This window comes from Bos javanicus, chromosome 16 (assembly GCF_032452875.1).
Source record: "Bos javanicus breed banteng chromosome 16, ARS-OSU_banteng_1.0, whole genome shotgun sequence".
Classification (NCBI taxonomy): domain Eukaryota; kingdom Metazoa; phylum Chordata; class Mammalia; order Artiodactyla; family Bovidae; genus Bos; species Bos javanicus.
The window spans coordinates 7,578,323-7,722,501 of NC_083883.1; the positions used below are offsets into that span (position 1 = coordinate 7,578,323).

The 144,179-nt window shown below is 40.7% G+C and overlaps 1 protein-coding gene and 2 long non-coding RNA genes across 7 annotated transcripts; 2 read left to right on the top strand and 1 right to left on the bottom strand.

The window, feature by feature from the left end:
• Positions 1-13,099: 13,099 nt before the first annotated feature.
• On the top strand, positions 13,100-14,435 carry LOC133227547 (uncharacterized). Its single transcript, XR_009729859.1, has 2 exons — positions 13,100-13,638; positions 14,123-14,435. It is a non-coding gene; the product is annotated as an uncharacterized LOC133227547 (long non-coding RNA).
• Positions 14,102-42,666, bottom strand: LOC133227548 (uncharacterized). Its single transcript, XR_009729860.1, has 2 exons — positions 42,402-42,666; positions 14,102-14,945 (listed from the first exon to the last, which is right to left on the bottom strand). It is a non-coding gene; the product is annotated as an uncharacterized LOC133227548 (long non-coding RNA).
• A 1,285-nt stretch (positions 42,667-43,951) lies between these two features.
• On the top strand, positions 43,952-92,424 carry LOC133227545 (uncharacterized). 5 transcript variants are annotated; one of them, XM_061382144.1, is made up of 19 exons: positions 43,952-44,021; positions 45,503-45,687; positions 64,393-64,518; positions 67,055-67,125; positions 67,585-67,609; positions 69,248-69,318; positions 69,773-69,848; positions 71,662-71,732; positions 72,153-72,177; positions 78,424-78,494; positions 78,949-79,024; positions 80,843-80,913; positions 81,340-81,364; positions 83,763-83,830; positions 84,298-84,322; positions 87,873-87,920; positions 89,885-89,967; positions 90,387-90,497; positions 92,152-92,424. In XM_061382144.1, the coding sequence occupies exons 3-18, from the start codon at positions 64,431-64,433 to the stop codon at positions 90,474-90,476; spliced, it is 984 nt and encodes a 327-aa protein (XP_061238128.1). In that variant the 5' UTR covers positions 43,952-44,021; positions 45,503-45,687; positions 64,393-64,430; the 3' UTR covers positions 90,477-90,497; positions 92,152-92,424. The 5 variants fall into 5 exon arrangements, with proteins under 5 accessions (XP_061238128.1, XP_061238124.1, XP_061238125.1 ...); XM_061382140.1 differs by lacking the exons at positions 43,952-44,021; positions 45,503-45,687 and adding an exon at positions 60,723-62,045; XM_061382141.1 differs by lacking the exons at positions 43,952-44,021; positions 45,503-45,687; positions 78,424-78,494 and adding exons at positions 60,726-62,045; positions 73,834-73,904 and having other exon boundaries at positions 78,949-78,973.
• Positions 92,425-144,179: the final 51,755 nt, after the last annotated feature.

A 144,179-nucleotide genomic window follows, 5' to 3' on the forward strand; every position in this document is an offset into this window, starting at 1 on the left:
CATCACTTCATGGGCAATAGATGGGGAAATAGTGTCAGACTTTATATTTTCGGGCTCCAAAATCACTGCAGATGGTGACCGTGGCCATGAAATTAAAAGATGCTTATTCCTTGGAAGGAAAGTTATGACCAACCTAGACAGCATATTCAAAAGCAGAGGCATTACTTTGCCAACAAAGGTCCATCTAGTCAAGGTTATGGTTTTTCCAGTGGTCATGTATGGATGTGAGAGTTGGACTGTGAAGAAAGCTGAGCTCCGAAGAATTGATGCTTTTGAATTGTGATGTTGGAGAAGACTCTTGAGAGTGCCTTGGACTACAAGGAGTTCCACCCAGTTCATTCCAAAGGAGATCAGTCCTGGGTGTTCTTTGGAAGGACTGATGCTAAAACTGAAACTCCAAAACTTTGGCCACCTCATGCAAAGAGTTGACTCATTGGAAAAGACTCTGATGCTGGGAGGGATTGGGGGCAGGAGGAGAAGGGGATGACAGAGGATGAGATGGCTGGATGGCATCACTGACTTGATGGATTTGAGTCTGGGTGAACTCCAGGAGTTGGTGATGGACAGGGAGGCCTGCCATGCTATAGTTTGTGGGGTTGCAAAGAGTCAGACACGACCGAGTGACTGACCTGAACTGAACTGAACTGAAGCAAAGGAATTGAGTACTCAGGAGCGATACACACCCATTTAACAATGTGATTATTGAAAGGTGATTGGATAAATTTCTGCCCTTTTCCCAGTTACTTCGCCAAAAGTTTTGGTATTAATCGAGCCAACTATAAAATGTGTGTGATGATCACCCAGATAATATATTAGGTCTTAAATTGAGCCATCAGTCTGTTCAAAGGCTAATTAGACCAATCTGTGAATGTATCAATCTCATAATTACTCAGACTAACTATAGTAATCATAAAATATATTCATGAGAAACTGCTAAGGTCTAACCTTGTGGTTTTGCAATGATGTTAGTTCAGTGAAGAAATGAAATTCATGTATGATTCACAAATCGACAGAATAGGACTTTTTGAAGCACATGTGTATACTTTTTAAAGCACATATATTCCCAAATTGGTGATATGAAATGAGTTTTAAAATATGTAATCATCAAGGTCTTGACCTAAATAAATAGTATTAGATATATCTTCATTAGGAGGTAATGAATGATGAGATTATTACTTGGTGATTTCTTTCTTCAGAACTCTGTGTCTATTGATGTGTGCCTGTATGCATATGTGAGTGTGTGTGTACATGTGCATCTTAGAAGTTACATATATATATAGATAATTATTTTTATCAGCAACGTATATTAAATTTAGGTGAATTCAATACATATATTTAAAGGGCCTGTTATACACTAGGCATTAATATTGTTGTTGCTTAATAGCTGTCATGTCCAACTCCTTTCTGACTCCAAGGACTGTAGCTGGCCAGGCTCTTCTGTCCATGGGATTTCCCAGGCAATAATACTGGATCGGGTTACCATTTTCCTCCTCCGGGGGATCTTTGTGACTCAGGGATCAAACCACATCTCCTGAATCAGCAAGCGGATTCTTTACCTCTGAGCCTCCAGGGAAGCCCGGCATTAGTATTAGATGATGGGAAACTATCGGTGAAAAAGAAGCAGTTGCTTGAGGACAGGAATAGAAAACTACACAATAATAAGATGCAAAATAATTTAAACATCCTATTTCTACTCACATATAAAAGCAACATTCATTAAGAGTCAGAGAATATTCAACAAGGAGCTGAAGCTTAGTGTCTACAAGCAGCCATGAGAACAGGAAGACTGCAGCAGACTGGGAGCCTAGGGGCACCAGCTGAAACTGCTCTGCCACTTCAGTCACATGGGTCAGCAGATCTAATTGTGCTCGAAGCATTATTAGCAGATATAGATGTTGTTTGGTGCCACTGGCAGGTCCTTACAGGCGAATCACATCTCCACCCTTAGGGTTTTGGAGCAAAGCCCAGACATCATCTATGGAAAAGGAGAGTCCTTTTGAACATAGCTGTTGGCTTGTTTCTGGGTCTTGGTAAAGACTAAAGCTTTACCGTGGGCCACCGAGTTACAATGCATCTTGAGCCATCCATCATGAGGTAAGATGTTCTGACCTACCAAGGCACAAAGCCAGGCCTGTGTGACAGTGCTCCATTATCAAAAGGAAGTGGGGATGAAGGAGGCAGAGCTTGAGCAAGGCTGAGAGAAAAGCAGCTTGTGTAAGGAAGTAGCTAAAATGTCCATGGCTCCTACTCATATATGACATTCTTGAACCCCATAAAGACAGTACTGCATGATATAAAGAGACCACCCAAAGCTGACAGCTGTGGCCATCTGGTTTCTGTCTGGGAATACCTCTAAAGGACAGGGGTGAATGGAGACTTGCCAAGGAGACTTGTAACAGAGCGCAGCCAAGTGCAGACCTCAGCACAGCCATACCTGTGAGCTATTACTCTGTGCCCTGTTACCAGGCAACAAGTCCTGTTCAGCCATTTGCAATGGGCTCCTCCCCCAAGGAAGCAACTGTCAGTGAGTGACCGTTAGTGGGGACATTCAGGAAAGGTCACTGGAACAGGGATCATCAGGTGGACAGTGAGGTAAGAGTCAATCCCAGCCTTCCCTCCAGGGTGCTCCAGTTCACCCAGCCTCGGGCCAGTGGGTGTTCTGGGGGTCCAGGGGACATGTGGGAGGTTGTGTCCTGCTGACCTCCAGAGCCCTCACTGTGGCCCCTTACTGGCCAGGCCCAGGCCTTGAGGAGGCAGTAACACTTTCCCTGCCTCTGCCACCTCCTGGCAGTACCATCTGCCTGGGATGTCATCTGCAGGACCTGTCCCACGACCACCACCACATGGCCTGAGGAGCCTGAGGGCATGTTGGGTTGGGTGCCCAGCTCCCTCAGCACTGACAGCTGAGCAGGGTCTCAGGACCCAGCCCTGAGGGTGCTGCCAGCTGAGCTCTGACTCAGCCAGGACTGGACCCTGGAGGGTAAGTCGTGCCTCAGGACCTGCCCTTTCTTGTCAGAGCAAAGACTAATACTCATTAGATATTTACAGGAACCTGACTATGATCTGACCCCCAGAACAAGGGCTCTGACACGAAGATGTTTAAACAACTCACCAGGCTCCTACCTCAGATTTCTAGGAAAGGGCTTCACTGAGAGCTTTCAGGGAGTTTGGGGTTTTTAAGGCATGAGCCACTCCTCTCCTTTCAGGGCCCTCAGTACATCTTTCTGTGCTCCACACTCTGACCTTTTGTTTGATGTCTTTGGAAACATGGTAGGAAGATATTTGCATTTCATATAAATTTTAAAAGAGAGAGAGAGTCTGAGTAATCAAGTGACTAAGACGGCCTATACTATGGATGTCTCTCAGCATCCTGCTCAGCCACCTCTGTCTTTGTCCAATGACTCAAGAACAAAGCAGCCCTGGTGACAAGGATGGGGTCAGCATGAGCTTAGCAATGCTGAATTCTACTCCTGAAGCTGGCCTGGCTATAGACACTGCTGAGTGTCCATATCCCAACAATGGAGACTAATCCTGAATTCTCTGAGATGATCAGCCATCTCAGATCTGTGGTGGCAGACTGACTACAGTATATGTCTTTCTTTATCTAATTAGGTAACATCTTGCTTTTCCTGGAAAATACACTTACTCCAAAAATGAATTTGCTTTCCTTGTCCACAGTGCTTCCCCCCAGACTACCATGACTGCTATATCCACCATCATGGTTTCCCACACAGCATTGCTTTTGAACTAAATCCTGCAGATCTCCCTTTCTGGTGCATTTCTACATCAGTAGACTACAAGAGCTACACTCCTGTGAAACTTCAAGGAGGCTTTGAAATAACTATTTTATACTGCACACACACACACCTCGTAATGCCTTGTTACACACTCATCTTTGCACTGCTGTGTAGGAATTTTTAGGTCTTCCCTGGTGGCTTAGACGGTTAAACATCTGTCTATACTGTGGGAGACCCAGGTTCGATCCCTGGGTTGGGAAGATCCCCTGGAGAAGGAAATTGCAATACACTCCAGTACTATTTGGACAGAGGAGCCTTGTAGGCTACAGTCCATGGGGTCGCTAAGAGTCGGAAACGACTGAGGAACTTCACTTTCACTTTTCACTTTCATGGGTTGGAGAAGGAAATGGTAACCCACTCCAGTGTTCTTGCCTGGAGAATCCCAGGGACGGGGAGCCTGGTGGGCTGCCATCCATGGGATCGCACAGAGTCAAACACCACTGAAGCGACTTAGCAGCAGCAGCAGCAACCTATATTTAGCTTCATAAGAAACCCACAAAATGCTTATACCACTTTACATTCCAACAGCAGTTAATAAATTGAGCTCCTGTTGCTCTGTATCTTCAGCAATATTTGGGGTTTTCTGTTTATTGGAGTTTAGCCATTCTGATAATTGTGTAGTGGTATCTCCTTTTAAAAGAATTAGATTTTTCATTCCTTCTTGCTTTAGACCTTATTTTTGCATTTATTTATTTAGTAGTGTAGCTATAGTGTAGAACCTGAAAACTTTAAACCTAGAACCAGGTTTCTTAGATTCAAATTCTAACTCTACCTTTTACTCCTTGGGTGACATAGGTTAGCTACTTAACATGTGGATCAGTAACCTTATGAGCTTCCACAGTAAAGAGATCAGATGCTAAAGAATCCACCTGCAATGCAGGAGACCTGGGTTTGTACCCTGGATCTGGAAGATCCCCTGGAGAAGGGAATGACAACCCACTCCAGTATTCTTCTTTGGTAAATCTAATGTACAGAGGTTTTAGTCCATGGGGTCACAAAGAGTTGGACAGGAATGAGTGACTTTCACTTTTTTCAGTAGTCTTAAGGATAAGATATACCTCACAGAGTCATTACAATAATTAAGCTCAGATTATTATGGAATGTATGAATAACAATGAGTATCTGGCCTGTACTAAACACTTTTATTATTTAATTGTCTAAAATAACTTCACTTTTTATCAAGAGGAAGCCATTTAGAATGTAAGTAATTCCAAATATTGATGGAATGATGGTAATTATTTTAACTTTAAATTAATTGTAAGGAAAACTTTCACATAATGAAAACATTCCTCCTTTGCTGCAGCATTACCATATTTAGCTATCACTACAGTATGGAGAAGGCAATGGCCACCCACTCCAGTACTCTTGCCTGGGAAATCCCATGGACAGAGGAGCTGGTGGGCTGCAGTCCATGGGGTTGCAAAGAGTCAGACACGACTGAGTGACTTCACTTTACAGTATTTAAATTGTAATTCAGTAACTTCACAGTTGTAGGTCTTTTCACAAACCTTCAATATTGAGAAGTGAAGTGAAGTGAAGTTGCTCAGTCATGTCTGACTCTTTGTGATCCCATGCACTGTAGCCTACCAGGCTCCTCCATCCATGAGATTCTCCAGACAAGAATACTGGAGTAGGTTGCCATTTCTTTCTCTTCAATATTGAGAAGGGCAGCCTAAAGAATTCTTATTTATTTATTTAATGAAAGGGAGAAAGATATGTTTTAACCACCATTATTTTGTAATTTTGTTTGGTCATGGCTTTGACTTGATGAAACTGAGTTCAGTATAATAAACGAAGTTGCATGTTCAAGATTTTGATCCTATATTTATTGTTAACAATTCAATAAACAATTCTTAAAATTTCAATTCTCTCTAGAAGATGTCACAGCTAAGCATCTTAATTTCAATATACAAGCAGATTGTTATTGGTACTCTGATTCATCTACCACAACTGAATAGCCTGTGACTTGAGCCTAGGAGGGCACCAAGTTCAGAGACTTAATTATTACAAACCGTATGTCTTCTGTTTAAATCATTTATGCAAGGAACTGACTTAAGTTTCATGGCCTTGAAAAATGTTGCCACCTCAGTTTAAATTAAAGGTCTAACAGCTTTGACCATTTTGGGAGAACTGTCAGAAGTTATGTGTCCTAACTTTGGCCAGTTTTATGTGAGCATTGTTAAGACATTACAGGACTTCCATGGTGGTCCAATGGTTAGGACTCTGAACTTTCATTGCCCAGGCCCAGGTTTCAGTCCTTGGTCAGGAAACTAAGATCCTGAAAGCCACAAGGTGTGGCAAAAAAAGAAAATCAAACAACCCCACCTCCCTTCTGAAACATTGTTAAACCTCAGAACTAAGTAGTGCTTATCATGGGCATCATGTTTAAGAGTTTTCCTAACGCATCAAAATTTTCATTGATGCCACCAATTTTAGAACTAACTGGATTTTTTACTCTCTCTCTCTCTATATATATATAGTTTATATATATAAAACAGAAATGGCCTAACTTTTTCATAGAATTTGTCCTGTGAAGTTTTAGTCTTACCATGATGCTGAGTAATACTGTTTGTCTTCAATAATGTTATTTTTGGTTGTGGAGTGTGGGGCATAATTTTTCTCCTGCATTCAAGAGATAATCCCTTATAAACTTTCCATTCCTAAAAAGTTTTAATGAACAGAGGATTTTTTCAATTCCTATGTAATTAGATTTTATAGAATAATTATTATATTTTTCATATTGATATTTTATAAATCTGGGGAATTTCCAACTCTGCTGAGGAATACCACTGGAAAAAACAAAAGGAAAGAAAGTCAAATAATAATTCCCTGTACTACTCTGGGCTCTTATCTTGGCAGTGCAAAGCACATTTCTAAGAAAAGAATTAATTTCAACAATCCTAATATCTTTAAGATAAGTATTTCCCTTAAACTTGCCTTATCATACAACCATACAAAAAGTAGATAGATTTAAAAAAAGTCAGAATTTTTATCTATTGATCAGAGCCAAAGGGCCAGTGATTCTATTTTTAATATTGAACTAATATATAAAATGGAGTGAAACATACTTTTATAGCTTGTCAAAGCCATCCCTGAATTGATATTATATTTATCATATTAAATTTAAAAACCCTAGTTATTGAAAACAGAGATTAAGAAAAATTACCAACAACTTTTTCGATGTTTTCTTTTTTGTAAAAGATAGCAAATGGTATTTTATTAATTTTTTAAATAAATTGTGTACAATTTAGAAATACTTTCCATGTACACTATTCTTGAACATTTTCTTGAAATTGTAAATGTTCAGAGCACTTCACAATGGCATTTTTAAGTTTATTTGGAACAACAGTGAAAAAGATCAAACAGTATCAATTTTTGGTTTTATTGCCCTCCAAAGTAACTTGTGGAATTAAAGAATTGCAATTTTGACCTCTATTGCAAATGATCAATCAGCTGAGACATATTAAAAACTCTTAATATGACTGACAAAAGAAGATACAATTGGCCAACGAAATGGCCAGAGACATATTGATCTTAGTTTTTAAAATCTTTATTTGCACAATGACAAATATAAATATTCAACTCTTTCATTAAATTTATTCAATAAATACTTATGGTCTTCCCAGTGGTCATGTATAGTTGTGAGCGCTGGACTGTAAAGAAGGAAGAATGCCAATGAATTGATAGCTTCAAACTGTGGTGCTGGAGAAGACTCCTGAAAGTCCCTTGGACAGCAAGGAGACCAAACCAGTGAGTCTTAAGGGAGATCAACCCTGAATTTTCACTGAAAGGACTGATACTGAAGCTAAAGCTCAAGCTCCAATAGTTCAGTCATCTGATACAACCAGACAACTCATTGGAAAAGTCCCGAAAGCTGGGAAAGATTGAGGGCAGTAGGAGAAGATGGTATCAGAGGATGACATGGCTGGATGGCATCACTGATGCAATGGGCATGAACTTGGGCAAACTCTGGGACATGGTAAGGGACAGGGAAGCCTGGCATGCTGCAGTCCATGGGGTAGCAAAGAGTTGTACATGACTGGGTGACTGAACAACAACAATGAATATTATTTAGCAGCTAACAGGTGTTAGGTACTAGTCATTTGGAATCTAGAAGAGTAAACAAAACATAAAGGCCCCTTTATCTCATGGTACAAGAACTATTTTGAGAAGACAGATATTTACAGGGGAAAAAGTAAACATATCTCACTGTATGTTCAGTTCACTTCAGTCGCTCAGTCGTGTCCGGCTCTTTGTGACTTCATGAATCACAGCACGCCAGGCCTCCCTATCCATCACCAACTCCCAGAGTTCACCCAGACTCACGTCCATCGAGTCAGTGATGCCATCCATCCATCTCATCCTCTGTTGTCCCCTTCTCCTCCTACCCCAATCCCTCCCAGCATCAGAGTCTTTTCCAATGAGTCAACTCTTCGCATGAGGTGGCCAAAGTACTGGAGTTTCAGCTTTAGCATCATTACTTCCAAAGAAATCCCAGGGCTGATCTCCTTCAGAATGGACTGATTGGATCTCCTTGGAGTCCAAGGGACTCTCAAGAGTCTTCTCCAACACCACAGTTCAAAAGCATCAATTCTTCAGTGCTCAGCCTTCTTCACAGTCCAACTCTCACATCCATACATGACCACAGGAAAAACCATAGCCTTGACTAGATGAACATTTGTTGGCAAAGTAATGTCTCTGCTTTTCAATATGCCATCTAGGTTGGTCATAACTTTCCTTCCAAGGAGTAAGTGTCTTCTAATTTCATGGCTGCAGTCACCATCTGCAGTGATTTTGGAGCCCCAAAAAATAAAGTCTGACACTGTTTCCACTGTTTCCCCATCTATTGCCCATGAAGTGATGGGACCAGATGCCATGATCTTTGTTTTCTGAATGTTGAGCTTTAAGCCAACTTTTTCACTCTCCTCTTCCACTTCCATCAAGATACTCTTTAGGTCTTCTTCACTTCTGCCATAAAGGTGGTGTCATCTGCATATCCGAGGTTATTGATATTTCTCCCAGCAATCTTGATTCCAGCTTGTGCTTCTTCCAGCCCAGTGTTTCTCATGATATACTGTGTATATAAGTTAAATAAGCAGGGTGAAAATATACAGCCTTGGCATACTCCTTTTCCTATTTGGAACCAGTCTGTTGTTCCATGTCCAGTTCTCACTGTTGCTTCCTGATCTGCATATAGGTTTCTGAAGAGGCAGGTTAGGTGGTCTGGTATTTCCATCTCTTGAAGAATTTTCCACAGTTTATTGTGATCTACAGTCAAAGACTTTAGCGTAGTCAATAAAGCAGAAATAGATGTTTTTCTGGAACTCTCTTGCTTTTTCCATGATCCAGCAGATGTTGGCAATTTGATCTCTGGTTCCTCTGCCTTTTCTAAAACCAGCTTGAACATCTGGAAGTTCATGGTTCACATATTGCTGAAGCCTGGCTTGGACAATTTTGAACATTAGTTTACTAGCATGTGAGATGTAATAACGTCTAAATCTATCCATGTTGCTGCAAATGGCATATTTTAATTTTTATGGATGAGTAGTATTCTATTGGATGTCTGTGGATATATATATGTATACCACCCCCCCCACACACACACATATCAAGCTGGGAAGCACTAAAATTTTTTATTTAGCGTAACATAATATTACCTGTTATTTTTGAACCTTGGTTGATATCTCAGTTTGATAATCCTTGGAAAAAATTTGACACCATCTTAATTATTGTTTTACTTCATCAAGACCCACTTAATCTATTAGTTCAGATATTTGGAAGTGAGGTGAGTCAGCAATGAAGGGTTTCCCTGGCGGCTCACACAGTAAAGAATCTACCTGCAGTGCAGGAGACAAAGGTTCGATCTCGGTCAGGAAGATTCCCCTGGAAAAGGGAATGGTTACCCACTTCACTATTGTTGCCTGGAGAATCCCATGGACAGAGAGACTGGCTGGCTACAGTCCACTGAGATGCAAAGAGCCCAACATGATTGAGTGACTAACACTTTCACACTTTTATTTTTTTTCCAGCAATGATAAGGAGGACAGAAATGGTATGGACCTAACAGAAGCAGAAGATATTAAGAAGAGGTGGCAAGAATACACAGAAGAACTGTACAAAAAAGATCTTCACGACCAAGATAATCATGATGGTGTGATCACTGACCTAGAGCCAGATATCCTGCAATGTGAAGTCAAGTGGGCCTTAGAAAGCATCACTACGAACAAAGCTAGTGGAGGTGATGGAATTCCAGTTGAGCTATTTCAAAATCCCGAAAGATGATGCTGTGAAAGTGCTGCATTCAATATGCCAGCAAATTTGGAAAACTCAGCAGTGGCCACAGGACTGGAAAAGGTCAGTTTTCATTCCAATCCCAAAGAAAGGCAATGCCAAAGAATGCTCAAACTACCACACAATTGCACTCATCTCACACGCTAGTAAAGTAATGCTTAAAATTCTTCAAGCCAGGCTTCAGCAATACGTGAACCATGAACTTTCAGATGTTCAAGCTGGTTTTAGAAAAGGCAGAGGAACTAGAGATCAAATGGCCAACATCCTCTGGATCATCGAAAAAGCAAGAGAGTACCAGAAAAACATCTATTTCTGCTTTATTGACTATGCCAAAGCCTTTGATTGTGTGGATCACAATAAACTGTGGAAAATTCTTCAAGAGATGGGAGTATCAGACCACCTGACCTGCCCCTTTAGAAACCTGTATGCAGGTCAGGAAGCAACAGTGAGAACTGGACATGGAACAACAGACTGGTTCCAAATAGGAAAAGGAGTACGTCAAGGCTGTATATTGTCACCCTGCTTATTTAACTTCTATGCAGAGTACATCATGAGAAACACTGGGCTGGAAGAAGCACAAGCTGGAATCAAGATTGACGGGAGAAATATCAATAACCTCAGATATGCAGATGAAACCACCCTTATGGCAGAAAGTGAAAAGGAACTAAAAAGCCTCTTGATGAAGGTGAAAGAGGAGAGTGAAAAAGTTGGCTTAAAGCTCAACATTCAGAAAACGAAGATCATGGAATCTGGTTCCATCGCTTCATGGGCAATAGATGGGGAAACAGGGGAAACAATGGAAAGAGTGTCAGACTTTATTTCTTTGGGCTCCAAAATCACTGCAGATGGTGACTGCAGCCATGAAATTAGAAGACACTTACTCCTTGGAAGGAAAGTTATGGCCAATCTAGATAGCATATTGAAAAGCAGAGACATTACTTTGCCAACAAAGGTCCGTCTAGTCAAGGCTATGGTTTTTCCTGTGGTCATATATGGATGCGAGAGTTGGACTGTGAAGAAGGCTGAGCACTGAAGAATTGATGCTTTTGAACTGTGGTGTTGGAGAAGACTCTTGAGAGTCCCTTGGACTCCAAGGAGATCCAATCAGTCCATTCTGAAGGAGATCAGCCCTGGGATTTCTTTGGAAGGAATGATGCGAAAGCTGAAACTCCAGTACTTTGGCCACCTCATGCGAAGAGTTGACTCATTGGAAAAGACTGATGCTGGGAGGGACTGGGGTAGGAGGAGAAGGGGATGACAGAGGATGAGATGGATGGATGGCATCACTGACTCAGTGGACGTGAGTCTGAGTGAACTCTGGGAGTTGGTGATGGACAGGGAGTCCTGGCGTCTTGTGATTCATGGAATCACAAAGAGTCAGACATGACTGAGCAACTGAACTGAACTGAACTGAACTGGGCTTCCCAGATGGCTCAGTGATATAGAATCTGCCTGCCAATGCAGGAGACACAGGAGACGTGAGTTCCATCCCTTGGTTGGGAAGATCCCCTGGAAAGGAAATGGCAACCCACTGCAGTATTCTTGCCTTGAAAATCCCGTGGACAGAGGAACAGGGCTGGTTACTATCTATGGGGTTTCAAAGAATCAGATGCTATTGAACACAGAGATAAGCACACACATACAGGATTCCATACCTTGTAAGGGCAACCACTTTGTTTTAAATGGGGCAACTTTTGGAGAAGGAAATGGCAACCCACCCCAGTATTCTTGCCTGGAAAATCCCATGGATGGAAGAACCTGATAGGTTAGAGTCCATGGAGTCACAAAGAATCGGACACGACTGAGCGACTTCACTTTCACTTTTTCATCTTTCTCTTAAAATTTTCACTTCTATGTTTTAGGTGGCTGGTCACTTATCATCCTATAGCCATTGTTCATGACCACGAGAATGGGGAGTGATTAGGTGTTGAATTATGATCCAGAACACACATTTAATCCTAGAGTTTTGGGTTGTCTAAAATTCTTCTAGAAAAACAATATCTACACTTTCACCTAACCTACAGGTGAAAACACTGAATTCTTTTTTGTTATTTGTTCAGTCAATAGCCAGGCTTTACACACAGTAACAGATAAATTGTTAAATGAATTGGCAGAAATTGAGAGATAAGTAAGCCTGTACATTTAGGTGCATACAGAGAAAAGGAAGTTATATATGTACAGAAGGAGAGAGGATTTACATAATTTGGTAAGTATATGCATTTTACAGTAAGAATATGACATTTTGCAATTGAAATTCAATTATGCTGCTTTTTATTTCAACTGGAACATATTTTAAATTATTTTATCTAGAAGTATCTGGTTACTTAGAAATACTAGAAATGATTGGAAATGATATATGTACAGGAATAGAATTCATTTTATTGTCAACGTGTTAGCCTTGGCCTTCTTCACCCTGAGATGTTCACAAACAACTATATTTGGGGGCAGGCCATTTTCTCTCATATACATTATTTTCTTAATCAGAAAGGAATCTGTGAACCTGGGATTCAGTTTTTGAAATAAAACGTTTATTTTGAAAAGCCCAGTTTGTCCATAGAAACACAGTTTCTGGACAGTAGCAATTGGACTCATCCTGTGCAGAGTCCAGTTCACTCTGAAAGTTCTGTGATGAATCGCCTCCACTGTAATGTGATAATGCACATTCTGCACCAGGTGTCTCTTAGTGAGCTGAGAGGTTCACATATGGTGTCGTGAGAAGAGCTCACCCTCAACCTTGAGAGTGAAAATGGGCAACCATAACTGTTGTTCTGGAGGTAGGACCAGAGAAGAGCTCACCTTCAACCTTGAGATTGAAAATGGGCAACCTGAACTGTGGTTCTGGAGGTAGGTTCCTACTGATCCTCTGTAGCCTGTTTCTTCAAATGGGCTGGTTAACTCTTATGGACATTTTTTCCTCATTTTTTTTTAAATTTCCATAATTGTACAGAGTTATAAATGTATTTATAGTTTTGTTTTATTCCTTTATTTATATTTTTTGGTTCTTCGGACAGATGGCTGCCTTAAATATCTTTCTAAATTAGAAAAATGTCCAATTTCCTATTGACAGTTTTGTACACACTCTTCCAGAGAACAGATGGAAAGATCGGAAGCAGGAGAACCATGAGGTCTCCCCAACAATGGACAATGCAAAAAAAAGGGATTACGGCTCAACAGATAGGAGGGTCATAGGTCTCTATCATTGAAAACTGACATGCATTTTAGTGTCTCTTTTTTCCTCATCTGTTAGGTTATTGTTAGTTAACATGCAGAAGCTGTACCTCATTTCTTTCCTGCTCCTCTCCTTTTCTTTCCTTCATCTAGAAAGGAGAATGATTCAATGGCAGCTCAGTCCATAATTACTAACCTCCCACATGCATACACTCCACCTTGTGTCCTCATCAAAAATAAAGAAAAACAGAACACTGAGGGATTGGTGAGCAACCTCACCAGTGTCCTGAGAGCTACTCTGTGTCTCACTAGTTCTCCAGGAGGACCTGGTGGAGGAACCCCCCAGGGCTGGAATGAGGAACAGGAACTGAGTACCCTGAAGGTATGGTCACATCTCTTTCTCTGGGATAAGACCATTGCTTCACTTCTTTTTTATTCAGTTGAATACAATTATAGTAGTTTACTGTATAAACAACGGTTTACTGTTTACTTACTTACTTTACTGTTTACTTACCAAGTTTACTTGGTTGCTGGAATATTGAGGGTGTATCTATTATCAACACAGACGTGATTCAAAGGGACATTTTAAAACAAAAGCATGTTACTACTGTATAACAGTAGGTACTTTCCTCAGCAGAAATTTTTCCTCTTTGAAAAAGAATTTTGTAATTGTTGTTCAAATGGAAACAGAGATCTTACATGAAATAGGCCACCCTTTTCAAAAGGGGAGCCTTTCTATTTTGTTTTGGGGCCATTGACTTAAGGAGTTTTAGTTTTCTAAGATGAAAAGTCAGAGAAAATAAGCCTTAGTGCAGAGAATAAAATACGCTGACACTCTCACACTGTTTTCTTCTCTCTCATCACAGGTTTATGAAACAGCCAAAGAGATTTCTTCATATTCAGGGATATACATCCCTCTTCTCAGATACAATCTAATTGGTGAAGGTGGGTCTCTTTGCCTCCTCAAGTTGAGGAGGAGCCCTGAATTTGGGTTTCCTACAGGTGGTGAGACCAAGAGATTGACCTCCCAGGAAAAAGTGCTGGCCCAGTTCTAGTTTCTCCAGAAGCACCTGCATCATTTATATGGTGTGGGATTGTGTGAAGGAGGGTGTTTGGAGGTGGGGCTGTGTGAACCCACATAGTATGATTGTGAATCTGCCTGTCTGTGTATTTCCTCAGGAGATATTTCCTTTTAGACAATAAAACTGTCAATGTTCTTTGCAAAAAAGTCTCATTAACACTGCACAGTCTCTGTGCATTCTCTCTTATGCCATCAACATAGCTCTTCCCCAGGTTCGGCTCGTGTTCCCTTTAGTTGGCTGGAGATGGTGCAGAGATCGATGTTCTCAGCTTTTGATCTCTTAAGTGGAAAAGTCAACCTGAAAACCCAGGGCTGGGTCTAAGTATGAATGCTCTGGACCCCTGACCTGCCCATGTCAGTGAGACGAGTGATCCTCAGTCATGGAGCAAGGGGTCCTTGCTCCATGTTCATGCCTGGAAGTACTAGTAGCTCCAGAGTTGTGGTCACAGAACCCAGGGCAGCTACTGGGGGCATTAATGGCCGACTTTGGCACAGTCATTAGTGTGAAAGTTACCTCTGGACCCTCATCCTTCTGTCAGCTCACAGAGGGTTGTGGAGATTCATGTAGACAATACAGGTCACATCCGTCACTGCAGGTGTCAGATTAACTAGGGCACAAACAGATAAGAATCAGGAAGATGTGTTATTGTATTGGGTAACATTACCATAAGTCTTTCAATTGATGAAACCCTGCAATGCACACTCAAGGGATAATGGCAACTAAGAACTCAAAGTGAAACTTGATTGTTAGCTTGGTGACCATGACTCTTGTTGAAAATCTCCTATCTGTGTGGTTTAGAGATGGTTAATGCTTACTCTGTGGTTTTTCTAAGGTGTTGTCCCACTAAACATATGGCCTCTGTGAGTATGGACAGCCAATGACTCAGTGGACATCCACAAAGAAAAAAACATATTTGTTTAGAAAACAAATATTTATAGAAAAATATGATATTATTGATAGTAGCTGTATTTAAATGGTAGGAATTCTGTATTATCAAAACTTGTGCATTTGATTTTCTTTAAGACAAGTGATTAGTGAATTAATAGAATAGCACATTTTGCTCAGGTTTGAATTCAGTCCTCTAACAGAGTTTACTTTTAATCAAGTACAAAGTCTCATAGAAAACATGATGTAGTAGCAGCAGCTGTGGATCCTGGAGGAAGAATGATCTGGGAAAAATCAAGAGACAATGACAATTTAACAGGAGCTCAAAATAAGCAGGAGGAGTCATAGGTCACTTTCATTGAACAGTAGCATTCATTTTAGAGTTTTCCTTTTATTAGATTGAATATTTCCTTTTGATTAGGTTTCTCTTAGCTGGAGGACAAAGCTCTGTTTTCATTTCTTTCCTCTTCTCCTTTGCTTTCCTTCCTCCTCTGAAGAGAATGGATGAGCACAAATTGAGCTCATGCTCATTAACCTCCCACAGCCATAGAGACCGCCCCGTGTCAACAGGAAGAGAAAACCCCCCAAATGTTTGCAAAGCAGCCTCACCAGTGTTGTAACAGCTATTCTGTGCCCCTCTAGATCTAACTGAGGACCTGCCAGTCAACCTACATTGTGACAGGACAGAAGAGATTCCATGTATCTCCAAGGCTAGCTGTTTTGGTTTTTTGTTTGTTTTTTTCTGGTCTGAGACAGAAATATTGTTTCATTTCTCTTTCAGTAGAATTAAGTTATGAGTCTTTGACGGTGTTTGTTCCAGTTAGAGACAATTCCCTTGGTTGAGATAATGTGGAGGGAGTCTTTTACGGACTCATGATGCCTCAGTCCACAGGATATTAAAATTGCTAGCATCCATTAACCCTGTAGAGTTCTCTCTCCTGCAGCAACATTTCCCCTAGGAAAAGAATTCTGCAATTTCCAACGCAAATGGACTTGGGAGTTCCATCCTCCAGGCACGGGTCTTGCCTTTCATTCTGACATCCTGAGCACCAGTGTTCTGATCTTGCTGGGTTGCCTGGACTCCACCACTGCTTCTCATCAGGTTTTCTACTGTCACCAAATGAACCAAACACTGTGCATCTTTGTGTCTTCTCCTCACAGTGTGTTCTCTTCTGTACTTGCCGGTGGCCCTTCCAGAATGGGAAAGCGGTAGGTATTCTAGAGTCATTCACTTGGGCAGAAAAAAGCTCTGTAGATGGGAAATTTGGGGCTTTCTCATTGGTTTTAGGGCAGACGCACACTGATTCCAAATTCCTGCTTGGAATGAGTATAGAGGCCCTGGTGGTAAAAGTAGCTTGCAAGTAGAATAATGTGGCCAATCCTATAGTTCCAGAAAGAAGCTGTATTATGATTAATAATGTAGGTTTGTGTCCATGGGAATAGGTATGTCTCTATGTGTAATGAAGAGTGTAATTCTGTGTGTGTGTGTGACTATTTTGTGTTGTGTTTTTATTGGTTTATGTTACCCTAAACGTCACTGTTACTGGTGTCATCTTCCCCCTAAAAATTCCCATCACCATTGTACCATGAATGAGTATGTGTATAAGAATTAAACAAAGTATACACATTTGCTGTAGGATTTGATTTTATAGTGAGAAAAAACCTTTAACCTGGAAGACAACTTAGATCATTACCCAGGAAAATATTTATAGGATTCTTTTAATTTTTATTAATATTTTTATTGTCTCTGCTGGGTCTTCATTGCTGCACAGGCTTTTCTCTACTCGTGAAGAGTGAGGGCAACTCTGTAGCTGTGGTGCATAGACATCACTTTGGAGGCTTCTTTTGCTGCAAAACATGACTTCTAGGGTTCTCGGGCTGCAGTGGTTTTGGCACACGGGCTCAGTAGCTGGAGCTCCTGGGCTCTAGGGCACAGGCTCAGTAGTTGTGGCTCACTAGCTTAGTTGCTCCAGGGCATGTGGAATCATTCCAGACCAGGGATTGAGCCTGTATCTCCTGCATTGGCAGGTAGATTTTTAACCACTGAGCCACCAGGGAAGCCCTACAGGCTTCTTAATGAGCAAAACTGTGTTTCAGAAGCCCCCTTACTGGGTCAATCACACCTTCATTTCACAGTAAATCTTACCCCTTAAGTAGGTCTTCTGGCTTTTTGATTGATCATGATTCATCACTATGCCACTTCCCTCATTCAAACTCTTTCCTATTCCAGCCTCAGAATGAGACCTCCCCCCTCACCCAAGGCACCTAGTGCTACTAGCGAGGCTCCTTCCTTCTACCAGGAGCCCCTGGTGGTACCCACATGACACACCCAGATCTAGAGGAATCTGAGAAAGGAGGAGCCTCCAGGCATAGATGGAGGAAGTTCAGTACAGATTTGCCTCTTAAGCTTTGAAGTGTCCAGTCAGTCCTGTTAATTCAGTGCAACATATTGCTCTGCATGTCTCTAGAACTTTTCCACCTTGCAACTAAAATTTTACAACTATTTAACAGACCCTCCCAATGTAAACCTCCTTCCAGCTCTTGGAATCCCGCTTCCACTGTCTGCTCCTCTTGAGTTTTCCTTTGGATACCACAGGTAAATGGAATCATGTGCTGTTTGTCTTACTGTGACTGGCTACTTTCACTCTTAACTATATCCTTCAACTTCATTTATTGCTGCAAATGACAGGTTTTCTTTCATTTTTAAAGACCGAATCACATTCCAGTGTATGTATATATCACATTTTCTTTATTGATTTATCTGCCCGTGGACACTGGACAGTATTTCCATCTTGGTTGTTGTATACAATGTGGCAATGGATAAGAGACTGTAGATATTTCCTGGGACATTCTAGCTTTGTATCCTTCGGACATAAACTCAAATAAGTGATTGCTGGATCTTATGATAATTTTGGATCTAAATAATTTTTGGAGGGACTTCCAAACTGTTCCATCATGGGTATGTCATTTTCCATTCCCACCAACAGGGTACAAAAGTTGCACTTCTCCACATCCTTGCTAATATCTGCTTTTTTCTATTTATAATACACATCTTGAAAATATCATGATATCTCTTTTGGACTTGATTTCTGTTTCACTGATACTTAGTGATTTTGAGCACTTTTCTTACGCATATTGATCACTTCTATGAAGAAATGTTATTGAAGCTTTTTACAGATGTGAGAGTTGGACTATAAAGAAAGCTGAGCACCAAAGAATTGATGCTTTTGAACTATGGTGTTGGAGAAGACTCTTGAGAGTCCCTTGGACTGCAAGGAGATCCAACCAGTCCTGAATGTTCATTGGAAGAGGTGATGTTGAAGCTGAAACTCCAATACTTTGGCCACTTGATGCGAAGAACTGACTCATTTAAAAAGACCCTGATGCTGGGAAAGATTGAAGGCACGAGGAGATGGGGACGATAGAGGATGAGATGGTTGGATTGCATCACCAACTCAGTGGACATGAGTTTGAGTAAACTCCAAGAGTTGGTGATGGACAAGGAGGCCTGGCGTGCTGCAGGTCACATGGGGTCACAAAGAATTGGGCACAAATGAACAACTGAACTGACTGAAAATTCAGTATTTGCCTGCTGTTGTTTTGAAGTTGAGTTGTAGTAGTTTCTTTGATATTCTGGATATAGGCCCCTTTTTCAGATACAAATTTTGCAGATACTTCCTCTCATTCTATAGGTTGCATTGTTGTTGATTGTTGAGATTGTCCTTTCTTCACTTGGTAAATTTAGAACCTTGGCAAAGATCATATGGCCACACATATGTCAATTTATTTGCAATTCCCTTCTTATGTTTCACTGGTCTCTCTTCCTCTTTTGTTGCTGGTACAACGCTGTTTTGACTGTTGTGGCACTCTTATGTGTTTTGAATTCATGAAGCCTTAAGGCCCCATTGTTCTTTGCTCTCAAGATTTTTTCTCTTTGGGTTTCTTTTAGGTTCCATAAGTATTAGTATTTTGGGTGTTTTTGTTTGTTTGTTTTCATTTCTATAAAATTGAAATGAGATTTTGTGAGTGGTTTCAATATATATGCACATCACTTTAAGTTGTATAAGAAGGTCAACAGCACTAAATATTCCAGTCTATGAATATGGTATGTCATTCCATTTACTTGTCTCTTCTTTCAACAGTGTCCTATGGTTTTCAGTGCACAAATGTTTCACTTCCTAAGGAGCCTTTTGCGCTGCCTTGTTTGAGTCATCTGAGTCAGGGACGGGAAGATGGGCTCAAGAAGAGAGGGAATGTCCTCCCTCCCCTCTGTACCTGCCCACTGGTTACTTGTAGTACAGGTGTGCAGGGCTATGCCCTTCACCTCTGCCTACAAGTAAGCCTCCAACTGGGAATTTTCTTTGAATCTGAGTGTTCACTTTACTATTGAAATATCCACAAGCACTCTCCCAATGCCTGGCCTGTGTCCAAGAGCCCCAGGTATACCTACATATGAACAAGCATATCAGACCATCAAATCTTCTGCAATAAAGAAAAACCAGAACAGCAGTTCAGTGTCTTTTCCTTATCTTTGGAGCTCTTAGAGCTGAATGTTCCAGTGCAGTAGCCACTACTCAGATAAGCCTATTTATAATGAACATACTTCAAACAATAATAGACGTGTTATCTTAAAAAAATCCACAAAACCCACACAATTACTTGGTCACACTAGTGATATTTCAAGTGTGTCCATAAATGTTGGAATTTCAGTTTCATAAAGTTGAAAGTAAGAGCTATACTGAGCATGTGGAAATGTAAGGTTGAAAGGTGATTCTCTCAGCATCTCTCTGTCATGTGAAATTTTGCAACTGTGATCAACATCTTGTGGAAGGGCTCTGACTCCACCAAGCACAGGAAGGTCTGTGAACCTGGAGGGAAGACCAGGGAGATGCTTTGTGAGCCAAGAGGAGGAGGAGAGATGGATGGGTCAACTTGTATAATGACTGTATTATTGCTCATAGTTGTCTTTCTACAGAATGTATCCTACAGAGTACTAGCAGCAGTGATGTAGAAGAGAACTAGGTAGGGCACAGTTCTCAGGGAGAGTAGGATTTAGAGGAAGAGGGTTCCTGAACCACTCAGGTTATACCTGCTTCTTTGGAGATAAAATAGGTGAATATGAACTGAGGATTTAAATTGGAGGGAGATGGTTTATGGACCACCTGGGAGATAAAAGAAGGTGAATATAAACTGAAGAAGAAGAAGGGAATATGTGTAAAGTTGTGATATGTTCCTCATATTTTAATGAAATAATAGGACTATGTGTCCATGTGTTTTGTTGTGTTGTGCCTATAGTCATCTCTTGTTATAGACATCTCTTCTTGCTTTTACATTTAGAAATGTCCTTTCTCACAAGACTCCTCTTTCTTTGTCCTTTCATTGACAAATATGAAAGAGTGGCTTATGGTCAGTGCCTTCAGGGTCTTATATAAGGGACATTGGGTTCATGTTTAAATTCTCCTATGATGGCCATTCCTTAATGGGACCAAAAGTCTAATAGTTACTTGACATTGCAGACCAAGTTCTTGCAGTGAGTGTCAGGTTCTGGGTGAGACATGAACTCTCTACCTCTGCATTTTCAGGATTTGTAGATTCCTCTCACATTTGTCTTCATTGTTTATTCCTCATGTAAAGGGTGTTCTTGGGGTTGGATACGTCAAAGCACACAGGCTCTGGCGTTCCAGCCTGGACTGAGTCTCCTGGAACTCATCTCAGCTTCCAACCCAAGGATGCTGTGCTGAAGGTGCTTTCAAGTGAGACTAGTCCATGTCCAGCTGCCCCTAGACACCAACATGGCCACATATTGTAGAAAATTTGAAGGAGCCACTGGCTTTCTTAACACATTTGCACTCACAGCCCTGCTGACCTGGTCTCCTGGGACTGACCAGACCTAGGTCAGAGACTCAGAGCAGCAGAACCCAGGATCACTGTTCTCCACAGGACCCAATGCTCTATCCAGACAGCCCTGCCCCTGCTCCCCACACCCCAGTCCTGCCTACTCTGTGACCTTTACTCAAGCTTTCCCAGGTTTCATTCCTCCCAGTCCTTCCAAGGTAGGGGTAAACCCTGGATGGTGCTATGTGTATATGAGGCTTCCCTATCTGTAAAACCCTTGTGGCATTACTTCAGACTAAGATAATTTGGACATGCTACTTTAATTATAATATTGATTTCATCCTCCTTCATTCTGGTAATACTATTCTTCATGAATATGTCTGTTAGAATACTATTGTTTTTCTTTAAATGAAAAATTTTGAAATGAATAATACCCTTAGAAATTCTTACAGTATTACAATGTAAATAAATAGAAAATGGAAATGTCTTTATCTTGTTGTATAAGCAATTAATGCATTTCGGTTTCCTAGTTAATGCCAATTTGTTGGGGCTCCTAAATCTTCTGCCTGGAATTGTGAGTCATATTCAAGTGTGCCATCAACTCAAGAGAAGGGATCTTTCTCTTCTGCAATCTGCCTCACTTCAGAGTCCCATAGACTCCTTACAGTGTTTTCTTGACAAAAAGCTGATAATCATGATTAATCCCTCACTTTCTTTTACTTCCCATTTCACATCTGCTAGTTCAACCTTCAGAATGTGACCACCCACCCCACCTCCACCTCCACCAATTCTGAATCAAATCTCCCCTTACATTAGTTCTTTTCAGTCCTTGAAACACAAACCCTGCAAAGGATCAGACCACACACCTCAACTCTCCTCCAGCAAGGGGGCTTTGCCTCACAGGGCCATCCCACACATGCTCTTTTTCTCCATCAATTTCCCCAAAGCAGGTTGATCAAATCACCTGATCCCCATTATCTCTAATTAAAGGTAGGGAGAAGAAAGGAACTGGTATTACCTACATCTGGGGATTCTAGGCTAGCTCCCTTTTTAATTGTGTGTGTGCCCGTAGGGTCCACCTCTTTGCAGTCCCATGGAGTGTAGCCCACAAGGCTCCTCTGTCCATGGATTTCTCCAGGCAAGAATACTGGAGTGGGCAGTTATTTCCTTCTCCAGGGGATCTCTCCAGCCCAGGGACTGAACTTGAGTCTCTTGCCTCTTCTACATTGAAAGGCAGATTTTTTACCTCTGTACAATCTGGGAAGCCCATCTTTACATACATGAAATTATTACACTCATTTCATAGACAATGAAACCAATGATCATCTGAAATATTTGTATAGCTCTGTGAATAAGTGTCAATTTAGCTAACTAGCAGTGACATTGGGATTCAAACCCAGATAAATCCGGGGCCAATTTCCACACCCTATCTGCACCATGCTGCCTTGAAGGCATTCTTTAGCACTTCTCATTGGCCTCCCTGGGATCCTAGAAAGACTGTTTTGGCAGGTAGTAAGAGGAGGTGTTTAGGAAGCAGGAAAAAAAAAAAAAGAATCTGAAGACCATATTTTCACATGTAAAATACAAATAAAATTTCTAACACAGAGAGTTCTTTAATGAAATCAAAAGTGAAAGTGAAAGTGGCTCAGTCATGTCAGACTCTTTGTCACCCCATGGACTATACAGACCATGGAATTCTCTAGGCCAGAATACTGGAGTGTGTAGCCTTTCCTTTCTCCAGGGGATGTTCCCAACCCAGGGATTGAACCCAGGATTCCCACATTGCAGGCGGATTCTTTACCAAATAAGCCACAAGGGAAGTCTAAGAATACAGGGGTGGGTAGCCTATCCTTTCTCCAGCAGATCTTCCCAACCCAAGAATCCAACTGGGGTCTCCTGCATTGCTGGTGGATTCTTTACTAACTGAGCTATCAGGCATGTCCAAGAATCAGATAAAGAATTTAGCACTGTTACTGAGGCTAAGCTGCTGCTGCTAAGTCACGTCAGTCATGTCCGACTCTGTGCGACCCCATAGACGGCAGCCCACCAGGCTCCCATCCCTGGGATTCTCCAGGCAACAGTACTGGAGTGGGTTGCCACTGCCTTCTCCTTAGCACTGTTAGTATGCAAGAATAAGAACACACACAGGCCCCTCCTCTATTCCTAGGGAATAGAGGAGGGGCCAGTGAGACTCATAAAGAAGGACCGAGAGCATCAGTTGGACTACTTGTCTCTGTGTAAACTTCTAAGTCCTCTCTGTGGTCAGCAACTGCAGTCATGTCACATGAGGGCAGAATGCAAAGACATCACTTAAGCAATAGCTATAAAGATCCATGTGTTGACTGTCCATCTGCCCCATGGAATGTCAGCTCCAAGAGGACAGGGAATCCTGAGCTGTGTTCACTGTTCATTGTTGCGCATCTCTAAGGCCTTGAAACTGCCTAACCACAGTCGGGGGTAAATCAACATATGTTGACTCACTGGATGAATGAGTGTTTGAATAAAGGAATGAATGAACGGGTAAAAAAAAAAAAAAAGAACACACACAGATATACACCTTGCTATTTTTCCTACCCCCTTTCTGATTAATCAGATCTAAACACACACACACACGCACACGCACACAGACACACACAAAGTTAGGTCAGGCCATGCGTGCTCTTGTTGACTCCTCCTAATTCACCACCTAACACCTCACTTTACATCCACTTCCTTGACTTCCTCACTGTTCCTGGCAGGCCCAGTCCACAGAGGGGGGCCTTTGCTTTAGGCATCTTCTCTCCCTGCCGAGCTCATCCCCAATGCTTGGCTTATTCATTTACTTTCTTCTGAGGCCTGCTGGAGGTAACTTTATTAGATAAGCCACCATTTATTATGCTATTAAAACGTCTCACTCTAGATCCCAAATGACTAGTGCCTAACACCTGTTAGCTGCTAAATAAATATTCGATGTTGTTGTTGTTCACTCACCCAGTCGTATCCAACTCTTTGTGACCCCCATGGACTTCAGCATCCCAGGCTTCCCTGTCCCTCACTATCTCCAAGAGTTTGCCCAAGTTGCCCATGTCCATTGCATTGGTGATGCTGTCCAGCCATCTCATCCTCTGATGTCCTCTTTTCCTGCTGCCCTCAATCTTTCCCAGCATCACGGACTTTTCCAATGAGTTGTCTGTTTGCATCAGGTGACCAAACTATTGGAGCTTCAGCTTTAGCTTCAGTATCAGTCCTTTCAGTGAAAATTCAGAGTTGATCTCCCTCAAGATTCACTGGTTTGATCTCCTTGCTGTCCAAGGGACTTTCAGGAGTCTTCTCCAGCACCACAGTTCGAAGGTATCAGTTCTGTGGCATTCTTCCTTCTTTACAGTCCAGCGCTCACAACTATACATGACCACTGGGAAGACCATAAGTATTTATTGAATAAATTTAATGAAAGAGTTGAATATTTATATTTGTCATTGAGCAAATAAAGATTTTAAAAACTAAGATCAATCTCTGGCCATTTTGTTGCCCAATTGTATCTTCTTTTGTCAGTCATATTAAGAGTTTTTAATAAGTCTGAGCTGATTGATCATTTGCAATAGAGATCAAAATTGCAATTATTTAAGTCCACAGGTTGCTTTGGAGGGCAATAAAACAGAAAATTGATACTGTTTGATCTTTTTCACAGTTGTTCCTTTATGGAAACTTACCTTTTGTAATGAAAATGTAATACTAAACCACTTGGACATTTTCCTTAATGTGCACAAAAACAGATGTACACAAGAGATCAGAATAGAATGGAAAATAAACTTAAAAATGTCATTGTGGAATATCGTGAAGTGCTCTGAATATTTACTATTGTAAGAAAATGTCCAAGAATAGTGTATATGGCAAGTATTCCTAAATTGTACACAATTTATTTAAAAAAATAAACTACCATTTGCTATCTTTTAAAAAAAGAAAGTATCCAAAAAGGTGTTGGCAATTTTTCTTAATCTCTCTGTTTTCAATACTGTTTGAAAACTAGGGTTTGAAAATTTAACAGAAATATAGATCAATGGAACAAAATAGAAAGTCCAGAGATAGATCCATGCACATATGGAAACCTTATCTTTGACAAAAGAGGCAAGAATATACAATGGAGAAAAGAAAATCTCTTTAACAAGTGGTGCTCAGAAAGCTGGTCAAGCACTTGTAAAAGGATGAAACTAGAACACTTTCTAACACCATACAGAAAAATTAACTCAAAATGGATTAAAGATCAAAACATAAGACCAGAAACTATAAAACTCCTAGAGGAAAACAACGGCAAAACACTCCCCAACATAAATCATAGCAGGATCCTCTAATACCCACCTCCCAGAGTAATGGAAATAAAAGCAAAAATAAACAAATGGGACCTAATTAAACTTAAAAGCTTTTGTACAATGATGGAACCTATAAGCAAAGTGAAAAGACAACCTTCAGAATGGGAGAAATAATAGCAAAGAGAGCAACTGACAAAGAATTAATCTCAAAAATATACAAGCAACTCCTGCAGCTCAATTCCAGAAAAATAAATGACTCAATCAAAAAATGGGCCAAAGAGCAGATGAGTGGATAAAAAAGCAGTGGTACATGTATACAATGGAATGTTACTCAGCCATTAAAAAGAATACATTTGAATCAGTTCCAATGAGGTAGATGAAACTGGAGCCTATTATACAGAGTGAAGTAAGCCAGAAAGAAAAACACCAATACAGTATACTAATGCATATATATGGAATTTAGAAAGATGGTAATGATAACCCTATATGCAAGACAGCAAAAGAGACACAGATGTACAAAACAGTCTTTTGGACTCTGTGGGAGAAGGCGAGGGTGGGATGATCTGAGAGAATAGCATTGAAACATGTATATTATCATATGTGAAACAGACCACCAGTCCAGGTCTATGCATGAGACAGGGTGTTCAGGGCTGGTGCACTAGGATGACCCAGAGGGATGGGATGGGGAGGGAGGTGGGGGGGGTGGTTCAGGATGGGGAACACATGTAAACCTATGGCTGATTCATGTCAATGTATGACAAAACCACTACAATATTGTAAAGTAATTAGCCTCCAATTAAAAGAAATCAATTAAGAAAATAAATAAACTGGAAAGTACATCATAAAAAATAAAATTTAATAGGATAAATATAATATCATTTAAGAGATGGCTTTGACTTACAAACTACAAAAGTATGTTTCACTCTATTTTATTTATTAGTTTAATATTAAAAAAGAATCACTGCCCCTTTGGCTCTGACCAATCAGACAGAAAATTCTGACTTTTTTTTTTTAATCTATCTACTTTTTGTATGGTTGTATGATAGGCAAGTTTAAGGGAAATATTTACCTTAAAGATATTACTGTTGTTGAAATTAACTTTTCTTAGAAATGTACCTTTAACTGCCAAGTTTAGAGCCCAGCATAGTACAGGGAATTATTATTTGATTTTTGTTTTGTTTTGTTTTTTTTCCAGTGGTATTTCTTCAGCATAGTCAGAAATCCCCCAGATTTATAAAATATCAATATTAAAAATATAATTATTCTATAAAATCTAATTGCATAGGAATTGAAAAATATCCTCTGTTCATTAAAATTTTTTAGGAATGGAGAGTTTATAAGGGATTATCTCTTGAATGCAGGAGAAAATTTATGCCCCATATTCCAAAACCAAAAATAACATTATTGAAGACACACAGCATTACTCAGTGTCATGACAAGGCTGTAAATTCACAGGACAAATTCTATGAAAAAGTTAAGCCATTTATGATACTTATATATAGTAAAACTATATATGTAGTAAATATATATATAGTAAAAAATCCATTAGCTCTAAAATTTGGTAGTGTCAATGAAAATTTTGATGTGATAGAAAAACTCCTAAATATGATGTCCATGACAAGCACAACTTAGTTCTGAAGTTTAACAGTATTTCGGAAGGGAGGTGGGGTTGTTTTATTTTATTTTTTTGCCACATCTTGTGGCTTGCAGGATCTTAGTTTCTTGACCAAGGATCGAATTCTGGGCCTGGGCAGTGAAAGTTCAGAGTCCTAACCATTGGACCACTGAGGAAGTCCTGTAATGTCTTAACAATGCTCATATGAAACTGGCCACATTTACGACATATAACTACTGACAGTTCTCCCAAAATGGTCAAAGCTGTAGACCCTTAATTTAACTGAGGTGGCAACATTTTTCAAGGCCATGAAACATAAGTCAGTTCCTTGCATAAGTGTCTTAGAATTACTCTCCATTAGAAAATTAAAACAGAAGACATACTGTTTGTAATAATTAAGTCTCTGAACTTTGTGCCCTATTAAGGTCAGGCCACAGGCTATTCAGTTGTGGTAGATGAATCAGAGTACCAATAACAATCTGCTTATATATTGAAATTAAGATGCTTAGCTATGGCATCTTCTACAGAGAATGGAAATTTTAAGAATTCAGTTTATTGAATTGTTAACAAAAAATATAGGATCAAAATCTTGAACTTGCAATTTCATTTATTATACTGAAATCAGTTTCATCAAATCAAAGCCATGACCAAACAAAATTACAAAATAGTGGTGGTTAAAATGTATCCTTCTCCCTTTCATTAAATAAATAAATAAATAAGAATTCTTTAGGCTGCCCTTCTCAATACTGAAGGTTTGTGAAAAGACCTACAACTATGAAGTTACTGAATTACACTTTAAATAGTATAGTGATAGCTGAATACGGTAATGCTGCAGCAATGGCGGAATCTTATCATTATGTGAAAGTTTTCCTTACAATTAATTTAAAATTAAAATAATGATCATTATTTTACCTATATTTGGAATTACATTCTAAATGGCTTCCTCTTGACAAAAAGTGATTTTATACAATTAAATAATAAAAGAGTTTAGTACAGGCCAGATACTCATTGCTATTTATATGTTCCAGAATAATCTAAACCTAATTACTTTAACAACTCTGTGAGGTATATCTTATCATTAAGGCTACTGAAAAAAGTGAAAGTCACTTATTCCTGTCCAACTCTTTGTGACCCCATGGACTAAAACCTCTGTACACTGGATTCACCAAAGAATACTGGAGTGGGTTGCCATTCCCTTCTGCAGGGGATCTTCCAGATCCAGGGTACACCCCGGGTCTCATGTACTGCAGGTGGATTCTTTAGCATCTGAGCTCTTTACTGCGGAAACCCACAGGTTACTGAAGCACATGTTAAACAGCTAACCTATGTCACAAAGGAGTAAAAGGTAGAGTTAGAATTTGAATCTAAGAAACCTAGATCTAGGGATTAAAGTTTTCAGGTACTACACTATAGCTACACTACTAAATAGATAAATACAAGAATAAGGTCTAAAGTAAAGTAAGAAAGAATGAAAAATTCATTTCTTTTAAAAAGAGATACCACTACACAATTATCACAGTGGCTAAACTCCAATAAACAGAAAATCCCAAATATTGGTGAAGATACAGAGCAACAGGAACTCAATTAACTAACTGTTGTTGGAATGTAAAACAGTACAAGCACTTTATGGGCTTCTTATGAAGCTAAATATAGGCTACCTATCATGTAATACAGCAATCACACTCCTAGTTCATTATCCAAATGCACTGAAAACATGAAAGCTTCCACACATATGTTCAGAGTAACTTTATTCATAATTGCCAAAAATTGGAAGTAATCAAGTTGTCCTTCAGTAAGTGAATAAACTGTGATGCATTCATACAATAGATTATTATTTGGTAAGTAAAGGAAATGGGTTACTGAGCCTTGAAAGAAATGGAGAAGGTTTAAAGAGCTATTACTAAGTGAAAGAAGTCATTCTCAAAATCCTCAATCAAAAGGGATGCTTTCACCTATCTGACATTCTGGAAAAGGCAAAGCTCTACAGGTGTTGAAAAGATCAGGGATTGACAGAAGTTTGGTGGAAGAGTTTGCTGGAAGGGGAGGAGAAAGAGTGATGAATAAGTGGAGCCCAGGGGTCTTTAGGGTCCTAAAACTATCTATACAACATTACAACGGTGGACAGATGGCATGATGCATTTGTCAAAACCCACAAAACTGTACAACAGGAAGAGTGATGCCTAACATAAATTATGGTGCTTACTTAATAATCAGGTGACAACATTGGTCCATCAGTTGTAAAAATTATAATCAACGATAAAGAAATGTAATTAATAAAAGTGCTTCTTGTGGTGTTAGAAATAATCTCTAATAACATGAATTACTTTTGTGCACAGAAATTCAATAAAAGAAGCAGTACTTATTACAAGGGATTAGTTCACCCATTCCTGGTGGCTGATTAAAGACAAGAACTTTGGCAAGGCATACAGTCAGGAGCTAAAGATCATGACCGGAAACTATATGAATGAAAGCCTGGAATCTCTGGATATAGAAAGGGTCTATCTTTTTTTTTTAACAGAAATTCCCATGTGGCTCAATGCTAAGGAAGCCACCTGCTAATGCAGGAGACCTGGGTTTGATCCCTGCGTCAGGAAGATCCCCTGGAAAAGGAAATAGCAATCTGATTCAGGATTCTTGCCTGGGAAACCCCATGAACAGAGGAGCCTGGTGGGCTTCCATCCATGGGGTCACAAAAGACTCAGACACGTCTTAGTGACTAACACGCACACATCCTCTTTTAAAGGCCTTTTGATTAATTAAATTTGGCCCACCCAAGATGACTTGACTTAAATAAAATTGACTGCTTAGGCCTGATTCATTAAATAATTTCATTGCAGCTTCAAAATTCCTACACAGCAGTAAAAAGATGAGTGTGTAACTAGGTCATTAGGAGGTGTGTGTATGTGCACTATAAAATTGTTATTTCAAGGCCTCCTTGAAGTTTCACAGTAGTGTAGCTCTTGCAGCCTACCCGATGTAGAAACACACTAGAAACGGAATTCTGCAGGATTTACTTCAGAAGCAAAGCTGTGTGGGAAACCATGACGGTGGATATAGCAGTCATGGTAGTCCGGGGGGAAGCACTGTGGACAAGGAAAGCAAATTCATTTTCTAAGTGCGTGTATTTTCCAGGAAAAGCAAGATGTTACCCAGTTCAATAAAGGAAGGGATTTAATGTAGTCAGCCTGCCACCAGGTATCTGGCTGATCACCTCAGAGAACTCAGGGTCAGTCTCCGTTGTTGGGATATGGACACTCAACAGAGTCTATAGCCAGGCCAGCCTTGGGGGTGGAATTCAGCATTGCTAAGCTCATGCTGATCCCATCCTTGTCACCAGGGCTGCTTTGTTCATGAGTCACTGAGCAAAAACAGAGGTGGCTGAGCAGGATGCTGACAAGACATTCATAGTAGAGGCCGTCTTAGTCACTTGATTGCTAAACTCCCTCTCTCTCTCTCTCTCTTTTTTTTTGTTTGTTTTCTTTTTACTAATTCACATGGAACACAAATATCTTCCTATCCTGTTTCCAAAGACATCTATCTACATACCATCTTCAGGACTCTTTTTTCATGAATCTTACAATTGTGCCTGATCATTCCACCAAACCATTGGCCACATTTCATGAATTGGTATCGAGCTGGTCATTTGGCATTTCTCCTTATAGGCAAAAACAAACAGGCAATTACCCTGGCTGAAGCTCTGCCTTTTACTGAAAACAAGTCCCTATGCCCAACTTACAGGGAGGCTAAACAAGAACAGCAGGTCAGGGTGTGGAGCCCAGAAAGATGTACTGAGGGCCCTGCAAGGAGAGGAGTGGCTCATGCCTTAAAAACCCCAAACTCCCTGAAAGCTCTCGGTGAAGTCCTTTCCTAGAAAGCTGAGGCAGGAGCGTGGTGATGTGTTTAAACATCTTGGTGTCAGAGCTCTAGATCTGGGGACCAGGTCATGGTCAGGTAACTGTTCCCATAAATTATCTCATGAGTGGTAGTCTCTGTTCTGACAAGAAAGGGCAGGTCCTGAGGCACGACTTAGCCTCCAGGGTCCAGTCCTGTGGAAGAGTCAGAGCTCAGCTGGCAGCACCCTCAGGGCTGGGCCCTCAGACCCTCCTCAGCTGTCATCGCTGAGGGAGCCGGGTGCCAAACGCAACTGGTCCTCAGGCTCCTCAGGCCGGCCATGTGGTGGGGGGTGTGGGAGCAGGTCTTGCAGATGGCATCCCAGGCAGACTGTGCTGCCAGGATGTGGCAGAGGCGGGGAGAGGGTCACTGGCTCCTCAAGGCCTGGGCCCGGCAGTAGGGGCCACAGTGAGGGCTCTGGAGGTCAGCAGGACACAGCCCCCCACATGTCCCTTGGGCCCCCAGATCACTGCTGGTCTGTGGCTGGGTGAACTGGAGCACCCTGGGGGGAAGGCCGAGATTGACTCTTACCTCACTGTCCACCTGACGACCCCTGCTCCACTGACCTTGCCTGAATGTCCCCACTAACTATCACTCACTGACAGTTGCTTCCTTGGGGGGAGGAGCCCATTGCAAATGGCTGAACAGGACTTGTTGCCTGGTAACAGGGTGCAGAGTAATAGCTCACAGGTATGGCTGTGCTGAGGTCTGCTCTTGGCTGTGCTCTGTTACAAGTCTCCTGGTCGAGTCTCCATTCAGCCCTGTCCTTTAGAGGTACCCCAAGACAGAAACTAGATGGTCACAGCTGTCAGCTTTGGGTGGTCTCTTTATATCCCACAGTACTGTCTTTACTGGGCTCAGGAACGTGATATATGAGTTGGAGCCATGGACATGTGAACTACTTCCTTCACACAAGCTACTTTTCTCTCATCCCTGCTCAGGCCCTGTCTCCTTCATCCCCACTTCCATTTGATAGTGGAGCACTGTCACACATTCCTGACTTTGTACTTTGGTAGGTCAGAATATCTTGCCTCATGATGAACAGGAATAGGAAAATGAATAATAATAAGATGCAAAGTAATTTAAACATCCTATTTCTACTCACATGTACAAGCAATATTTATTAAGAGTCAGAGAAATTCAACACCGAGCTGAAGCTTAATGTCTACAGGCAGCAGTCAGACAGGAAGACTGCAGTAGACTGGAAGCCCAGGGGCACCAGCTGCAACTGCTCTGCCACTTAAGTCCCATGGGTCAGCAGATCTAATGGAGCTCGAAGCATTACTGGCAGATAGAGAGGTTGTTCAGTGCCACTGCCATCACCGACCCGATGGACATGAGCTTGAGCAAGCTCTGGGAGGTGGTGATGGACAGGGAAGCCTGGCAAGCTGCAGTCGATGGGGTCACAAAGAGTCAGACATGACTGAGCGAATGAACTGAACTGAAGTACACCGTCAGTTGTTTGGAACAATTACTTTGTTTTATGTTCTATATAGTTTTAATGAAGAAATTAGTAAAAATGCTATGTGATATACAAAACAAATTTTAAAAGATATGAACTCTGAAATTAGGCTGTTTGAGTATGAATCTTTAGTTTACCTTTTACTTGGTCTGTATCCTAGGAGTGGTTAGTCATCCTTTTCCTATCTTGTCTTCCTAGTCTGAGACATAATAACATCTATTTCATAAAACTGTTGTGAAGAATAAATTATGTGTGTGTGTTTAAACTAGTTGCTACATCTAATGAGTGTAAATGTAATTATTATTATTCCTGTACACAAGGGAAAATATACAAAAGAAATTACAGAATTAGATTTCAATACAGAAAACAGGTGAGCAAGTAACTTTGTTAAGTATAATTAAGTGTACTTTTATAGTAAAAAATAAAATAACTGATAAGACATAATAAATATCACTTCTTTTGATCAAATATGAACCCAAACTTTCTGATATAAGACAGAAATGTGACCAAGAAGAACAGAAAGAACATCACTTGTTTTTCTCTACAGAGCTAACTAGTGTACTTTTCTATAAGAGTCCTGTGTCTATACAGACCTTACAGAAGGTCAGGACTCACACCAGTCCAGATGAAAGAAAGAGACACCAAGAGTCCTGTCTGAGAAATGATGCAAACCACATTAATTCTATGAAAAGGAGTAAGGCACGTATCCAAGAGCAGACGATTTTAAAACAAGAAATCTCATTTTTATAGAAAGAAACATAAAAATTGGATAACACTCATTCACCCTTAGATAACAAATTTTGTGGATCTAAATTAATATAGTTAATCTTCCAGCTTCAAGTGGAAATTTTGTTTACATTCCATCTTCTGATATGCATAAAAAGTACTGACTAAAACTTTTATTTCAGAACATCTATATAATGTAGAAAATAATCATTTTGTGGAATATTTTTAACTTTTGTTTTTGAAGTCACACAATCTAACCAAAATAAAACAAGCTATTATTTATTGCTTGGTAAGGGAAATCTGCATTGCTGTCACACCTAATTTCCCTAAGAAAGTTGAACGTTGTTATTCCGGTGACGTCATGGCTGACATCAGTTTAGGATAATGAGGGTGTGTAATTTGTTTTGCGTAGATCAGCACTGTTGCAAGTAATGAATGAAGCTCTCAGGTGGGTCAGTGGTAAAGAATCTGCCTGCCAATGCAAGAGACACAGGAGAATTGGGTTTGATCCCTAGGTCAGGAAGATCCCCTGGAGGAGCAAGTGGTAACTCACTTCAGTATTCTTGCTGGAAACTTCCACGGACAGAGGAGCCTGGAGGGCTGCAGTCCTTGGTGTCACAATCAAACATACAGCATACACTCAAGCAGAACAGTATGTACAAGCAGCCATTATATATTCCAGTCCGTTGCTAAATTATGTTTTCTTAAAACTGAATTATCTGATGGAAGTAATCCAACTACAGGCTACTGTATTATGTAAGAAATAATTAGGTTAACATTATAACACAGTTCTTAAACTTGAATATACTTTTTAACTGTTAAGGCAGGAGTTTTACAGTTTAAGCTTAAGTGTACAATCTTACAATGCTTAATGTCAAAGAACTGCATCCATTTACTTATAAATGTTTATCATCTTAAGAATGCATTCCAACTTGTGACAGTTTGTAACAAATGTCACAAATCTGATCCTTGTTTTTCTTAGTCATAAAGGTAAGGTATTTGACTAGGTAGTTCTTACTGTGGAACAAACATCAGAATTCATAAATAGCTGAATACACTTATCACATAAACACTAATGATAGATAAAAGCTGAAGCTGAATCTTCCCAAAGAATATCAGTTCCTCATAGCATTTCAATCTCCAGTCCTGTCTGTATAGGCCAAAGTGAGAGGCACCAGTTTTCTGGTTCCTAAAACACATTTTGTATATTTAAGTAAATTAATGTTTATGTCACTGTAACTTTTCCAAAAGAAAAAAAGAAATAAAATATATGTAACAGAAACAAGTTCAAACTAAAAAATGAAGTTGCTGATATACTATACGTACTAGTACATATGATTACACAAGCAATGTTATTGAGAAGTTATCCACAAAACTAGAAAACATAACATTTTCTAATCTGAATAAATAAATCAGCATAGATTAAAATGCAATTAATGCTGAATAAAAATTCTCGATGGTTTCTCAAAATCATAAATTTGAAGGCAATATGACATAGAATGACCCTTTGTATACAGTTTAGGTTACCTATTATATTGTCAAGGTATATTGTACTAATTTCTAATAATTGAAAATTGCTTTTTCTATTGGATTCTGACACAGTTTTGAAACTCAGCCCAAACAACTGGCACAGTACAGCAAGTTATTTCTAGCTTTGATGTTGCCTTTTATTTAAAATCAGAGCAACTATAAACATGAAGAAAGCTAAAAAGGACAGTTGGGTTCATATATGAAATAAATCCAAGAACAGGGAATTTGTCTATCACATGAGTATTGCTCCTTCTTGGTTGGTATGCTAAGTTATTGTTAGGATTATGGGGGCCTCAGTTTAACTTAATACTCCAAGTCAGTATTTCCACTTCTATCAGTGAATAAAAAAAGGGAAAATAATTAAATACTACTACACATATTTCCCTGGATTGGGAAGATCCCCTGGAAGAGGAAATGTCAGCCCACTCCAGTACTCTTGCCTGGAAAATTCCATGGACAGAGCAGCCTGGTGGGCACAGTTCATGGGGACCCTAAGGGTTGGACACGACTGTGTGACTTAGCAATCACTCTCTCAAACATGTCTTAAGGCTGGAATTCCTTATGAGCTAATTAATTTCAAAATGCCAAACAGAAGAAAAGAAAAAAAAATCCAAAAGCTCTTGCTGAAAATGAACTCTCAACAAAAGTTAAAACAAAATAATAAGAAATGCAATCTTGAAAATCCCAATGAAGTTGACAGCTAAACATTGATTTCTGATAAAATTAATCTGTAAAGAGCAACATTTCAAAGTTTTGAAATAAGTCTGAAAATGATGTTCAAAATTACATCTGAAAGCATAACTTATACCTAAATGAGTAATAAACTATGGAATAAAATAGAGTGAAATTAAACTACACTAGATCAGATATCTAGATTCAATCCTAATAATACTTTTATAGTTCTTGAAATTACTGGTAAATGTTTTCTAACTATGCTTCAATATTTATATAAAATATTGTAAAAAGAAACAAACTCTGAATACGTTTTATTAATTATTTCATAGTTATTATTTACCACAAATAAAGCTTATTAAAAACATGCCAGGTTAGAGAAATTGAAAAAGACACATGTACCTTACTGTTCATTACAGTACTATTTATAATAGCTAGAACAAGGAAGCAATCTAGATGTCTATGGACAGATGAATAGATAAAGAAGCTGTGGTACATATACACAATGGAAGATTATTCTGTCATAAAAGGAACACTTGAGTCCTTTCTAATGAGGTGAATAAACCTAGAGCCTATTACAGAGTGAAGCAAGTCAGAAAGAGAAAAATAAATATGGTGTCCTAACTCTGTGTAGATCACAATAAACAGTGGAAAATTCTGAAAGAGATGGGAATACCAGACCACCTGACTTGCCTCTTGAGAAACCTATATGCAGGTCAGGAAGCCACAGTTAAAACTGGACATGGAACAACAGACTGATTCCAAATAGGAAAAGGAGTATGTCAAGGCTGTATATTGTCACCATGCTTATTTAACTTATATACACAGTACATCATGAGAAACACTGGGCTGGAAGAAGCACAAGCTGGAATCAAAATTACCGGAAGAAATATCAATAACCTCAGATATGCAGATGACATCAACCTTATGGCAGAAAGTGAAGAGGAACTAAAATGCCTCTTGATGAAGGTGAAAGAGGAGAGGGAAAAAGTTGGCTTAAAGCTCAACATTCAGAAAACGAAGATCATGGCATCCGGTCCCATCACTTCATGGGAAATAAATGGGGAAACAGTGGAAACAGTGTCAGACTTTATTCTGCGGGGCTCCAAAATCACTGCAGATGGTGACTGCAGCCATGAATTTAAAAGACGCTTACTCCTTGGAAGGAAAGTTATGACCAACCTAGATAGCATATTCAAAAGCAGAGACATTACATTGCCAACAAAGGTCTGTCTAGTCAAGGCTATGGTTTTTCTAGTGGTCATGTATGGATGTGAGAGTTGGACTGTGAAGAAAGCTGAGCACCGAAGAACTGATGCTTTTGAACCGTGGTGTTGGAGACGACTCTTGACAGTCCCTTGGACTGCAAGGAGATCCAACCAGTCCATTCTAAAGGAGATCAGTCCTGGGTGTTCTGTAGAAGGAATGATGCTAAAGCTGAAACTCCAGTACTTTGGCTACCTCATGAGAAGAGCTGACTCATTGGAAAAGACTCTGATGCTGGGAGGGATTGGAGGTAGGAGGAGAAAAGGACCACAGAGGATGAGACGGCTGGATGACATCACCGACTCGATGGACATGAGTGAACTCCCGGAGTTGGTATAGACAGGGAGGCCTGGCAAGCTGCAATTCATGGGGTCGAAAAGAGTCGGACACTGCTGAGTGACTGAACTGAACTGAACTGAACACATATATATGGAATCTAGAAAGATGGTACTGATGAAATTATCTTCAGGGCAGCAATGGAGACACAGACATAGAGAACAGACTTATGGACATGGGGAGAAGGGAGGAGGGAGAGGGTGGGATGTGTATTGAGACAGTAACATGGAAACTTACATTACCATATGCAAAATAGCCAATTTACTGTATGGCTCAGGGAACTCAAAAATGGGCTCTGTATCAACCTAGAGGGGTGGTTTGGGGAGGGAGATGGGAGGGAGGTTCAAGAGGGAAAGGATATATGTATACCTATGGCTAATTCATGTTGATGTTTGGCAGAAACCAACAAATTTTGTAAAGCAAATATCCTTCTTTAAAAATAAATTAATTAAATAAACAAGCAAACTCAAAACATGCCAGGTGTTAGGGATTTCCCTGGAGATCCAGTGGTTAGGTCTCTCAGCTTCCACTGAAGCGACACAGGTTAGATCTCTTGTTGGGTAACTAAAATCCCACATGCCACTTGGTATGGCCACAAGGTTATATATACGTATAGATAGATAGATAGATTGTGTTAAGGAATAAAAAGATTTATTAATTAAATAAACATGCCAAGTTAGTTCTCTATAAATTCTGAATATAAAAACTCGAAAAAAGTGATCAGAAAATGAAAAATCATAATAATATAACACATAAAATATTAAGATGCCACTTTTAAAATGCTCAGAAGTAACACTGAAGTTGAAAACAAAAATGTGCTCATGCAAAAATAAAGGTGATAAGTGGTACAGTAACAATATCACTGATAGAAATTATTTTTCCTAAATAATCTCTAAAATAAACATAATTCCAATCAAAAAGAGAGAAGTACAAACGGGGAATCCACATACTATATATTTAAAATATAAAATAACACTGGCTTCCCTGGTGGCTCAGATGCTAAAGAATCTGCCTGCAGTGTGGGAGACCTGGGTTCAATCCCTGGTTTGGGAAGATCCCCTGGAGCAGGGCATGGCAACCCACTCCAGTATTCTTGCCTAAAAAATCCCCATAGACAGAGAACCCCGGCAGGCTACAGTCCATGGGGTCACAAAGAGTCAGACTCGACTGAGTGACTAAACACACACACAGAAGAAAAGAATTTATTTTTTAAAAATTGATCTTAAATACTATGACAAATATGCAATGTAACTAAATCACCAATGTTAGTCTCAAAGATACATATTAAATGTGCACACACAAAAAGGGAAAAGACCAAGAGCATAATTGATGAAAAATTTGGATTGGCAGGTAATCTGCAGAAGAATAATCAAAATAGTCAGAAAACAAATAAAAGAATAATCAATCACATTGATGATCAGGAATATTCAAATTAAAAGATTATATGATACCCTTGTCCACCTATAATATGGATTTAAAATAGTCTAAAATACTAATTTTTAAGGCTGAGTGATGAAGAATTGATGTTTTTGAACTGTGGCATTGGAGAAGACTTCAAGAATATCAAGTAAGTCAATCCTAAAGGAAATCAGTCCTGAATATTCATTGGAGGACTGATGCTGAAGCTGAAGCTCCAATACTTTGGCCACATGATGTGAAGAGCTGACTCCTTAGAAAAGACCCTGATCCTGGGAAAGTTTGAAAGCAGGAAGAGAAGGGACAACAGAGGACGAGATGGTTGGATGGTATCAGCAACTCAATGGACATGAGTTTTAGTAAGCTACGGGAGATGGTGAAGGACAGGGAAGCCTGGCGTGATGCAGTCCATGAGGCTGCAGAAAGTCAGACACAACTGAGCGACTGAACAACAATGACAATGATACTACTATACACCTATTTAATATTTATTTAAAATAGTGTAAAATATTACTCTTTTATAAAAATATAAAGGAAACTCTAACAGACTGCTGGCATATAAATAGAAATATTTTACGGTACTTTAGATTACATTTGGCTAATATCTGAGAAAGTTTAAGATGCCCTTGTACATGATCCCAAAACTCCACTTCCAGGTATATACCCTAGAATTGCTCTTATATAAAGGCTTAAGTACAAAAATGTTCACAAAAGAATCTCTTAGGTTGGAAAAATTAGCATCAGTGTTGCAGTGAATACTGAATATGCATTAAATAGAATAGTGTGGAATGCTTCCATTGACCTATTTCTCTCTGGTTCCCCAGGATAATTGTGATCTTTTTCTTTCACAAGATTTGACACCTAGCCTATGTGTTCACAGGTCATTATCAAAAGAGATGAATATTGGTTTAAACTAACGACACATCTGTGGACATTCAACTTTCTCCTTCCTTTCCTTCTAAGTCACCATGAATTCAGTGTATCTATAGTCCCATGAATGGAATTGCCCTTTGGGGAAGCTGGACATGGAAGTAATTAAAAATGATCTTTATCAGTTTCATGACATCACGTAGTTGTCTTTTAAATTGGGCACTCATTTGCACATAAACTAGCAAAGATATGTACAAGTTAGGGTCTTGCCTGCAACTGTTTCCCCACCCACAAATTTACACAACAGGCTGATATTCCCAAGGACTGCATCTGAGACTCTGACAAGGATTGAGCTAGCCATCAGACTGCTCAGTAATTATATAATGCAATATTTTATGTATTTTTAAAGCATCACTAGTGAGAATGTTACAGCACAGGGAACTCTACTTAATGCTCTGTGATGAGCTGAATAACAAGGAAGTACAAAAGGGAGGGGATGTTATGTATTAGTATGCTGATTCACATTGCTATACATTAGAAACTAACACAGCATTGAAAAGCAACCACATTCCAATGAAACGTTTTAAAAAATCACAAAAAAAGAATGAATGCTAGGATCAAAATTTTTATCAACTAGATCACCTTCAAATATCAGGGGAGAATTCATACATTTGTGTGTATGAATATACACATATATATACACATCTGTCTATCCCTGGTGGCTTAGACGATAAAGCTTCTGCCTACAATGCGGGTGACCTGGGTTCAATGCCTGGGTCGGGAAGATCTCCTGGAGAAGGAAATAGCAACCCACTCCTATATTCTTGCCTGGAAAATCCCATGGACGGTGAACCTGGTAGGCTACACTCCATAGGGTCGAAAAGAGTCGGACACGACTGAGTGACTTCACTTTCTTTCTTTCACTTTACACATCTCGATATATATGTGTGTGAGTGTATATATATATATATATATATATGTTTCTCATACACTTTCCTCTTCAGAAGAGTTACCCCATAAATATTTACATTTAAATTTATATTTGAAGGAGTAATGAGAAGAAAAATGACACAACTACATGGATGTTAAGTTATATGAGAATGAATATGACCAAGTATATAATAATTTGTTTTCTTGAAAAATTAATCAAGGATAAAAAGAGACAAAATAGAAACCATATGCTACAGAAGTGATTCCAGGAAAGAGACCCTTAAAGCTGGAATCTGGAATAGGTTGTCTACTTTGGTTAGGTTAGAGGAGGGCAATGGTTTATTTTTCACGGAACTGGGAGAGTAGAAATCAATGTAATTCAGTGGCAAACAACAGCAGCAACCACAAAACTTATCCCCTGTACTCTTCTGGAATCACGCTATAGATTTTGGGCCAAAGAACGTCTTCTGTGGGCATACTCAGAGTCTCTAATTTTTGGAAATGCAGAAAACACATCTATCTGAATTTAAGTTCTCCATTCTAACCATGAGAGTAGCAATATTATAATGTAATTTCAAATGTTCTTTGACTTGAAATTTCCAGTTTGGATTGGGAAAGAAGACCCTGAGAATGAGTTGTAAAGTTGATAGACTCCTGTCAACCTGCTTACCTCCCATCTCTCTTCCACCCCTTCTCCCTCTTTTGGGGAGATTAGAGGACCCTTCTGTTCCTTGTTTTGTCATTAAGTCATATCCAACTCATTGGTGATCCCATGAACTATAGCCTCCTAGGTTTCTATGTCCATGAGATTTCCCAGGCAAGATGACTGAGGAGGGTTGCCATTTCCTTCTCCAGGGATCTTCCCAACCCACAGACTGAAGCGGGTCAGCCTGCTTGGCAGGCTGATTCTTTACCATTGAACCACCTGGGAAGCCCTAGAGGCCTGTGTAATGGACATGAGTTTGGGTAAACTCTGGCAGTTGATGATGGACAGGGAGGCCTAGCGTGCTGCAGTTCATGGGGTCGCAAAGAGTCAGACACGACTGAGTGACTGAACTGAACTGAACTGATGTATCAGTTCAGTTCAGTTGTTCTGTCCTGTTTGCTGGTACTGCTGCTTAGTCGCTTCAGTCGTGTCCGACTCTGTGCGACCCCATAGACGGCAGCCCACCAGACTTCCTGGTCCCTGGGATTCTCCAGGCGAGAACACTGGAGTGGGTTGCCATTTCCTTCTCTAATGCATGAAAGTGAAAAGTGAAAGTGAAATCACTCAGTTGTGTCAGACTCTTAGCGACCCCATGGACTGCAGCCTACCAGGCTCCTCCATCCATGGGATTTTCCAGGCAAGAGTACTGGAGTGGGGTGCCATTGTCTTCTCCGTCTGTCATGTCTAACTCCTTGTAATCCCATGGAGTGCAGCACATGAGGCTTCCTTGTCCATGACCAACTCCTGGAGCTTGCTCAAACACACGTCCATTGAGTCAGTGATGCCATCCTACCATCTCATCCTCTTTTGTCCCCTTCTCCTCCTGCTTTCCATCCTTCCCAATATCAGGGCCTTTTCCAATTAGTCGGTGCTCTGCATCAGGTGGCCAAAGTATTAGAGCTTCAGCCTCAGCATCAGTCCTTCCAAAGAATATTCAGGACTGATTTCTTTTAGGATGGATTAGTTGGATCTCCTTGAGCTCTCAAGGTCTTGAGAGTTCAAGGGACTCTCAAGAGTATATATACATACATACATTTTCAGAGAATATTGTATTTTTCAAAATATTAACATACATCATCATAGCCGTCAATACAACCATCTGATTAAGTAGTTTCTTTATTATAAAGATTAGTAAACACAATTTTTGGAGAAGGCAATGGCACCCCACTCCAGGACTCTTGCCTGGAAAATCCCATGGATGGAGGAGCCTAGTAGGTTGCAGTCCATGGGGTGGCTAAGAGTCAGACACTACTGAGTGACTTCACTTTCATTTTTCACTTTCATGCATTAGAGAAGGAAATGGCAACCCACTCCAGTGTTCTTGCCTGGAGAATCCCAGGGACAGAGGAGCCCGGTACATCAATTGCTGGTATCATCATCATTTACCACCAGATATCAAGGCTCTTATAAACCATTGGTAAATAAGATTGTGAAGCATTAGTGTAAAAATAGGAAGAAAAAAAATGGCCAGTAAAACAGAAGCCAGACAAACATACATTAATACTTCACAAAGTTATGTTATGTGTAAGAAATGCTCCACTGCAGTGAAGTGAGAGGAAATTGTACTATTTTTAAGAAATTGAATGAGTTTGTTTAAATAAGTACACAGAAAAAAAAATAATAATGTAACCACCTACCTCATACTAAGGGCTTCCCAGGTGGCTCAGTGGTAATGATCCACCTGCCAAGCAGGAGACAGGGGACACAGGTTCTATTTCTGGGTTGGGAAGATCCCTTGGAGGAGGAAATGGCAACCCATTCCAGTATTCTTGCCTGGAAAATTACATGGACAGAGGAGGTTGGAGGGCTATAGTCCATGGGGTCACAAAGAGCTGGACTTAGTGACTAAACAACAACAGCAACCTCACACTAAACACATAAATATATTCTAGATAGATTTTAGATATAAGTGCAAATAAAAATAGAATTGTCTCTTAGAAGATAAAGCATAAGGAAACATTTTCAAAATCTTGGAGTAGGATTTTTTTCTTATCCAGGATTTGAAAAGTAATAACTACACAGGAAAATACAAGGAACTGAAATGTATTATGAATAAGAACTTCTGCTTACCAAATGCATTTTCTGAGTAAATACACAGGACAAAGTATGAATAAAGTTATTTGAAATATATATTATTCTAAGAAAAGACTCATGGTCCCAATTATAAAGAAGTTTAATGAACTAATAAGGCAAATAACCCAACAAAAGTTGGCAAAAGAACGTGATGACCCAAAAGCTTACTTGCATAATACCATTAGTCATCAGGAAAAATATGTATTCAAGAAAATTAGGACCCATTACATACTCAACAGGATGAATAAAACAAAAAAGAAAAAAAATTACCAAAAGGTGATGAATGTATTAAACACCTGAAATTCATCTCTGTTACTATTTGGAGTGTGAATCTGTAGTATACGTTAGGAAAACAAAGCAGCAAAATATCTTTATATTCATGAAACAAATTCAAATCATTCTACTCAGTCAGCTGATAGTATATATAAGGGTGAGCGGTTCCAATCTGCCTCTCAAAATCCTTTAACAGGTGTGGACGTGTTTTTGTTTAAAAATAGCCATATTCCTACTTGAAAACTGGGTGGCCGGCCGTGACTCCGTCTTTCTGATCACCAGACAGCGCACGTGCCCCTGTCCCCCGGCCCTCCCTGTGCGTGTTTGTTGCTCTTCCCCGTCACTTCCAGCTTTTCCCCGCTCCCGGCCCACCCGACACAGGTGACCGCCCAGTGCCCCCTTACCCTGTTTAGGACCTAACCGGTCTTGCCTCATGTGGTGTCCTTCCCTGGCCTTCATGGCTGGTGGTGTCTCCGGGCACAGAAGTGCCCTCGGTCCCCGAGCGGGGAAGCTGGGCACAGCAAGTTGCATGTGAGGGCCGTGGAGGCACCGGTACACGGCGGGAAACTGCGCTCCCGGGCCAGTTGTGGCTCTGGGTGTTGGCGGTGGTGGGCGCAAGCCCCGATACGGGGGCTCCATGGGGGCCAGGAAGGTCAGTAGACATCCTGGGTGCCAGGGGACCGCTCCTGCGCTGGAGGCTTCTTGCGGCGAGATTCCGTGTCCTGACGCAGAAGCAGTTTCACTTCCGGGTCATTCAGAATGACTTCCGGGCCCCTCGCAGTAGCTGGCGGCCACCCCACCTCCACTGTCGGTTCTATGCCTCTGCCGTGTCTATGCCACGTGGGCCTACGTGGCAGCACTTCATTGGTGCCTCGTCGGTCCTGTCCTCTGATCCCTGGGGCTGCGCCCTGGTGCGTCTCGCTTCCCTGGCCTGCCTTCCCCAGTCTCCATTGCCCTTTGCCTCCTTCTGTCCGCTGATGTTGTCGCGTGCTGGACCAGGAAGAGCGCCTGAGCCCCCGGCGCGACACCCCCTGCGGTGCCCTCGTCCAAGTGTGCGCAGGTCACCGGCTTGCTGCTGCTAAGTCACTTCAGTCGAGTCTGACTCTGTGCGACCCCATAGACGGCAACCCACCAGGCTCCCCCGTCCCTGGGATTCTCCAGGCAAGAACACTGGAGTGGGTTGCCATTTCCTTCTCCAATGCATGAAAGTGAAAAGTGAAAGGGAAGTTGCTCAGTTGTGTCCAACTCTTAGGGACCCCATGGACTGCAGCCTACCAGGCTCCTCTGTCCATGGGATTTTCCAGGCAAGAGTACTGGAGTGGAGTGCCATGCCTATACCACCACCCCTGGAGGGGGTGGAAGTGAGGGTGCCACGGCTGTCCCTGATGTGCCCGGCTGGTGTCCGTAGCCCCACTTCCGGCCCACCAGGCCCTCGAGGAGGGTCTCCCTATCAGAACTTTGGGGAAGGATGCTGGGTCCCTCGTGGATGGAGCGTGGGGGATCCTTCGGCCTCCCCATGGGAGGAGCAGATCACCTGGCCTCGGGTGATCGCCCTCCCGCTTCTTCACCTCGTGGAGTTTTGCTGCCACTGCCCTTCACCCCACGCCTGCACGCCAGGCGCCCTGTGCTCACTTGGGATACCCAGGTGGCGCAGTAGGAAAGAATCAGCCTGCTAATGCAGGCAGTTGCAAAAGATGCAAGTTCGATCCCTGAGTGGGGGAGATGCCCTGGAGGAGGAAATGGCAACCCCCTCCTGTATTCTTGCCTGGAAAATCCCTTGGACAGAGGAGTCTGGCGGGCTGCAGTCCAAGGGGTCGTAGAGTCGGAAAGGTGGACACGACTGAGCACATGCACATATACACATGAGAAAAAAGAAGAGAATCCCAGTTACAACTCAACTGTTGTGTAAAGAATTTTGTAATTGGCTTTCCAGAAATGCCACCTTTAGTAGCTGACTTAGTAGAAGGAGGACCCGGATTACACAGGAGGGTTGAGAAAGTGGCTCCTGTATCCAGTAGGAATTTAACAGGATGGCCTCCTCTAGTTAAGAGTCACCTGAGGCTCCTGTGTGGTAATGAGGACAGAAGCCAAAGTGGGAAGCCCTGGGCCCCGTGAATCTTGATCTTGTGTCTGAGTTTCTGACCCCTGAAACCTACGTCCCTGGGGATATTACTCTCCCAGTGATCTCCCTTGCAAGTGGGGCAGGGCCTTGGTGGTGGCCTCTGCTTGCCTCGGGGGCATTGTCCCTTAAAGTGTCCATCCTTGCCACAACAAAAACAGACGCCAGGTTTCTGCTTGTGTCCTCCCACATTTGTAGCCCTAAAGTTAACTCCCTGTAGGGCCATAATGAGAGCTTCGGCCTTTCTCTTATCTCTATTCTCTTTTTCTTTAGGTTCTTCCTGATTTCTGTTTAAGAATACTGATGTGGCAGCTCTTACCAGTGTAGGGTAAGGGAGTCAGAGGAGGCGAGGTTCGGAAAAAGAAGGAGACCGGCACTTTACGGAACGGATTCACCTTTAATGAGGCAAGAAGGGGCAGCATCAGATTAGTGAGCTGCTGCACTACCCCAAGAAAAGAGTAAGTATATATAGGCATATATGTGGACATCTACTGTTAAGGGGGCCTGTTCTTCTCCAAGGTTGTTTGGAGTGAGTGAAGTCTCTCAGTCGTGTCCAACTCTTTGTGACCCCACGGACTGTAGCCCTACCAAGCTCCTCTGTCCATGGGATTTTCAAGGCAAGAATACTGGAGTGGGTTGCCATTTCCTTCTCCAGGAGATCTTCCCGACCCAGGGATTGAACCCAGGTCTCCTGCATTGTAGGCAGACACTTTACTGTCTGAGCAACAGGGAAGCCAGGGAAGTGTTCGGAGAAGTTATTTCATAAACGGCTGGGGCAGGGAATTCTGGAGACCAGCTGGGACCAGCTAGGAGCTGGGTGTGATCAACCTTATTGTCCATTTTTTTTCTTCAGGTCAGAGTTCTTTGTTTTGCATAGAATGGTGAGGAGGACCTGGGAGGGAGTTTTGACTTCAGACTATTTTGAGCAATATTTCTTTCCTTAAACGAGGCCCTCTAAATCTATATGGGGGCCAAAGGCCAGTTTTTGGACTTTCGTCTGAATATCTGGAACAGACTGAGTAATAAATTTGTCTTTAAGAATAAGTTTGAGGCATCTGGATGCAAATTAGTGTGCTTTCTCAGTGCCTCCCTGAGCCTTTCCAGAAAAGCTGTGTGAATTTCCTCCTTTTCCTGAATCACTCCAGATAGTTTGGAGTAGCCCGTGATTTTTTTAAGCCTTCCTTAATGCTAGTGATAAAGTGAACTCTCTTCCAGTCATCACTGTCTTTGTCATGTGCCCAGTTAGGATCGGCTATGGGCACTGCCTGGAGCCCGGTAGGTAACCATGCTGATTCACTGTCACATCTCCCCTGCGTGCCAATAGCTTACCATTCATCACCCCATCCCTGGGCATTTTTAATTACTACTTCTTTCATTGTCAGTAAGGGCGCTAGTCAGGATTAGCATAATATCTTTCCGTGCCATTTCAAAGACTGGTTTAGACCCTGGAAAACACTTATATAATTGTCAGGATCTTCAGTAAAGCTTCCTAGGTCTAATTTAATTTGCCTTAAATCTCGAAGGGGGAAAGGAACATGGACTCCTGTGGCTCCCAAGTCCCCATTAGGACCTTCTTGTAATGGAAGGAGGGGAGGATACAGCCTAGAGATCACCAGTGTTGGGTTAGGAGCCACTCGGGTAGGAGCTGCTGCTGGTGCCCAAGGCATTACCAGAGATTGTGGAGGCTCCTGCGGGCTAGGTTTGGGCAGCTCTGGTTAAGGGTGATAGTTTGGACCTGAGGACTTGGAGGAAGTTATAGGCAGCATCGAAGTAGCAAGCCCACAACTCCTGGATAAGAGGGTTGTCTCTCTCAAGATAAAATCTGTATATATGGCACTTCTGACCATTTTCCTTCTGGTCTACAAAAGAGGTCTAGTTGGAGGATGGTATTATAATCAAATGAGCCCTCAGGGGGTCATTTTTCAACATCAGATAGATCCTATTGAGGCTATGCCTTGGTGCAGAAAAAGATCATACAGTTCTTTAACAAGGTCTAAGGGTCAAACTTCTTCTAGTTCTTCAGTATACTTGCCAAAGGCATCTGCTTTGAGCTGGGTGTAAGGCAAGAAGAGGTGGCTCCCATCTGAAAGACAAAAGACCAGCGTCCAGTGCTCTTCGTCTTTTCTCTGATTCTTCTGATAGAGGGTGTCCCCACCTTGCACAGTGGGAGCAAAGAAACACCAATAAAGTATGCTTCCCTCAACTCTGGAGTGCACCTGGTCTGGAGCATCATTATCCGGTTACCCTAGACTGTTGTCCTCTTCCTGTCTCCATCTTCCTTTCCACCTAGAGAGAGATATAGAGTGAGAGCCTAAGTTGGTGGACTTGCTGTGCTCTTGAACATTGGGTGTGCCTGAACTGGAGTTCCCCTAAAGCAAGCTATGTAGTGCACAAGGTTATTAGTATTTACACACACTCCAAAATGATCCTATCTGTTGGGGGCCAGAGTGAGGTACTCCGCCCGTGACAAAGGTCATGAGGAAGGAGGCTCGACATACGCAAGGCGGGATCGAGCCTCAGGAGTCCCCCTGGAAATCCTCAAGCATCTACCCCATAACCAGAGCCTGCCTACTTTACTACTTTGTGCTCTCACCTACATCTCTGACTTTACGGGGGGCTGTCCCCCACCACCTCTTTCGGAGAAGGAGTTAACCTAGAGCTCCAGTTAATAATAATTCCTGGGCGTGATAAGAGTGTTTAACCTACAAACTCCTCTGAAGGTTCTCTAGCCTGCCTGACAGACTCGTCCGGCCACATGTGATTGCTCACAGCCTCCCAACCGTGAGAGGCACGAGATGCTTTAAACCCTCTAAAAACAGGTTCTTTAGAGAAGTTAGAAAACTATAAGTATAAGTATAGTGGGCTGATTAGAAATTGTATTGGTGAAGGTTTTTCATTTGTTGAGCCAATGTTTATTGCTACGTCTCCACATCCCCTGCCCTTACACACATTAATGAATATATAGAAGAAATAAGTCTTAACCTTTGATATTAATCACGTTAGACCTTAGGCTAAGTAAATTCTTTCCTTAACTAAAACCCACTACACCCTCACCCTATAGGAATGTAACTTTATTTGGGTGGTGTCTGTTTTAAGAATAATCACCCCTGGAGAAATAAGTGTCCTGGTTGACTGACTGTTGTCACAAGGAGAGGGTCATAAATTGTCAGCAGGCCCCCCTGGCCAGAAGATGATGTAACACCCTAAGACCTCTGTATACATTTGTATGAAGCACCTGACTTTGATAAAGTCAGGACTGCTGACCCACGTGACTTTTGCATAACATCTCAGTGTATAAAGTAGACCATGGAAAATAAAGAATTGGGATCAGTTTCTCGAAATACTGGTCTCCCTATGTCGCTCTCTCTCTCACTCTGGCTGAGTCTCCATCTGGAGTGTGGAACCCACCATGCTTACTAATTATGCCTGGGTTTCTAAGATCCGACTGGGGAGGCCTCAGTGTCTCCTCTCCTTCGGAGAACGGAAGGATGCCTGCGGCCTACGTAAGTGGTGCAAACTTCTTGTCTTGAAGTTTTATTGGTCTCCCGCGTAAACCAAGCTACTCAGCCTCTTTTCTCCACTGAATTTCCTCACTGAGCTATCCTTATTTCAGCCTCTTTTCTTCACTGAATTTTATTGAGCTATCCTCATCCTATTACTCTTTATATCTTTGATAAAATATTTAAATAAATAGGTCACCAACGCCGTCCCCGCTTCGAATACCCTGGACCAGCCGGGGCAGGACCCCGGCACCTACCTTAAGTGAAAAATCTCAAAACCTCTAAATGTTAGGAAAGAGAAATGGTAGATGTCCTGCGGTTCTCACTGAGGCAGCAGCCTAGCAGAGATTTTGCTCAGCACCCCAGGTCAATCTGCTGGCTAATACCGAGACCCAAGGCCACTGTCTACTAATGCTGTCTGCTTTTGGAACTCATGCAGGGTTGTGTAATAGAGTGGCTCAAGAGACCGTGCAGCTAGATTAGGTAATGAGAAGTGAATGACAGATTTGAGAGTGAGTGTCTGTGCTTACCTTGAGTAGGCATTCAGGATTTCCAGACGAGCCCCCAAAAGATGAGACAGGAATCCGAGTTCTTGTCCACGCAGCCAGAGAATGGAGTTCATGAACATGCAAAAGCACATGGTAGTAACTGAATAAGATTTATTAAAGAGAAGGAAATTGCAAAGCTCTCAGCATAGACACTCAGCATAGAGAGGGGGTAAAGAATCACCCCAAGGAGGTTTTTATACCCTTTAAATCACATTATTTCTAAACATTCACTTTAAAGGTCAAGATACTTAACATCATCTTTATGACTTCTTTTGATCCTTGGATTAAGTCACTGCCCTTTTTCATGCCCTCTGTCCATTTTACCATGGGCCAAATGTATGATCTTAAGATTAATGATCACCATTGTTTTTCCCTCAAGCATATGGAACAGAATTTAATTGCTGCTTTTCTTTGGATCTGAGTGCTGATAATTGATCAGACTAAAGACACATTCCAGGAATCCAGGACAGTGGAGCAGGATGTTTACTGAAAACAAGCCTGAGGTTTCAGAGTTTTACACTGACTGCCTAGTAATTTCTACTGCAACACCAATGTCATGACAGAAAGCAAAAAGGAACTACATGGGAAAGAGGAGAGTAAAAAAAAAAAAATGCTAGCTTAAACTTCAGCATTGAAGAAATTAAGATAATGGAATCTGATATCATTAAGATAATGAGCAACCTAGACAGCAAATTAAAAAGCAGAGATAATACTTTGCCAACAAAGGTCCATCTAGTCAAGGCTATGGTTTTTCTAGTAGTCATGTATGGATGTGAGAGTTTGACTCTAAGGAAAGCTGAGCACTGAAGAATTGATGCTTTTGAACTGTGGTGTTGGAGAAGACTCTTGAGAGTCCCTTGGAGTTCAAGGAGATCCAACCAGTCCATCCTAAAAGAAATCAGTCCTGAATATTCATTGGAAGGACTGATGTTGAAGCAGAAACTCCAGTACTTTGGCCACCTGATGTGAAGAGCTGACTCATTTGAAAAGACCCTGATGCTGGGAAAGACTGAGGGCGGGAGGAGAAGGGGTCGACTGAAGATGAGATGGTTGGATGGCATCACTGACTCAATGGGCATGAGTTTGAGTAAACTCTGGGAGTTGATGATGAACAGGGAGGTCTGGTGTGCTGCAGTCCATGGGGTAGCAAAGAGTTGGACACAACTGAGTATCTAAACTGAACTGAACTGAATGGCATCCGGTCCCATCACTCCATAAGAAATAGTTGGGGAAACAATGGAAGCAATGAGACTTTATTTTCAGTTCAGTTCAGTCACTCACTCATGTCCGACCTTTTGCAACCCCATGAATCGCAGCACACCAGGCCTCCCTGTGCATCACCAACTCCCGGAGTTCACTCACACTCATGTCCATCGGGTCAGTGATGCCATCCAGTCATCTCATCATCTGTCATCCCCTTTTCCTCCTTCCCCCAGTCCCTCCCAGCATCAGAGTATTTTCCAGTGAGTCAACTCTTCACATGATGTGGCCAAAGTACTGGAGTTTCAGCTTTAGCATCATTCCTTCCAAAGAACACCCAGAGCTGATCTCCTTTAGAATGGACTGGCTGGATCTCCTTCCAGTCCAAGGGACTCTCAAGAGTCTTCTCCAACACCACAGTTCAAAAGCATCAATTATTCAGCACTCAGCTTTCTTCACAGTGCAACTCTCACATCCATACATGACCACTGGAAAAACCATAGCCTTGATTAGATAAAACTTTGTTGGTAAAGTAATGTCTCTTCTTTTTGGAGGGCTCCAAAATGACTGCAGACAGTGACTGCAGCCATGAAATTAAGACACTTGTTCCTTGAAAGAAAAGCTATAACAAACCTAGACAGTGTATTGAAAAGCAGAGACATCACATTACCAACCAACCTCCAAATAGTGAAGGCTATGGTTTTCCAGTATTCGTGTGTGGATGTGAGAGTTCTACTGTAAAGAAGGCTGAGCACCACAGTGTTGATGCTTTTGAACTGTGGTGTTGGAGAAGACTCTTGAGAGTCCCTTGAACAGTTCGAAGATCAAACCAGTCAATCCACTCTGAATATTCATTGGAAGGACTTATGCTGAAGCTTCAATAATTTGGCCACCTGATTTGAAGAACTGACTGATTTGGAAAGACCTCGATGCTGGCAAAGATTGAAGGCAGGAGGAGAAGGGGATAACAGAGGATGAGATGGTTTGATGGCATCATCGACTCAATGAACATGAGTTTGAGCAAACTCTGGGAGATAGTGAAGAACAAGGAACTCTGGAGTGCTATAGTCCAAGGGGTGGCAAAGAGTTGGACATGACTAAGTAAATGAACAATAGCAACATAATAGTTCTATTTTCAGTTTTTAATGTAACTACTCTATTCCATAATGGCTTCACAAATTTATAGTCCCATTAACAGTATGGGGTGGGGGATGTTTCATTTTCTTCATGCCCTCCCCAGCATTTGTTATTGACATTTTAATGATAACCATTCTGACTATTGTGAGGTGGTACATCGTTGTAGTTTTGACTTGAATTTCTCATTATTAGTGATGTTGAACATCATTTTATATGCTTATGAGCCATCTCTATGTTTTCTTTGGAAATATGTTTATTTGGGTCTTCTGCTCAGTTTTTTATTGCATTCTTTGTTTTTTTTTGTTGTTGTTGTTATTGAGTTCTATGAGCTGTTTGTATATTTTGGAGATTAATCCTTTGTTATTCACACCATTTGCAAATGTTTCCTCCCATTCCGTAGATTGTTTTTCATTTTGTTTCTGATTTCCCTTGCTGTGGAAAAGCTTATGAGTTTGATTATGTTCCTTTTTTATTTTTGCTTTTATATCTATTGCCTTGGGAGACTGATCTATGAAACTATTGCTGTGATTTATGTCAGAGAATGTTTTGCTATATTCTCTTCTAGTTCTATCATGTCATGTCTTATATTTAAAACTTTAAGCCATTTTTAGTTTACTTTTGTGTATGGTGTGAGGGTGTACACTAACTTCATCAATTTACATGTGACTTTCCAGCTTTCCCAACACCATTTGTGGATGAGACTATCTTTTCTCCATTGTGTATTCTTGCCTCATTTGTTGAAGATTAATAGACCATAGATATGTGGGTTATTTCCATTGATCCACATGTCTGTTTTTGTGCCAATACCATTCTGTTCTGATTACCATAGTTTTGTAGCATTGTCTCAAGTCTGTGAAGGTTATGGCTCCTGCTTTGATCATTTACCTTAGGATTGCTTTTGATGTTTTGTTTTGTTTTGTTTTCGAAATAAATTTTGGGATATTTGTTTCAGTTCTGTGAAAAATGTCATAGTTGACTTGACAGAGATTGCATTAAATCTGTGGATTGCTTTCTGTAGTGTGGGCATTTTAACAATATTAATTCTTCCAATCAAATATCATGGGTATCATTCCATTTCTTTGAATCATCTTCAATTTCTTTTATCCATGTTTAATATTTGTCAGCATATAGTTCTTTTGCCTCCTTAGTCAGGTTTATTCCTGACTTCAGTCAATTTTAAAAGGGACTTTTTAAAAAAATTATTCATTTTTATTTGGAGGATAATTGTGTTACAGTGTTGTGTTGGTTTCTGCCATACATCAACATAAATCAGCCATAAGTATACATATGTCCCCTCCTTCCTAAATCCTCCTCCCACCTCCCATCCAATGCCACCCATCCAGGTTGTCAAAGAGCACCAGTTTGTGCTCCTTGTGTTATACATGGAGAAGGCAATGGCACCCCACTCCAGTACTCTTGCCTGGAAAATCCCATGGATGAAGGAGCTTAGAGGGCTGTAGTCCATGGGGTCACTAAGAGTAGGACACGACTGAGCGACTTCACTTTCGCTTTTCACTTTCATGCATTGGAGAAGGAAATGGCAACCCACTCCAGTGTTCTTGCCTGGAGAATCCCAGGGACAGGGGAGCCTGGTGGACTACCGTCTATGGGGTTGCACAGAGTCGGACATGACTGAAGCGACTTAGACGCAGCAGCAGCAGCAGTGTTATACATAAAGTTAACATTAGCTATCTATTTTACATATGGTAATGAATATATTTCAATGCTATTCTCTCAGTTCATCCTATCTTCTCCTGCACCCGCTGTGTCCAGAAGTCTCTTCTCTATGCCTGAATCTCTATTCCTGCCTTGCAAAGACATACATCAGGACCATTTTCTATATCCCTTATATATGCAACACTTGTTTTTTCTCTTTCTGACTTACTTCACTCTGTAATGCCCAAAATTCTCCAAGTGAGCCTTTAGCATTACATGAACTGTGAACTTCCACATGTTCAACCTGCTTTTAGAAAAGGCAGAGGAATCAGAGATCAAACTGCCAACATCCGCTGGATCATCCAAAAAGCAAGAGAGTTAAAAAAAAAAAAAATCTATGTCTGCTTTATTGACTATGCCAAAGCCTTTGAATGTGTGGATCACAATAAACTGGGAAATTCTGAAAGAGATGGGAATACCAGACCACCTGATCTGCCTCTTGAGAAACCTGTATTCATTTCAGGAAGCAGCAGTGAGAACTGGACATGGAACAACAGTCTGGTTCCAAATGGGAAAAAGAGTACGTCGAGGTTGTATATTGTCACCCTGGTTATTTAACTTATATGCAAAGCACATCATGAGAAATGCTGGGCTGGAGGAAGCACAAGCTAGAATCGAGATTGCCGGGAGAAATAAGAGTAACCTCAGATATGCAAGTGACACCACCCTTACGTCAGAAAGTGAAGAACTAAAGAGCCTCTTGATGAAAGTGAAAGAAGAGAATGAAAAATTTGGCTTAAAGCTCAACATTCAGAAAATGAAGATCATGGCATCCGGTCCCATCATTTTGAGAGAGTCATTTCCTAGGCAGGCTGATAAGAAGTCCAGATGTCCCCAAGGAGAGAGGGGTCTGGAATTCTCAATGAGGAAGAAAGGACAAACTTTTGTGTCCTTCTACATTCCTTAGGATTATATAACAATAATGTATCCTGCTTGAGGACAGTCTCTGGAAAAAAAAGCTTCTGGCTAATCCTCTTATCTTAAGGTGTAAATTATGGGAGTAGGTCTAGTGAGGTCTTTACAACCTCCAGACATTCTTTTGATTCACTGTAATAACTAATTAGAGAGTATATAACTCCGTGGCTAACACTAGCAAGGGGGTACTCTTTCTGCCCCCTTCTGATGCCTATGTCAGAAGCTTTCTCTATCTCCTATATACTTTAATAAAACTTTATTCCACAAAAGCTCTGAGCAATCAAGCCTCGTCTCTGGCCCCGGATTGAATTCTTCTCCTCCGGAGACCAAGAATCCAGAGGTCTTTGCATTGTTCAGCAACAGCCTTTCAACTTCATGGCAAGTAGATGAGGGAAACAGTGGAAGCAGTGGCTGACTTTATTTTGGGGGCTCCAAAATCACTGCAGATGGTGATTGCAGCCATGAAATTAAAAGACACTTACTCCATGGAAGGAAAGTTATGACCAACCTAGACAGCATATTAAAAAGCAGAGACATCACTTTGCTGACAAATGTCCTAGGTCATATGGTTGTGCCAGTAGTTGTACAAATGGAGGAGTTGGATTGTAAAGAAGGCTGAGTGCCAAAGAACTGGTGTTTTTGAACCGTGGTGTTGGAGAAGACTCTTGAGAGTCCGTTTGACTGCAAGGGGATCAAGCCAGTCACTCTTAAAGGAAATCAATGTCAAATACTCATTGGAATGACTGAAGTTGAAATGCCAATATTTTACCCACCTGTTTTGAAGATCAGACTCATTGGAAAAGTCCCTGATGCTGGTATAGATTGAAGACAAAAGGAGAAGAGGGCAGCAAAGGATGAGGTAGTTAGAGGGAGGTAGTTAGCATCACTGAGTCAATGGACATGAATTTGAGCAAAGTCCAGAAACAGTGAAGGACAGGGAAGTTGGGCATATTGCAGTCCATGGGGTTGCGAAGAACTGGACATGACTTACTGACTGAACAACAACAGCAGTGTCACACAGTGATGGTTTTAGATTTAAAAGTAAGATCAAGACTTATTTAATTACACTCATATCCAGCAGACTGTATTATACAGGAAATATTTTCAATGAGAAATAAGTGATGCCAGGTACTCACTAATGGATTTAATTATGATACAAATACCATAATCAGTGAAGGACTAGGAAACCTCGCATGCTGCAGTCCATGGAGTCACAAAGAGTCCGACGTGACTTAGTGACTGAACAACAAGAAGAAACTGTATTTTAATAAGTTCTCATCAATTTTACCCTGGCTAATACGCTTGCAAATAGGAATAAGCACATGTCTGTATGTGTTCAGGGGTCTGGGTGTCTCAGGGGGATCCCAAGCTGATAGCAGTCTGGGATGACTTCTAGCCCCTCACACTGTTACCATTACAAGATTAGTCATTATAATATATACTCTAATATCATTGAGCAAAACATCCGAAAGATTTGATTTGTTGTCATTATCATATTTGTCCTTCATTAAAATGTACAATTGTAAAGTATGTATTAATAAAAAGGTATTATCAAGAATGCTGAGGGATTATTTTTACTGTTTCGTTTATTCAGAGGTTCTTCATGAATAAACCACAATGTAAAATGATTAGCAGTGCATGTCTACCAGATCAACAGATTTTCTTTTGTTTATTTTCCCTTTCTATCAAGAGTAAAAAAGCAAGAACTAGGGCTTTACGAAAAGGGCTTTAACAGTCCCCACAGTTTGTATAAACTTCAGACATTTTTAAAAACTAATTTGTCTTGGAGTACAGTTGCTTTACAATGTTGTGTTAGTTTCTGCTGCACACCACAGTGAATCAGTTACATATATACACTCATTTTCAACTCTTTATATATATATATATATATATATATATATATACACATATATATAAATCATAGAGTATTGACAGAGGAACCTGATGGATTACAGTCAATGGGGTCACAAAAATTTGGGCACGACTGATTGACTAAGCACAGCACATAGAGTATTGAAGAGAGTCCCCTGTGTTGTAGAGTAGAGCCTTATTAGTTGTCTACTTTGTATACAACAGTGTGTAAATATAAATCCCAATCTCCCAATTTATTCCAGACACTTTTTCTTGCCTCCTTATTCTTTGACCATCTACTTTAGAAGGTGTGTGAGTTCCTTCTCTACCATGATGATCTGTGAACATTTTACAACCCAGGAATGTCTTCCTCGAGAACCTATGAGCCCGCCTTCCCAAAAATGATCATCTGAAAAACGGGTCCCTTTATCCCAGTCTGTGTGGAAAGGCGGAAGCTTCATTTCCACAAGTGCCAATGGCTAAGCACAAATGGGAACCCTGAGGCTGAGGGCCTGTGTTATGTTCTCATTAGCTCACTCAGTGTTTACAAATCCCCCTATCCCAGTCACTTGTTTCAGGGGAGTTGAGTTCAATCTTTCTCCTTGCAATAGTCTTGACCTTTATCACAATGTCTTGAATAAAGTTTTCCTTGCCTATTTAACTCTTTCCAGTGCAATGTTTTTGGGAGGATCTGTGGCTCCTTTCTATGAAATAAATAGCTAAAGAAAACTCTACTCTCAAAATCCATAATGATATGTGCTTCAGTCAGTTAGGGGTGCAGTAACAGAATACCTTGGATGAAGTTGGTTATATAATAATTATTTGTTTCCCATAGTCTAAAGGTTGAGAGTCAAGGTCAGGATTCAGCAAGGTCAGGTTCTGGTGAATGTGTCTTCCTTAGATTTTGCCACCTTCTCATTTATCTTCATGTGGCAGAAAGAGAGAAAGGATGAGCTCTATTCCTCTTTTTAGAAAGATGGTAATGTCATGGGGACTCCACCCTCATAATGTAATTACCTCCCAAAGGCCCCACCTCCTGGGACCATCTCACTGGAGGTTAGGGTTTCAACATATAAATTTATGTGGGGACACAGAGGTTTAGTCCATAACAAGAATAGCTCACACTACTTATAGTCAGCAGAATTTAGTTAGGATGTTCGAGATACTATGCACTTAACAGAGTGATATTCTCTAAGTTGGTCCCGTTTCCTTGTTTTACATAATTTACCCTGTTTAATTATTATAAATATTCACCAACTTTTATAAATAGTTCTTGAATCAACTATAGGAAAACTTTCAAAAAGTCCAATATGTTGCTTGGTCAAAGAAATACAAATATACTTGGCAAATTGGAGCTGTATTAAAACTTAGTGAATTCTCCACCATTGAAATCATTAATAGGACATAACAAATTTAATCACAAATTCTTTTAAAGTTCTTTAACTAACATGAATTGAACGTGCCCCTCTTTTCTCAGAAAACAACTGCAAGTTCATTATCTGATGAATAGACACATTGTGAATGAAATTTGTTAAAATGACTTAATCATTGATATACCATCATTATCACTTCCAAAATGTTTTCAGGTTTTTGAGACATAAATTATCACATGTGTTTTACAAAATACTCAGTTCCATTTATGACTGTATCAGGATATTTCTACTCTATATCATTTCTGGGAGGAAATTTCTCTCATTACCCTAAAAAATTAATTAGTTCATTTTGACAAACATCTTTAGAAATATTTAGAATTGTTTAATAGAAAAGTTGTCTTTAAACACCTGCTGTTATTTTCCTATTTATTAAAATATTTTTAAAGGTGTACTTGGCCCTTAATAAAAATATTAGTCATAACATCCCTCCCCTTTTCCTTCTCACAACCAAAATAACAAAAATATTTAAATTACTGATGTTTTTGAAAATAAATATCTTCATGATATAAGTAAAAGTAACCATAATAAAAAGACAGTGATGGGACTTCCTTTGTGGCCCAGGGGTTCAGAATCTGCCTGCCAGTGCAGGGGACATGGATCTGGTCCCTGGTCTGGGAAGATCCCACATGCCGCTGAGCAACTAGCCTGTGCACCACAGCTACTGACCCAGGGCTCTAGAGCCTGTGAGTTACAGCTACTGAAGCCTGTGCACCTAGAGCCTGTGCTCCACAACAAGAGAGAAGTCCCTACTCAGGACAGCTAGAGAGAAGACAAGCATGACAAGGAAGACCTTACACAGACAAAAACAAATAAACAAAGATAAAAAAAAACCTTAAAGATAGTGATAAATTGAAAACATGCTTGCAACACACGACAAAAATGTTCATTTTTGTGAGAAGAATTTACAGGGGTCCAAATAAAGAGTACAAGTAGATAAATTAGGTATGAAACTTAATTTTGTTTATAAGATTAAATCTTAGGCTTTGTTTCTTCTAGGGAAGTCCGGGGACTTGGAAAGAGTAGAAATGGGTGGAGGAGACTGTACTAGGGGTGGGGTGGGTGCACAGTCAATATTGTAAGATCTTCAGTAGGACCCTTAGCCTAGGCTTAGAGGTCATGCTCCACCAACAGGAAACCTGTCAGCAGTCCTCGCCAGAGTTTGATGAGTCTGGGACAGAAGCCTTCTCCATGCGCTATCCAGGCCCTCTGGCCTCAAGGCAGGCGGGTGAGATGGCGGCCCAGAACAGTTTGGGGACTGTGTCCCACAGAGTCCCAGAGCCCTCACCACTGGTGCCCACAGGCCAGATCCAGGCCACAAAGCAGCCGAAGTGAAAGTGAAATTGGCTGAATCTTGTCCGACTCTTTGCGACCCCATGGACTATAGAGTCCATGGTGTTCTCCAGGCCAGAATGCTGGGTTGGGTAGCCTTTCCCTTCTCCAGGGGTTCTTCCCAACACAAAGCAGTGAACCTCTCCCCAGTCCCTGCCTCCATGACCTATAAGGTGCAGAGGACGATATGGGCATGGTCCCCAGAGCCCTGGGCAGCTGGAGGATATGACCCTGGCTACTAAGGGAAGAGTTTCCCAGCTCCCATTTCTCCATTCACATTTCCACACTTGGTCCAGCATTGATCGGTTGTCCACCCCCAGGAGGTGGCAGGAGGTTAGGTTGGTGTGCAAGGATCTTACACATCATTTCAGGCTCGCCTCTGTGGTTGGGACCTCTGTCAAAAAGAGTAATTGCTGTGAACTAAAGATTAACCCAGTTGGAAGTTGCTACAAGTGTGTCTCTGCAGCTTAAATGAACAGCCTGAGGCCTGCCTGGGTCCTGGGCACCAGGCACCCAGAGAGAAGAAAGTTGGATGGGGTCTGGGACTTGGCTCTGAGGTGCTGCCCACTGAGACCCGCCCCCTCAGCCAGGGCCAGGCACTGGATGGAGGACCCTGACGGGGTGCCGGATACCCTGCCTGCCCAGGACCCCCTCCTCCTGGCCTGGGCCTGGACCCCAGAAATAGAGGGTGGTGCCTGGGACCTGATGCCTTCTTGTCAGAACTGAGAGTAGCATTTGTTTTGTGGGGAGGTTTACAGCAACATTAGTGCTGTACAAAAAGGATCTTCATGACCCAGATAATCACTATGGTGTCATCACTCACCGAGAGCCAGATATCCTGGAATGTGAAGTTACGTGAGCCTTAGAAAGCATCACTACAAACAAAGCTAGTGGAGGTGATGACATTCCAGTTGAGTTATTTCAAATCCTGAAAGATGATGCTGTGAAAGTGCTGCACTCAATATGTCAGCAAATTTGGAAAACTCAGCAGTGGCCACAGGACTGGAAAAGGTCAGTTTTCATTCCAATCCCAAAGAAAGGCAATGCCAAAGAATGCTCAAACTACCACACAGTTGCACTCATCTCACACGCTAGTAAAGTAATGCTCAAAATTCTCCAAGCCAGGCTTCAGCAATACATGACCCGTGAACTTCCAGATGTTCAAGCTCGTTTTAAAAAAGGCAGGGGAACCAGAGACCAAATTGCCAACATCTGCTGGATCATCAAAAAAGCAAGAGAGCTCCAGAAAAAAACATCTGTTTCTACTTTATTGACTATGCCAAAGCCTTTGACTGTGTGGATCACAATAAACTGTGGAAAATTCTGAAAGAGATGGGAATACCAGACCACCTGATCTGCCTCTTGAGAAATTTGTATGCAGGTGAGGAAGCAACAGTTAAAACTGTACAAGGAACAACAGACTGGTTCCAAATAGGAAAAGGAGTACATCAAGGCTGTATATTGTCACCCTGCTTATTTAACTTATATGCAGAGTACATCATGAGAAATGCTGGGCTAGAAGAACACAAGCTGGAATCAAGATTGCTGGGAGAAATATCAATAACTTCAGATATGCAGATGACACCACCATTATGGCAGAAAAGGAAGAGGAACTAAAAAGCCTCTTGATGAAGGTGAAAGAGGAGAGTGAAAAAGTTGGCTTAAAGCTCAACATTCAGAAAACTCAGATCATGGCATCCGGTCCCATCACTTCATGGGAAATAGATAGGGAAACAGTGGAAACAGTGTCAGACTTTATTTTTCTGGGCTCCAAAATCACTGCACATGGTGACTGCAGCCATGAAATTAAAAGATGCTTACTCCTTGGAAGAAAAGTTATGACCAACCTACATAGCATATTGAAAAGCAGAGACATTACTTTGCCAACAGAGGTCCGTCTAGTCAAGGCTATGGTTTTTCCAGTGGTTATGTATGGATGTGAGAGTTGGACTGTAAAGAAAGCTGAGTGCAGAAGAATTGATGCTTTTGAACTGTGGTGTTGGAGAAGACTCTTGAGAGTCCCTTGGACTGCAAGGAGATCCAACCAGTCCATTCTGAAGATCAGCCCTGGAATTTCTTTGGAAGGAATGATGCTAAAGCTGAAACTCCAATACTCTGGTCACCTCATGTGAAGAGTTCACTCATTGGAAAAGACTCTGATGCTGGGAGGGTTTGGGGGCAGGAGGAGAAGGGGACGATAGAGGATGAGATGGCTGGATGGCATCACTGACTCGATGCACGTGAGTCTGAGTGAACTCCGGGAGTTGGTGATGGACAAGAGGGCCTGGCATGCTGTGATTCGTGGGGTCTCAAAAAGTCGGATGCGACTGAGGGACTGAACTGAACTGACTGAGGGCTTCCCTCATAGCTCCATCGGTAAAGAACCTGTCTGCAGTGCAGGGGACCAGGGTTTGATTCTTGGGTTGGGAAGGTCCCCTGAAGAAGGAAATGGCAACCCGCTCCAGTACTCTTGCCTGGAGAATCCCATGGACAGAGGATCCAGGCAGGATACAGTCCATGGGGCCGCAAGAGTCAGACTTGACTCAGTGACTAAACCACCACCACCACCACAAGAACATCGTGACCTGACCATGACCTGACCTCAGGAACAAAGACTCTGACCCCAGAAGTAACCAGGCCACTCCCTCAGCTTTCCTAGAAAAGCACCTTGCTAAAAGTTTTCTGGGTGCTCAGCTTTTTTTGTCTGTCTTTTCTCCTTGTGTGGCCCTGAGGTAAGGCTTTCTCTCCTCACTGTGTGTTAGGAGCACAAACTTGTGATCAGTACCAAGATGATATTCTAATCAAGAATAGAATCTCTTTTTATTCTCAATGTGTTAGATTTGTCCCTCCTCACCCCGAAATGTTCACTATCAGCTATACTTGGGGACAGAACATTTTCATTCATATAAATTATTTTCATAATCAGAGAGGAATGTGTGAGCCTGAGATTCAATTTTTGAAATAAAATGTTTACTCTGAAAAGCCAAACTTGTCCGTAGAATGACAGTAGCAGTTGGACAGTGGCAGTTGGACTCATCCTGTGCAGAGTCCAGTTAATTCTGAAGGTTCTGTGATGTGTGGTTGCCATGGTAATGTGGTGATACACATTCTGCATTCAGTGTGTTTGCGAGCTGAGAGCTTCATGTATGGTGGCAAAGAGAAATGGGTAACCTGAATTGTTTGGGAGGTAGGTTCCCACTGCTCCTCTGAACGTTGTTCCTTCAAATGGGCTGGTTAACCTTTACTCATGAATTTTCCTCATCTTTTTTAAATTATTTTTCTTTTCCATCACTCTAATTTATCTACAGAGTTATAATTGTGTTTTATAGTTTTGTATTATTCCTTAAATTATATTTTGATTCTACTGTCAGCTGGCTGCCTTAAATATCTTCCTAGATTTCCAATTTCCCAATGCCAGTTTTGTACACCAGAGAACAGATGGAAAGAACTAACAGAGGAGAACCATGATGTCTCCCCAACATCAGACATCATAGTAAAAGGGAATTACATCTCAACTCTTCTCAAATGTTGCTGCCCAAATCTACAAACACTAGCAGTGTAAATCTAGAGACTTAAGAAGGAAAGAAACGGGATTTACTGGTGGGATGCCCATGGGTGGATGTGGGCTGGATCATTGTTTGGCTGTTGCCAAGGAGTTTAGTGAGATGGCATAGTGCTGTTGGGTTGGTAGGATGAACATTTGGTCACTGAGGGAAGGAGAGCTTGTCTGTTGATCCTCAAGGAGAATCTAGGGTTAGAGTCTCCAGGCTGTGAGGATGGAGATGATTTTCAAAAAGAATATGGGGCTCTGTAGTCTTGACTACTGGGTCTAGATCATGATGAGAAGTTGATAAGAGTCAGAATTTTAGTGGGGGAAGGTTGAACTCCTGCCCATTCTTAGCTAGCACTTGGTCCAGGCTGCTCAAATAAGTGTTCAGATCAGCTGTGAGACTTTGAGCATCTCAGACTTAGTTAAGCCACCAAAGGCCAGCACAGATGGCCACCCCCCCAGTTAACTCACATTAACTGCTCATCCAGACTTGGTCAAGTTAAAACGAAGCTAATTCTTTGTAGAGCCATCATTTGCCCTTTGGTTTAGAAGATTCTGAGCTCTGAGGCAACTTGTTGGCCAAACAGATGACTGGTCACTTAGCAAGGTGAACTGGGCTTTGGGAAGGCTGCTCGTGAGATGGTTGAGTGTGTGAAGAAGCTTTGGAGGATGGACAGACTTGGAATCCTGTGGTCTTTCTGAGAAGCTTTGCTCAGAGGAAACTTGTATTTTGGATCAGGAACTGAAATATAGAGATGAGTGGTAGGAGGAGGATTGGAGCTCTTTTTAAGGCTGAGGCACCTTCTTCAGGGCATCAGCTCTCATCCCCAGAAAACTAGGGGCAGGATAATTTGAGTTGGAGGTAGGGTTGAGGTCCTGGTTAAGGGGTTTTAGCACAGGTCTCAGGGGTGCAGGCATCTGTGTCCTCAGGGAACCATCTACAATCCTGTCCCAGATCCACTATTTATCATTGTGTGACCCTTGGAAAATCACTTCATCTCTCTAAATTTCAACACCATCTAATGTAACATATGGATTACAGCCCACACTTTGTCCACCCTTCCTCTTGAACAGGGCTGGGTGTCCGAAGAGGTGATAATAGATACTCTCCATGAGCTATAAAAACTTGTTTCTGTGAAAAAGCTGAAGAATAAGCTTCCATCCCCACTTATTGGAGCCATCAAAATGCCCTCTCTGCTTTCAACCACTACTGAAGGTCCATCTTATTCTTGCCATCATTCAAGGTTGAACACTTACAGAGGCATTATGAAGCACCAGTCCTTTACTTTTCTATTTATTTATTTGTCTGTCTATCATTTATTTGGCTGCATCGGGTCCTAGTTGTGGCACAAGGGATCTTCATCACATTGTGCAGATCTTTCATTGCAGGGCACTGACTCTCTACTTGTGGTGCTTGACCTCAGTAGTTGCAACATGTGGGCTTAACTGCTCAGAGGCATGTGGGACCGGAGTTTGCCGACCAGAAATCAAACCCCATCCCCTGCATTGCGAGGCAGATTCTTACCCACTGGACTGCCCGGGAAGTCCCTCCTTTATTTTTCTAATATTTTACCTGTATTTAATCATTCTTGGCCTCATAATACTAAAAATAGGCCATGTTAACATTTCTCCAACTCAGGACAGGGAAGTGAGGCAAAGAGGGATCCATATGTCTTTCCCAAGTACCTGCTTCTCCTAAATGTGATTTGAATCCAGTCCGTCAGTCATGGTCACCATGCTCTGCTGAGCTTCTAGGTCTCAGTTAAACAGAGATATTTGCACACACAGCCAGTCTGTTGGATGTTTTCAGTGCACATCAAACTGCAGATCTTCCTAAGTCCACCTTGGATTCAGGAGGCCTTGCAAGGCATCTGGTGAGGAAGGGGACCAGAGGATTGAATTATGGATCAATTATTATTAGCTCCCGGGTGGTCCTCTGCCGGCAAGATGTCGACAGCTCTCACCATTATAATGCATTTCACAGGAGGTCTCATCCAGAAGGCGAAAAGAAACATCCCTCGGATGTCAAGAACATCAAGAACCAGCTGGATGAAGAGAGTTTGTTGTTGGCCACATAATAGGGTGCACCCTCTAAGTGACTCAACTGAAGGTACTGTGGAAATTTTCTCATTAAGTTCATTCAAGAATGATTATTGTAGTATGTTCAGGGCTTCATATTTAAGAAAGCAAACAGAAATATTAAGCAATGTTCTTGTATTTCATGTGTTCAAATTGAAAGTATATCAGTTGGTACTGCTTTAACTATGAAAGGAAAGATGCATTCTAAATTCAGCATTTGGTTCATGCTTAAAAGTGACGATGGTCTCTAGCTATGGTTTGGACATTAGCTAATTTTTTAACACTAGGTGTGATGTGTTCCCCCCTGAAGTCATGTTTCAAGATATCTTTAAATTATTAGACTTTATTTAAAGCAGGATTACATTGACATAAAAGTTGTATGGATTATACAGAAAATTCCAATATCATATCACTTCAGTTTCAGCTATCAAATTCTACTCACAGACAACATATGTGTGCTACATTTTTTTACAATTAGTGACAAAATATATTTTTAGTAATTCAAAGTCTAACATATTAGTTCACCTAACATTCACACTTTGTATTGTTATATACAGTGATATTTTAAATATGCACATTTAAATTATAGTACCATACAGAAATCTGCACACTAATGTTCACAGTGTATTATTAGTACTTAAATACTAGAAACAACCCAAAGACCATCATGTGATAAATGGATAAATGAATTGTGATATGTACTCAGAATGGAATACTATCCTGCCATAAAAATGAATTAAAGATTGAAATATGCTACAAAATGGGTGGACAATTTAACACAAACATTTATTATAGTTAGTGAAATAAGGCAGGCACAGAAAGACAAATATTGTATGATTCCACTGGTTTAAGGTACACAGAATAGGCTAACTCATGGAAGCTGGAAATAGAAATTACCAAAGCGAGGAGGCAACGGAGAAGGTGGATTATGACTTAATGGGTACAGAGGTTATATTGGATCTGATGAAAAAGATGTAGATGGTGTTGATAGGTACACTAAATTGTGAATGCAGAAAAATCAAGATTGCCGGGAGAAATATCAATCACCTCAGATATGCAGATGAGACCACCCGTATGGCAACAACTGAAGAAGAACTAAAGAGCCTCTTGAGGAAAGTGAAAGAGGAGAGTGAAAAAGTTGGCTTAAGGCTCAACATTCAGAAAGCTAATATCATGGCATCTGGTCCCAGCACTTCATGGCAAATAGATGGGGAAACAGTGGCTGACTTTATTTTTCTGGGCTCCAAAATCACTGCAGATGGTGATTGCAGTCATGAAATTAAAAGACACTTACTCCTTGGAAGGAGTTATGACCAACCTAGACAGCATATCAAAAAGCAGAGACATTACTTTGTCAACAAAGGTCCGTCTAGTCAAGGCTATGCTTTTTCCGGTAGTAATGTATGGATGTGATAGTTGGACTATAAAGAAAGCTGAGCACCAAAGAATTGATGCTTTTGAACTGCACTGTTGGAGAAGACTCTTGAGAGTCCCTTGGACTGCAAGGAGATCCAACCATTCCAACCTAAAAGAGATCAGTCCTGGGTGTTCATTGAAAGGACTGATGTTGAAGCAGAAACTCCAATACTTTGCCCACCTGATGTGAAGAGCTGAGTCATTTGAAAAGACCCTGATGCTGGGAAAGATTGAGGGCAGGAGGAGATGTGGATGACAGAAGATGAGACGGTTGGATGGCATCACCGACTCAATGAACATGGGTTTGGGTGGACTCTGGGATTTGGTGATGGACAGGGAGGCCTGGTGTGCTGCGATTCATGGGGTCACAAATAGTCAGACACGACTGAGCAACTGAACTGAACTGATGGAACTTTTTAACTCTTAAAAATTATGAAAAGAATAAATACAATGTATTTTTTATGACAATGCTCAGTCGCTAAGTTACGTCTGTGAACCCACGGACAGAAGCATACCAGGCTTCCCTGTCTTTCACTATCTTCCTGAGTTTGCTCAAATTCATGTCCATTGAGTCGATAATGCTATCCAGACATCTCATCCTCTGTGGCCCCTTCTTTTCCTCCTGCCCTCAGTCTTTCCCAGCATCAGGGGCTTTTGGAGTGAGCCTGTTCTTTACATCAGGCAGCCAAAGTATTGAAGTTTCAGCATCAGTCCTTCCAATGAATATTCCTGATTGATTTTCTTTATGATTAACTGGTTTGATCTCCTTGCTGTCCAAGGAACTCACAAGAGTCTCTTCAGCACCACTATTCTAAAGCATTAATTCTTTGGCACTCAGCCTTCTTAATGGTCCAAGTCTCACAACTGTACATGACTATTGAAGCATAGTGTGATTTTTAGTGCTTCCCTCTGTCAGACCGAGTTTCAAGGCGATCAGGTTCCCCTTAGCCAGAAAGCTTAAGGCTCTCTGACTCATTTCTGAAACGTTCATCTCCTTTGCCTTCCTCCACCCAAGAGAAAGGTTGTCCAGCAGATTTCAGCCAACACTTATTAATCACCCACATCCACACACTCCCCCGATGGGTCCACATTAACAAGGTCTTCTCGATCAGCATCAGAGATGTCCTGACAATTCCTCTATGTCCTCCTAGAGCTCCCTGAGGACCATCTTGAGGGGCTATCCGTTTCAAGGTTGGAGGAAGAGGCTCCGCCCAACTCCATAGTAAGTGCCTCCTATTCATCTGAGATAAAAGTGTTGCTTCATGACTTTATTTTCTAGCTGAATTCAGATAAAGGTTCAAATTACACCAGACAGTTCATAGAAACAGTTTTTAATTTGATGGATGAATTTCTCCCAGCAGATAACTTACTCAAAAGGATGGTTTTCAAAAAAGACAACACAAAATAAAAACTGGAATCGGGAGCAGTTTCCTCAGCAGAAACTGTTCCTTCCTGAAATGAAAGTTTTAATTACTGGTGAAAATGAGCTGGAGTGCTCTTCCAGGAGGAGGGCTAGCCTCCTCTATATATGTTGGGGTGTCCTCTATTATTCTTTTGGGGCTACAGACTGAACACCACATTCCCATTTGGTTTTCTGACAAGAAAAAGAGAACAAAAGACCTGAATGCACAGGACTGAAGACACTGACACACTCTCACTGTTTTCTTCTTTCTAATTGCAGGCACGTGAACAAGCCAGTGAACATGGTAATTATTCAGGGATCATCCCTCTGATGAAAATAATCTAGTTGATGAAGGTGGCAATCTCTTGCCAGCTCTGTTTGGAGAGTTGCCCTGATGCTGAATTCCTAAAGGGGGTAAAGGGAGGGGGTATAGATAAGAGACTGGTCTCCCAGGAAAGAAAATGTCTGTGGTCTATGGTACCTGGACACAGCTACATCATTTAGATGCGTGGGTTAGGGTCCCATGTGTGAGCCCATGCAGCGTGATTCTCAAGCTGTCTGTGTGTGTTTCTTCAGGAGATGTCTCCCTCTTATACAGCACAAGTCATCTGTGAACTTTCTAAACACTTCTGATCACACTGTGCACTGGCTATAGATTACCTAATTCTTTCCTCAACTCAATTATTCCTCAAATTTGGTTAATATTCATTTTGCTGGAATGGAGATGGTGCTGAGAAAAAATGGACCAAGCTACTCACCTCCTAGGTGGAAAAGGATAAACTGAAAACCTCGGGGTGGTCCCAGTGTGTCTGTTCTGGACCCCTGACCTGTACTTAATCACTCAACCATGGGATCCTCAGTCATGGAGCAAGGGGGTCCCTGCATCTCTGTTTATGCCTGCAGGTCCTAGAGCTCCAGAGGTCCAGATTGTGTCCATCATTGTAAGATGGCCTCAGTGGTCATGGAACCCAGGGCAAACATAGGTGGATTACCGCCAATATTGGCATAGTCATTATTGTGAAAGGCACCTTGGGATTCCTATCCTCCTGGTCAATTCAAAGATCTGACAGTTGTGTTCCCTTATTTAGACAGTACAGGCCATATATGTTGGTGCTAGTGTTATTGCTTAACCAAGAACAAAAGCAGATTGTCATCAGGGAGATATTTCTTTGTACCGGGTGACATTACCATAAGCCTTACATTGGTTAAACCCTGTAGCACACTTTCAAGGGAAGGTGTCAAATAGATCTCACAGTGGAATTTGACACTCTGCTTGGTGACCTTGACTCTTGTTGTAAACCTCCTGCACACCAGGGTCCAAGAAGGTCAACGTTTACCCCATGCTTTCTCTCCATGATGAACTGTCCCTCGAAATGTATGGCTTCAATGAGTGTGAACAGACACTGACCCAGTGGACGTGCAAATATTGTTTGGACAGTGAAGACTAAGAAGAAACATCACATGATAGATTATAGCTATTTGGCAAGGCAGGGGTTGAATTCAGTTCTCTAACAGAGATTGCTTTTAATCAAGAACAAAATCTCACAGAAAACTTAATAAGGGCATCAGCTGAAACTGAATCCTGGGAAGGCAGTGATCTAGGAAGAAATCCTTCTGGATAGGGGTGGTTTTGCAGAAGATATAAACAGGCAGGAGTTTCATGAATCTCTGTCAGTGAAAGGTGGCCTGCATTTCAGTTTTTCTTTTTGCCCGAACTGTTAGGTTATCACTAGTTAAAATACAGAAGTTTTGTTTCGTTATTTCCTGCTCCTCTGATTTGCTCTTATTTATACAACAAAGAGGATGATTCAGCAGCAACTCAGTGCATAGTTACTAATGCCTTATGCACACATTCCACCCCATGCCCCTCCAATGAAAAAACGCTCCTGAGAGGTTAGTGAGCACCTTACCAGTGTCCCTGTGCTGTTCTGTGTCCCTCCAGTTCCTCAAGAGGACATGGTGGTGGAGCTGCCCCAGGACTGGGCTGAAGACGAGCCTCTGAGGACTGTGGATGTAAGTGCACCTTTCTTAACTGGGGCAAGGCTGCGGCTTCACTGCTTTATTTTCCTTTTAATCGAACACAGGTATAGTAATCTGACAATTTACATTACCACTGAGGCATGCGAATCCTTGGCTGGGAAAGTAGAGAGGATAAATCTATTATTAACACAGTCCTGATTCAAAAGGACATTTCAATAAGACAGCATCATTTATTACTGTAGGTACTTTGCTCAGCAGCAAGTGTTCTTTCTTGAAAAACAATTTGTAAACATTGGTCAAATTAAAACTGAGAGATCTTATGTGAAACAGACCAGTCTTCCCAACAGAAGACTGTCTGTTTTATTTTGGAGCCACTGAAATGAAGAGTGCTAGTTACCTGAGGACAAAAAAACAGATAACAGAAGACTTAGTGCAGAAAATTCAAGATGCTGAGACACTCACTCTGTTTTCTTCTCTGCAATCACAGGAATCTGGGGAAGGCTGTGAACACGGTAAATATTCAGGGATCATCATTCTGCTGAGGGACAATCCAACTGATAAAGGTGGGGTTCTCTGGCTCTGGTAGGAGAGTGGCCCTGATGCCAGATTCCTACTTGGGGTGTGGGCTGTGGGTGCAGAGAAGAGACTGATCTCCCAGGAAAGAACAGTGTCTTTGTTCTAGGGTACCTGGAAGCAACTACATCATTTAGATGTTGTGGGTTTGTGTGAATCACGGTTGGGGGCCCTTGTGTGAGCCCAAGTGGTGTGATTCTGGAGCTCTGTGTCTGTGTGTGTTGCCTCTGGAGGGGTTTCCCTGTTACACAGCACTAGTCAACTGTGAACTTTCTAAAGACTTCTCACTACCACTGCACACTGGCCATACATTACCTGATTCTTTCCTCAACTCAGTCTTTCCTCAAAAGTGAAAGTGAAAGTCATTCAGTTTGTATTCAAATCTTTGCGGCCCCATGCACTAGAGTCCATGGAATTCTCCAGGCCAGAATCCTGGAGTGGGTAGTCTTTCCCTTCTCCAGGGGATCTTCCAAACCAAGGGATCAAACACAGGTCTCCAGCATTGCAGGCAGATTCTTCAACAACTGAGCTATCAGGGAATCCATTCCCCAAAATAGCTTAATATTAATTTTCCTCAAGTGAAGATGGCAATTGGACAAATGGCCCAAAATCTTAACCTCCTAGTGGAAAAGCTAAACTGAGTACCTAGGGTTGATCCAAATTTGGCTCTCTGAATGAGTAAGCTGCTCCTGCCAGTCAGCCACGTGATCCTCAGTCATGTGGAAAGGGGGTCCTGGCATCTATATCCATCCCTGGAGGTACTAGCAGGTCCAGGGGTCCAGATCCTGCCCATCATTATAATTATAAGGTGGGCACAGTGGTCAAAAAACCCAGGGTAACCATAGGTGGATTATCGCCCACTTTGGCACAGTCATTATTGGGAAGAGAATCTCGGGACTCACATCCTCTTGGACAAGTCACAGATTCTGAGTGTTGAGTGGCCTTTTGTAGAGTGTAAGTCATATGTGTTGGTGTTCCTGTCTTTGTTTACACAAGGACAAAAGCATATTATCATCAGAGGTGTATTTCATTGTACTGGGTAACATTACCATAACCTCACATTGATTAAACCCTGTAGTACACATTCGAGGGAAATGGTCAAATAAAGCTCACAGTGGAACATGATAGTCTAGTGACCATGACTCTTGTCGTAAATCTCATACACAGCCGGGTCAGAGACAGTCAGGTTCACTCCATGCTTCCTCTCCATAATGAACTGTCCCACTAAAAGTGTGACTTCTGTGAGTGTGAACCGCCACTGACTCAGTGGACTTGCAAACGTTGTTTGGAAAATCAAGCCTGGAAAACAACATCGCATGATTAATAATAGCTATTTGGAAAGGTAGTATTGAATTTAGTCCTCTAACAAGAGTTTGCTTTTAATCGAGAATAAAGTCTCACAGACTTGGTAAGTACAATAGCTGAAACAGTGGATCCTGAGGATGCAGTGACCTAGGAAGTAATCCAGAAGATAGGTGTGATTTCCCAGAAGCTCTAACAGCCAGGAGGGACATGTGTCTCTGTCATTGAAAGCTGGCATGCATTGTAATGTTTCACTTTTCCCATTACTTTGGTTATCACCAGTTAAATGCAGGCACTCTCTTTCATTGCCTTCCTACTTGTCTCCTTTGTTGTACTTCATCCAGCAAAGAAGAGGGTTCAAGAGCAGCTCAGTCCACAGTTACTAACCTCTCTGATGTACATGACATTCCACACCATGTGCCATCAAACAAACAAACAAGAAACGTGAGATCTTTGGAAGCAGCCTCTCCTCTGTCCTGATGGCCTTCTGTTTCCCTCTAGCTCTCCAGGAGCACCTCGTGGTGGAACTGCCCCAGGCTGGGGCTAAGGAATCACCTCTCCGACCCCTGGAGGTAAGCTCAACTGTCTGTGTCTCACATAAATGCTTCTTCACTTCTTTATGTTTCATTCAGCGAAATACAGTTACAGTAATCTGACAATGTATATTAGCACTTATGTATGCAATTCCTTGCTGGTGAAATATTGACGTTAATTCTGTTATCAACAGAGACTTGATTCAAAAGGACACTAAAAAATACCGTCAATTACTACTGTAGGTACTTTCCTCAGTAGAATTTTTTTCCTCCTGAAAACTGAAAGATCTTAAGTGAAAGAGGGTCAACAAGGGTCCGCTCTGTTTTCTTTTGGAACGATTGATTTTTTTTACGAGTTAAGTTACCTGAGGAAAACAAAAACTCAGATAACATAAAAGTTACTGCAGAGAACACACGGTGCTGGCAACCCTCACACTGTTCTCTTCTCTCTAATCACAGGCAGCCGGAGCAGCCAATGAACATGGTAAATATTCAGCGACCGTCCCTCTGCTGAGGAACAATTTAGCTGATGATTCTGGGGCTCTCTTGCCAGCTAGCTTTGCAGAGTCACCCTGATGCTGGATTCCTATGGGGGGTGAGGACTGGGGGTCCAGAGAAGAGACTGATCTCCTAGAAAAGAACAATGTCAGTGTTCTATGGTACTTGGAAACAGCTACATCGTTTAGAGACTGTGGGTTTCTGTGAATCAGGTTTGGGGGCCCATGTATGGGCCCATGTGTTGTGATTCTGAAGCTCTATGTGTATGTGTTTCCTCAGGCGATGTTTCCCTCTTACACAGCACAAGTCAACTGTGAATTGTCTCAACACTTCTCATCACCACTGGACATTGTCTATATATTACCTGACTCTTCCCTCAACTCAGCCATTCCTCAAGTTCGGTTAATATTCATTGTCCTCAAATGGAGATGGTGCTGAGAAAAACAGCCCAAGCTCTTGACCTCCTAAGTGGACAAGCCAAACTGGGAACCTATGGGTGGTCCCAGTGTGTCTGCTCTGGACCCCTGACCTGCACTTATCACTCAACCATGGGATCCTCAGTCATGGAGCAAGGGGGTCCCTGCATCTACGTTTATGCCTGGAGGTACTAGAGCTCCAGAGGTCCAGATTGTGCCCATCATTGTAAGATGGCCTCAGTGGTAATGGAACCCAGGGCAAACGTAGGTGGATTATCGGCAACATTGGCACAATCATTATTGTGAAAGACACCTTGGGATTCATATACTCCTGGTCAATTCAAAGATCTGAAAGTTGTGTTCCCTTATTTAGACAGTACAAGCCATATCTGTTGGTGCTAGTGTCATTGCTTAACCAAGAACAAAAACAGATTGTCATCAGGGAGATATTTCTTTGTACTGGGTGACATTACCATAAGCCTTACATTGGTTAAACCCTGTAGCACACTTTGAAGGGAAGGTGTCAAATAGATCTCACAGTGGAACTTGACACTCTGCTTGGTGACCTTGACTCTTGTTGTAAACCTCCTGCACACCAGGGTCCAAGAAGGTCAACGTTTACCCCATGCTTTCTCTCCATGATGAACTGTCCCACGAAATGTATGACTTCAATGAGTGTGAACAGACACTGACTCAGTGGACGTGCAAATATTGTTTGGACAGTGAAGACTAGGAAGAAACCTCACATGATAGATTATAGCTATTTGGCAAGGTAGGGTTGAATTCAGTCCTCTAACAGAGATTGCTTTTAATCAAGAACAAAATCTCACAGAAAACTTAGTAAGTGCATCAGCTGAAACTGAATCCTGGGGAGGCAGTGATCTAGGAAGAAATCCTTCAGGATAGGGCTGGTTTTGCAGAAGATATAAACAGGCAGGAGTTTCATGAATCTCTGTCAGTGAAAGGTGGCATGCATTTCAGTGTTTCTTTTTGCCCGAACTGTTAGGTTATCACTAGTTAAAATACAGAAGTTTTGTTTCGTTATTTCCTGCTCCTCTGATTTGCTCTTATTTATACAAAAAAGAGGATGATTCAGCAGCAACTCAGTGCGTAGTTACTAATGTCTTATGCATACACTCCACCCCAAGCCCCTCCAATGAAAAAAGGCTCCTGAGAGGTTATTGAGCACCTTACCTGTGTCCCTGTGCTGTTCTGTGTCCCTCCAGTTCCTCAAGAGGACATGGCGGTGGAGCTTCCCCAGGACTGGGCTGAAGACGAGCCTCTGAGGACTGTGGACGTAAGTGCACCTTTCTTAACTGGGGCAAGGCTGCGGCTTCACTGCTTTATTTTCCTTTTAGTCAAACACAGGTATAGTAATCTGACAATTTACATTACCACTGAAGCATGCGAATCCTTGGCTGGGAAAGTAGAGAGGATAAATCTATTATTAACACAGTCCTGATTCAAAAGGACATTTCAATAAGACAGCATCATTTATTACTGTAGGTACTTTGCTCAGCAGCAAGTGTTCTTTCTTGAAAAACAATTTGTAAACATTGGTCAAATTAAAACTGAGAGATCTTATGTGAAACAGACCAGTCTTCCCAACAGAAGACTGTCTGTTTTATTTTGGAGCCACTGAAATGAAGAGTGCTAGTTACCTGAGGACAAAAAAACAGATAACAGAAGACTTAGTGCAGAAAATTCAAGATGCTGAGACACTCACTCTGTTTTCTTCTCTGCAATCACAGGAATCTGGGGAAGGCTGTGAACACGGTAAATATTCAGGGATCATCATTCTGCTGAGGGACAATCCAACTGATAAAGGTGGGGTTCTCTGACTGGCTCTGGTTGGAGAGTGGCCCTGATGCTAGATTCCTACTTAGGGTGTGAGCTGTAGGTGCAGAGAAGAGACTGATCTCCCAGGAAAGAACAATGTCTTTGTTCTATGGTACCTGGGAGCAACTACATCATTTAGATGTTGTGGGTTTGTGTGAATCAGGGTTGGGGGCCCTTGTGTGAGTCCAGGTGGTGTGATTCTGAAGTTCTGTGTCTGTGTGTGTTGCCTCTGGAGATGTTTCCCTGTTACACAGCACTAGTCAACTGTGAACTTTCCAAAAACTTCTCACTACCACTGCACACTGGCCATACATTACCTGATTCTTTCCTCAACTCAGTCTTTCCTCAAAAGTGAAAGTGAAAGTCATTCAGTTTGTATTCAAATCTTTGCAGCCCCATGCACTAGAGTCCATGGAATTCTCCAGGCCAGAATCCTGGAGTGGGTAGTCTTTCCCTTCTCCAGGAGATCTTCCAAACCAAGGGATCAAACACAGGTCTCCAGCATTGCAGGCAGATTCTTCAACAACTGAGCTATCAGGGAACCCATTCCCCAAAGTAGCTTAATATTAATTTTCCTCAAGTGAAGATGGCAATTGGACAAATGGCCCAAAATCTTAACCTCCTAGTGGAAAAGCTAAACTGAGTACCTAGGGTTGATCCAAATTTGGCTCTTCTGAATGAGTAAGCTGCTCCTACCAGTCAGCCACGTGATCCTCAGTCATGTGGAAAGGGGGTCCTGGCATCTATGTCAATCCCTAGAGGTACTAGCAGGTCCAGGGGTCCAGATCCTGCCCATCATTATAATTATAAGGTGGGCACAGTGGTCAAAGAACCCAGGGTAACCATAGGTGGATTATCGCCCACTTTGGCACAGTCATTATTGGGAAGAGAATCTCGGGACTCACATCCTCTTGGTCAAGTCACAGATTCTGAGTGTTGAGTGGCCTTTTGTAGAGTGTAAGTCATATGTGTTGGTGTTCCTGTCTTTGTTTACACAAGGACAAAAGCATATTATCATCAGAGGTGTATTTCATTGTACTGGGTAACATTACCATAACCTCACATTGATTAAACCCTGTAGTACACATTCGAGGGAAATGGTCAAATAAAGCTCACAGTGGAACATGATAGTCTAGTGACCATGACTCTTGTCGTAAATCTCATACACAGCCGGGTCAGAGACAGTCAGGTTCACTCCATGCTTCCTCTCCATAATGAACTGTCCCACTAAAAGTGTGACTTCTGTGAGTGTGAACCGCCACTGACTCAGTGGACTTGCAAACGTTGTTTGGAAAATCAAGCCTGGAAAACAACATCGCATGATTAATAATAGCTATTTGGAAAGGTAGTATTGAATTTAGTCCTCTAACAAGAGTTTGCTTTTAATCGAGAATAAAGTCTCACAGACTTGGTAAGTACAATAGCTGAAACAGTGGATCCTGAGGATGCAGTGACCTAGGAAGTAATCCAGAAGATAGGTGTGATTTCCCAGAAGCTCTAACAGCCAGGAGGGACATGTGTCTCTGTCATTGAAAGCTGGCATGCATTGTAATGTTTCACTTTTCCCATTACTTTGGTTATCACCAGTTAAATGCAGGCACTCTCTTTCATTGCCTTCCTACTTGTCTCCTTTGTTGTACTTCATCCAGCAAAGAAGAGGGTTCAAGAGCAGCTCAGTCCACAGTTACTAACCTCTCTTATGTACATGACATTCCACACCATGTGCCATCAAACAAACAAACAAGAAACGTGAGATCTTTGGAAGCAGCCTCTCCTCTGTCCTGATGGCCTTCTGTTTCCCTCTAGCTCTCCAGGAGCACCTCGTGGTGGAACTGCCCCAGGCTGGGGCTAAGGAATCACCTCTCCGACCCCTGGAGGTAAGCTCAACTGTCTGTGTCTCACATAAATGCTTCTTCACTTCTTTATGTTTCATTCAGCGAAATACAGTTACAGTAATCTGACAATGTATATTAGCACTTATGTATGCAATTCCTTGCTGGTGAAATATTGACGTTAATTCTGTTATCAACAGAGACTTGATTCAAAAGGACACTAAAAAATACCGTCAATTACTACTGTAGGTACTTTCCTCAGTAGAATTTTTTTCCTCCTGGAAACTGAAAGATCTTAAGTGAAAGAGGGTCAACAAGGGTCCGCTCTGTTTTCTTTTGGAACGATTGATTTTTTTTATGAGTTAAGTTACCTGAGGAAAACAAAAAATCATATAACATAATAGTTACTGCAGAGAACACACGGTGCTGGCAACCCTCACACTGTTCTCTTCTCTCTAATCACAGGCAGCCGGAGCAGCCAGTGAACATGGTAAATATTCAGCGACCGTCCCTCTGCTGAGGAACAATTTAGCTGATGATTCTGGGGCTCTCTTGCCAGCTAGCTTTGCAGAGTCACCCTGATGCTGGATTCCTATGGGGGGTGAGGACTGGGGGTCCAGAGAAGAGACTGATCTCCTAGAAAAGAACAATGTCAGTGTTCTATGGTACTTGGAAACAGCTACATCGTTTAGAGACTATGGGTTTCTGTGAATCAGGTTTGGGGGCCCATGTATGGGCCCATGTGTTGTGATTCTGAAGCTCTATGTGTATGTGTTTCCTCAGGCGATGTTTCCCTCTTACACAGCACAAGTCAACTGTGAATTGTCTCAACACTTCTCATCACCACTGGACATTGTCTATATATTACCTGACTCTTCCCTCAACTCAGCCATTCCTCAAGTTTGGTTAATATTCACTGTCCTCAATTGGAGATGGTGCTGAGAAAAACAGCCCAAGCTCTTGACCTCCTAAGTGGAGAAGCCAAACTGGGAACCTATGGGTGGTCCCAGTGTGTCTGCTCTGGACCCCTGACCTGCACTTATCACTCAACCATGGGATCCTCAGTCATGGAGCAAGGGGGTCCCTGCATCTACGTTTATGCCTGGAGGTACTAGAGCTCCAGAGGTCCAGATTGTGCCCATCATTGTAAGATGGCCTCAGTGGTAATGGAACCCAGGGCAAACGTAGGTGGATTATCGGCAACATTGGCACAATCATTATTGTGAAAGACACCTTGGGATTCATATACTCCTGGTCAATTCAAAGATCTGAAAGTTGTGTTCCCTTATTTAGACAGTACAAGCCATATCTGTTGGTGCTAGTGTCATTGCTTAACCAAGAACAAAAACAGATTGTCATCAGGGAGATATTTCTTTGTACTGGGTGACATTACCATAAGCCTTACATTGGTTAAACCCTGTAGCACACTTTGAAGGGAAGGTGTCAAATAGATCTCAAAGTGGAACTTGACACTCGGCTTGGGACCTTGACTCTTGTTGTAAACCTCCTGCACACCAGGGTCCAAGAAGGTCAACGTTTACCCCATGCTTTCTCTCCATGATGAACTGTCCCACGAAATGTATGGCTTCAATGAGTGTGAACAGACACTGACTCAGTGGACGTGCAAATATTGTTTGGACAGTGAAGACTAGGAAGAAACATCACATGATAGATTATAGCTATTTGGCAAGGTAGGGTTGAATTCAGTCCTCTAACAGAGATTGCTTTTAATCAAGAACAAAATCTCACAGAAAACTTAGTAAGTGCATCAGCTGAAACTGAATCCTGGGGAGGCAGTGATCTAGGAAGAAATCCTTCAGGATAGGGCTGGTTTTGCAGAAGATATAAACAGGCAGGAGTTTCATGAATCTCTGTCAGTGAAAGGTGGCATGCATTTCAGTGTTTATTTTTGCCCGAACTGTTAGGTTATCACTAGTTAAAATACAGAAGTTTTGTTTCGTTATTTCCTGCTCCTCTGATTTGCTCTTATTTATACAAAAAAGAGGATGATTCAGCAGCAACTCAGTGCGTAGTTACTAATGACTTATGCATACACTCCACCCCAAGCCCCTCCAATGAAAAAAGGCTCCTGAGAGGTTATTGAGCACCTTACCTGTGTCCCTCTGCTGTTCTGTGTCCCTCCAGTTCCTCAAGAGGACAGGGTGGTGGAGCTTCCCCAGGACTGGGCTGAAGACGAGCCTCTGAGGACTATGGACGTAAGTGCACCTTTCTTAACTGGGGCAAGGCTGCGGCTTCACTGCTTTATTTTCCTTTTAGTCGAACACAGGTATAGTAATCTGACAATTTACATTACCACTGAAGCATGCGAATCCTTGGCTGGGAAAGTAGAGAGGATAAATCTATTATTAACACAGTCCTGATTCAAAAGGACATTTCAATAAGACAGCATCATTTATTACTGTAGGTACTTTGCTCAGCAGCAAGTGTTCTTTCTTGAAAAACAATTTGTAAACATTGGTCAAATTAAAACTGAGAGATCTTATGTGAAACAGACCAGTCTTCCCAACAGAAGACTGTCTGTTTCATTTTGGAGCCACTGAAATGAAGAGTGCTAGTTACCTGAGGACAAAAAAACAGATAACAGAAGACTTAGTGCAGAAAATTCAAGATGCTGAGACACTCACTCTGTTTTCTTCTCTGCAATCACAGGAATCTGGGGAAGGCTGTGAACACGGTAAATATTCAGGGATCATCATTCTGCTGAGGGACAATCCAACTGATAAAGGTGGGGTTCTCTGACTGGCTCTGGTTGGAGAGTGGCCCTGATGCTAGATTCCTACTTAGGGTGTGAGCTGTAGGTGCAGAGAAGAGACTGATCTCCCAGGAAAGAACAATGTCTTTGTTCTATGGTACCTGGGAGCAACTACATCATTTAGATGTTGTGGGTTTGTGTGAATCAGGGTTGGGGGCCCTTGTGTGAGTCCAGGTGGTGTGATTCTGAAGTTCTGTGTCTGTGTGTGTTGCCTCTGGAGATGTTTCCCTGTTACACAGCACTAGTCAACTGTGAACTTTCTAAACACTTCTCACTACCACTGCACACTGGCCATACATTACCTGATTCTTTCCTCAACTCAGTCTTTCCTCAAAAGTGAAAGTGAAAGTCATTCAGTTTGTATTCAAATCTTTGCAGCCCCATGCACTAGAGTCCATGGAATTCTCCAGGCCAGAATCCTGGAGTGGGTAGTCTTTCCCTTCTCCAGGAGATCTTCCAAACCAAGGGATCAAACACAGGTCTCCAGCATTGCAGGCAGATTCTTCAACAACTGAGCTATCAGGGAACCCATTCCCCAAAATAGCTTAATATTAATTTTCCTCAAGTGAAGATGGCAATTGGACAAATGGCCCAAAATCTTAACCTCCTAGTGGAAAAGCTAAACTGAGTACCTAGTGTTGATCCAAATTTGGCTCTTCTGAATGAGTAAGCTGCTCCTACCAGTCAGCCACGTGATCCTCAGTCATGTGGAAAGGAGGTCCCGGCATCTATATCCATCCCTGGAGGTACTAGCAGGTCCAGGGGTCCAGATCCTGCCCATCATTATAATTATAAGGTGGGCACAGTGGTCAAAGAACCCAGGGTAACCATAGGTGGATTATCGCCCACTTTGGCACAGTCATTATTGGGAAAAGAATCTCGGGACTCACATCCTCTTGGTCAAGTCACAGATTCTGAGTGTTGGGTGGCCTTTTGTAGAGTGTAAGCCATATGTGTTGGTGTTCCTGTCTTTGTTTACACAAGGACAAAAGCATATTATCATCAGAGGTGTATTTCATTGTACTGGGTAACATTACCATAACCTCACATTGATTAAACCCTGTAGTACACATTCGAGGGAAATGGTCAAATAAAGCTCACAGTGGAACATGATAGTCTAGTGACCATGACTCTTGTCGTAAATCTCATACACAGCTGGGTCAGAGACAGTCAGGTTCACTCCATGCTTCCTCTCCATAATGAACTGTCCCACTAAAAGTGTGACTTCTGTGAGTGTGAACCGCCACTGACTCAGTGGACTTGCAAACGTTGTTTGGAAAATCAAGCCTGGAAAACAACATCGCATGATTAATAATAGCTATTTGGAAAGGTAGTATTGAATTTAGTCCTCTAACAAGAGTTTGCTTTTAATCGAGAATAAAGTCTCACAGACTTGGTAAGTACAATAGCTGAAACAGTGGATCCTGAGGATGCAGTGACCTAGGAAGTAATCCAGGAGATAGGTGTGATTTCCCAGAAGCTCTAACAGCCAGGAGGGACATGCGTCTCTGTCATTGAAAGCTGGCATGCATTGTAATGTTTCACTTTTCCCATTACTTTGGTTATCACCAGTTAAATGCAGGCACTCTCTTTCATTGCCTTCCTGCTTGTCTCCTTTGTTGTACTTCATCCAGCAAAGAGGAGGGTTCAAAAGCAGCTCAGTCCACAGTTACTAACCTCTCTCATGTACATGACATTCCACCCCATGTCCCATCAAACAAACAAACAAGAAACCTGAGATGTTTGGAAGCAGCCTCTCCTCTGTCCTGATGGCCTTCTGTTTCCCTCTAGCTCCCCAGGAGCACCTCGTGGTGGAACTGCCCCAGGCTGGGGCTAAGGAATCACCTCTCCGACCCCTGGAGGTAAGCTCAACTGTCTGTGTCTCACATAGATCCTGCTTCACTTCTTTATGTTTCATTCAGCGAAATACAGTTACAGTAATCTGACAATGTATATTAGCACTTATGTATTCAATTCCTTGCTGGTGAAATATTGACGTTAATTCTGTTATCAACAGAGACTTGATTCAAAAGGACACTAAAAAATACCATCAATTACTACTGTAGGTACTTTCCTCATTCGAATTTTTTCCTCCTGGAAACTGAAAGATCCTAAGTGAAAGAGCCCAGCCTTTTCAACAAGGGTCCGCTCTGTTTTCTTTTGGAACGATTGATTTTTTTAAGAGTTTAGTTACCTGAGGAAAACAAAAACTCAGATAACATAAAAGTTACTGCAAAGAACACACGGTGCTGGCAACCCTCACACTGTTCTCTTCTCTCTAATCACAGGCAGCCGGAGCAGCCAATGAACATGGTAAATATTCAGCGACCGTCCCTCTGCTGAGGAACAATTTAGCTGATGATTCTGGGGCTCTCTTGCCAGCTAGCTTTGCAGAGTCACCCTGATGCTGGATTCCTATGGGTGTGAGGACTCGGGGTCCAGAGAAGAGACTGATCTCCCAGAAAAGAACAATGTCTGTGTTCTATGGTACTTGGAAACAGCTACATTGTTTAGATACTGTGGGTTTCTGTGAATCAGGTTTGGGGGCCCATGTTTGGGCCCATGTGTTGTGATTCTGAAGCTCTATGTATGTGTGTTTCCTCAGGCGATGTTTCCCTCTTAAACAGCGCAAGTCAACCATAAACTGTCTAAACACTTCTCATCACCACTGGACATTGTCTATATATTACCTGGCTCTTCCCTCAACTCAGCCATTCCTCAAGTTTGGTTAATATTCATTGTCCTCAAATGGAGATGGTGCTGAGAAAAACAGCCCAAACTCTTGACCTCCTAAGTGGACAAGCCAAACTGGGAACCTATGGGTGGTCCCAGTGTGTCTGCTCTGGACCCCTGACCTCCACTTATTGCTCAGCCATGATCCTCAGTCATGGAGAAAGGGGTCCCTGCATCTACGTCCATGCCTGGAGGTACTAGCAGCTCCAGAGTTCCAGACTCATTTTAAGGTGGGGTCAGTTGTTCTGAAACCCAGGGCAACCAAAAGTGGATTAACAGCCAACTTTGGAACAGTCATTAGGGTAAAAGGCACCATGTGGTTGTATCTTCATGGTCAGCTCTCAGATCTTGAGAGTTGTGTGGCCTTGTGCAGACAATGTTGGTCATATGTGTTGATGCTAGTGTCATTGCTTAAACAAGAACAAGAGCAGATCCTATCAGGGAAACATTTCATTGTACTGGGTGACATTACCATAAACCTTACATTGATTAGACCCTGTAGCACACAGTCAATGGAAGGTGTCAAATAGATCTCACAGTGGAACTTGGTAGTTAGTCTAATGACCTTTACTTTTGTTATAATCTCCTGAACATTGTTGTAATCCTGGGTTAGACAAAGTCAGCGTTCAGCCTATGTTTCCTCTCTACAACGAACTGTCCCACTAAATGTATGACTTCTGTGAGTGAACAGCCACTGACTCAGTGGACATGGAAACATTGTTTGGAAAATGAAGACTGGGAAAGAATATCACATGGTTAATAGTAGCTATTTGGAAAGGTAGGATTGAATTCAGTCCTCTAACAGAGTTTGCTTTTTATCAAGAACAAAGTCTGAGAGAAAACATACTAAATTCAGTAGCTACAAATGTGGATCCTGGGGAGGTGATGATCTGAGAAAAAATCCAGAAGACAGGGACCATTTAACAGATGCTGTAAACAGGCAGGAGGTTCATGGGTCTCTGTCACTGAAAGCTGGCATGCATTTTAGTGTTACTTTTTTCCCCATCATTTACGTTATCCCTAGTCAAAATGCAGAAACTCTGTTTCATTTCTTTCCTTCTCCTCTCCTTTGCTCTCCTTCATCCAGCAAAAAGGATGATTCAACAACAGATCGGTCCATAGCTACTAACCTCCCTAATGCATACACTCGACCCTATGTCCCCTTCAAATAAAAGGAGAAAAAAAAAAGAAAGAAACACTGAGTGATTGATAAGCATCCTCACCCATGTCCTGACTGCAACTCTGTGTCCCTCTAGCTCCCCAAGAAGACCTGGTGGAGAAACTGTGCTTTCTATAATCAACTTTCCCACTATACATATTGCCCTTGTGAATGTGGACAGGAACTGACTCAGTGGATATGCACACTATAAAAAACAAATATTGATAGAAAAATATGATATCATTCATAGTGGCTCTTATTAAATGGCAGGAATTCAGTATTGCCAAATACTGCATATTTGATTTCATTTAAGAAAATTGGTTAGTGAATTAAGAGAATAGCATATTTTGCCCAATATTGAATTCAGTTCCCTATCAGAGATCACTTTTAATCAAGTACAAAGTCTCACACAAAACATGATGATTAGAATATCGGCAACTGTAGATCCTGGAGAAGAGTGATCTGGGAAAAATCAAGGGACAGTGGTAATTTAGCAGGACCTCACAATAAGCAGGAGGCCTCATGGGTCTCTTTCATTGAACAATACACACATTTTAGAGCTTTCCTTTTTTTAGATTGAATATTTCATGTTGATTAGGTTCCTCTAGCTAGAAAGCCAAAGTACTATTTTCATTTCCTTCTTCGTCTCCTTTACTTTCCTTCCTCCTCCAAAGAGGATGGATGAACACAAGTTCACCTCATGCTTAATAACCTCCCACATCTGGACACACCACCCCGTGTCCACACAAAGAGAAAACCCCCTGCATGATTCCTGAACAGCTTCACCAGTGTTCTAACAGCTACTCTGTGTCCCTCTAGACTTCACGGAGGACCTGCCAGTCAACCCACCATGTGACAACACAGAACAGACTCAGTGTTTCTCCAAGGCAAGCTGGTTTTTTTTTTTTTTTTTTTGGTATGAGATAGAAATATTGTTTCATTTCTCTTTCAGTAGAATTACGTTGTGACTCTGATGGTTTTTGTTTCATATAGAGACAGTTCCCTTTGTTGGGATAATGTAGACGAGAGTCTTATTACCAACTCATGATTCCTCAGTCTACAAGATACTAAAATTGTTAGCATCCATTACACTCTGTAGAGTACAGATTTCTCTCTCCTGCAGCAACATTTCTTCTAGGAAAAGAATTGTGCAATCTCCAGCCTAAATGGACTTGGAGTTCCATCCTCCAGGCACAGGTCTTGCCTTTCATCCTGAGTATGTGTGTGCTGATCTTGCTGGGTTCCCTGGACTCCTCACTGCTCCTCATCAGGTTTTCTACTGTCACCCAATGAACCAAAGACTGTGCATCTATGTGATCTTACCCTCATAGCGTCTTCTCTTCTGTACTTGCAGGTGGCCCTTTCAGGATGTGAAAGTGGTATGTATTCTAGAATCATTCCCTTTGGGAGAAAAAACTGTGCAGATGAGAAAGTTGGGGCTTTCTCGCTGGTTTTAGTGTAGAGGCCAAACTGATTCCAAATTCCTTCTGGGAATGAGTATAGGGGCCCTGGTGATAGAAAGTAATTTACAAGAGATCAATGTGAATGATTACTGTAGTTCCAGGAAGAAGCTGTATTATGGTTAATAGTGTAGGTTTGTGTCCATGGGACTGGGTGTGTTTTTATGTATAATGAATAGTGTGATTCTTTGTGTGTTTGAATTTTTGGGTTGTGTTTTCCAAAATATCTGTCACCCTAAACGTCACTGTTAGTGGTGTCAGCCCCAATATATTTCCCATCACAATGTACCATGAATGTTTATGTGTATAAAAAGAAAACAAAGTATATACATTCACTGTATCCATTGATTTTATACCAAGTGAACATCCTTTTCCCAGGAATACAAATCCCATCACTGCTGAGGAAGATGTTTACAGGATTCTTTTTATTAAAATTTTTATTGGCTGTTCTTGGCCTTCATTGCTGCTCAGGCTTCTTTCTACTTATGGAGAGCAAGGGCAACTCTCTAGTTGTGGTGCGTAGGCCTCTCACTTTAGTGGCTTCTTAGTTGCAGAGCATGGCTTCCAGGGCTCTTGGGCTTCCATAGTTTGGCAGGTGGGCTCAGTAGTTGTGGTACATGGTTTAGTTGCTCCACAGCATGTGGAATCTTTCCAGACCAGGCGTTGAACTCTTATCTCCTGCATTTTCAGGTAGATTCTTAACCACTGAGCCACCATAGAAGTCCTATAAGATTCTTAATGAGCAAAACTGTTTCAGAATCCCCTTTACTGGGTCAACCACACCTTCATTTAATAGTAAATCTCATCACTTAGTAGGTCTTGTAGGATTTTGATTGCTCATGATTCACCACTCTGCCACTTCCCTCATTCAAACTCTTTCTGTTGGAGCCTCAGAATGAATCTCTCCCCTTCATCCAAGGCCCCAAGTACTGGGGAGGCTCCTTCCTTCTTCAGGGAGCCCCTGGTACCAAGAGCAACACCCAGTTTCAGAGGAATCTGAGAAAGGAGGAGGCTCCAGGCATAAATGGAGGAAGTTCATTCCAGCTTTGCCTCTTACCCTTTGAAGTGTCCAGTCTGTCCTGTTAACTCAATGCACCATGTTGTTCAGCACGTCTCTAGAACTTTTCCATCCTGCCACTAAACTCCTGTAACCATTGAACAGACACTCCCTGTGTCAACCTCTTTCCAGGTCTTGGATCCACCCTTTTATTCTCTGCTTCCCTGAACTTTCCTTTCGATATGGCAGGTAAGTGGAATTGTTCAGTATTTGTCCTCCTGCGACTAGCTTATTTCGCCCTTACCAATAGCTTCCCACTTTGCTTCAAATGACAGGATTGCCTTCATTTTTAAAGACTCAATCACATTCCAGTGTATGTATGCACCACATTTTCTTTCTTGATTTATCTGCCCTTGGACACTGAGCAGTTTTTCTATCTTGATTGTTGTGTACGATGCAACAATGGATATGAGATTATAGGTATCTCCTGGAACATTCTAGTTTTATCTCCTTTGGATATAAACTCAAATAAATGATTGCTGGATCTTATGATAATCTTAATAATTTTTTGAGGGACTTCCAAACTGTTCTATAATGGCTATGCCATTTATCATTCCTACCAACAGGCATGGAAGTTCCACTTCTCTACATATTTGCCAACATCTATTATTTTCTTCATATAATACACCTCCTGAAAGGTGATATCTCCTTTTGACTTGGTTTCCATTTCCACTAAGTACCCCACTTGCTACTTAGTGATGCTAAGCATATTTCCTATGTATATTGATCACTTCTATGTCTTCTATGAAGAAATGTCTATGGAAACTTTTGAACATGTTTTAAAGTCAGATATTTGCCTGATATTATTGTGAAGTTGTGTTTTAGCAGTTGCTTTTATATTCTGGATATTGGCTCTTTATTCAGATACAAAGTTTGCAGATACTTCTTTGATTCTATAGGTTGCCTGTCTATTGATTTTTGAGGAGACGATCCTTTCTTCACTTGATAATTTCAGAACCTTAGCAACTATCATTTGGCCACAGTGGTCAGTGTATTCAAGATTCCCTCCTTACGATTCATTGGTCTCTCTGCCTATTTAGCTGCAGGTAGAACACAGTTTTGACTGCTGTGGCATTCTTGCCTGTTCTGAATTTAGGAAGCCTGAAGGCCCCATTGTTGTTCTTTGCTCTCAAGACTGTTTTTGTTCTTTGGGTTTCTTCTGGGTTCCGTAGTTTGGGAGATTTTTTTTTTCCATTTTATTAAAATGACATGGAATTTTGTAAGTGGTTTCAATATATATGTAAATCACTTTTAGGAGTATAGGAAGGTCAACAACACTAAAATATTCCAGTCTATGAATATGGTACGGTATTCCGATTACTTGTCTCTTCTTTTTTCAACAGTATTCTATGGTTATCAGTGCACAAATCTTTCACTTCCTAATAAGCCCTTTCCACTGCCTTGCTTGGGTCCTCTAGAATCAGGGATGGGAAAGATGGGCTCAGGAAGAGAGTGAATATTCCTCCCTTCCCTCCATACCTACTTTCTGGTTACTTGTAGTACACGAGTGCTGGGCCATGCCCTTTACCTCTGCCCACAAATGAGCTCCCTCCTGAGAATTTTCTTTGAATCTGAGTGTTCACCTTACTAGGGCTTCACCGGTAGCTCAATTGTTGAAGAATATGCCTGCAACACAGGAGATCCTGTTTCGATTCCTGAGTCAGGGCGATCTGCTAGAGAAGGGATAGTCTACCCACTCCAGTATTCTCGAGCTTCACTTGTGGCTCAGCTGGTAAAGAATCCGCCTGAAATGTAGGAGACCTGAGTTCAATTCCTGGGCTGGGAAGATGCCCTGGAGATGGGAACCGCTACCCACTCCAGCACTATTGGGATGTTCACAAGCACTCTCCCAGTGCCTGGACTGGGTTCAAGAGCCCCAGATATACCTACATATGAATGATCTTATCAGGCCATCATATCATCTGGAATAAATGAAAAATAGAACAGGCAATTAGTTGCCTTTTCCTTGTCTGTGGAGTCCTTAGAGCTGAACTTTCCAGTGTAGTAGCCATTAGCTAGATCTGCCTATCTATAATTAACATATTTCCACAATACTTAACTTGTTATATTGAAACAATCACAAAAAGCACACATAGCTTGGTCACACTAGCCATATTTCAAAAGTGTCCATAAGCATTGGCATTTCAGCTTCATAACCTTGAATGTAAGAGCTGTATTGGGCCTGTAGAAGTGTAAGGTTAAAAGGTAATTTTCTCAGCCTCTTTCTCATGTGAATATGTTCAAATGTGATCACCGTCTTCTTGAAGGGCTCTGACTCCACAAAGCACAGGGGAGGTTTGTGAGCCTGGAGGGAAGACCGGGAAGATGCTGTGTGAGCCAAGTGGAGGAGGAGAAATGGGTAGCTCAACTTGTGTAATAACTGTATTATTGCTCATGGTTATCTTTCTACAGACTGTTTTGTGGAAAACCTTGGCAGCAATGATGCGGAAGAGAATGCAGGTAGGGAACAACTCTCAGGTGGGATTTAGAGGGAGAGGGTTCCTGGACCATTTGAGTTACACCTGCTTCTTCAGAGATGAATATAAACCGAGGAAGAAGAAGGAAATATGTCTAGAGTTGTAGTTTGTTCTTTTCGTATTTTAACAATATAATAGAGTTATGTGTCCATGTAGTTGATTCTGTTGTGCTTAGAGTCATTTCTTCTTGCTTTTCCATTTAGAAATATCCTTTCTCACAAGACTCCTTGTTCCTTGCCCTTTCACCTGCCAAATATGAAAGCTTGGCTTCTGGTTATTACCTGCATTGTAGTATACACGCAGGACTTTGGCTTCATGTTTAAATTCTCCTATGATGGCCGTATCCTAGTGGCACAAAAGTCTCATAGTCACTTGACACTGGAGACCAAGTTCTGGCAGTGAGTGTCAGGTTGTGGGTGAGACATGAACTCTCTCCCTGTGCATTTTCAGGACGTGTGGTTTGCCCTCATGTTTGTCCTCACTGTTTATTCCTCATGTAAAGGGTGCTCTCAGGGTTGAATGAGTTAGAGCACACGTGCTCTTGCGTCCCTGCCTGGGCTGAGTCTGCTGGAGTTCATTTCAGAACCACACCTCCCCAAGGATGCTGTGCTGAAGGTGCTTCCACGTGAGAGCAGCCCATGTGTTCCTAGAGACCAGCATGGCTGCAGATTCTAGAGACTGTGAAGGGGCTGCTGGCTTTCTTTACACATGTTCTAGGAGCCCTACTGACCTGGTCTTCTGGGACTGACCAAACTTAGGTCAGAGACTCAGAGCAGCAGGACTCGGGGTGACTGCTCATCTTAGAACCCAATACTCCCTCCGGAGAGAAGCTCTCGGTGGTTTTGATCACAATCTTTGCATACTCCTCAACTCATTTATTTACCTTTCATTTTTTTTACTTGTTTTACATTTGAGTTGTGGTATTTTCTTATATACTTTGAGTATGATCTCCCTTTCTGATATATTGTTTGTAATTTTCTGTAGGTTATCTTTTCATCCTACTGACTGTTGAAGAGACTATGCTTTCACTCTTTTCTTGCCTTAGAAATTTGGTGAATTTCATTTGACCCTATATCCATGAGTTTACTTGGGGCTCTTTATTCTGGTCTTTAGGGCTATGCATGTGTTCCTATGTCACTATCATACAGCTTGGATCCCTATATCTTTGTAATGTACTTTGAAATCAGGAGGTGAGAAAATTTGAAATTAGTTCTCCAGATTATTGTGTCTGTTTGGAGTCCTTAGAGGTTCCATATATATTTTTGGATTTCTTTTTTCCATTTCTGGCTAAATGAAATTGAAAGTGTTTGCCTCTATCCTCTCTTAGGGTCTGGGAAACTTAAGGTGTTGCTGAGAGCATTAAGTATCTCCCAGGCCACTGAGGTCACGTCAGGCAACAGGATAGTCTCTGTTATGTGAACTTTTTGTCCTCCCCTCCCCTAGGACTCAGAAGATTCTCATGTCCATGTCAGGCCATTCCTGAGAGTGATGGATTGTTTAATTAAATAATGGACTCATTAGAGACTGTGGCCATACACACATCGTCCTTCTTCTAATGTTTCCATGTTGGAGAACTCTAGGGTTGGTGGAGGCTCAAGGAGGAAGGAAAAGAACAGTGACTAGAGGAGAGAAATGATGAAGGAAGTAGAGGGGAAACAGTGGTAGAAGAAGGCAAGCAAGGTCGTGGGCAGAGATGCATGGAGACAGTGACCACCTGGAGGAGGAACACGTGGAAATGGTGTCATTCCTCGTCACTCGTAGACAAGCTGAGGGTGGCAACAGGATGTTGGATGTCAAAGACCCACTTTTTCATTGCAGAAGTGAAACACTGAGGCCCTGGGAGGTCCCTGGAGAAAAGGGCACCAGGGGTCCCAAGGCCAGGTTGTGAGGGGCACAGGGTCCCCTGGTCACATCCTGACTCTAAATCTCCCCTTTGCTTTCCCACAGCCACTCCAGATGAGTGCTGCCCTCAGACACCAAGAAACTGCATGGTGCATATTGAGGATTTGGAGGAGAGCAAGACTATAGAGGTCATTTATTTCTTCTTTCGTATCTTTTAAAAATGTTCTCTCTTATCCTGATCAATAGACTCTTCTTTGCAACCCTTCCCTTTCTCCTCTTTCCCTCTTTTTCTGATTAGCCTTCTGCAGGACCTGGTCTCTTATAGGCACTTGGGGACCTAGGAGCTTATATAAAATCTATGAATCTATCTTCAGCCCTATTCCCCCATTTTCTGAGCATTTCCCTACTCCTGACCTCATGTCTGCACCCTTGAACCTGGTTTTGTCACCACGAGTGGCCTGAGCAGGACTTGAGGCTGGAGTCAGCAGGTCTGGACCCACACAGCTGAAGGGCCCCCATGAAGTCTGCACTGCCCTGAGCTACCCCATATGGTTGCTTTCCTACCCTGGGAGGGATTGGACCTGCTTGACTGATCTCTTCCTTCCAGATACCAAAAAGATCTCTGGTCATCTTTCTGAAGACTGCTTCAGGAGAAGTCAGCAGCGATGATGAGGAAGACCTGGAAGAGCAAGAGTGAACGTGGGACCTGGGGTGAAAGGTGAGGCAGACGAGGGCCTGTGTCTCTGTCATGACCCCATTCGCTTGTTGGTGCTTCAGAATCACCAGCAGAAACCATGGGGTCTGCTTCTGAGGGTCACCACAAATGTAGAGACAAGAGGGTGGTAACAATCTGTGCAGACGAGTGGAGGATGCCCTGAGCACGTCTCCCCAGGGCACAGGTCCCGTCCAGGTCCCGTCCACAGACGCCCCCGAGGTTGCTGGACTGGCTCTTCTGGCAGCTCTTCCATTTGCAGGGAGGCCGGGGGGCACTATGGGGCCACCATGTGCAGGAGTCCAGGAGCTGCTGTTCCAGAGTGCTCTCTTTAAAGATCCCCCCGTGGGGGTTTCCTCATCTCCCTCTGCAGGATCCAGCTCTGCCCTCCCAACCCTGCTAAAGGCAGCAGGGGGAATCCCTAGTCCATCACCAGCTGCAGAGAGAGGTTGGGGCGGCCCTGCCCTCCCCAGTCCTGGGCTCTGGGAACAGAGTGAAGGAGACACAGGTGCCCAGAAGCCGTGCAGGCAGGGCATCACCTGGCAGCTCTGCATCCCTGTGGGTGCTCCCTGGTCCTGATGGTCCCAGCCAGCCTGGGGGTGCCCAAGTCTGGGGTCTCTCAGGATCTGGAACCCTGGGGTCCTAGGTCACCTCAGGGCAGCATCTCTCAACCTGAATTTGGAGGTTCAGTAGATTCTTCTGTGTATGTGTCCAACTGAAGACACACCAGAAAGCAATTTAGTCCTTTGTGCACTTGGGATGGTGGCGCTAGTGGTAAAGAACCCTCCTGCCAATGCAGGAGACACAAGAAAAGGGTTTGATCCCTGGGTATGGAAGATCCACTGGAGAAGTACATGGCAACCCACTCCAGTGTTCTTGTGTGAAGAATCCCAGTGACTGAGGAACCTGGTGGGCTATCATCCATAGGATTGCTCAGACTCAGACATGACTCAAGCGACTGAGCAGCCCACTTGGGATGAGTGGCAGGATTCAAGTTACTCATGTTCCTTTTGTTTTGTTCCCAAGTCTGTCATTAATAACATATCTTGTTTTATTATAGTTTGAAAAGAAATGTTTTCTCTCAAATTTCAATGTTGTGATGTGCTAAACAGTTAAAATGTACTTTTTATAATATAAAACCAGTTTAAAAGCAGAAACCTCAGAAGAGTTTGGTTGGGGCTTATAAATGATTATTCAGGAAAACAGAGATTCCAGGTGATTGTCCATTTCCAATGCTCAGGTCTCAGGAGCAGTTGTACTGTGTAGGATGGGTGGGCATGTTCTCCTACCCTCCGTGTCATCTGACCTCCTGCTCCTCCCAGGGCCTAGAGGGAAGGGGGGACCCAAACTTTCAATCCTGAATCCCAAGTCCCCTGTTCCTTTGCCTGGGTCTCACTGTCCTGGGGACCCATCAGTTGAGGTTTGCCAGCCAGATGCCCAGGTGTACTTGCTCCTGTGGGACATTTCTAGACACTCCTTACTAACAGACAACACCCTCAGCAAAGAGCAGCAAACAGACCCAGTGCCCTGCAGATCTGAGCCCCAAAGCCAAGTCTAGATGCTGGGAAGTCTTCTGGGTCCTGCTCACCCTCCCCAGGGAGCCTTCCTCTGTCTGACTCTGCACCTCCCAGGCACTCCATCACCTGTGTTGTCGTTGCAGGCTCTCATCTGAATCCCTGAAGACCTGGACCTGGACCCCATCCTGGACCCCAGAGGTGGTGGAGCCCCCACAGCACCAGGAGCCTCATCTGGATCAGATTAGGGGAGGCCTCATTGCCTCTCTCCTGAGAGTCCTCATTTAGTACAGCTTCATTTGTTTTGCTGCGTTGATGTAGTATTAGTTTTATCTACAGTTTTATCTTTATGTTCTGTATATATCTATATGTTCCATATTTATAAGTAAGTTTTTTCATTAAATGTTTTTATCTATTTACTTTCAAAAGAACTTTTTGTAAAAACACGTATGTATAAAGTAACCCCCTCAACAGAGGTAGAACTTAAGAAATTGTCATAAGCCAGTCACCTTAGTGTCTACCACTGGGATCATTTCCCCCTTCACACAACTCAGTCTTTGTTGTTTAAGAAACTGCAAATTTATTTCTAACATCTATCCTTCTGTCATTGTCTTTTAGAATTCTGTTTTCTCATATCTGCTCATTCCAGTAGTCATAGGAGATCAATATTACCCTTTCAAGACTTGCATGTCAGGATTTTTCAGAACTCAGTCTGCTTTCAGGGTAAAAAGTTCATGATCCATCATTGATCTCCATTTGTAGCTTAAGCATGTTTCTCTCTTTTCTTCTGACACAGAGGATTTCTCTCCAAAAAGGCTCTTTACATTTTAGTTGTCATTCCTTATATTTCTCCTGCTGTTTTATTCCAGCTGCCCAAAGGACTATTCTCATTGACTGTGTTCTCATGGTGTACATTTGTCTCCCAAACTCATTTATTTTATAAGGTAAGTTTGTAAGTCTTAATCTCTCTCACCGAGCTCTCTCATCACCACATCCCTCTCCTCTCTGTAAACAACTTCTTTGTTCTCTGTTTCAATGACTACATTACTGTTTGGTTATTTTGGTTCACTGGTTTTGATTTTCAGTTTCCACATTCAAGTGACATCATACTGTATTTGTCACTCTGTCTGACTTATTTTCCTTAGCATAAAACCCTCTAGGTCCATCCATTTTCTCACAAATGACAAGATTTCATTCTTCTTTTTGGCTGAGTAATAATCCATGCATACCACAGCTTATTCATTCATCTCTTGATACACACTTTGAAAAAATACCCATAAATGGAATTGCTCAATCATATGGTATTTCTGTTTTTTAATTTTTGGGAAAACTCCATAATTAGAGTGTATACCTTAAGATATTACCGAAAAATTGACCCTAATATCTAAAGTGGGTATTTTCTAAATAACTGAATTATTTAGACTGACAATTCAGTTCAGTTCACTTCAGTTCAGTCACTCAGTCGTGTCCAGTTCTTTGGGACCCCATGGACTGCAGCACACCAGGCCTCCCTGTCCATCACCACTCCCGGAGTTTACTCAAACTCATGCCCATTGAGTGGGTGATGCCTTCCAACCAACTCATTCTCTGTCATCCCCTTGTCCTCCTGCCTTCAGTCTTGCCCAGCATCAGGGTCTTTTCAGTGAGTCAGTTCTTCCCATCAGGTGGCCAAAATATTGGAGTTTCAGCTTCAGCATCAGTCCTTCCAATGAATATTCAGGGCTGATTTCCTTTAGGATGGACTGGTTCGATCTCCATTCAGTCCAAGGGACCCTCAAGAGTCTTCTCCAACACCACAGTTCAAAAGCATCACTCCTCGGTGCTCAACATTCTTTATGGTCCGAATCTCGCATCCATTCATATTCATAACTACTGGAAAACCCATAGCTTTGACTAGAAAGACTTTTGTTGGCAAAGTAACGTCTCTACTTTTTAATATGCTGTCTCGTTTGGTCATAGTTTTTCTTCCAAGGAGTAAGTGTCTTAAATTCATGGCTACAGTCACCATCTGTGGTGATTTTGGAGCCCCCCCGCCCCAAAATAAAGTCTGCCACTGTTTCCATTGTTTTCCCATCTGTTTGGCATGAAGTGATTGGACCAGATGCCATGATCTTTGTTTTCTGAATGTTGAGCTTTAAACCGTTTTTTTTTTTTTTTTCACTCTCCTCTGTCACTTTCATCAAGAGGCTCTTTAGTTATTCTTTGCTTTCTGCCATAAGGGTGGTGTCATCTGCATATCTGAGGTTATTGATATTTCTCTCAGCAATCTTGATTCCAGCTTGTGCTTCAGCCAGCCCAGTGCTTCTCATGATGTACTTTGCATATAAGTTAAATAAGCAGGGTGAGAATACTTAGCTTTTGAAGTACTCGTTTCCTTATTTCGAACCAGTCTGTTGTTCCTTGTCCAGTTCTGACTGTTGCTTCCTGACCTGCATACAGATTTCTCAAGAGGCAGGTCTGGTGTTCTTGTATTCCCATCTCCTTAAGAATTTTGCAGACTTTGTTATTGTCCACCAGAATCAAAGGCTTTGACATAGTCAATAAAACAGAAGTAGATATTTTTCTGGAACTCTCTTAGTTTTTAAATGATTAAATGGATGTTGGCAATTTGATCTCTGGTTCCTCTGCCTTTTCTAAATCAGTTTGAACATCTGGAAGTTCATGGTTCACGTACTGTTGAAGCCTGGCTAGGAGAATTTTGAGCATTACTTTACTAGTGTGTGAGCTGAGTGCAATTTTGTGGTAGTCTGAGCATTCTTTGACATTTCCTTTCTTTGGGATTGGAATTAAAATTGACCTTTTCCAGTCCTGTGTCCACAGCTGAATTTTCCAAATTTGTTTGGCATATTGAGTGTAGCACTTTAACCTTGAAGTGAAAGCTGCTCAATTGTATCCAACTCTTTGCATCCCCATGGACTATGCACTCCTTGGAATTCTTCAGGCCGGAATACTGGAGGAAGTAACCTTTCCCTTCTCCAAGAGATCGTCCCAACCCAGGAATGGAACCCAGGTCTCCCGCCTTACAGGCAGATTCTTTACCAGCTGAGCCACAAGGGAAGCCCTTTTCTATGTTAACACTATTGAAAATCTTGCTTTTATGTATATTCCTCACCAATCGATACTGTGTAAGATGATACATGGTAGACTGTGGAAGAATTCTTATCCCCTCTCTAACGCATGATGCTAATTTCAAGTATTCATTTAAGCTTTCCTTGATTACTTATTATAACATGCTCTATCATAGTAAAGAAAAATTAGCTAATGTTATCTTGGATGTAGCTTAGGTAATAGAAAGGGCAAAAGTTGAAATTTTCTGATTAATATTCAAAGAGTAAGAAAACCTATCTAGCAGCTTAAATAGGCAATCATTCCTCATTGCAGTAAATCCATGATTATTAAATGACACTAATGACAGATTTTGTTTTACAACTTGAGCTCTGTGCAACTCTTCTCAAAATTTGCTGTGAGACATATTGGAATGTCCTCTACTTGTGGAGCAGAAAATTGGCACAATCCCGTCTTTCCCTTGGTGTTGATAAGCCTTAAAAAAGTGGTGGTTTAAAGACTTGGACTCCTTCCAAGTTGGTCTTAATTTTAGTTTACTACCCAGCATAGAAATGGCAACCCACTTTCCAGGCCCATTCTGGCCTGGAAAATCCCATGGACTGAGGAGCCTGGTAGGCTACAGTCCATGGGGTCGCAAAGAGTGGAACACAACTGAGCGACTTCACTTTCACTTTCACTTTCGCCCAGCATAGAGCATTCCTAGGACTTCTTTGACCCTTATCATTCTTTAACATGAAAATACATAACTGTGATATGGTAATAAATATCTCAAATAACATGAAAATATGTAACTTTGGCACAGTAGTAAATATCTTAAATGGTACTGAGTTACTATATGGTCTCTCCTTTTGTCACTGGCATGCAAAACTAAGCTTGCAAGTCTGGACTCTTCTGATTTGACAAGATGACTCATTTTGCATAGTTCAGATTGATCAACTAATATCAGACTCAACTCGATGGGAAAGTTGTTCAGTTGTGTCTGACTCTTAGCAGCCCCGTGGACTGTAGTCTGCCAGGCTCCTCTGTCCATGGAATTCTCCAGGCCAGAATACTGGAGTGTGTAGCTGTTCCAGGGAATCTTCCCAACCCAGGGATCAAACCCAGGTCTCCCGCACTGCAGGTGGAATCTTAACCATCTGAGCCACAAGGGAAACTACCCATTCCAGTATTCTTGATCTTTCCTGGTGACTCAGCTGCTAAAGACTAAGTTCTTGCAACTTGTCATACGTGATTATGAGCTGATTTGGGGGTGAGTTGACTATTAAGGTAGAAATACCTGTTTGTGTACTAGGCTGTGTCTAAAGGCACATTTAAAACATTTTGTTATATTTCATTGATATTTCTTGTATTCTAGAAGTTTTTGAAAGTGTAAATGTACTTAAAGAAATCCAGGATGTAGAAAATACAGGCATTCTATCTAACATTTTTTGCCTATAGTTGGTGCCAAGAGACATAGCAATAATGTAGAAAAAGAGTCTTTCCTTTAACTCACATTAACTTCATGAAATAGTGCCTACAAGCTGAGAGTTCTAGCTACCAGATACCCTAACCACCCTAAGACTGCTTCAGCCTCTGTTACTGTGATGTCTTGAAACATGGTCTCCAGAAAAGAAATGGATCCCTGGCAACTGTTTGCAATATTTAGCTACCAAAATAGCAAATAATATTAGAGACAAAATATGTGTGGGTGTTGTCAGTATCTATGAATATGTTTGTATACTTTTATACTTAAGGTTAGTGAAAAAACTTGAATGCTCCTATAAAATACATGGACTTCCCTGGTGGCTCAGAGGGTAAAGTGTCTGCCTGCAGTGCGGGAGATCTGGGTTTGATCCCTGGGTCAGGAAGATCCCCTGGAGAAGCAAATGGCAACCCACTCCAGTATTCTTGCCTGGAGAATCCCATGGACGGAGGAACCTGGTAGGGTATAGGCCATGGGGTTGCAAAGAGTCAGACATGACTGAGCGAGTAGATAGATAGATAAAATACATTGTTCAATTAATATTATTTTTCAGTTACATTAATACATATCAAATATACAAACATGTGCACATAACTAAAAATCTAACAATTTAATAATAAAAGTATAAAAATAAGCCACAATAATAAAGTAATAAAAAAACCTAGATAATACTATATAGAATGAATAATAAATCAAAATTGAAACCTAAAACTATGCTCAGAGATGAAGAGACCAAGTTTGTTAAACATTAAACAGAATAATTTTTTAAATTTAACTAATGATTTACTTCAAATGATTAAAAGAAATGTAGTTGATTTATAGATGGAAATTAATACACCAAAAACAAAGCAAATTGAATCCGTAAAATGTATTAAACAGTTCAGGAACTGATGGCTTTAGAAAAAGATAAAATGGTTTCTGATAAATCTAAATAAAGATGAAAAGAGTAAAAAAAAACCAGTAACTAAAATGGAATAGCTAAAATGTATGTGTGCATGTGTGTGTGCATGCGTTTGTGTATATATGACTAGATTGTGGTGGCAATTCAATGAATTTGAAAATCTTGAAACAAATTATACTCAAGCAGAGCCAGAATTTCATAAAATTAATCCAATGAAGCACAAATAACTTAATGAATCAGTATTCAGAGTAAATAATCATCAAATCAAAATTAAAAAAAAAACAAATAATGGCTTCTAAAAGTTAGTCAAGTTCAAATTAATTTTATGGGGCATATCCTATTTCTATGACAAATAACAATTCTCATTTTATAAAACAGCTACTGAGCATGGAAAAATGCAGTCTTCACTAAGTTTAAGCAATCTTGATTCTAAGCTGGATCACTCCAAAATAATTGCTGGAGACACAGGTTTGATCCCTCAGTCCAGAAGAGCTGCTGGAAGTCGGCACGGCAATCCACTCCAGTATTCTTCCTGGAGAATCCCATGGGCAGAGGAGCCTGGCAGGCTACAGCCTATAGGGTCGCAAAGAGTCAGACATGACTGAAACAACTGAGCACTAAAGTGATATTTATGAATGAATATATATATTGTCTTACAAAATATTAGTAAACGTGTTTCAGATGGCCATAAGAGAATTATGATCTACATTGATGGTTTCTTTAGAAAGGAATACATTTTATGTTAATACTGTATGTGATTCCAGTGAGTTAAAGCTATATAACCAGATTGAAAATTTCATGAAAAAGATTTTACACAAAATTTCATTTAATTAAATAAGGCAATCAACCTCTTAATAATTCTTAATTATATTAATAAAGAAGTTATGTATGAGATATATATTAACCTTGAAAAGAACATATTACCCATACTAGGACTAAGGACAGAATGCATGTGCTTATCTGCTAAGGCTTCTATAACAAATACCACAGACTGACTGACACAAGAGAATTGTGAAAAGTGAAATTAAAAGTTGCTCAGTCGTGTCTGACTCTTTGTGACCCCATAGACATAAGTCCATGGAATTCTTCAGGCCAGAATCCTGGAGTGGGTAGCCTTTCCCTTCTCCAGGGGATCTTCCCAACCCAGGGATCCGACCCAGGTCTCCCACACTGCAGGCGGATTCTTTACCAGCTGAGCCACAAGAGAGCTATATTTTTTCATAATTCTGGGGGCTGGAAATCCAAGATCAAGGTGCTGGCAAAGTTGATTTCTGGTATGACCTCTCTCCTTGGCTTGCAGGCCCTTTTTACTGTATTGGCACATGGCCTTTTCTCTGTGTGTGCTCCTGGTGTCCATTCTGCTTCTTACAAGGACATCAATGTTATTAGATTAGGGCCCCGCTCTTTGACCTCATTTCACTTTTAATTACTTTCTTCAAAGCCCTTATATCCAAACACAATCATGATGGGAGACAGGGCTGGATGTTTTGTTGTCATCATAAATTACATATTACATATTACATCATAAATTACATATTACATATGCATTAACATAAATTTACATCTATGTTATGCCTTGGTCCTTTAAATCATACAGGGACAAGCAGAGAGATTTTAAACAAGAAATATTATAATAATTGAGTTTGCATTTAGTTATGTAGTTCTCTCCACCAGTCTTCTTTATTTTGATGTATGGCTTCAAGTTGCTGTCTAGTGTCCTTGTGTTTACATCAGGAAGACTCCTTTCTGCATTCTTATAGGGCAGGTCTACAAACAACAAATTCCTTGAACTTTTGTTTACCTTGATTTTTTTTAAATTGAAGTCTAGTTGACTTACAGTTCTGTGTTAGAAACAGGTTTATAGCAAAGTGCTTCCGTTGTGTACTTACATATATGTGTCTATATATATGTATATTCTTTTTCAGATTATTTTTCATTGTGGGTTATTGGAAAATATTGAATATAGTTCCATATGCTATAAACTGTTTAAATTTCTTATTGAGTTTGAAATTTTGCTAATCAGATATGGAATTCAGTGGATTATTTTGTTGCTATTAAACAGCAGTTTAGGAATGCCACCCCACAACTTTCTGGCCTCCATCATTTTTGCTAAGAAATTGACACTTAATGTTGTCAACCACTTGTTTGTGGTAAGTAGCCTCTCTCCTTTTGATTTCAGGGTGCCCTCTTTGTCTTTTGACAGTTTGATTATAATGTGTCTCAATGTGGATACTGTTGTATTCATTCTTCTTGGAGTTCATCGCTGCTGCTTCTAAGTCGCTTCAGTCGTGTACAACTCTGTGCAACCCCATAGATGACAGCCCACCAGGCTCCCCGTCCCTGGGATTCTCCAGGCAAGAACACTGGAGTAGGTTGCCAATTCCTTCTCCAATGCATGAAAGTGAAAAGTGAAAGTGAAGTCGCTCAGTGGTGTCTGAACCTCAGCGACCCCATGGACTGCAGCCTTCGAGGATTACATATCCTATTTGTGTAAAATCATATCTTCCATCAAATTTAGAAACTTTCAGCCATTGTATCATCACATACTGTGTCACTTTTTCCTCTCCCACTGGGACTCCTAGTCTGCATTATCAGTAAGTTTGATGATGTCTTACAAGCCTTTTATGCTGTTTGTTTTTTTTTTTTTTTGTCTCTATTAGTTTTTCTTTCTGCCCCTCAGACTGGATAACTGCAATTGATCTCTCTTATATATATACACTTTTGTCTTCCTTAAATCTCTTGTTGAAATTCTCTAGTGATTTTTTTTTATATAAAAAATAGTTCAAAGCTCTCCAACTATTTTTAAGTTGCCTTCTTGATTTGATATTTATTGATTGCTATAAGCTTTGACTTTTTTCAAGACTTAAGCAAAATCAATTCTGATTTTTTTTGTTTACTTTTACTGTGTTTGTAGAGAGACAAACTATACAATCATCTTGTACCTTTTATACTTTTCAACTCCAGAATTCTTGTTTGGTTCCTTTTTTATAGTTTCTCTCTTTATTGATATCTATCATTCTTGAGGCATTATTTGCATAATGTCCTTTAGTTTTGTCCATAGTTCCTTTACCTCTTTGACTATAAGACAATAGAGTCTTTTTCTAGTAAGTCCAATGTCTATACTTCCACAGAGACAATTTTGGTTAATTTTCCTATGAGTGAAGCATACATTTTTTTTTTTTACATGTTTCATTATTTTTTGTTGAAACCTGAACATTTTAAATTTTAGACTTGTTAATTCTGGAAATTAGATTCTTCTGCCACCTTGAAATTGTTTGTTGTTGCTTTCTCTGCTTTGTAATTGGATGTTTTTTTAATGAGTTTTGTAATCTATGTTTGTAAAGAATGTATTCATTGATATGTGTGGTCTGCAGTCTTTCTTCTTTTGGTTAGGTGATGTTGCGTGATGTCTTTGGATGCTTATAAACGGAAACAGAACCCAAAATTCTCTTAGTCTTTGCATACCGGCTCTTTGTTGCAACACTCCTTTATCCTTAGCTGGCCAGTTACCGACCTTGCTCAGTCTTTCCTTCCTCTTTGTGCAGAGCCTAAAGATCAGTCTGAGGTAACAGTTTAGAGTCGTCTCAGGTTCTCTGTTTTGTTTTTTTTTTTTTTTTTTTTAACACAACTGTTTCTCTGGGCATGGACATAAATTTCTATATTCCCTAATACTCATGTGAGATTTTCAATGCCATAATTCTTCAAAGACTCTTTCTTCACAAATTTTCCTCTCAGACTTCTATCAGTTTGTTATTGTTCCTCAAGTTGTAATCATTTGCTGTATGCAGCAGTGGGTTCTTCATTTGCTTTCCACATTTTCTGAAAAATAGCCCTCTGTGTAGACACTTTTCTGCCCTGAGGAAGTTCTGGATCAGGTGACGCAAAAATGAAACAGACACATGTAGCCCAGTGTTTATTGCATCACTATTTACAATAGCTAGAACATGGAAGCAACTTAGATGACTATCAACAGATGAATGGATAAAGAAGTTGTGGTACATATAAACAATATAATATTATTCAGCCATAAAAAGGAATGCATCTGAGTCATTTCTAATGAGATGGATGATACTAGAGCATATTATACAGAGTGAAGGAAATCAGAAAGAGAAAGCTAAATACTGTATACTAACACATGCATACAGGATCTAGAAAGATGATACCAAAGGATTTATTTACAGGGCAGCAATAGAGAAACAGATTTAGAAACAGACTTATGGTTGGGGAGAGGGAGGGGGTGGGGAGATATATGAAGAGAGTAACATGGAAACTTATATTTACTTCAATTCAGTCTCTCAGTTGTGTCCGACTCTTTGCGTCCCCATGAACCACAGCACGCCAGGCCTCCCTGTCCATCACCAACTCCCAGAGTCCACCCAAACCCATGTCCATTGAGTCGGTGATGCCATCCAATCATCTCATTCTCTGTCATCCCCTTCTCTTCCTGCCCTCAATCTTTATATAATCTATATATATACATATATATAATATGGAGAGAGACACACACATACATATGTGTGTTTGTGTGTAAGGCATAAATGGCTTAACTTTTCCACACAATTTGTCCTGTAAATTGTCAGCCTTATCATTACACTGAGTAACACTGTTTGTCTTCAGTAATGTTATTTATTATTATTATTATTTATTATTTTTTTATTTTTTATTTTTTTTAACTTTACAACATTGTATTGGTTTTGCCATATATCAAAATGAATCTGCCACAGGTATACATGTGTTCCCCATCCTGAACCCTCCTCCCACCTCCCTCCCCATACCATCCCTCTGGGTCGTCCCAGTGCACCAGCCCCAAGCATCCAGTATCGTGCATCGAACCTGGACTGGCGACTTGTTTCATATATGATATTATACATGTTTCAATGCCATTCTCCCAAATCATCCCACCCTGTCCCTCTCCCACAGAGTCCAAAAGACTGTTCTATACATCAGTGTCTCTTTTGCTGTCTCGTATACAGGGTTATTGTTACCATCTTTCTAAATTTCATATATAAGTGTTAGTATACTGGTTTGGTGTTTTTCTTTCTGGCTTACTTCACTCTGTATAATACGCTCCAGTTACATCCACCTCATTAGAACTGATTCAAATGTACTCTTTTTAATGGCTGAGTAATACTCCATTGTGTATATTCATTACTTTTTCTGGTTTCCCTTTTCCTTTTATTTTTTTTTCTTTTTCAATATTATTTTAAACTTTACATAATTGTATTAGTTTTGCCAAATATCAAAATGAATCCGCCACAGGTATACATGTGTTCCCCATTCTGAACCCTCCTCCCTCCTCCTTCCCCGTACCATTCCTCTGGGTCGTCCCAGTGCTCTAGCCCCAAGCATCCAGTATCGTGCATCGAACCTGGACTGGCATCTCGTTTCATACATGATATTTTACATGTTTCAATGTCATTCTCCCAAATCTTCCCACCCTCTCCCTCTCCCACAGAGTCCATAAGACTGTTCTATACATCAGTGTCTCTTTTGCTGTCTCACACACAGAGTTATTGTTACCATCTTTCTAAATTCCATATATATGTGTTAGTATACTGTATTGGTGTTTTTCCTTCTGGCTTACTTCACTCTGTATAATAGGCTCCAGTTTCATCCACCTCATTAGAACTGATTCAAATGTATTCTTCCTAATGGCTGAGTAATACTCCATTGTGTATGTGTACCATAGCTTTCTTATCTGTTCATCTGCTGATGGACATCTAGGTTGCTTCAATGTCCTGGCTATCATAAACAGTGCTGCGATGAACATTGGGGTACACGTGTCTCTTTCCCTTCTGGTTTCCTCAGTGTGTATGCCCAGCAGCGGGATTGCTGATCATAAGGCAGTTCTATTTCCAGTTTTTTAAGGAATCTCCACACTGTTCTCCATATTGGCTGTACTAGTTTGCATTTCCACCAAGAGTGTAAGAGGGTTCGCTTTTCTCCACACCCTTTCCAGCATTTATTATTTGTAGACTTTTGGATCGCAGCCATTCTGACTGGTGTGAAATGGTACCTCATAGTGGTTTTGATTTGCATTTATCTGATAATGAGTGATGTTGAGCATCTTTTCAAGTGTTTGTTAGCCATCTGTATATCTTCTTTGGAGAAATGTCTATTTAGTTCTTTGGCCCATTTTTTGACTGGGTCATTTATTTTTCTGGGGTTGAGCTTTAGGAGTTGCTTGTATATTTTTGAGATTAGTTGTTTGTCAGTTGCTTCATTTGCTATTATTTTCTCCCATTCTGAAGCCTGTCTTTTCAACTTGCTTATAGTTTCCATTGATGTGCAGAAGCTTTTAAGTTTAATTAGGTCCCATTTGTTTATTTTTGCTTTGATTTCCAGTATTCTGGGAGGTGGGTCATAGAGGATCCTGCTGTGATGTATGTCAGAGAGTGTTTTGCCTATGTTCTTCTCTAGGAGTTTTATAGTTTCTGGTCTTACATTGAGATCTTTAATCCATTTTGAGTTTATTTTTGTGTATGGTGTTAGAAAGTGTTCTCGTTTCATTCTTTTACAAGTGGTTGACCAGATTTCCCAGCACCACTTGTTAAAGAGATTGTCTTTAATCCATTGTATATTCTTGCCTCCTTTGTCAAAGATAAGGTGTCCATATGTGCGTGGATTTATCTCTGGGCTTTCTATTTTGTTCCATTGATCTATATTTCTGTCTTTGTGCCAGTACCATACTGTCTTGATAACTGTGGCTTTGTAGTAGAGCCTGAAGTCAGGTAGGTTGATTCCTCCAGTTCCATTCTTCTTTCTCAAGATGGCTTTGGCTATTCGAGGTTTTTTTGTATTTCCATACAAATTGTGAAATTATTTGTTCTAGCTCTGTGAAGAATACCATTGGTAGCTTGATAGGGATTGCATTGAATCTATAAATTGCTTTGGGTAATATAATCATTTTCACGATATTGATTCTTCCAATCCATGAACATGATATATTTCTCCATCTATTAGTGTCCTCTTTGATTTCTTTCACCAGCGTTTTATAGTTTTCTATATATAGGTCTTTAGTTTCTTTAGGTAGATATATTCCTAAGTATTTTATTCTTTCCGTTGCAATGGTGAATGGAATTGTTTCCTTAATTTCTCTTTCAGTTTTCTCATTATTAGTGTATAGGAATGCAAGGGATTTCTGTGTGTTGATTTTATATCCTGCAACTTTACTATATTCATTGATTAGCTCTAGTAATTTTCTGGTGGAGTCTTTAGGGTTTTCTATGTAGAGGATCATGTCATCTGCAAATAGTGAGAGTTTTACTTCTTCTTTTCTGATTTGGATTCCTTTTATTTCTTTTTCTGCTCTGATTGCTGTGGCCAAAACTTCCAAAACTATGTTGAATAGTAATGGTGAAAGTGGGCACCCTTGTCTTGTTCCTGACTTTAGAGGAATTGCTTCCAATTTTTCAACATTGAGGATAATGTTTGCTGTGGGTTTGTCATATATAGCTTTTATTATGTTGAGATATGTTCCTTCTATTCCTGCTTTCTGGAGAGTTTTTATCATAAATGGGTGTTGAATTTTGTCAAAGGCTTTCTCTGCATCTATTGAGATAATCATATGGTTTTTATTTTTCAATTTGTTAATGTGGTGTATTACATTGATTGATTTGCGGATATTGAAGAATCCTTGCATCCCTGGGATAAAGCCCACTTGGTCATGGTGTATGATCTTTTTAATGTGTTGTTGGATTCTGCTTGCTAGAATTTTGTTAAGGATTTTTGCATCTATGTTCATCAATGATATTGGCCTGTAGTTTTCTTTTTTTGTGGGATCTTTGTCAGGTTTTGGTATTAGGGTGATGGTGGCCTCATAGAATGAGTTTGGAAGTTTACCTTCCTCTGCAATTTTCTGGAAGAGTTTGAGCAGGATAGGTGTTAGCTCTTCTCCAATTTTTTGGTAGAATTCAGCTGTGAAGCTGTCTGGACCTGGGCTTTTGTTTGCTGGAAGATTTTTGATTACATTTTCAATTTCCGTGCTTGTGATGGGTCTGTTAAGATTTTCTATTTCTTCCTGGTCGAGTTTTGGAAAGTTGTGCTTTTCTAAGAATTTGTCCATTTCTTCTTCGTTGTCCATTTTATTGGCATATAATTGTTGATAGTAGTCTCTTATGATCCTTTGTATTTCTGTGTTGTCTGTTGTGATCTCTCCATTTTCATTTCTAATTTTATTGATTTGATTTTTCTCCCTTTGTTTCTTGATGAATCTGGCTAATGGTTTGTCAATTTTATGTATCCTTTCAAAGAACCAGCTTTTGGTTTTGTTGATTTTTGCTATGGTCTCTTTTGTTTCTTTTGCATTTATTTCTGCTCTAATTTTTAAGATTTCTTTCCTTCTGCTAACCCTGGGGTTCTTCATTTCTTCCTTTTCTAGTTGCTTTAGGTGTAGAGTTAGGTTATTTATTTGACTTTTTTCTTGTTTCTTGAGGTGTGCCTGTATTGCTATGAACTTTCCCCTTAGGACTGCTTTTAAAGTGTCCTACAGGTTTTGGGTTGTTGTGTTTTCATTTTCTTTCGTTTCTATGCAAATTTTGATTTCTTTTTTGATTTCTTCTGTGATTTGTTGGTTATTCAGCAGCGTGTTGTTCAGCCTCCATATGTTGGAATTTTTAATAGTTTTTTCCCTGTAATTGAGATCTAATCTTACTGCATTGTGGTCAGAAAAGATGCTTGGAATGATTTCTATTTTTTTGAATTTACCAAGGCTAGCTTTATGGCCCAGGATGTGATCTATCCTGGAGAAGGTTCCATGTGCACTTGAGAAAAAGGTGAAATTCATTGTTTTGGGATGAAATGTCCTATAGATATCAATTAGGTCTAACTGGTCTATTGTATCACTTAAAGTTTGTGTTTCCTTGTTAATTTTCTGTTTTGTTGATCTATCCATAGGTGTGAGTAGGGTATTAAAGTCTCCCACTATTATTGTGTTATTGTTAATTTCTCCTTTCATACTTGTTAGCATTTGTCTTACATACTGTGGTGCTCCTGTGTTGGGTGCATATATGTTTATAATTGTTATATCTTTTTCTTGGATTGATCCTTTGATCATTATGTAGTGACCTTCTTTGTCTCTTTTCACAGCCTTTGTTTTAAAGTCTATTTAATCTGATATGAGTATTGCTACTCCTGCTTTCTTTGGGTTCCTATTTGCATGGAAAATCTTTTTTCCAGCCCTTCACTTTCAGTCTGTATGTGTCCCCTGTTTTGAGGTGGGTCTCCTGTAGACAACATATGTAGGGGTCTTGTTTTTGTATCCATTCAGCCAGTCTTTGTCTTTTGGTTGGGGCATTCAACCCATTTATGTTTAAGGTAATTACTGATAAGTATGATCCCGTTGCCATTTACTTTATTGTTTTGGGTTCGAATTTATATACCTTTTTTATGTTTCCTGTCTAGAGAATATCCTTTAGTATTTGTTGGAGAGCTGGTTTGGTGCTGCAGATTTCTCTCAGCTTTTGCTTGTGTGAGAATCTTTTGATTTCTCCTTCATACTTGAATGAGATCCTTGCTGGGTATAATAATCTGGGCTGTAGGTTATTTTCTTTCATCATTTTAAGTATGTCTTGCCATTCCCTCCTGGCTTGAAGAGTTTCTATCGAAAGATCAGCTGTTATCCTTATGGGAATTCCCTTGTGTGTTATTTGTTGTTTTTCCCTTGCTGCTTTTAATATTTGTTCTTTGTGTTTGATCTTTGTTAATTTGATTAATATGTGTCTTGGGGTGTTTCGCCTTGGGTTTATCCTGTTTGGGACTCTCTGGGTTTCTTGGACTTGGGTGATTATTTCCTTCCCCATTTTAGGGAAGTTTTCAACTATTATGTCTCAAGTATTTTCTCATGGTCTTTCTTTTTGTCTTCTTCTTCTGGAACCCCTATGATTCGAATGTTGTAGTGTTTAATATTGTCCTGGAGGTCTCTGAGATTGTCCTCATTTCTTTTAATTCGTTTTTCTTTTATCCTCTCTGATTCATTTATTTCTACCATTCTATCTTCTAAATCACTAGTCCTATCTTCTGCCTCTGTTATTCTACTATTTGTTGCCTCCAGAGTGTTTTTAATTTCATTTATTGCATTATTCATTATATATTGACTCTTCTTTATTTCTTCTAGGTCCTTGTTAAACCTTTCTTGCATCTTCTCAATCCTTGTCTCTAGGCTATTTATCTGTGATTTCATTTTAATTTCAAGATTTTGGATCAATTTCACTATCATTATTCGGAATTCTTTATCAGGTAGATTCCCTATCTCTTCCTCTTTTGTTTGGTTTGGTGGGCATTTATCCTGTTCCTTTATCTGCTGGGTATTCCTCTGTTGCTTCATCTTGTTTAAATTGCTGAGTTTGGGGTGTCCTTTCTGTATTCTGGCAGTTTGTGGAGTTCTCTTTATTGTGGCTTTTCCTCGCTGTGTGTGGGTCTGTACAGGTGGCTTGTCAAGGTTTCCTGGTTAGGGAAGCTTGTGTCGGAGTTCTGGTGGGTGGAGCTGTATTTCTTCTCTCTGGAGTGCAATGAAATGTCCAGTAATGAGTTATGAGATGTCTATGGTTTTGGGGTGACTTTGGGCTGCTTGTATTTTGAAGCTCAGGGCTGTGTTCCTTTGTTGCTGGAGAATTTGCTTGGTATGTCTTGCCCTGGAACTTGTTGACCCTTGTGTGGTGCTTGGTTTCAGTGTCAGTATGGAGACATTTGATGAGCTCCTGTCAATTAATGTTCCTTGAGGTCAGGAGTTCCCTGGAGTCAGGGTTTGGACTTAAGCCCCCTGCTTCCGGTTATCGGTCTTATTTTTACAGAAGTTTCAAAACTTCTCCTTCTATACAGCACCATTGATAAAACATCTACGTGAAAGATGAAAAGTTTCTCTACTGTGAGGGTCACTCAGAGAGGTTCGCAGCATTACATGGAGAAGAGAAGAGGGAGGAGGGAGTTAGAGGTGACCCAAATGAGGTGAGGTGGAATCAATAGTGGAGAGAGTGGGGTAGCCAGTAGTCACTTCCTTATGTGCACTCCACAACTGGACCACTCAGAGATGTTCACGAGTTATACAGAGAAGAGAAGAAGGAGGAAGGAAACAGAGGTGGCCAGAAGGATAAAAGGGGGAATGAAAAGGAGGGAGACAGATCCAGCCAGTAATCAGTTCCCTAAGTGTTCTCCACCGTCTGGATCACACAGAAATTCACAGAGTTGGGTAGAGTAGAGAGTGGTTAGGGAGGAGACACAGGCAACCTGGTGGAGAAAAAGGAGAGTCCAAAGGGAGAGAAAGCAGTCAAACCAGTAATCTTGCTCCCTAGTGAAAAATGTGTCCTGAAGATTGGGTTCTTAAAGGTACAAAATGGGTAACAAATACATAAAAGCAAAAAGTAAAAATCTAGAGTAGAGTTTGGAATTTCAAAAATACGATGTTAAAGAAAAGAAGAAGGAAAAGAAAGAGAGAAAAAACGAACAAAGAAAAACAATCAAGGTCGCAAAAATTATAAAGAAAATATAGGTACAAAATTGATAACTAATACCAAAAAGCAAAAATTAAAAATCTAGAGTAGAGTTTGGAATTTCAAAAATACAATGTTAAAAAAAAGTAAGAAGAAGCATAAAGACAGAAAACAAACAAACAAACAAAAACAAACAATGTTGCAAAAATCATTAAGAAAATACAGGTACAAAATTGATATCAAATACCAAAAAGCATAAATTAAAAATCTAGAGTAGAGTTTGGAATTTCAGATATACAATGTTATATAAAAGAAGAAGAGAAAGAAACAGAAAAAAAAAAGTCACAGAAATTATAAAAAAAACTATAGATACAAAATTGATAACATATACCAAAAAGCTAAAATTGAAAAACTAGTGTAGAGTTTGAAATTTCAGAAATAGAATGTTAAAGAAAAGAAGGAAAAAGAAAAAAAAACACGGTCAAAAAATTGTAAAATATATATATATTAAGTTTGCTGAAGAAGAAAAAAATAGGGTCTTTTTTTTTTTTTTTGCAAAGTAATAGGTTATAACAGTGAAAATTAAAGGAACAATAGAGGACTTAAAAAAATTTTTTTTAATTAAAAAAAAAAGAAAGAAAGAATGATCGTAAAAATAGTAAAAATATATCTAGGGCTTTTTCTGGTTTTGTTGTGAGTATTGTGGGTTCAGTTCATTTTTGGCTAGTTCCTTGGTCCAACTTATATTTCTCAAGATCTATAGGCCCCTTCCTATGTAGTCCGTAGTAACCACAGGGTTTTCATCTGTTGCCTGTAGCTTCCGGGGCGTTTCCCTCTGTTATAGCTTCTTCTGTTTGCTGGTCTCTTCAGTGTCTGGTTTCCGCCCTGACAGAAAGGGGATGGTGGACGACACTTTTTTTTTTTTTTTTTTAGGCTCACTTGTTCAGTTGCGCTGTGGGGAGGGAGGGAGGGATGCTGCAAACAAATAACACTGGCGTGCACTCTCAGTGCCTCAGCCACACTGGGTCTGACCCCGCTCACGGCACGTGTAGCCTCCCTGCTCACACTGCTCGGGCTCTAGGTTGTTCCGCCGGGATCAATCCGAGGCCGGCCCTGGGCTGCATGTACCTCCCCGGTCCAAGCCGCTCAGGTTCAGGCACTCGGGTAGTCCTCAGAGTCGCAGACTCAGTTGGGTCTGCATTTTGTGCTCTTCCCAGGTCCGAGCAGCTCAGGTGATGAGGTGTTTGGTGAGCGCCAATGCTGCGACTTATCACCTCCCTGCCACTCGGTTATCTGGGTGTAAAACCGGCGCACCTTCTCAGGCCGATGTTAACCGTCCAGACCCCCAAGAAGTTTTAGTTAGCAAAGAAGCCTGCTTACAGTTTTATAGATAATGTCTCTCTGGGGCTGCGATTGCCCCCTTCCGGCTCTGGCTACCTGTCACCGGAGGGGGATGGTCTGCAGCCGGCTATCTCTGTTCAGTCCTTTGTTCCGTGCGCGGGCCTGGCGGTGTCTTAGGTTGGGGTTGGCTTTTTGCGTGGTAGATATCCCACAGTCTGGTTTGCTAGCCCAAATTATTTCATTCAGATAGCGCTCAGGGTATTCAGGCCAGATTCTTACTCTAAGTGATGCAGCCCGTGCTGTGCCTCCCTGCCCAGCCCCCGCTTGCTAATGGCGTGTGCAGGCGTCTGTGCTGCTTCTCTGCTGGGGGAGTTACCGTAGGGCTTGCAATCTGCGAGTTTTAATTGTTTATTTATTTTTTCTCCCCATTATGTTGCCCTCTGTGCTTCCAAAGCTCGGCACAGATTCGGCAGTGAGAAGGTTTCCTGGTGTTTGGAAACTTCTCTCTTTTTAAGACTCCCTTCCCGGGACAGAACTCCATCCCTCCCTCTTTTGTCTCTTTTTTTGTCTTTTATATTTTTTCCTACCTCCTTTCGAAGAGTTGGGTTGCTTTTCTGGGTGCCTGATGTCCTCTGCCGGCATTCAGAAGTTGTTTTGTGGAATTTACTCGACGTTTAAATGCTCTTTTGATGAATTTGTGGGGGAGAAAATGTTCTCCCCGTCCTACTCCTCCGCCATCTTGGCTCCTCCCCGCCCCAGTAATGTTATTTTTGGTAATGGAGTGTTGGGCATGATTTTTCTCCAGCATTCAAGAGATAATCCCTTATAAACTTTCCATTCCTAAAAAGTTTTAATGAAGAGAGGATATTTTTTTTCAATTCTTATGTAATTTGATTTTACACTATAATTATTTATTATATTTTTAATACTGATGTTTTATTAATCTGGGGAATTTCCAGATACCTCACTGGAAATAAAATACCACTGGAAAGAAAAATATAATCAAATAAAAATCTTTGTACTACTCTGTGCTTTTATCTTGGCAGTGGAAAGCACATTTCTAAGAAAAGACTTAATTTCAACAAGTCAAATATATTCAAGGTAAATATTGCCCTAAAACTTGCCTTGTTTTACAGCCATACAAAAAGTAGATTTTTAAAAAAGCAGCCAAAATTTTTGTCTAATTGATCAGAGCCAAAGGGCTCATGATTCCTTTTTTTTTTTTTAATATTGAACTAATATAAAAAAAATAGAGTGAAACATACTTTTGTGGTTTGTAAGTGAAAGCCATTCCTTAAATGATATTCAGTTTATCATATTAAATTATAAAACCCTGTTTTTCAAACAATATTGAAAAAGAGAGATTAAGAAAAATTACCAATAACTTTTTGAGTATTTTCTTTTTTAAAATGATAAATGGTATTTTATTGTTTTTAACAAATTGTGTACAATTTAGAAATACTTGCCAAGTACACCATTCTTGAACCTTTTCTTATAATTGTAAATATTTAGATCACTTCACTATATTCCATAATGGCATTTTAAAGTTTATTTTTCATAAAGGAACAACTGTGAAAAAGATCAAACAGTATCAATTTTCTGTTGTATTGCCTTCCAAAGCAATCTGTGGAATTATATAACTAAAATTTTCACTTCTATTGCAAATGATCAATCACCTGAGACATATTAGAAGCTCTTAATATGACAGACAAGAGAAGACACAATTGGCCAATGAAATGACCAAAGATTTATTGATCTTATTTTTTAACATCTTTATTTGCACAACAACAGATATAAATATTTGACTCTTTCATTAACTTTATACAATAAAGAATTATGGTCTTCCTAGTTGTCATGTACAGTTGTGAGAGCTGGACTGTAACAAAGGCAAAGGAAGCAGAGGTCAAATTGCCAACATCCATTTGATCTTTGATAAAGCAAGAGAGTTCCAGAAAAACATCTAGTTCTGCTTTATTGTCTATGTCAAAGCTTTTGACTTTGTGGATCACAATAAGCTGTGGAAAATTCTGAAAGACATGGGAACACCAGACCACCTGACTGGGCTCCAGAGAAATCTGTATGCAGGTCAAGAAGCAACAATTAGAGCCAGACTGGGAAGAACAGACTGGTTCCAAACTGGGAAAGGAGTACATCAAGTCTGTATATAGTCACTCTACTTATTTAACTTCTATGCAGAGTACATCATGTGACATGTTGGGATGGATGAAATGCAAGCTGGAATCAAGATTGCCGGGAGAAATATCAACAAGCTCAGATAAGCAGATAACACCACCCTTACGGCAGAAAGCAAAGAACTAAAGAGTCTCTTGATGAAAGTGAAAGAGAAGAGTGGAAAAGCTGGCTTAAAACTCGCCATTCAGAAAATGAAGATCATGGCATCCAATCCCATCACTTCATGGCAAATAGCTGGGGAAACAGTGGAAACAGTGACAGACTTTATTTTCTTGGGCTCCAAAATCACTGCAGATGGTGATTGAAGCCATGAAATTAAAAGATGCTTGCTCCTTCAAAGAAAAGCTATGACAAACCTAGACAGCATTTTAAAAAGCAGGCATTACTTTGCCAACACAGGTCCATCTAGTCAAAGCTATGCTTTTTCCAGTAGTCATGTATGGATGTGAGAGCAGGACCATAAAGAAAACTGAGTGCCAAAAGACTAATGCTTTTGAACTGTGGTGTTGGAGAAGACTCTTGAGAATTCCTTGGACTGCAAGGAGATCCAACCAGGCCATCCTAAAATAAATCAGTCCTGAATATTCATTGGAAGGACTGATGCTGAAGCTGAAATTCTCATACTTTGGCCACCTGATGCAAAGAAATGACTCATTTGAAAATACCCTGATGCTGGGAAACACTGAAAGCGTGAGAAGAAGGGGACCACAGAGGATGAGACGGTTGGATGGCATCACTGACTCAACGGACATGAATTTGAGCAAGCTCTGGGAGTTAGTGATGGACAGGGAAGCCTGGAGTGCTACAGTCCATGGGGTTGCAAACAGTCAGACACGACTGAGTGACTGAACTGAACTGAATGAGAAAGAGGGTAAGAGAAGTAGCAAGGTGTGTATCTGTGTGTGTGTGTGTGTGTGTTCTTAGCCTTTCCTAGTAATGGTGCTAACTCCTTTATCTGGGTTCTTTGATTTAATTAAAGAACTCTCCATGTTAGAAATGTTTATTTCTATTTTAATATGAAGATATAGTCTTCAAATTCTGCTTTGTTCTGCTTCCTAAGCACGTCCTCTTACTACCTGCCAGAATGGTCATTCCGGAATACCAGTGAGGCCAATGAGAAGTGCTAAAGAATGTCTTCAAGGCAGCATGTGGTAGATGGGGTGTGGGAATTAGCCTCAGAGTTATCTGGGTTTGAATCCCAGTGCTGCTACTAGTTAGCTAGATTAACACTTGTTCAGAGTTATACAAATACTCCAGATGCTCATTGGTTTCATTGTCTGTTAAATGAATGTAATAATTTCATGTACTTAAAGATGGGCTTCCCAGGGGATGCAGAGGTAAAGAATCTGCCTTTCATTGTAGAAGAGGCAAGAGACTCGGGTTCAGTCCCTGGGCTAGGAAGATCCCCTAGAGAAGGAAATAGAAGCCCACTCCAGTATTCTTGCCTGGAGAAATCCATGGACACAGGACCCTTGTGGGCTACACTCCAGGGGATCGCAAAGAGGTGGACACGACTGAGTGCATGTGTGCATGGGCACCCACACAAGTAAAAACTTAACTAGTCTAGAATCGCCAGATGTATTTAATATCAGTTCCTGTCTTCTCCCTACCTTTAATTAGAGACAATGGTGATCAAGTGCAGATTCAGCCGGCTTTGGGGAAATTGATGGAAGAAAAGAGCATGTGTGGGACTGTCCTGAGAGGTAAAGCTCCCTTGCTGGAGGAGAGTTGAGGTGTGTGGCCTGATCCTTTGCAGGGTTCCTGGTTCAAGGACTGAAAAGAACATAATGTAAGGAAAGAGTGAGAAAGAGGGAAAGGTCAGTAACAGATGTGTATCTATTAAAATAGTTAAGTTAATGTAATTAAAATAATTCAGGGGAGATTTGAATCAGAACTGGTGGAGATGGAGGTGGGGAGGGTGGTCAGATTCTGAATGTTGATCTGCTGCTGCTGCTGCTAAGTCGCCTCAGTCGTGTCCGACTCTGTGCGACCCCATAGACGGCAGCCCACCAGGTTCCCCCGTCCCTGGGATTCTCCAGGCAAGAACACTGGAGTGGGTTGCCATTTCCTTCTCCAAAGCATCAAAGTGAAAAGTGAAAGTGAAGTCGCTCAGTCGTGTCCGATTCTTCGAGACCCCATGGACTGCCGCAGATGTTAAATGGGAAGGGAAAGAAAGTGAGGGATTAATCATGATTATCAGCTTTTTGTCAAGAAAAAACTATAAGGAGTCTATGGGGTTATGAAGTGAGGCAAATTGGGGCAGAGAAAGATCTCTTCTCCTGAGTTGTTGGCACACTTCAATGTTACTCACAAGTTCCAGGCAGAATATTTGGGAGACCCAACAAAGTGATGTTTAAATATGAGACCAAAAATCCATTAATTGCTTATAAAAGATGAAGTCATTTTCATTTTTTATTTACTTACATTGTAATACTGTAAGAATTTCTAAGGGTGTTATTCATTTCAAAAATTTTCATTTAAAGATAAAATTAATATTCTAACAGGCATATTCTTGAAGAATAGTATTACCAGAACTAGAGAAAGTAAAAACAAAATGATATTATTTGAATAATATTTTGTAAATGTTATGCAAATGAAATTTCTGTAGATGCCTTTGATTATTAACTTTTTCTCTTCTCATTTTCTGCCCTTATATTTATAACATGAACCACTGATGGGATTGAGTTTGTTGTTGTTTAGTTGCTAAGTTGTACCTGACTCTTTGCAACCCCATGGACTAGAGCCCTCCAGGCTCCTCTGTCTGTGGGATTTCCCAGGCAAGAATACTCGGGCAGGTTGCCTTTTCCTTCTTCAGGGGGTCTTCCTGACCCAGAGATAAAACCCACATCTCCTGAATTGGCATGTTGTTTCTTTACCTCTGAGTCACCAGGGAAGCCCTGGGAATGAGTTCAATGGAACTGGAAGTCCCAGGAAAAACATACTGAGAGAAAATAAGATTTATGGGTATGTACATCATTGTTTCTAGATTATTTCACATGTTAGTCAATACAATCTGTTGTCATTATAAGGTATATAAATAGCTAAAGTAATTTAGATTCAAAGATGTTTTAGGATCTTGTCTTAGTTTACTAGGGCTGCCATCACAAAATACCACAGACAGAACATTATTCTCTCATGTTCTGGAGGCTAGGAGTTAAGATCAAGTTGGTTTTTCTTGAGAAGTCCGTCCTTGGCTTTGAGATGACTGCCTTCTCACTGGGCTCTCTCATGGCTTTCTTTCTGTGTAGATATAGAATTAAGACTCCAACAGAAAAGTGTAGGAGGACAAAATTAAGTTCATAACACTCAAATGGCTATTAAACAATAAAACTGGGATTTTCCTTCTCCCAGATCCACAATGCAAGCTGTGCACATGTAGTGTTTGACGTCAGACTGAGGCCTGAGACTAGAGATAGAGGTAGGAGCATACAGTGGGAATGGAGCAGGGGTCACTTGAAGAGTCTTATGTAATGGAGATATATAAATGCTGATACTTAAATTATTGCTTACTTTTCTTGGAGTCAAATTACCTGTAGGCCATTTAAAAATTTGTTTTTTGAATTAATATTTCATTTTTATTGAAGTATAGTTGATTTACAATGTTGTATTAATTTCAGGTGTACAGCAAAGTTTATATATATATATATCTCCATATGTATCTCTGGGCTTCCCTGGTGGCTCCGCAGTAAAGAATCTGTCTGCCAATGCAGGAGGTGAGGGTTCAAGCCCTGGGTGGGGAAAGTGCCCTGGAGATGGAAATGGCAAACTGATCCAATATTCTTGCCTGGGAAATCCCATGGACAGAGGAGCTTGGAGGACTGCAGTCCATGGGTTTATAAAGAATCGGACATGACTTAGCAACTAAACACACATACACACACACACACACACCTCTATTTTTTTCAGATTCTTTTCTCTTAGAGGATATTGCAAAATATTGAGTATAATTCCTGGTGCTATACTGTAGGTCTTTGTCAGTTTTATATTTTATATATAGTATTGTGTACATTTTAATCCCAAACTCCTAATTTATTCCCCTTGCTTTTCCCCTTTGATAACCATAAATTTGTTTTCCATGTTTTTTGGTTTGTTTTGTTTTGTATGTAAGTTTGTTTGTATCTCTTTTTATTTTTAAGAATCAACATATACACAATACCATATGATGTTTGTCTTTCTCTGTCTTACTTCACTTCGTATGATAATGTCTAAGTCCATCTATGTTGCTGCAAGTGGCATTATTTCATCCTTTTTTATGACTGAATAATATACCCTTGTATACATGTCCCACCTCTTCTTTATCCATTCCTCTTTTGATGGACATTTAGGTTGCTTCCATGTCTCAGTTGTTGTAAAAGTGTTGCACTGAACATCGGGGTGCCTGTATCTTTGTAAATTATGGTTTCCTCTGGATGTATGCCCAGGAGAGGTATTGCTGGGTCATATGGTAGCTCTATTTTTAGTTTTTAAGAACCTCCTTACTGTTCTCCATGCTGGTTGTAGCAGTTTACATTCCCACCAACAGTTTAGAAGGGTTCTCTTTTCTCCACACCCTTTCCAGCCTTTATTATTTGTACATTTTTTGATAATGATTGGACTGGTGTGAAGTGGTATCTCACTATAGTTTTGATTTTCATTTCTCTAATAATTAGAAATGTTGGGCATTTTTTCATGTGTCTGTTGGCCATCTGTATGTCTGCTTCAGAGAAATGTGCATTTAGATCTTCTGCCCATTTTTGGATTGGGTTGTTGTTTTTATTTTTATTTTTTATATTAAACATCATAAGCTGTTTTTATATTTTAGAGATTAATCCCTGGAGGTTAATCACATCATTCACAAATATTTTCCCCTGTTCTGTAGGTTGTCATTTCTTTGTTTTTGGTTTCCTTTGCTGAGCAGAACTTTTTAAGTTTAACTAGGTCCCATTTATTTATTTCCATTACTCTAGGAGTCAAATTCATAAAGATATTGCCGTGATTTATATCAGAGGTTCTATGTATGTTTTCCTCTAGTTTTGTAGTATCCAGTCTTACATTTAGGCCTTTAATTCCTTTTGAGTTTATTTGTGTGTGTGTGTGTTGTTAGAAAATGTTTTAATTTCATTCTTTTACATGTAGTTATCTAGCTTCCCAGCATCATTTATTGAGGAGACTGTTTTTGTTCATTGTATATTCTTAACTTCTTTGTTGTAGATTAATTAACTGAATGTGCATGTGTTTATTTCTGGGCTCTCTATCTTGTTCCATTGGTCTGTATTTTCATTTTTGTACCTGTGTGTCATTTTTAAATTAAAATATAAATGCTTCTTGCAAAATCCCGAGTTAGTCTTCTGGGAAAAGGCAAAATATGGCAGTAGTGTAAAAGACTGCAAAATTGACCATCATCATCAAGCTATAGCAATGTTGTACTTCTCTTCAGTCATAAATATAAATCTTAAATATTTAGAGCAAACTGAAAAATTTGTAAGAGAATAAACGTTTACAAAAAATGCAAACTGTGCCTTGGGACCTCTGATGTTCCAAACTTTCTTTTCTTTGTACATATTCATGATCCTATTTCTTATATCTCTGAACACTGGATTCATTTTTCTGCTTTAACTTTTAAATAAAATGTGAAACTATTGACACTAAAGAGTATGAGATAAACACTGGCCTAAAAAAAAAAAAAAAAAGCTGTTTGTGCATGTATGTGCATGTGTGTATTTCTGTGTTGAGTTAAACAATGCTTTCATTAGATGAAATGAGATCCAAAGAAAAAATTTGGTTTTATCCAGTAGATAAAATTAGGTACTTTGAGAGACAGGAGGCCTTTACTAAGTTGCTGATAGTATGGCAAGTGAACAATAACTTTTAATGCCTGCATTCAGTGGTCTTTTCCTCTTCAGGAGATATAAACACAGATTTAGATGTAGATATAGAAATGGTGAGATATACATAAATATTCTGACCTATCATAAGATGTACAAACCCACAGCAAACATTATCCTCAATGGTGAAAAATTGAAAGTGTTTCCTCTCAAGTCAGGAAAAAGACAAGGGTGCCCACTTTCACCATTACTATTCAACATAGTTTTGGAAGTTTTGGCCACAGCAATCAGAGCAGAAAAAGAAATAAAAGGAATCCAAATTGGAAAAGAAGAAGTAAAACTCTCACTATTTGCAGATGACATGATTCTCTACATAGAAAACCCTAAAGACTCCACCAGAAAATTACTAGAACTAATCAGTGATCATAGTAAAGTTGCAGGATATAAAATCAACACACAGAAATCCCTTGCATTCCTATACACTAATAATGAGAAAACTGAAAGAGAAATTAAGGAAACAATTCCATTCACCATTGCAACGAAAAAATGAAATACTTAGGAATATATCTACCTAAAGAAACTAAAGACCTATATATAGAAAACTATAAAACACTGGTGAAAGAAATCAAAGAGGACACTAATAGATGGAGAAATATATCATGTTCATGGATTGGAAGAATCAATATCGTGAAAATGAGTATACTACGCAAAGAAATTTATAGATTCAATGCAATCCCTATCAAGCTACCAATGGTATTCTTCACAGAGCTAGAACAAATAATTTCACAATTTGTATGGAAATACAAAAAACCTCGAATAGCCAAAGCCATCTTGAGAAAGAAGAATGGAACTGGAGGAATCAACCTGCCTGACTTCAGGCTCTACTACAAAGCCACAGTTATCAAGACAGTATGGTACTGGCACAAAGACAGAAATATAGATCAATGGAACAAAATAGAAAGCACAGAAATAAATCCACACACATATGGACACCTTATTTTTGACAAAGGAGGCAAGAATATACAATAGATTAAGACAATCTCTTTAACAAGTGGTGCTGGGAAATCTGGTCAACCACTTGTAAAAGAATGAAGCGAGAACACTTTCTAACACCATACACAAAAATAAACTCAAAATGGATTAAAGATCTAAACGTAAGACCAGAAACTATAAAACTCCTAGAGGAGAACATAGGCAAAACACTCTCTGACATACATCACAGCAGGATCCTCTATGACCCACCTCCCAGAATACTGGAAATAAAAGCAAAAATAAACAAATGGGACCTAATTAAACTTAAAAGCTTCTGCACATCAAAGGAAACTATTAGCAAGGTGAAAAGACAGCCTTCAGAATGGGAGAAAATAATAGCAAAAGAAGCAACAGACAAACAACTAATCTTAAAAATATACAAGCAACTCCTAAAGCTCAACTCCAGAAAAATAAATGACCCAGTCAAAAAATGGGCCAAAGAACTCAACAGACAGTTCTCCAAAGAAGATATACAGATGGCTAACAAACACATGAAAAGATGCTCAACATCACTCATTATCAGAGAAATGCAAATCAAAACCACTATGAGGTACCATTTCACGCCAGTCAGAATGCCTGTGATCCAAAAGTCTACAAGCAATAAATTCTGGGAGGGTGTAGAAAAAGGGAACCTTCTTACACTGTTGGTTGGAATGCAAACTAGTACAGCCACTATGGAGAACAGTGTGGAGATTCCTTAAAAAACTGGAAATAGAACTGCCTTATGATCCAGCAATCCCGCTGCTGGGCATACACACTGAGGAAACCAGAAGGGAAAGAGACACGTGTAGCCCAGTGTTCACTGCAGCACTGTTTATAATAGCCAGGACATGGAAGCAACCTAGATGTCCATCAGCAGATGAATGGATAAGAAAGCTATGGTACACATACACAATGGAGTATTACTCAGCCACTAAAAAGAATACATTTGAATCAGTTCTAATGAGGTGGATGAAACTGGAGCATATTATAAAGAGTGAAGTAAGCCAGAAAGAAAAACACCAATACAGTATACTAACGCATATATATGGAATTTAGAAAGATAGTAACAATAACCCTGTGTATGAGACAGCAAAAGAGACACTATGTATAGAACAATCTTCTGGACTCTGTTGGAGAGGGAGAGGGTGGGAAGATTTGGGAGAATGACATTGATACATGTACAATATCATGTATGAAATGAGTTGCCAGTCCAGGTTCAATGCAAAATACTGGATGCTTGGGGCTGGTGCACAGGGACGACCCAGAGGGATGGTATGGGGAGGGAGGAGGGAGGAGGGTTCAGGATGGGGAACACATGTATACCTGTGGCGGATCTATTTTGATGTTTGGCAAAACTAATACAATATTGTAAAGTTTAAAAATAAAATAAAATTAAAAAAAAATTTTTTTTAAATGTACAGATCAGATCAGATCAGTCACTCAGTCGTATCTGACTCTTTGTGACCCCATGCATCACAGCACGCCAGGCCTCCCTGTCCAACACCAACTCCCAGAGTTCCCTGAGACTCACGTCCATTGAGTCAGTGATGCCACCCAGGCACCTCATCCTCTGGTGTCCCCTTCTTCCCTTGCCCCCAATCCCTCCCAGCATCAGAGTCTTTTCCAATGAGTCAACACTTCGCATGAGGTGGCCATGAGGTGGAGTTTCAGCTTTAGCATCATTCCTTCCAAAGAAATCCTAGGGCTGATCTCCTTCAGAATGGACTGGTTGGATCTCCTTGCAGTCCAAGGGACTCTAAAGAGTCTTCTCCAACACCACAGTTCAAAAGCATCAATTCTTTGGCGCTCAGCCTTCTTCATAGTCCAACTCTCACATCCATATATGACCACAGGAAAAACCATAGCCTTGACCAGACGGACCTTTGTTGGCAAAGTAATGTCTCTGCTTTTGAATATGTTATCTAGGTTGGTTGTAACTTTCCTTCCAAGGAGTAAGCGTCTTTTAATTTCATGGCTGAAGTCACAATCTGCAGTGATTGTGGAGCCCAGAAAAATAAAGTCTGACACTGTTTCCACCGTTTCCCCATCTATTTCCCATGAAGTGACGGGACCGGATGCCATGATCTTCATTTTCTGAATGTTGAGCTTTCAGCCAACTTTTTCACTCTCCACTTTCACTTTCATCAAGAGGCTTTTTAGTTCCTCTTCACTTTCTGCCATAAAGGTAGTGTCATCTGCATATCTAAGGTTATTGATATTTCTCCCGGCAATCTTGATTCCAGCTTGTGTTTCTTCCAGTCCAGCATTTCTCATGATGTGCTCTGCATATAAGTTAAATAAACAGGGTGACAATATACAGCCTTGACATACTGCTTTTCCTATTTGGAACCAGTCTGTTGTTCCATGTCCAGTTCTAACTGTTGCTTCCTGACCTGCATACAGATTTCTCAAGAGGCAGATCAGATGGTCTGGTATTCCCATCTCTTTCAGAATTTTCTACAGTTTATTGTGATCCACACAGTCAAAGGCTTTGGTATAGTCAATAAAGCAGAAATAGATGTTTTTCTGGAACTCTCTTGCTTTTTCCATGATCCAGTGGATGTTGGCAAATTGAAATCTCGTTCCTCTGCCTTTTCTAAATCCAGCTTGAACATCAGGAAGTTCACGGTTCACATATTGCTGAAGCCTGGCTTGCAGAATTTTGAGCATTTCTTCACTAGCGTGTGAGATGAGTGCAATTGTGCGGTAGTTTGAGCATTCTTTGGCATTGCCTTTCTTTGGGATTAGAATGAAAACTGACTTTTTCCAGTCCTGTGGCCACTGCTGAGTTTTCCCAATTTTCTGGCATATTGAGTGCAGCACTTTCACAGCATCATCTTTGAGGATTCGGAATAGCTCAACTGGAATTCCATCACCTCCACTAGTTTTGTTCGTTGTGATGCTTTCTAAGGCCCACTTGACTTCACATTCCAGGATGTCTGGCTCTAGGTCAGTGATCACACCATCATGATTATCTGGGTCGTGAAGATCTTTTTTGTACAGTTCTTCTGTGTATTCTTGCCATATCTTCTTAATATCTTCTGCTTCTGTTAGGTCCATACCATTTCTGTCCTTTATCGAGCTCATCTTTGCATGAAATGTTCCTTTGGTATCTCTGATTTTCTTGAAGAGATCTCTAGTCTTTCCCATTCTGTTGTTTTCCTCTATTTCTTTCCATTGATCACTGAAGAAGTCTTTCTTATCTCTTCTTGCTATTCTTTGGAACTCTGCATTCAGATGCTTATATCTTTCCTTTTCTCCTTTGCTTTTCATTTCTCTTCTTTTCACAGCTATTTGTAAGGCCTCCCCAGACAGCCATTTTGCTTTTTTGCATTTCTTTTCCATGGGGGTGGTCTTAATCCCTGTCTCCTGTACAATGTCATGAACCTCATTCTATCTATATATATTTATTTGTGTATTTTAAAGGTCCTTATTTGATTTAATTTTAAAATAGAGCTTGCTATTGTTGATCATAGAAACTTCCATGCATAGAAATAAAGAGTTTGGCCTTAGAGAATTTTTTTCACAGCTTAATCACACAGAAAACTAAGTGACACCAGGGACTCATTCAGTATTAGAGCACTCAATAACAGACAAGTAACAAAGCAAATACCCTTAACATATATATATATATTTACTGGACAAGAGCAAAAATGTCAGAAGACTTTCTCTACAGGGAATAAAAATCCTTTTATTATATTATATGTTACAATAACATATCTCCCATTTTCCTGGGAATTTTAATGCTCTCAGTAGTAAGGTCAGAGAAGGCAATGGCACCCCACTCCAGTACTCTTGCCTGAAAAATCTCATGGACGGAGGAGCCTGGTAGGCTGCACTCTCTGGGGTCGCTAAGAGTTGGACACGACTGAGCGACTTCACTTTCACTTTTCACTTTCAAGCATTGGAGAAGGAAAAGGCAATCCACTCCAGTATTCTTGCCTGGAGAATCCCAGGGATCGGGGAGCCTGGTGGACTGCCGTCTATGGGATCGCACGGAGTCAGATACGACTGAAGCGACTTAGCAGCAGCAGCAGCAGTAGTAAGGTAAGAGGGGTATTCTTTCAGCAAAAGACCTGGAAAGCTAGACTTTACAAAAAAGGTTCAGGTCATTATTTTTAAGTTTTTTAGTAGGGAAGCCTTAACATCAGTGTTCAGGTTGATTTTTAAAGCTCTTTTTGTATTGCTTTTGAGTTTTAATATTAAAGAATTTGTGAAATTTGGAACAGATGCAGTTCATAAGCACTGAAATTGTTTCATTTAGATATAATGCCTACACATATACCTGAGAGATAAAAAAATTCAAACACTATATGGAAAGTCTTTAAATTTCATTTATAGAAAAAAAAAACTGAAGTAGCAATTGTACCTGTGTATTTAAATGACATGGTGTACTTTCAATGTTTCTGATGTTTACACCTAATTTTATAATTACATTTTTGTAATTACTCATACTTTTTGGGCACTCCATTTTGCTTACTATTTGTTTTATATACATTTTTTTCTTTTTGACCACGCCTTACAGCATGTGGGATTTTAGTTACCCCACCAGGGATCAAATCTGAATCCCTAGCATTGGAAGCACAGAGTCCTAACTACTGGACAACCAGGGAAGTCATTGCTTTATGTATTTTAATTGAAAACTCTATATGTTTTAGCTAAAAAGTATTTAAGACAAAAAAATTGAAATTCCATTTCATCCCATTAGGTTTCACTTCCTTCTCAAGGATATGCCCTTGTTTCTATATGCTCTTTTAGCCATTTTCTTGTGTTTCCATAGTACTTATGCATATTCTTTTTATTTTCACAAATGTCATCATGCTATGCATACTATTATCATCATGTTCCCTTTCTAATGGCAATACCATTATTTATGTAATGTTTCACTTCATAGGAAAAGGTAAAACTATAAGATATTGACTTTAGGATATTCTGGTATTTAAAAATGCAGTAATCAAGGCTAGTAGGAAAGGGGTGCAGACTTAAAAAATATTCACAACCTAAAAATTGAGAGTTCCGTTTTATGTGGTACAAATTCTTAGGGCCTCAAGACCAAGAGCTAGCATCTCAAGTGACCCTGAGAGAAATGCTTCCAGGACGTGAGAGAAAGAACCAGGTGACATAGAAGTTTTGTAAATAAGGGTAGGTAGTCTTAACATCAAAAGATTATTACTAAAGGAAACCAGATATCTCAAGTTAAGGAATTTAGCACTTTTTCTGTGTATGAGTAGATGTAAGAGACTGGGGTCACTGAAATCATTTCTTTGATATGCATCTCAGCTATTCTGGGGCCAGATTCCTGTGTTTTTCTCATCCTGAGCGGGCATGGCGCTCACTCACTGTAGGGAGGGGCTACAGTCTGATAGCTGGCATTCTTCTCCTTCCTAAGTGCTGTTAGGGCTCACCAGCTCACCATCTATGGTGGCTACAATTGCTGGTGACTGTGACATCCTTCAGAGAAGGCAATGGCACCCCACCCCAGTACTCTTGCATGGAAAATCCCACAGAGGGAGGAGCCTGGACGGCTGCAGTCCATGGGGTCGCTGAGGGTCGGACACGACTGATCGACTTCACTTTCACTTTTCACTTTCATGCATTGGAGAAGGAAATGGCAACCCACTCCAGTGTTCTTGCCTGGAGAATCCCAGGGACGGGGGGAGCCTGGTGGGCTGCCATCTATGGGGTCGCACAGGGTTGGACACATCTGAAGTGACTTAGCAGCAGCAGCAGCAGCAGCAGCAGTGACATCCTTGCCTAATGATATGACAGGGCATATTACATCTCTCAGGGGAGTTGGAGATTCAGAGCTCAGGGCTGGCTTGGAGACTAGGTGTGCTGGCCCACCACATTCTATCACTGGTAAAACAAATTCTTGTGATAGAAATCAGTGGCAAGGGAAACAATTTGAACGTCACACTTTTTCAAATTTATGCAGTGAATGCTGTCTTCCTATACATGGTGCATCGATTTGAAAGTCTTTTACAAGGTTCTAGGTACTGAATTCTTATTTTTGTTTTTGCTAATTATGTTTAATTTTCTGTTTTGCCAAACTATATCAAGGAAATAATATGTACAAATAAGCACAGGATGCTAAAGTTTATTCTTCTTCCCAGATCTATTTCCTCCCATTCAAGAACATCAATCATTACATAATTTCTATAAGATTCTGGAGTTGAAAGCCCATCCTGGGTATTATACAAATGTTCTTTTATAATCCTTTATGCCATTTCTGATTAAGTTAATTCACTCTGTTTTCATTATTATTTTTCTCTTATTTAAATATCATCACCAATTAGGTGACAATGACTTAAAGGAAGGAAGTAGGAGAAAGGCCTGAATATGCTGCTGGACACACTAGCTACTTCTGTTGGTCTGAGGTTTAAGCAGGAACCCCAAATTAAACATTATTCCTAGAAATGCAGTGATGAAATTCAAACATACTTTCCCCATTCCATACGGTGGGAAATTGTCCAATTCTTGTCCAATTTGAATATTCTACTAGGATATTTTATATCAGATGAGTTCTGAAATATTGATATATAAACATTCTGAGCATATTTAAGGAAATAAAATCCCAAATTATTACCACACATAAAATTCTTCCTGCATTTATATTAGTCTTCTCAAGTGGGTATGATTTATCTTTCTACAATAAAAATTATCCTTTTTGTTATTTAACTCACACTGCAATATCTTATAGTCCATAATAAATTATAAATCCTCTTTTTGAATGTACAATCTGAGAGTCACGCCAGAAACAAACTATACCTTACTGAGCTCTTTAAAGACATAGAAAGCTTTGGAAAAGAATATATGTCTCTGGAGAAATGTCCTGACAAAGCAGTAATAAAAAGGTCACACTACTTTTCATGCAGCATTTGCCTTGTTTAATAAGAATTATATCCCAAAATGTGTTTTAATTATTGATAATTAGAAACATTATATTTAAAGAAGGAATCAAGACTACCTTAATACTAGGTTAAGCACACTGGTCTAGATTTTTTATCAAAATGGCAACTCTCAGATACGGGCATTCAGATTTATTCTCAAAGCTTTTTAACTTTTCCTAAATATCAAGGGCAGAGTGTTTTCCAGTTCTTATTTTATTATAACTTGAGACCAGTTTTTAACAATTATTACTTTAAGAATCATGGCTTATGTCTGAAGGCTGAAATAAGAACAGACCATAAGCATACAAGAACATGAATTTAAATGGATATATGGAGAATAAAAGAAGTATAGAGTTTACCATAAAATAAGTGGCATATTTATTGAAATACTTTATCACATTTCTTTCAAGAAAAAATATTTAAATTTTAAGTTGTATGAAAGAGAAAAAGAGAAAGGAAACGCCTTCATGTGCTTTTCATTGAACTTTCTTGCAAGAGTTCATTTAAATACCATCGCATGTAGATGAAAGACAGCTGATATGCCAATGACATTCTTATTCCTGCTGAGAACTTATTTTCAGTAATATTCGATCAGTTTAAAACAACTTCTAACTATCAGTCTGATACAATGACAAACTCAAAAAGGAAAAGTGCTAGTCACTCAGTCCTGTCTGACTCTTTGTGACCACATGCACTGGAGTCTGCTAGGCTCCTCTGTCCATGGGATTCTCTAGGCAAGAATACTGGAGTGGGTTGCCATTCCCTTTTCCAGGGTATCTTCCTGACCTAGGGATTGAACCTGGGTATCCTACATTAAAGGCAGATTCTTTACCTTCTTGCCAACTCAAATACACAGCTGGATAAAAATTTCAACAGTGTTACTTGTTGATTGCTTACTAAAGGCAGACTCCTTAATGTCTTTTAATTCATAGATCTTCATCTCTAAAACTAGAAAAAGCCTGTCTATGTTGGAGGGCTATTGTGATGTGTCAGGGAGGTGCTAAGCTGCATCAGGACAGCTTCTCAATAAATGCTGTCTTATCCTGTCACTAGAGATTCTGGAAATGTCTATCCATTGGGTCGAGGGGTTCAGTGTATTTGATGACTCAGTGACTTTGTTATACTCTAAATGAGCCTAATGCAAACAACTGAATAATAAGACATCATCAATATGTGAAATATATAATCTTAAAGAACCCATCTGCCAATGCAGGAGATTTAAGAATTGCAGATTTGATCCCTGGCTTGGAAAGATCTCCAATAGCATATTGGGCACCTAACGCAGAGTTCTTTGGCAAAACTAATACAATTATGTAAAGTTTAAAAATACAATAAAATTCTAAAAAATAAAAAAAATTAAAAAAAATAAAATTATACAAAAAAAAAGAATAGCAAGAAGAGATAAGAAAGACTTGTGCAGTGATCAATGGAAAGAAATAGAGGAAAACAACAGAATGGGAAAGACTAGGGATCTCTTCAAGAAAATCAGAGATACCAAAGGAATATTTCATACAAAGATGAGCACGATAAAGGACAGAAATGGTATGGACCTAACAGAAGCAGAAGATATTAAGAAGAGATGGCAAGAATACACAGAAGAACTGTACAAAAAAGATCTTGACGACAAAGATAATCACGATGGTGTGATCACTGACCTAGAGCCAGACATCCTGGAATGTAAAGTCAAGTGGGCCTTAGAAAGCATCACTACGAACAAAGCTAGTGGAGGTGATGAATTCCAGTTGAGCTATTCCAAATCCTGAAAGATGATGCTGTGAAAGTGCTGAACTCAATATGCCAGAAAATTTCGAAAACTCAGCAGTGGCCACAGGACTGGAAAAGGTCAGTTTTCATTCCAATCCCAAAGAAAGGCAATGCCAAAGAATGCTCAAACTACCACACAATTGCACTCATCTCACACGCTAGTGAAGAAATGCTCAAAATTCTCCAAGCCAGGCTTCAGCAATATGTGAACTGTGAACTTCCTGATGTTCAAGCTGGTGTTAGAAAAGGCAGAGGAACCAGAGATCAAATTGCCAACATCCGCTGGATCATGGAAAAAGCAAGAGAGTTCCAGAAAAACATCTACTTCTGCTTTATTGACTATGCCAACGCCTCTGACTGTGTGGATCACAATAAACTGTGGAAAATTCTGAAAGAGATGGGAATACCAGACCACCTGATCTGCCTCTTGAGAAATTTGTGTGTAGCTCAGGAAGCAACAGTTAGAACTGGACATGGAACAACAGACTGGTTCCAAATAGGAAAAGGAGTATGTCAAGGCTGTATATTGTCACCCTGTTTATTTAACTTATATGCAGAGTACATCATGAGAAACACTGGACTGGAAGAAACACAAGCTGGAATCAAGATTGCTGGGAGAAATATTGTAACGTCACATATGCAGATGATACCACTCTTATGGCAGAAAGTGAAGAGGAACTCAAAAGCCTCTTGATGAAAGTGAAAGTGGAGAGTGAAAAAGTTGGCTTAAAGCTCAACATTCAGAGAACGAAGATCATGGCACCCGTCCCAACACTTCATGGGAAATAGATGGGGAAACAGTGGAAACAGTGTCAGACTTTATTTTTTTGGGCTCCAAAATCACCACAGATGGTGACTGCAGCCATGAAATTAAAAGACGCTTACTCCTTGGAAGGAAAGTTATGACCAACCTAGATAGCATATTCAAAAGAAGAGATATTACTTTGCCAACAAAGGTCCGTCTGGTGAAGGCTATGGTTTTTCCTGTGGTCGTGTATGGATGTGAGAGTTGGACTGTGAAGAAGGCTGTGCTCCGAAGAATTGATGCTTTTGAACTGTGGTGTTGGAGAAGACTCTTGAGAGTCCCTTGGACTGCAAGGAGATCCAGCCAGTCCATTCTGAAGGAGATCAGCCCTGGGATTTCTTTGGAAGGAATGATGCTAAAGCTGAAACTCCAGTACTTTGGCCACCTCATGCGAAGAGTTGACTCATTGGAAAAGACTCTGATGCTGGGAGGGATTGGGGGCAGGAGGAGAAGGGGACTACAGAAGTTGAGATGGCCAGATGGCATCACTGACTCGATGGACGTGAGTCTCAGTGAACTCTGGGAGTTGGTGATGGACAGGGAGGCCCGGCGTGCTGTGATTTGTGGGGTTGCAAAGAGTCGGACACGACTGAAAGACTGATCTGATCTGAACCACCTGGGGAGTTCCTTTTTCAGTATCCTATTATTTTGCTTTTTCATACTGTTCATGGGGTACTCAAGGCAAGAATAACGAAGTGGTTTTCCATTCCCTTCTCCAGTGGACCACATCTGTCAGACCTCTCCACCATGACCCGCCCTTCTTGGGTGGCCCCACACGGCATGGCTTAGTTTCATTGAGTTTCCTGGCATGGCTTAGTTTCACTGAGTTAGACAAGGCTGTGCACCGTGTGATTAGATTGACTAGTTTTCTGTGATTATGGTTTCAGTGTGTCTGCCTTCTGATGCCCTCTCGCAACACCTACCATCTTACTTGGGTTTCTCTTACCTTGGGCGTGGGGTATCTCTTCATGGCAGCTCCAGCAAAGCACAGCCACTGCTCATTACCTTGGACGAGGATTATCTCCTCTCCAGAAAGAATGAAGGGATGGAGGCAAACCAAAAACAATACCCAGTTGTGGATGTGCCTGGTGATGGAAGCAAGGTCCAATGCTGTAAAGAGCAATATTACATAGGAACCTGGAATGTTAGGTCCATGAATTAAGGCAAATTAGAAGTGGTCAAACAGGAGATGGCTAGAGTGAACGTTGACATTCTAGGAATCAGTGAACTAAAATGGACTGGAATGGGTGAATTTAACTCAGATGACCATTATATCTACTACTGTGGGCAGGAATCCCTTAGAAGAAATGGAGTAGCCATCATGGGCAACAAAAGAGTTCAAAATGCAGTACTTGGATGCAATCTCAAGAACACCAGAATGACCTCTGTTCGTTTCCAAGGCAAACCATTCAATATGACAGTAATCCAAGTCTATGCCCCGGAGAAGGCAATGGCAACCCAGGCCAGTACTCTTGCCTGGAAAATCCCATGGACGGAGGAGCCTGGTAGGCTGCAGTCCATGGGGTCGCTAAGAGTCGGACATGACTGAGCGAATTCACTTTCACTTTGCACTCTCATGCTTTGGAGGAGGAAATGGAAACCCAGTCCAGTGTTCTTGCCTGGAGAACCCCAGGGACGGCGGGGCCTGGTGGGCTGCCGTCTATGGGGTTGCACAGAGTCGGACATGACTGAAGCGACTTAACAGCAGCAGCATGTCTATGCCCCAACCAATAATGCTGAAGAAGCTGAAGTTGAATGGTTCTATGAAGACCTACAAGACCTTTTAGAACTAACACCCAAAAAGATGTCTTTTTCATTATAGGGGACTGGAATGCAAAAGTAGGAAGTCAAGAAACACCTGGAATAACAGGCAAATTTGGCCTTGGAATACAGAATGAAGCAGGGCAAAGGCTAATAGAGTTTTGCCAAGAGAAAGCACCAGTCATAGCAAACACCCTCTTCCAACAGCATGAGAAGACTCTACACATGGACATCACCATATGGTCAACACCGAAATCAGATTGATTATATTCTTTGGAGCCAAAGATGGAGAAGTTCTATACAGTCAGCAAAAACAAGACTAGGAGCTGACTGTGGCTCAGATCATGAACACCTTATTGCCAAATTTGACTGAAATTGAAGAAAGTAGGGAAAACTACTAGACCATTCAGGTATGACCTAAATCAAATCCCTGGTGATTATACAGTGGAAGTGAGAAATAGATTTAACGGACTAGATCTGATAGATAGAGTGCCTGATGAACTATGGACGGAGGTTTGTGACATTGTACAGGAGACAGGGATCAAGACCATTCCCATGGAAAAGAAATGCAAAAAAGCAAAAATGGCTATCTAGGGAGGACTTACAAACAGCTGTGAAAAGAAGAGAAATGAAAAGCAAAAGAAAAAAGGAAAGATATAAGCAGCTGAATGCAGAGTTCCAAAGAATAGCAAGGAGAGGTAAGAAAGCCTTCTTCAGCGATCAATGCAAAAAAATAGAGGAAAACAACAGAATGGGAAAGACTAGAGATCTCTTCAAGAAAATTAGAGATACCAAGGAAACATTTCATGCAAAGATGGGCTCGATAAAGGACAGAAATGGTATGGACCTAAAAGAAGCAGAACATATTAAGAAGAGTTGGCAAGAATACACAGAAGAACTATACAAAAAAGATCTTCACGACCAAGATAATCACGATGGTGTGATCACTGACCTAAAGCCAGACATCCTGGAATGTAAAGTCAAGTGGGCCTTAGAAAGCATTACTACGAACAATGCTAGTGGAGGTGATGGAATTCCAGTTGAGCTATTTCAAATCCTGAAAGATGATGCTGTGAAAGTGCTGCACTCAGTATGCCAGCGAATTTGGAAAACTCAGCAGTGGCCTCCGGACTGGAAAAGGTCAGTTTTCATTCCAATCCCAAAGAAACGCAATGCCAAAGAATGCTCAAGCAACCACACAATTGCACTCATCTCACACAGTAGTAAAGTATGCTCAAAATTCTCCAAGCCAGGCTTCAGCAATATGTGAACCTCGAACTTCTAGATATTCAACCTGGTTTTGCAAAAGGCAGAGGAACCACCAGAGATCAAATTGCCAACATGTGCTGGATCATGGAAAAAGCAAGAGAGTTCCAGAAATACATCTATTTCTGCATTATTGACCATGCAAAGCCTTTCACTGTGTGGATCACAATAAACTGTGGAAAATTCTGAAAGACATGGGAATACCAGACCACCTCAGCTGCCTCTTGAGAAACCTATATGCAGGTCAGGAAGCAACGGTTAGAACTGAACATGGAACAACAGACTGTTTCCAAATAGGAAAAGGAGTACGTCAAGGCTGTATATTGTCACCCTGCTTATTTAACTTCTATGCAGAGTACATCATGAGAAATGCTAGGCTGAAAGAAGCACAAGCTGGAATCAAGATTCCCGGGAGAAATATCAATAACATCAGATATGCAGATGACACCACCCTTATGGCAAAAAGTGAAGAGGAACTAAAAAGCCTCTTGATGAAAGTGAAAGAGGAGAGTGAAAAAGTTGGCTTAAAGCTCCACATTCAGAAAACTTAAGAACATGGCATCTGGTCCCATCACTTCATGTGGGATAGCTGGGGAAACAGTGGAAACAGTGTCAGGCTTTATTTTATTGGGCTCCGAAATCACTGCAGATGGTGACTGCAGCCTTGAAATTAAAAGAGGCTTACTCCTGGGAAGGAAAGTTATGACCAACCTAGATAGCATATTCAAAAGCAGAGACATTAGTTTGCCAACGAAGGCCTGTCTACTCAAATCTATGGTTTTTCCAGTGATCATGTGTGGATGTAAGAGTGGGACAGTGAAGAAAGCTGAGTGCTGAAGAATTGATGCTTTTGAACGGTGGTGTTGGAGAAGACTCTTGAGAGTCCCTTGGAGTGCAAGGAGATCCAACCAGTCCATTCTAAAGGAGATCAGCCCTGGGTGTTCTTTGGAAGGAATGATGCTAAACCTGAAAAAAACTCCAGTACTTTGGCTACCTCATAGGAAGAGTTGACTCATTGGAAAAGACTCTGATGCTGGGAGGGATTGGGGCAGGAGGAGAAGGGGATGACAGTGGAAGAGATGGCTGTATGGCATCACCGACTCAATGGACGTGAGTTTGAGTGAACTCCGGGAATTGGTGATGGACAAGGAGGCCTGGCATGCTGCCATTCATGGAGTCGCAGAGTCGGACATGAATGAGCAACTGAACTGAACTGAACTTAGATCTCCTGGACAAGGAAATGCAACCCACTCCACTTATTTTGCTCAGAGAGTCCCATGGATAGAGGAATCTGGAGGGCTACAGTCCATAGGTTGGCAAAGGGTTGGACACAAGTAAAGTGACTTAGCACAAACATGTTACCAGTTTGTTTACTATAATGATCGACTCTGAGAGTGGAACAAAATAATGGTTTCAGTGTGAAACCATCTTTAGAAGTGAAGGGAAATTTGTGTCAAAAATATTGAACACCCTCTGGCTAAAACAATGGATCTAGAAGGTGTTCAGTTCAGTCACTAAGTCCTGTCTGTCTCTTTGTGACCCCATGGACTGCATCAGGCCAGGCCTCCCTGTCCATTACCAACTCCCAGAGTTTACTCAAACTCATGTCCATTGAGTCAGTGATGCCATCCACCATTCTCATTCTTTGTGGTCCTCTACTTCTCCCACATTCAGGGTCTCCCTTCCAGCATCAGGGTGTTTTCAAATATGTCAGTTCTTCCCATCAGGTGGCCAAAGTATTGGAGTTTCAGCTTCAACATCAGTCCTTCCAATGAATATTCAGGACTGATTCCATTTAGGATGGACTGGTTGGATCTCCTTTCAGTCCAAGGGACTCTCAAGAGTCTTCTCCAACACCACAGTTCAAAAGCATCGATTCTTTGGCACTCAGCTTTCTTTATGGTCCAACTCTCATATCCATACATGACTACTGGAAAAACCATAGCCTTGACTAGGCGGACGTTTGTTGGCAAAGTAATGTCTTTGCTTTTTAATATGCTATATAGTTTGCTCATAACTTTCTTCCAAGGAATAAGTGTCTTTTAATTTCATGGCTGCAATCACCATCTGCAGTGATTTGGGAGCCCCCCAAAAATAAAGTCTGCCATGGTTTCCCCATTTATTTGCCATGAAGTGATGGGACCACAGATTCCATAATCGTCATTTTCTGAATGCTGAGTTTGAAGACAACTTTTTCACTCTCCTCTTTCACTTTTATCAAGGGGCTCTTTAGTTCTTCTTCGCTTTCTGCCATAAGGGTGATGTCATCTGCATATCTGAGGTTATTGAAATTTCTCCCACCAATCTTGATTCCAGCTTGTGCTTCATTCTGCCCAGCATTTTTCATGATGTACTCTGTGTATAAGTTAAATAAACAAGGTGACAACATAAAGATGTGGCGTACTCCTTTTCCTATTTGGAACTAATCTTTAGTTCCATGTCCAGTTCTAACTGTTCCTTCCTGACCTGCATACAGATTTCTCAAGAGGCAATCAGGTAGTCTGGTATCCCCATGTCTTTCAGAATTTTCCACAGTTTATGGTGATCCACAGAGTCAAAGGCATCAGTATAGTCAATAAAGCAGAAATATAATTTTTTCTGGAACTCTCTTGCTTTTTTGATGATCCAACGGATGTTGGCAATTTGATCTCTGGTTCCTCTGCCCTTTCTAAAACCAGTGATTTACATATAAAATTCCACGATTTGCATGTTAAAAGAGGGAGGATTTGGTGGAAACTATTAGATAAGAAATTGATCTTCCTGAGTTTAGTGTTTTATCAGTTGATGCAATTAATTAACTTCTTTGTCTGCTGCTGCTGCTGCTGCATTGCTTCAGTCGTGTCTGACTCTGTATGACCCCATAGACAGCAGCCCACCAGGCTCACCCGTCCCTGGGATTCTCCAGGCAAGAACACTGGAATGGGTTACCATTTCCTTCTCCAATGCATGAAAGTGAAAAGGGAAAGTGAATTTGCTCAGTGGTGGTCGACTCTTAGCGACCCCATGGACTGCAGCCTACCAGGCTCCTCCATCCATGGGATTTTCCAGGCAAGAGTACTGGAGTGTGTCACCATTACCTTCTCCAGTTCCTAGTCTATGTGTGTATAAATATATACATACATCTTATAAGAATATATAAATACACGTTTTAAAATATATAATCAATATATGAATAAAATATACCATTTTTATATTGAAAAGGGGGAAATTAGTAAAGAAAAACTATTGTTTAATTAAACTTATATAAAAGTATACCCTAAAAATGGTAAAGAACCTTCCTGCCAATACTAGACTCATAAGAGACACAGGTTCAATCCCTGGGTTAGGAAGATCACCTAGAGAAGGAAATGGCAACTCACTCCAGTATTGTTGCCTGGAAAGTCCCATGGACAGAGGAGCCTGGCCGGCTACAGTCCATGGGGTGATAAAGGGTGAGACACAACTGAGCCCATGATGGATGTTTACCCTAGGAAAAAGATAAATTTATATTTGTGTGGACATGTGTATAAGAAAGAGAAATGTATCACTGGTAATGTAAGCACATAAGCATTTTTATTGTAAATTAATGTTTTAAACCCAATTTTGGATAAAACAATGCATTACTGCACACTGAGAGAGAATTCCAGATGATGAGAGAAGACCCCCTTAAGCATTTGGCTGAATACTGACCAGTATATGTGCCTGAGGTCAGGGAAAACCACCTGAAGGATTGGGTGTAACAGGGCAGAGCCTCCGCACAAGGACAGTCATGTGTGTGTTCCCATCCCCCAGATTGGAAAATCTCAAAGTTTACAGGGTATTGTACATGGAGGGTTTTGCCACAGTAGTAGGAAATAATTAGTCTAAAGCAAAACACTTCAAAAGTTCCAAATAACAAGTCCTATTAACTAGATCCAGAGGATCAAAAGGAATTTCTTATAAACTAGATCCAGAGGATCGAAAGTTTCAAAGGAATTTTAATAAGTCTCAAAATTAAGTATGAGGATATTTGTAGAAGTCAGTATATATACTATCCACTATGTAAAATTTACAGTGTCAGAGAACCAGTGAAAAATTACCAAGCAAGTATTAGAAATAGTAAGCACTGACATTAAAAGAATTATTATATTGTTATTGCCTCTGTCCAAAAAGTAGATACAAAGAAGATTAAAAGTAATGCAAATCAGAGTTTCAGACTTCTAGAGATGAAAATTAAATGTCCAAGTTGAAAATAAATTGGATGTAACTAAAAATAAACTAAATATTGTAAGAAAAAATTAATGAAAGACATTACTTTGCCAACAAAGGTCCGTCTAGTCAAGGCTATGGTTTTTCCTGTGGTCTTGTATAGATGTGAGAGTTGGCCTGTGAAGAAGGCTGAGCACCGAAGAATTGATGCTTTTGAACTGTGGTGTTGGAGAAGACTCTTGAGAGTCCCTTGGACTGCAAGGAGATCCAACGAGTCCATTCTGAAGGAGATTGGCCCTGGGATTTCTTTGGAAAGAATGATGCTAAAGCTGAAACTCTAGTACTTTGGCCACCTCATGTGAAGAGTTGACTCATTGGAAAAGACTCGGATGCTGGGAGGGGTTGGGGGCAGGAGGAGAAGGGGACGCCAGAGGATGAGATGGGTGGATGGCATCACTGACTCAATGGACGTGAGTCTGAGTGAACTCCGGGAGTTGGTGATGAACAGGGAGGCCTGGCGTGCTGCGATTCATGGGGTCACAAAGAGTTGGACATGAGTGAGCGACTGAACTGAACTGATCTGAATTAAACTAAATATTGTAAGAAAAATTTAATAAACAATAGTGCATCCATGTGTGTTCTCACTCATGGCTGACTTTTTGGACCCCATGAATTGTAGCCTGCCAGGCTTCTTTGTCCTGGGATTCTCCAGGCAAGAATACTGGAGTGGGTTGTCATTTCCTCCTCCATAAGCAAAGGGGTACATAAACTTTACTATTTTCATACTAAGGAATAGAAGAGTACAAAAGAATGAATGATTAACATATGCAACATGAACAAATCTCAAATATGCCTAAAGAAAGAAGATAGACAAAAAGGATATTTATGCGTAGTTGAACATATACAAAATTACAGAAAAATGCAAAATAATTCATGGTGACAACAGATTAGTTGTTGCCTGGCATTAGAGGGGTAGGTAAATATGTAAAGCATACATTAAAAAAGATCATGAGGAAACTTTTTGTCATAGAAAGTATAAATACTTTCATATATATATAATTCATAGGCTTTTCCTATGAATTACATTAGGATTTTCCTATTTCTTCAAACTTGTTTTCTAAAGACTTGAAATTACTGGTGTAATGTTCAAAGGAGCATTTTTACAGTTTACCACTTTAAAGACTTATATAACCTCATTTTTTATATAATGGCATTGATTTAATGGCAAGACTTGGAGTTCATCATTATTATCTATAACATTGCAGCCATATATGATTGAAAAAGATTTTTCCTTTGGGTCACTTACATATTTTCTGATCTTTAGAGCAGGGATTATAACTTCTGTTCATCCAGATTATCTCTTCAAAGACTCAGCACTCAGTCTAAGAACTGAATATGATGCTTACCTTCAGGTCACTTGCTTGACTCTGGTGACCATTCCTCTTTGCTGATCCTTTCAGGGGTAACCACTATCTTGAATTTTGCATTGAAAATTCATTTACCATTAATTTAAGCTTTTCCAAATGAACGGAGAGATTTTATATGATTTTTCTGTTTTTTTTTTTTTACATATCTCCTAATGTTATATGTGTATGCTAAGTCACTTCAGTTGTATCTAACTCTTTGAAACCCTGTGGACTGTTGCCTGCCAGGCTCCTCTGTCCATGAGATTCTCCAAGCAAGAACACTGGTGTGGGTTCCTGTGCCCTCCTCCAGGGTATCTTCCCAACCCAGGTATTGAACCCATGTCTCATATCTCTTGCTTTGGCAGGTGGGTTCTTTACCACAAGCACCACCTGGGAAGCCCTGTTGTTACATGTGTAAAAACAACTTGGCAAATAACTAATAACTTAATATCTGCATTGTAGGGTGATGTCCTCAGTTTTATAAAATTAGATTGGGCCAAATTATCTTTCTAATCACTTGGACCTCCATCCACACCCAACAGAAAACGAATGAGTGTAACATTAGTGCTCTATTTCTCTGCTGTCTCTTAGTGTTGCCTGACTTGATTTGTTCCACCAATTTGCTAAGTGTAAAATGATAGCTCTCTGTATTTTCATCCTGTACTTTCCTTATCACTAGTGATGCTAATCACTTTTTCATAAGGTCATGACCTTTTCAAATTTTCTTCTCTAAATCCTGGATCAACTTTTCCCCCACATTTTTCTAATTTTAAAGTTTAAAACCTTTGTTCCTGTAGGCTGGTACTAAGCCTTTGTCAGGTCTTCGCTGGTGGCTCAGTGGTAAAGAATCTACCTTCAGTGCAGGAGACATGGGTTTGATCCTTGTGTTCGGAAGATCCCCCAGAGAAGGGAATGGAAACCCACTCCAGTATTATTGCCTGGGACACCCCATAGACAGATGAGCCTGGCAGGCTACAGTCCATGGGATTGCAAAAGACTTAGACATGACTTAGTGACTAAACAACAACAAAAGCCTTTGTCAGTTTAGTGAATTCCAAATACATTCTCCCACTTAAGAGGTTCTCTTCCTCTTTTATTATAAAAAGGAAGACAACTGCTGCATGGCAAGAGGGCGCCAGAGATCTGCATGAGGTCACCTCCAGCCCCAAGCAAGGTATTGATTTAGGCTGAGGAAATAACCACCTCAATGGTGAGAGGAAATGGTACTTGGTCACATAAGGTTGGCAATAGTGTCTATCCCCAAGAGCCACGCTGGGAATCTTGTAATTCATTTGTCTTTGGGTAAACCCTGGAGAAGGAAATGGCTACCCATTCCAGTATCCTTGCCTGGAGAACTCCATGGCCTGGCAGGCTACAGTCCATGGGGGTGCAAAGAATCTGACATGACTGAATGACTAATAATTATACTACTTAGTGTAAGTAAGACATAGTGACTAAACAACAAAACAGGGTACTCAGAAGAGTCTGGTTTCAGCACTAGGGCATCCTTCTAGCTTTAAACTAAATCCTGCCTATGGTTCTGTGTGTGTGTTAGTTGCTGTCATGTCCAGCTCTTTGCAATCCCATGGACTGTAGCCTGCCAGGCTCCTCTGTCCATGGAATTTCCCAAGCAAGAATACTGCAGTAGATTGCCATTTCCTTCCCCAGGTGATCTTCCTTACCCAGGGATCGAACCCAGCTCTCCTGTATTGCAAGTAGATGCTTCACTGTGGAGTCACCAGGGAAGCCCATGATTCTGCAAAACCAATGTTAAAAGCAAAAACTGAAAGGTGAACACATCACATTTCCAAGAAAACCAACTACATTCCCATTAAAAACAACAACAACAACAACAAAAAAACCTTCCATTGGCATTTATGGGACACAGACAGATACAGTCTACAATACAGTGAAATTCACAAGGTCTGATGAAATAAAAACTCTTTTACATGTATAAAAGCTTAAGGAATTTGTAACCAGCAGACTTGCACTTCATGAAATCTTAAATAAATTGGTTCAGATGTAAAGTTAATATTAATTCTGTGGGTAAGTACATAATACTGTTTCTTCATTAAAAACCTTTTAACAAATATTAACTATTTGAATAACAGTGGTAACAATAAAATGTGAGGTTTCTAACCAAAGTAGGACTAAATGTGTGAAAGTAATGGCAAAATGACCAGGAAAAGAGACAGGGAGGTACATTATGGGAAGTTCCTTTTACTATATGTGAAGAGTAATATTACTTGAAGGCAAACAGTTATATGTTGAATATACATATTATTAAAGCAAAGCAACCACTAAGATAGCAAAACCCAAACTGACAGCTAATAAGCAAAAAAAAAAAAAAAAAGGAAGATGAAGACAAAGTGGAGTTGTAAAAAAGAAAAAACAAACTTTAATTCTAAAGGAGGCAGGAAAGGAGAAATGCACAGAGCAAAACAAAAAAAATAAATAAATATAAAAACACAAAAATGAATGTATCCTATTTGATTTTATTCATACAAACTTCTGGAAAATGCAAACTAACTGACAGTGATGAAAGCAGATCATTGATGTCCTGGGCAGGAAGGGAAAGGCAAGAATGAGGATTACCAAGGAGCACAGGAAACTTTGGAGGGTGATGGTATGGTCATATCTTGATTGTGATGTTGGTGTTTTATTTATGTAGATGACCAACCTTGGCAGTGGTTATAATCACTTTGAGACAACATTGTTGTTGTTCAGTTGCTAAGTAGTGGCTGAATCTTTCACAACCACATGGACTGTAGCCCTTCAGGCTCCTCTGCCCCTGGGATTTCCCAGGCAAGAATACTGGAGTGGGTTGCCATTTCCTTCTCCACAGGATCTTCCTGACCCAGGGATCAAACACACATCTCTTAGGTCTCCTGTGTTGGCAGGTCGATTCTTTACCACTAAGCCACTTAGGGATGCCCTTAAGCTTGTATAAAATACTGGAAAAGACAGTATCATGCATTAATCCTGAATAGTTATAGATCAGAATTTCCCTTTATAAAATCATTAATTATGCAGTATATTTAAATCACACTTTTTATTTTTATAATATATCCTAGTTATTGAACAAATGCCACGTTGTAATGAGCTTGTTGTATGATTAATACATATTTCTTGACCTAATAGCACACTTCATGGGAAATAGATGGGGAAACAGTGGAAACAATGTCATACTTTATGTTTTGAGGCTCCAAAATCACTGCAGATGGTGACTGCAGCCATGAAATTAAAAGATGCTTACTCCTTGGAAGGAGAGTCATGACCAACCTAGATAGCATATTCAAAAGCAGAGGCATTACTTTGCAACAAAGATCCATCTAGTCAAGGCTATGGTTTTTCCAGTGGTCATGGATTGATGTGAGAGTTGGACTGTGAAGAAGGCTGAGTGCCAAAGAATTGATGCTTTTGAACTATGGTGTTGGAGAAGACTCTTGAGAGTCCCTTGGACTGCAAGGAGATCCAACGAGTCCATTGTGAAGGAGATCAGCCTGGGATTTCTTTGGAAGGAATGATGCTAAAGCTGAAACTCCAGTACTTTGGCCACCTCATGTGAAGAGTTGACTCATTGGAAAAGACTCCGATGCTGGGAGGGATTGGGGGCAGGAGGAGAAGGGGACGCCAGAGGATAAGATGGCTGGATGGCATCACTGACTCGATGAATGTGAGTCTGAGTGAACTCAGGGAGTTGGCGATGGACAGGGAGGCCTGGCGTGCTGTGATTCATGGAGTTGCAAAGAGTCGGACATGACTGACTGTGCATAGCACACTTGCAAATAATGTATTATTTTTCTAATATTAAAAAATAGAATTTGTATCTTATGTAATGAGTTTACACTATCTTCATTTATTACTTATATCATATTTTTTAAATTTAGTGCTAGACATAGAATTTTAATAATTAAATAATCCTTTGATAAAAGAGGAATAAACATGTTTATTTATCATTAGATACTAGGTGTACATGATTTTAGATTAAAAAAAGAAGTATAGTAAGAAAGACTTCAAGAAACTTGCTTTGTTTTCAGTGTTCCATACACATCAGGGACTCATGACTGCCTACGTTTTATCTCACTCTCTTTAGTGTCTGTCTTATATTTCTAGTGATACCAGAATGCCTGCTGAAACTCCAGCCATCAATTTCAAATCCCAGGCGGCAGAAATAAGGAATAGGGAAGATATCTGCTTTTAAGGAGCATAAGCTATCTGTGTTTTATTTCATTGGTCAGAATAAACCCATAGGGTGAAATGAGAGACTGGAAAATGTAATGCTTTATTGGGCATTTTATTGCCTCCCATAAGATGGGGATCTATTACTAAGAATAGGAAAATCAGTGTGTACAACTACTGGTCTCTATTTCATTACACAGTTAAAATTATTTTTTTTCCAGATATCATCTTTAAAGGCAACTTGTAATTTTTAGACCTGAGGTTAAGGTTATTAATTTGAGTTTTTTTAATGTTATTTCATTGTGGTAGTAACTCTTAGTATTAGATCTGCCTTCTTAACAAATCTTTAAGTCTATCATACAACACTGTTGACAATAGATACAGTGTTGTACAGAAGATCTCTAGAGCTTAAAGATTTTAATAGCAAAGATAGAATAGACATGCAGATAAAAGGGTACCAGATTTTAAATTAGAAGACAAAGTCAGAGGCTCAAACTTAAGGAAAATGGAAGATAATTTTAACTTTATAATTTTAATGTTATTACTATTAGCATTAACCATATCCTTAGGTTGCATTATGTTGACTGGTTTACCAGTCTATAAATATTTATCTTCTTTTTAAAGTAATTTTAAAACACGTTGATGAAAATTTAATTTTCTATTGACTCAAAAATTTTCAAAGCCTTCGTGAAGGATCAGAAGCTAGTGGGTTTCTGCAGGGTGGAAATCATTTCTCATTTTTCTTGACATATCTAGAACCTATGAGTGCCTGAGTGCCTGATCCATAATTTAGATGCCCATTAAATTCAAGTTGAAGAGACAATGTTTGAAAAAAGTGGTCTTACCAAAAATGCACATGGGCAAAATTATTTTTTGTTTTTCCTGAGAAAAGTGAATACTGTAAAAGTGACAAGTGTAAGGAGGATAGAAAGGACAGTCATTATAGGTGTTAGTGCCTTTTTTTATATAAGTATAAAACTGTGTATGCTTAAGATATAGAGATTGATGATTTGATAGATGTACACATTGTAAAAAGATCAATCAAGCCACATGTTTATCATCTCTACATAGTTACTTTTTAAAATGTGTGTGTGTGTGTGTGTGTGTGTGGAAAAGATTTAAGATCCTTTTAGAAAATGTCATATTTACAATTTAGTATGAACATTGGGCAGCATGCCCTTAAGGTAGATCCCCAGAAATCATTGATCCTGTGTAAGTGAATCTCTGTACCTGCGAGGGGCATCTCCCCATTTCCTGCCAGCAAACACATTATGCTCTCAGTTTCAGTGAGTCTCTTTTAGATCCCATGTGTAAGTGAGCTGGCATCGTCTTTATCCTCTGGGGCTTATTTCACTTACCATAGTGAGTTCTGGGTTTCTCCATCTTGTTCCAAATGACAGGATTTCCCTCTTTCTAAGCTGGAATAATGAAGTGCAGATACATCTTTGAGATTCGACTTTAATTTCATTTAGACATACACTTGATCTTTGAATAATGCAAATCTTAGGGACACCCACCCTCCCTCTAGTCAAAAATCCACATGAAATTCAAAATCTGGATCTCCTAATAAGCAGGTGATTCCCCCCAATTCTTCAGGTTCCCCATGTGTGGATGCAACTGACCACAGACCTGATAGCCCTGGAGTATTTACTACTGAAAAAATAATCCATGTGTAAGTTCAGTTCAGTTCAGTCACTCAGTTGTCTCTGATTCTTTGCAACCCCATGGACTGCAGCATGCCAGGCCTCCCTGTCCATCACCAACTTCCTGAGTTTACTCAAACTCATGTCCATTGAATCGGTGATGCCATCCAACCATCTCATGCTCTGTCAGCCCCTTCTCTTCCTGCCTTCAATCTTTCCCAGCATCAGGGTCTTTTCAAAAGAGTCAGTTCTTCACATCACGTGGTCAAAGTATTGAAGACTCAGCTTCATCATCGATCCTTCCAATGAATATTCAGGACTGATTTCCTTTAGAATGGACTGGTTGAATCCCCTCGCAGTTCAAGGGACTGTCAAGAGTCTTCTCCAACACCACAGTTCAAAAGCATCAGTTTTTCAGCACTCATCTTTCTTCATAGTCCAACTCTGGAAAAACTATAGCTTTGACTAGACGGACATTTGTTGGCAAAGTAATATCTCTGCTTTTTAATATGCTGGCTAGGTTGGTCGTAACTTTTCTTCCAAGAAGTAAACATCTTTTAATTTCATGGTTGCAGTCACCACCTGCAGTGATTTTGGAGCCCCCCCCCCACCCCCGAAAAATAATCTGCCACTGTTTCCACTGTTTCCCCATCTATTTGCCATGAAGTGATGGGACCAAATGTCATGATCTTAGTTTTCTGAATGTCTTTAAAGTAACACATAACTCAACAAGCACATTTTTATACATTTTTGAGTTACAGTTGTCAAAATACATGCACACATTGGACAAATACTGTGTATGTCAATATTTTGAGTTTTAATGTGACAAATAGGCTTGTTTAATGTTTGCACATAGGTAGTTAAGATGAGAAATCACTGTTTTTTTTTCTTTCTACAGTGTTACATTTAACACTGTAGGAGGCAAACAATCAATTGTAAAAGCAGTTATCCAAATTAATCCCCTTGCATAGTTTCCATAAAAATGCATAAAATGTTTGTACTTTGTTCCTATCAAATCTATCTTGAATATATTTACTGTAATGTGATTTTCTTTCTTGTTTCTAATAAAAATAGATTTTGCAT

Bases quoted from the DNA above. Each gene is read 5' to 3' on its own strand.
- LOC133227545 (XM_061382140.1), top strand. From the start codon at position 62,021: ATGGGTAACCTGAATTGTTTGGGAG. The intron at 64,519-67,054 runs GTACTGTGGAAA...ATGTCCTCCTAG, and splicing joins TCTAAGTGACTCAACTGAAG to AGCTCCCTGAGGACCATCTT. The intron at 69,319-69,772 runs GTAAGTGCACCT...CTGCAATCACAG, and splicing joins AGCCTCTGAGGACTGTGGAT to GAATCTGGGGAAGGCTGTGA.